Here is a 131,170-nt window from a genome sequence, read left to right as displayed (position 1 = left end):
GAATACAAAACAAAAAAAAGTATTTGAAACAGATGTTGTACTGATGCCATCAAAGAAAATAGGAACTTAAGAAAATCTTGTACTGAAAACAAAAACAAAATTTTATGGCAATGAACTTAATAAAATGATACTCCGAAGCAATCAACTTATACATATGTCTCTAACGGACAACTTTTCTTACAAAAGTGCTGTCAACATTTTGTACTTTTATATTGATTTAAAATTGGGGAAGCATTTTTCATCAGCAAAGGGTTGTTTTATAGATTTAGAAAATGAGTCGGATTACATAACTTTAAAATGTAAGATGAGTTCAAAGAAAATTAAATATTTAATTCGTTTCATATTCACTATTGACTAAATAGACTACTGGAAACATATTCCATCATGGATGTATATAACTAAAGAATAAAAAACATATCTGTTGGAAAGACACAAAATATTATATAACACATGTTTTTGCACAAAATAAAGTATAGTAGTTCAATTAAAATTATTTAATTTTAGCTAAAAAAAAGCACTAAAAAAGATGTTAATTCAAATTAAAATGTTTAATTGTATTTAAATAAAAATTTAGTTGTAATTTAATTTAATTTAAATACAATTATACATTTGAATTTGAATTAACATCTTTTGGGAAATCACTACAGTTTTAAAATTGTTGCTAAGTGGAATTTTACCCAAATATAATAGCAACGTTGATAACGGTAGATTTATGTATATAAATAATGATCTCGACTCTAGTATTGAACACAAAATTAGTGATAACGTTCTATTGGAACCGGATATTAATGATCTTGTAATGAGGGGAGAGATCAGAGATAACAGTTATGGTGAGTTAAATAAATCTTATTCTGAGTGCCATGAGCAGAATTAACTCCTCCTTCCTCCCCCTCCCAAATGAAAGGCCAACGCGTAATAATCGGTTACCGGCGACTTCAAATGATTATATATCCTAAATAGATATTATAAAATGATATATTTGTATAATATAATGCTTAATAATATAAAAAGTTATTACATATAAATTAGTTCTTTATTTACGTAGATGGCCGCCTACCTCTAAATAATTTTCTTCCGCTTTCCACGTGAGAAGTTTATAACGTAAGCAATTAAAATATATACGACAGGATCTCCGAATGTAGTTAAATAATCTTTCTTTTTATACAGATTCTACTGAAAATCTCTGACAGAGAAGCCAGCACTAAATTTTTGCAAATATGAGTTGCATATGAATTAAAGATATTATTACCGAAAGTCTATGTTTATTTGGTTCCTTAATTTTTCAGTTAACGTATTGGCATTTAAAAAAAGAAATAATTACCATTGTTTAAATGTAGATTAAACGTGTAACAAATAAATCTGTAAAATTAGAAAAATATGATTAATAAATATATAATAAACATCGCTCGATATAAATAAATATGAAATAAATAAGTAGTACTTGTAGTACAGCGAATAGGATGCGGCGACCCGACCGCGGTTTCTACTCGGCAAGAAGCTTATCCTCTTCACTCGTACGTTCAAAAGTCTTTTCCTTTAGAACGAAAACTGGAAAAATTATTCACAGTTTTGTTTGAGTATTGTTTAACTGATTTAATCAGACACGAATGTAACTTTTATTTACTACGAGATTAAAAAAAATTAAAAGTAAATTCATTGTCAACTAGCGCAATGAAGAAAACTAAACGAGAATAATGTTAAAAATTAATATTTAAAAAAATAAATAAATAAAACTGTGTTAATATTAAGTAAGAAATAAAAAATACCCTAACTGTATATAATAATAGAAAGTTATCTAAAAACAGTAAAATTAGACCCTCTACTTGAGTACATTAAACATATACGATATTTACTTGGTTGAATGCTAAATACGAGTAAATATATCACGTACTCGATCCCTGTTCACAACTAACGATATTAATTCTAATACATGTAAGAGAGTATTCTTACATGTATTAGAATACATGCACACGAGCATATCGCTGCAAACAATGCACACGTGTATGCATAAAAATACAAATTCTATGCATAAATGTAATTACATCAGTGGTTTCCAAAGTGTGCGCGTCAGCGCCCTGGGAAGCCATGACTTCGTTACAGGGGCGAAGATTGTGTAAAATATTACACAATATTCATAATTTTATTTCTATTTTCAATTTAATTTCATCTAGTGAAGCTGGTGCAAACTACTTAGTTGGAAGCTTCTGTAAATGATTACTAGATAATGAGACACTAATCACTCGATTATTTCAGTAGTTTCTCGAATTTTCTGGAATGTTGTGTTCATACATAAATAGATGTCGGTTTCGCACGGTTTTAATGTTGAATTAGTTTTCGGAGAATCAGTGGCAAGTATGAAGAAGTTTAAAAACAAAAAATATGATGACAGCTATTTGTACTTTGGTTTTACGACGACAGAAAGTAATGGCCAGTAATTCCATAAACGATTCTGTTAAAAAATGGCGTACAACGGCTTGGTTTCAAACGCAAAACGAATTAGTCGATCTATCTATCCGGTAGGACTTCAGAGGCAGTAACCGTTACTCAAAGAAGAATTTCTGCCAATCCAAAAAAAATCTGTTATCACAACAAATATAACACATGTTGTCGTAAGATTCTTAATGATTTAAATTTGAAACCGTACTTCAAGATGAGAAAATCGGTGTGATGTTTCTGGTAACAGTAATATTAGGGCCAGTATTTTTTGACGGACTGTCAACACAGATATGTACCGCACAATTATCGAAGAATTCAGTTAACAGATTGAAAAAAAATGCTGCTTTTATTATTTATTTTTTGTTGAGATGAGAAAGAATGCTGCTTCTTCTAACAAGACCGAGCAACATGTTACACATCAAACGATTCGATAACACGCGTCCATGCGGCTTTTATAAAAGAACGAATTGTCAGCGAAGACCAATGGCCTTCTAATTCCCTAAAATTGTTTAGTTGAAATTTTTTCGTTTGGAACACTCGAAGGATCAAATCCTCTACTACTGATGAAGTGAAAGCGAACGTTCAACAAGAAATCGACGACAAAGTTTTGCGTTAAGCGACTCAAAATTATCAATCGAGCATAAAAGTTCATCGCTGTGCATAGCGCTCACTTCAACATGTTCTGAAAACTGTGGTAAATGTACAGTCTTTTTTTTTTTTATTTAAACACAGAATTTCATTTTATTTACGTTAATTTTTACATGTTATTCAAAATATTTTTTTAATGTGAAGATTACTGATTAAGTGGTAACTTGCAAATTTTGATTTTTTTTCTTAAACCCAATCCGGTGTCAATTATTATAAATAAATATAATTATCAATTTTAGTTTTTTCTTATTTAATTTACAAATAATATACTATTCAATCTAGAGAAGACTTTTTAAGTGCTGTAGCTGTAAAAGGAATATCAAGATTAAAAAACAAATGTTTCCTTATCAGTTTATTAACTTTGATTATTATGAACGCATTAATCAAAAGATTTTAAATATTGTCTTTGATGTTTAAAAAAAACACATAATTATGTAGAAAAATCTCATTTTTGGGACGCGTTATTTTTTTTAATATCTGGTGAATTTGCTAAAATAATAACAAGATAACACTATCTATTGTTCAGGTCAACAACAGATACCTTTGCTCTAGCCACATACCGTAATTTTTAAAAATAAAACATGTTTTGAATAAATTTCTTGTAATCTTTATTTTAAAAAAAACTTCTTGGTTTTCCAGTTGTTTACAATGAATCACCAATAATTAAATAGTACAATAGAGATTTAACTAATTAGTGTATTTATATATTACTATCAATCATGTATCATATTTATTTTTCCCTCTTAATAAAATAAATATTTATTTTTACATTACCAATGAGCTGATGCCCTCTATAGTAATTTTCGATGGATGATGATCAATTTTCTAGCGTATTAAAAAAAATCTGATGTGGACATGACTTCCTTGTACGCTTATTAAATTACATATACACATATTTTTAAAATGAAAAGTACATAAAATTTTATTTCATTAATAACCTCTGATAGTTGTTCATATATTTTTTTTATTGAGTTATTATTTATCGTAATTTTTTTTACAATCACAGGTTAAAAATTATTAACAAATCAATATATTTAAAGTAGGGGGTTAAAAAAAGGAGTAAAATCTGATTCGAACCGATGTGTCTTGTAAGATCGAAATATTTCATTAATTAAACTTTTATTTGGCTATAACTCTGGAACCAATGAAAGTAGTACCTCTTATGATATATCGTTGAAAAGCTCTCAATGAAGACTTATTACTGCAGTTAAAAAAATCCAAAATCCAGTTTTTTTGGACACTTTTGTTTCAATTGGTTGCAATAAAAAGGAAAAGTAGACAATTAGATGTTACAAAAGTCCTTAATCCAAAATGTCAACATCCTACGAGTAATCGTTTTTGAGTTATGCGAATTACATACGCACATACGTACGTACGTACAGACGCACGCCGAATCTAGTCAAAATGGATATTTCCGTTGCAATTTGAAAACCGAAATTTATCGCGATCGCAATACTTCCTTTACTTCGTAAAAGGTGATGCCTGACCCGGTTTCGAACCAGAACCTCCGTGTGAAGGGCAGAGACGCCGCTACCAATCCGTCACAGGAAATCTGAGACGTGAAAAATAATTAAAACCTCTTTTATTGAACAAAGACGATATGACATAAAAACAAAGTATGAAAAAATATTTTACTTAAATACGGAAGATGCACATTCTATATCAAATTATACTGATATAAATTTTTTTTTTTAATGTTTCTCTAAATGCGATACCTTCCTCTGCATTCTATTTATTTATTACTATTTCGCGTAGATTATAGATCTGTAAATAGAATCTTTCTATCATCTTCAGTTTAATATAAAAGGCAAATTAAACATCTACAAACTTAACGTAACTAATGTTATGGATGTCATAAAATTACATTAGAAGTTCATAGCAGATGCTCTCCTTTTATAGGTAGTTTCAAGTACATCTCGAATTAAAGTCCAACAATAATCAACTAGCACATTAAAAATCTATTTGCCTTTGTAACGGCTTTCCAACACTGAAAGATCTTGATAGAAAAGTTCACCGTGTTCATCACTTACTCCCCAGAAGTTTGGCGGGAAGAAGTTCAGATTTGAATGCAGGAAATGGACTTTTACTGACATATTACATCCCATATAACTGTATGAGTTTATCTACAAATCCGTAATTTTGTAAACTATGAACACCCAGAAAGTTTTTGCAAGTGTCTAAACGCTGTTCCGCATCGAGTTCTACATCGGTCACCACAGAGTTAAATGTTTAATCTGTGACCGGTTCCCTTATTTGTGGGCCAACAAAAATCCCTTCTTTAATTTTTGTTTCACTCACTTTTAGAAATGTCTGAAGAATCCTTGAGAGTCCTTCATAGCTTTTTACAGATGTTTTTATTAGTCCCAATTTGATGTGAAGGACCGATAAAAATATTTTTTTTTGGTTCAACTAGAGGCTCACGAATAATCTTTTTCACCAGGATTTAAGTTCTCACGTTTCTTTCACTGTTGTATTATATAATGGTGATCCTTAGCTCAGCTGTTCCATTCACAAATAAAACAATAGTATTTTGTATACCAGGTACATGCTTAACAAAAGAGCTATTACTTTTAAATCTCTGCACACGTTCCGACTATGCTTTCTATAATCTACTTTTTCAATAACATCATACGTTTCTTTCATTTTTTTTCTTGATGATATCGTCATATGAGATGGAGGCTTGTGCGCGGGTTGAGGAAATAAGATTTTTGTAGCGTATGAAAAATACCTTATTCATTCTATAACAGATCGGTACAGAAGGATATTTATTACTGTTGTGACGCAGTAATGCTTTTAAGCTATACTTGAAGGAATCAATGAAAAGACGCCACTCCTCGGATTCATGAACTTGTCCTAATTGTAAATAAGCTCATCAATATTTGTATAGCAAATTAACTAATTTTCTTCAGAAAAATATTAAGAAAAGGTTTTTCTTTATAACTTAGATAGCCTGAGATTATTTTTTATTAAATTCCAAGCTTGCAAATTTAAATTTTAGAGTTTTTCAAAAACGCAAGATGATGAAAAATTTGACTTTAGATTCGTTTTCAGCATTAAAAAGCAGATTGATTTCATGTATATTTCAAGAAGCAAAAACTGTATTTATCAGTATTATTCATTAACACCTTTAGAAGGTAATAATCTAACGATCAGCAGTTTTCAACTGCAGTTTGGTTATAGAGCTAATTATGATTTTATTAATACGAACTTATTTACAAAAGGTCATGAATTCATTTTTCTGTTTTTAATAAATTTTGTAACTCAACAGTACACCTGACAAAATGCTCATTACATTTTGAGAGTATCATGAGAGTTCCCTTACCGACGTCAACCATTATAGCATGTAGAGTTAAAAATAAAAAGTATTACAATAAAAAGTTCTATGCCAGACAAGCTACTACGTAAATAGAAAGAAAATAGTCTTGAAATAGAAACTGAGTAGTCACTCAATAGTAGTCGCTCAATTTCCAGCCATTTATGAGTGAATGCCTAAGAAAATCAGCCGCAACGCTTTATTAATCTTACAATATGACAAGATATTAACTTTTGAAGTAGATTAAAAAAAAATAAATCACGGAAGTTGCGCGCAAGAGTCACCATTATGTACTACGTTTCTGACATGTGAAAATGTGGATCCAATTCCTATACTAATCTTGAATGAAACTTCTTTTTTCTACTTCTTAATCTATGGTTCAATTAAAAAAAAAAAATATGCGGATGGCCTGTCGATCAGTGGATGTAAAAATGTGCAGGTACACTCACTCACATGGTAGACATCGATCTATCATCTGATGGTAACGGCAGATTAATTAATCACATGTTGCAGAGTGAAGATGCCTGGAAGAGGGTTGATTCAGTTATTAAGAAAATATTAACGCAGAAAAATTAGGACGAGAGGAGATTGGGGTTCTGATCTTAGTATAGGGAAGGGCGGATAGCCCCAGTGGTGAGGACTGGCATGCTGAGGTGTGCCAGTTTCGATGAGCCACTGGGGACTCCAAGGGTTTTCTTGATAGGAAAGATCAAAGAAAAGACCCAATCGTCACGTCAAGACGATATATATAGATGGGCATATCAATAGACTCAAAAGAACTGGCCGGTTGGCCGACCTGCCATGCCGGACATACAGCCGGTAGGTGGGAAGGCCCGTTTGAGTACAACAGGCACTCCCTTGGATGGCGCAATACCAACCAGTCGGACCGGCCCAGGGGAGGAGAGTCAAAAAAAAAAGAAGAAAAAAGTACACGAACTCATTGCAGAAATATGGGACGCAGCTGCCTACGGCCCTGAATAGACAAAGCTCTATCAACGAATCAATCGGTAAGATAACTTCAGTTAAAAATGACGAACATAATTTCGCGCGCGTGCACACACACATACCAAGTCTTAACAAATTATAGTTAAACATAGGAAAATGATAATAAAATGAATATATATATATATATATATACGAACCTACTGTTGATCCGATCAACGGATTTGTTTAATCTAAAAATTATTTTTAAAAAAGGCGATAAATAATTTAAATGCATGATCAAAAAATTTAATTAAGTTACTAAATTAATATAATGTTATGAATTGATCGTTAGCATATCTCTGATACACTTTTAAGGGATTTAAAATACTGTACGATTATCCGATTCACTAAAGTAAAAAAGTTATAAAATTTCCTGGAATATTGTAAATTTAAAATCAATAACTTTAAATTACATTATATAAGCAAAGCTTTACTTTAAAATTTTGTTAAAGAATAAATATAGATAATATATATATATATATGTACATGCAATCTAAATAAATTGTTTCTGTTAATATCACTTTTATATTATATATTTACATAACTATATCTTTTTAAGATTAGGCCTTATTCTACGCATTGGAATGTTAGTGTACGTCAAAACTCTTTCGTTAAAATATATATATATTTTTATTATGAAATAGGTCACCCATCCTTCCTTTTCCACGAACTATTATTATTATTATAATAATACAGTATAGTAGTATTAAATGTATATATAATTGACCAATCGTGTTCACTGTGATAATTTTTTTTTATTAAAGAGTAATCGTATAAAAGCAAAACTTCCGAACTGGTTTTTAAAAAGTAAAGCTACATTCATACATCCGTTCAGTATCAGCTGTTTACTCATTTGCATTCTTAACTTGAGACATTGAGTACATCGTAACATAGTCATGGCTTGGCGGTTACCTTTAATTGTAAGTATTTATTATTTTTTTTTTAATTTAAAAAAACACGTCATCTATAGGCATTAATTTTTTTTTACTTAAAAATAACTGAACTCTGAGAATTGACACTGAGGGATCTTAATTGTAAGATTTTAAGTAACAAAAAATAATATCCCTAAACTAAATAGGTAAAAATTTCTAGCGGTCATCGATTAGAATGTTAGTTTCTTAAATTTTTCTTGTGAAAGTGTTTGTAAAATGAATTTTCAGTGAATAAATAATATAAAATATTATCTCTAAAAGTACTGTAAAGCCTGCTAATTAACTGTTAAAATATCTCTAAAAAGCTACTCAACATTTAATTTATATTAATTTTTAATAACTTTTTTGTTCTTTTTTTTGTAAAAAATTCATCTTTATGAATTTTCGGGTTTCATTAAATTCAGTTAGCTAAATATTTCTTAATTATAAATCGAGATACAGATTTTCTTTAATTTTATCGTAAAAAACAAAACAGCTTGTAATCAACATAAAAAAAATCCAAATGCTTTATTTTCATGAATAATTTTTTAAAATTTAAAGTTTTTTCAAATGAAATATTTCATTTCAAAACCGTACTTCGATTTTTGATTAAATTTTATGTTTTCTTACACTTTTTCTCCTACAAAAAAAAACAATTTTCAAGAAAATAAAAATCTTTGAACGGAATAGATCATAAAATATTGTTCGTTCTTTGTGTAATTCAGAATGACTGATGGCCATTGATAAAAGTTATATTATACAAGTTTTTGTTTTAAATTTATTATTTGATAATTAGTTTACCGAAGATGTTTTCTTGTAAGCGAAACGAATTTAAAAGTATATAACTAAAACAGATATCAATTAAAGCTTTTTTTGAATTTTCAATTTTTTTTTTTGTAAATCCAAATTAAATTAATTTGGATTTTTTAATCAAATTTGGCATAAATAAGACAATTTTGCACATTTTTTTTTCATTTTCAATCGCAAGCAATATTCAAAAAATTATTGAAAGGTAATATTTACTACAATAAATTTCAGATTTGAATTTCTCAAAAACGGCTGATAAGATTTTGGTAAAACTTCAGTTATTATGAATTTTATAGTCATCTGTAATTTGAAAATCATCAAATATGTTCAGCGCTTTCGTACAGCCCATATATAAATTAAAAAGAACCGATAAAATAATACATTTAAGTTGAACTCTGTTAAAACCGACTTCAAAAACCAGTATTAAAATTAACGAATTAAAAGTTTTTTAATATTCTTGTTTTAATTTTGACTTTAAAAAATCGCCAAAAAATAAAAAAAAAACTCTAGCTAAAACTTACTAGTCGTTTGTTAGGTGCCGACTACAGATTCGAAATTTAAAGAAGAAATATACGAAAGTTTATTAAATAATTTATTCTGATCGGTTCATAGTAAAATAGAGATTAGGTCAGGATTGGATGGATATGCTATCCACGTGTAAAAAAAGGAACTGCCCAAGCATTTACTAGATGGATGAAAACCGTCCTAAAATCTTGTTCAGAGCAGCTTCACAAAATACACAATTATATTATAAAAACAGATGCAGTTAAAATCCAAATTATTATTTTTTAGTTATAAACACATGAAATAACATTAAGGTAAAACATATGAAGATATTAAATATTTAAAAATGTACAAATAGTACATCATTCAGAAGATTTTAATGAAAATTATTTATCTGAGCGCACATTTACGTACACATTGAACGGCATGCAGAAAGATCAGGAATTTTTTAAATTATATTATTTAAAAGTTCATCTACAAAGTAATACTGTTTCTCTAAAACAAAATTTTTGATTGTACGTATTTTAAATAAATAGGTGGAAAGATCCTGTTTTAAATAGTTCGGTAAATTATTAAAAATTGCAAATTAGAAGAATTGTTTCTCTTAAACCGAAGTACTGTATTGAATTACAAGAAACTTTCTGTTGTCTGTTTTGATAAAGATAGATATTGTTTGTTTTAAAAAATAAGTGACCATTCTTTTTAGCGAAGATTGCACTTTCATAGATAAAATCAAAAGGATAAATTAATATTTTTACATTTTTGTTTTTAATATTTTAGTGTTTATTTTTATAAATAATTTTTAAAACCAATTTTTTTTTGGTTACTTTTTTTAATAAAGGCGTTAGGCATCATTAAAAAAAACAATGGCCGTACGATAAAACCTCTACACATAAAGTACTTTTTGTAATAAAATTACGAAATGGAATGCGCAAGAAACACGTAAAAATAATTGCCAAGAATGTTTAATATATATTAAACAGGAAAGCTGTTTAATATATATATATATATATATAAATTTAATTTAGTCTATTCGTATAAATTAATATAAAATATAAAGTCAAAAGAATTTCTTCAAATCGTTCATATAAATATATATATATTATTGCAAACTTTCCGATAATATTTCATTATTTTTGTTTATCATAAAAATACTTTGAATATCAGAATGACGTCAAACTACTTATCACACTGTACCAATTCCGATACTAAATAATGATGAGACATTGGTAAGTAATAGTACTGTGTGGTTTATCGTCTCTTAAATTTTCCACTCGTTCCATCTTACTGAGGTACTTCTATAGTAACTTCAGTATAAACTTGAGTGAAAACTTCAATACAAACGACGATGTTATTTTTTTTTTTTAGTAAATTTATCGATTAAAACTTTGTAAATCCAGCCTACTCGGAATTTTATTTCTCCGATTATTTTGTGTAATCAGGATTGTGTTGTGATAGCAACCAAATAATTGAAAAAAATATTAATTACACAAATTCTATTTTGAGATAAAAGAGTACAAATAGAAAAACAGTTTTATCAAAAACTGTTAGATAATAAAAATATACACATACAGTTTTTCCTTTTTACAAATATTTAAAAAAAGTACGGGTATGTAAAAATGTTTATTACATTTTAAATTCCAGTAATCATGAATGTTAAAATACGTTAAATTTCTCACATTTAAACATACAAAAATGAAATTTAACATCTTCCTACCTTGAAATTATTTTTTTCCGTATGGCACCACTACATCCCAAGCCCCCGGGAGTTTCCTCATGGAGAGGAAACTCAAAAATTTTAAAGGGAGATGGTCAGATTGTGACTTCATTTTAAAGCACATCAAAAACATTCTCCGACGAAAACTTCAGGCTGACAATCTTACCCAAACGAAGGCCATTTAATTATTTTCATAGTTAATTTTAAAAGTGATCTAAAGTACATCCCAAGTAAATGTCTTATACCGAAAAATAGGCAGTTTTGAAACTTAAGTAAGCTTAACGTAGAGACCTTTGAATTTTATAAATAATTAAAATATGTTTTTAAATAATTGCTAGGTAAGCTTTTCTTTTGCCGGCCTCGGTGGCGCGAGTGGTAGCGTCTCGGCCTTTCCTCTGGAGGTCCCGGGTTCAAATCCCGGTCATGGCATTTTCACACGCTACGAAACTGTCATTTCATCTCATCCTCTGAAACAAAACCTAACGGTAGTCCCGCAGGCTATAAAAAAGGTGTACTTTACTTATTTATTATATTTGAATCCTATTCAAAGGTAAATGAAACAGCTTTTTGGTTCATTGGCTTTGGAGCTTTGATTTTTTAATTTATATTATGACTTTTTTTCATTATTATGACTTGTGTCTGTTCTACAGTTGACATAAATATGCACGAACATAAGTAACCTATTTCAAAGAAACCTGAAAAATTAGCCTTTTTACGAGGTTCATTTGATTGAAATTTTAGCGACATCTTTTATTTCATAATATGAAACATTTGCCAGTGCACTGTTTTTTCTAAACCGTGTTTGCATTTACTCCAACCAGTGCACTTTAAAAAAAAATAATACAAAAAAGTTAAATCCTCCTCTTTTCATAAAATATTTTTTAATGTCATCTTCACGATGCATTTTAGCGAAAAATTTCAGTGTAAGAAAGTTAAAGAACGAGTAAACAGAATTGTATTCAACTTTTGTAGACACGTTTTTTTTAATTTCAAACGCGGATTCTTCCCTGCATCTTCCGGAAACAGTCTTCTTGTGATTTACCAGTTGCGGATGAATTTTAATAATAGATTATAAGGGAAAAAGAATTAAAATCTGAAATAATTTTTATACGAAAAATTGTTGAAACTTGTTGAGACAATAATAAATAAGATTTTGAATCCAGAAGAACATATGGTAGTTCAACATATTATGTATTGTTTCCAACGTATATTAAAAACCATTAAAGACCACTTAGAAGTTATTTGTTTGTGATAATAATTGCATTATTATTACTGGTTAGAAAGTCGTGTACCGTATTAACATTATAATCTATGTAAATTTAAATTTATTTATATTCCGTAATATTTGATATCCACTGCTGAGTTGAAGAATGTATATAACATAATTTTTTCTTGGGTCATTAATTCACAATATACGCTTGGAGCTTGTGAAGGTGATATGAAATGGAAACTTTGTATCACATGAAAAATACTCTACCTGACCTAGGAACGAACCCGAGGCCTCCGGATGAAAGGCATTGCTTCATTATAGAAAGAGATACATTATCGTTCCCGATTGTTGTTATGATTGTGACGCGTATAAAGCACCTTAGGCACAAGACCCACCGATCAGAGTTATTTTCTTTGAAAGTAATGATGTTCACTGTATAACCAGGCCTTGTAATGAAGGTGGTTTCACATTTAGTGCTCAATATCACCTGCAGTTCGGTGGGTTAGGCATACTAATAACGCAGCCGTATATTTGGCTCAGTAAAGAAGGTCAGTAAAGAAACCACTTCACTTCTCACTTTTTCTAATAAGCTTGGAATGAGATTTGTTATTTTTTGGAGATGGCTGTCATTTTTAAGAATGTTGTGATTCACGTTAGATCATACAAACAATCTTCGATATCAATAATTGCATAAGGATTATGCAATTATTATTACTCGGATTTCTGAAATAATCTACTTAAAATTGTCCGTTTTGCTGAGACTGAAAGACAGAAGAACAACCTACTTCCTTTAACGAAAAAGACAAAATTCTCAATTCGAAAAGTTTTGTTGTTTGTTGTAGCCTTACTCACGAGAAAATACACTGATTTTTTTTTTTTTTGAAAGCAATTTCTGTTATAGTCACGTTTTTAGTTACTTCCAGATAATACCAGCGAAAGATAAAAAAGCAGTCACTTAGACAATTGAAGATATTTTTATTTGTTTATCACTCTTACAGCCATTTTTTTGTTCGTCATTTACAGTCGGCGCAGAAATTATATGCACTAGAGATCGAGATCTTATAAAATACAAACTATCGGGGGTGCAAAAGTAGGTATACAGTTGTAGAGTTCTAGAGTTTTGTTTGTCAGTAGTTGTAATGTTTTATACATAATGCGTTATTTATTATGAAATAAAACAGTATCATTAGGAGGACACGATCATAATTACAATAACAATTAAGTACAAACTGTGAGGTGTACAAATTGCCGGCCTTCAGCATTTACACATTCCTGCAGTCTAGTTTCTATACTCAAGCGCACTTTTACACAGAGGTTTTTATCATTATGAATTTCTTGGCACGCATCTTTTATGAAGTTTTCTCTTGCGTAATAAGCGCAGTTATGCTTATTAACAGCGCCTGAAAATGTAAAAATCTCTTCGCCGGATCAAGACGCTTTGCGAGTGATGCCATCCCCTTGTCTTTTTGCATTCAACATTACCTTGCAGAATTGTAATCGTTGATCTGGATCATCTTCTAATAATCCATTAAGTAATCTTGGCCGATACATTTTCAAACCTAAACATTGCATTAGACGCCCCAAAGATCTTCGTGGAATGACTAACTCACGAGAAGCTCTCCTATGATTTTTTTTGGGCTTTGGATAAATGCCTGCGCAACTTACATTTAAACATTATGTCTTGGGTATGTCTTCAAACATAATATGTCTTGAGTAGTAACACTGACTGGTGAACCACTCCTTGGCACATTACAGATGGAGCCAGTTACATAAATTTATTGTGTAATCTGTAAATTGTTAGTCTACTTGGTGGAGATACAACAAATTCTGTAGTCCATTTCGTCGAACCGTTTTAGTATTCTCAGTCTTCCAGTATTGTTTGACTATCCACTTCCGTTGGTCGATGATTAAATTACCAGCCATGATTATTTGAAAAATACTAATTTTAAGTAATTAAGTAAGTAATAATAAAGTAACAAATAATAAATCAAGTGATATCTGTTATAACTGTATACCTACTTTTGGTGCAAAAGTAGTAGATAGAGGGGTGCTCTCTGTATACATTAGATTTCAAAATAAGTCAAATCAAGATTTACATCATTTTAATTGCATTTGAGATGCAGTTTGACAATGAAATTTTTTTTACTATTTTTTTATGTAAAAATTGAAAAAGATAACTTCTGTGGCGTATCTTAATTTTGTTTACTTACCAGTAAATTACTACAGCACGAATCCGTCTCAAATATTTACATAATTCTATTAACTTATCACTCTCTAAAATATCAAAACTGGCCTTTCAACCAATTATGAACTGTTATTCAATTTGTAAAATCATTTTATCTGGGAATTGTATGACATAGTAACACGGTTCAAAGCTTTGCGTCTTGTTATTTTAGTTACTGAAAATCATATTTTATAAAACTTAGCGCTAGCTTAATTTTTTTAAACCTGAATTTCAAGAATAATAAGTAATTTTTTATTTTTAATACTTACAAATTAATTTCCTATTTTTGACTATTTATTCTTAACAGTTTACAATGTTTATTTTTTCTTAAATAGGTTTTGATGGTAGTACTCACAATCTTGCCAATAGTATTGGCGATATCACCATTACCTTTATTACAACATCCACATCATTATGCAAGTGGAGGTGAAAACGTTGCCCACGGAACTGAAAGTGGACACCATACTGGTGGGGCTGGACACGACGGAGGTGGCGGACATCAGCAACATGGAGCCGGACACCCGAACTGATAATCATCAGAATTAATGTGAAATAAGATAATAAAACTATCTTAAACTAACGACCAACCGATAAATTGTTGTAAATTATTGTTAATTTTTTTAAAATCACCTTTAAGTATATCTAAATTTGTTAAATGCCTTTTTTATGTTTATTAAATTTATCTATAAAGTAGAAATTGAAAATATATATTCATATCATCGCATCGATGACTCGGTCAATATTATCACTGATCGCTTAACTGAAGGATCAAGATTCGATATCACTTTCACGACGGGAGAATTACTACAAATTGGAGAATTTCAGTCTATCTACCTACAAAAGCTACACGATAGAAAATTATTCAAAGAAAATATTAATTTGTAAATACTCTACAATTAACCAAATTACAAATTATTTAAAAGTTTTCTTATCATATATAAATTACCTATTATCTAGCAATAAATGAAAGAAAGTAATGGATAAATCAAAAAAGTATTTATTATGTAATTGTTACGCCTATTATGTAATAAATAATAAAACTGAAAACGAATTCATTTTGTTACTATTTATTTCCATATTTAAATTTTGTATTTAAATTCATATTTTTTAAAACGGCAATAATTTTTTTTAATTACTTTTCAATCGATGGTAACTAAAATATTTTATTTATTTAAAATTACTTCAGTTAAAAATAAAAATTTAGTTAAATCAAAGAATTTTAATATTACAAAAGAACTATTTTTTTTTTTTTTTAAGTAATCAACATTTTGTTAATAATTGTTATTCGCCTGTAAAAGATTTTATTTAGCTTTGGGTGTCGTTCGATCGGTTAATAAAGTCAACCCATCACTTGGTATCTATATCAAAAATACTTGTATAATAAATACTTGAATCTAAAATTTTCTTTGTCCATCATTTTTTTTTAAATACAGCTTCTAATCTAGCAAATATAGCTTTTCTTAGAATGTAGCTTCCACAAAAATTTTTCAGCTTATTTACCAGTAAATGTGAAACGAGTGACGACCAATCCTAAATAAACTTAAGAAAAAAGGCAAAATATTAGTTAAAACGATTTAAAATAAAACAATAATTTAAAAAAGTAGAAAAATAAAAAGTAAAAAACATAAAACGTAGAAAAATTTAATTACACCATTAGAATTATCAATTTTTGCGTAAAATATATAAAACACCACTTCAATGGAATTTTCCATTTTTTTTATCAGCGTGAAAACGGAAAAAATCATATTTTCAGAACATTTTCGGGAAATTAAAATGTAGGTAGGTATTAAAAAATAACCGACAACGACAAAAAATTGATTATTATATGTTCATCAAACTGTTACTTAACGCTCTACCAACTACCAGATTTTTAAAACGCAAGTAAGTTTTTTTTTTCAAAAGAAGCACATTTCGGGATATGACGCATTTTGCGATAAAGTTGATCATAAGTGCAATACAAATTCGGCTATAATTATTTTTAGTCGGAATAAAGTGAGGAAGACGCGTGAGAGGAAAGTAACTTTGAAACAACTTTATGAATTAAAAAGGCCCAAATGTAACGGTAATTATTTCAGTTTAATTACATACAGTTTCAACTGAACAATTATGTCGTGAAAAATTTATAAACAATTGAAGAGTAGCAAATAGTTAAATAATGCATTGTAACCAGATTATACTTGAACGAGAGAATTTTCATTCCACGTACCCCTTTTTTAATTCATAAAATAATTTCAAATTTCTGTCCATCAAGCGTCTCCGTCGGTTTATTTAGATTTAAAATTATTTTACTCGAAATCGTGCTTCACCGACGATTCCAACGATGCTAATTTTATCGCAAACTTCCTTCGTTCCCTTCCACTTGTTAAAATGTGTTTATTTGATTGTCAAATGTTTACCCTTTCTGATTATTAGTGAGAACGTAATATATCTGGCATACGATGCTTGTTATTTTTGAGAATAAGTAGCCATTTTCGGTAGTATGTATATTATAATACATTTATACATTTTTCATACATTTTCATACATTATACATATTATAATACATTTTCGGTAGTATAATATTTCATACTACGTTTCAATTTGGCTAAAAAATTTTGATTACGGGCATCTACCATACACATATTTTTTAAATACAGTATCGACTGAAAGACAGCTTTCCCAATTAATATTAACAAAACTGTTAATAAAGATATGTTTTATAAAAAAAGAAAAAAAAGTTTACATTTTATACACATCAGGATGTTTTCAAAATATTGTCTGCTCTTTCGCATTCACGGCAAAGTTTAACCGCAGAACTACACATTTTTCTGTAAAATTTTGTCCCCAGTTATAAAATCCAGCTGAATTCTCAATCGACGGCTTGACTGCGGTTCAAATTATTTGGATTTGATGAAAATACCATGACTACTCCCCAGAACGAAAAATCGCAAGGCGTGAAATCATCAATGTGGAGACCATTCAGCTATTCCTCAGCATCCTATCCGTTCAGGTAAAGTTTGATTTAATAGTCTTCAACTTTAAAAGCACAACGCCATCTTTCTGCCTAAAATAAGAACGGTTGATATCAAATACAAGGCTGTTAGCTCGGGAATAATATATAAGAATATTAATGGCTTTTCCACTTTCTTCGAAGAAATAAAGCAGCAACACTTTTTTTCTGATTCCCCATCAAACATGAACTTAGGTAGATTTCTTCACCACAGCTGCGCAACCGATTTTCATCAGATCAATCAACCTTAAAAAGCATGTTTTATCAAACCACATCACTGATCTGGAGAAGTGAGGATATGCTTCACAACGAGTAATAAATTCCGGACAAAACTCCACCGTTCTATCAAAGCCGCACTTTAATAAAGTGCATGAAAAAATCTTGGTCATAACAATTAAACTTAACTTCCTTCAGAATATTTTCTTAGCTTATTCTCGGGATTTTCAACATTACAGAAACCTTTCTGGTTGATGTTCATAACACTTTATAAACATCTCCGTAGCAAGTTATTTATTTACTAAAGTCTAACTAGTTCCAAGCCTGCTAGAAGTTGGAAAGTTGGAATATCTCAAGCGCCACCAATATTTTCAAATTTTATTAAATTTTAACTTATGAAAATATTAACGGGTTGGTAATGGATAATTAGAAAAAACTCGCGTGGTATTCTTCAATGATAGTAGCAGTACCTAATTTCCAATTCGTATCTCATAACTATGTTGAATTTAAATCTACATACAAGATAAATTGATTTTAACTCACCCGGTGACCCACCGGGTTGGTCTAGTGGTGAACGCGTCTTCCCAAATCAGCTGATTTGGAAGTCGAAAGTTCCAGCGTTCAAGTCCTAGTAAAGCCAGTTATTTTTACACGGATTTGAATACTAGATCGTGGATACCGCCGGTGTTCTTTGGTGGTTGGGTTTCAATTAACCACACATCTCAGGAATGGTCGAACTGAGAATGTACAAGACTACACTTCATTTACACTCATACATATCATCCTCTGAAGAATTATCTAAACGGTAGTTACCAGAGGCTAAACAGTAAAGAAAAAAACTCACCCGGTACACACAAATAGTTACGTGAGCTATTAATAGTTGCCGTGAGATAAATGTACTTCCTTCTACAACTTTCAAATGTGAACTAAAGCCCATACGGTCGGATAGTTGTCTTCTATAGATACTTTTATGAAGTGGAAGCGAAAGGCAGAATCATTAAGCAAACTATCTACCGGTGGTAAATAATTCAAAACGGCCTAACACCCATTCATTAATACAGGGTTAATTTTGGTTTTTAAGGTTGATGACGAATAAAAATAGTTTCACCCGTTCTCAGAATCGTGTGGCTTGTTGAACCGTCTTCTAAGGGTTCCAAAATAAGTCCTAAAGTTTCAGAGGTGATATTGATACTTGTTATCGAATAAAAAAGATTTTTAAATTTCACTTTCTAAAAAGTGCAATAAAATTTAGTAAATAGCTAAACAATATTGGAAACGAAAAAGGAGGAAAGCCCTAATATTTTCCACATGTAAACGTTCGAGTTAGACAGATGAAAAGAAAATCTTAGACATAAACAAAAAATATTTTTTTAATCATCTAATTAGGATAAATTGATTAAAAAAAAATCAAAAATAAAAATTAAATTTTAGAAATAATATTTTGGATTAGTTAAAATCTATTAATTTAAAATTAATTAACATATTATTTATTATAACTAAGTGATAAAATTTATCATAAAAGTTTGCTTTGTAAAAAATGTAATCATTCTATTTACCAGTTGTTTGTTAATTAGTTGTCCTACATGTGCTTTCATTCAAGGTCTTAATGGATCGTTTCTGTTGAATGCAGTAAAATAGTTTATTCGGTCAAATATTATGATTTATTTATTAATGGAAAAATTATTTCATAACAAAGAAACTTGCTTATGTAAATTGTATTCAACTTTTGTCAATAAAATATCCACATGTACTTATACTAACCGCCATATAACTTGGCGAATGTTTTGTTCGTTACTCTGCCATAAAAAAAAAAACGCAGACAAATTTTTATTATACCATGTGAATCACCAATCTTTTTTGCGAAAGATTTATAAAGTAATACTAATATGTAATTTTCCATTTTATTTGAATTGACGTTAAAACAGAAAAAAAGGGTTTTCAGGAGGTTTTAGTAAAAGTAAAATTTAAGCAGCGATAAAAAAATAACCGACAATGATAAAAATTCGACATATAACATGTCGTAACCTTATTTATCATCCTGCTGCCTACCAGTTCGATAAAATGATTTTCAAAATGGTTCACGACTTTTTTTTTGCAAATGAAGTGCTTTAACTCGTTTCAAATTTGGTTTCGTTGGAATCGTCAGTGCAACACGAATTTAACTATAAAAAATAAAATCGAAATAAAATGATGGAGATGCTTGATGGGCATAGATTTTAAACTACTTAATGGATTAAAATGGCGAAACGCGGCGGTTACTAGAGATTTTTAAGTTCACACAGTTTCAACTGGTAGTACAAAAAAATATAAATAATAAAATACCCATCAGAAAACGCTTCTTTGAAATCATAACTGGCGGTTTAAAAATCGCTTATTCGAACTGGTTCTCGGCAGAGTGCCAAATAAGCATTAGATGAACATGTTAGTAGCCTATTTAAAATTGTTATCATTTGTTATTTTTTTATATTAATTTTAAATTTCTGAAAACCTCCTGAAAAAACCCGTATTTTCTATTTTCTCGCCAATAAAACGAGAATAGAAAAAGTACAAGCAAGTGCTGTTTTATACATTTTACGCAGAAAAGAATGATGATTTTAACGGCGTAAATAAACTTTTTCTGCGACCTGTTTTGACGACACAGTAACACAACAATCACCCGCCAAATAAAATAGCACTATCATTTTTATAATTTTTAACTGACAGATGCGACTTTAAGGTCGACAAACCTTTATTAAGGTTTACGAAAAAAGTTCGTAAAAACTTAATTATCAATGAAATCTTTTGCGGCTCGCAAATATTCAGAAGATATTTGAATTTCAGTAACACAAAATTCTTAAATGGACTTCTAACTATATTACTGTTTTTATACATCTTGTTTATTATTACATACTGAACTATAAGACAAGTATTCTTTGATTTTTATCGCTAACATTCATAAATTTTTTGTATTAAATTTTACGAATCTTTACATTACAGCGTGTTATATTCCGTTATTTTAAAAGTCTGACAGTTTTACTTACATTTTCAACAAACGCTCTTCTGCATCGTATGTTATTAACCAGTAGGCTATGCAATAAAAAAAAATGAAAACACATTATATTGTTTACTAACGCATTACATCTGTTTTCTTATTATTTTAGAAACAAAGCCGACATAACTTTTTGACTTGGAATATTATGAAACTGAAATAAAATTGTTCTCAAGAATTATCAATCATTACAATCCAGGCAACTTTTTTTTCTTCTTTTTTTTATCAACCAAACTTTCGTTGTAAATTCATAAAACTTACCACGTTTTTACGACCATCGTATATATTTACCGGATAGTCCACATTCACATTTGAAGAAGATGAGGTTGTTGCCAATTCATTCACAAATGATTGGTCATGGAAGCATAGCACAAAATGAATAGCAATATCCACGATACACTAATAATAATAACACCAACTTGCATACTACTGATTAATATACGTAAATTATCGATGAACGCAGAATTACTAAATAGCCAAAAATATATATTACACAAAATAGCATTTTCGTTTGACTGCAACTCAATAAAGCCTTTAGTAATGTAAAATTTAAAAATAGCTTAATTTTTATTTTGATCTTCCATAAATTACCATAAATACGCATAATCTGTCTACGTAATACTTTCCTGCTATTTGAGATACAGAACCTATGGTGACCATATAACCTATATCTCAAGACCATTTGTAATGAAAATTAAACAGAATCAGTGACCTGTATTCAGAAATCATCATAAAAAATTTCATAAAAATTGGTTAATCCAGTCAAGATATTAAGCTAAACAATAAATAATAAAAGATGGAAAAAAAAATAGATTATTATTAACCCTCCCCCTGAATGAAACTACCCAAACACAAATCAAAATAACAAATTCATATAATGGAATCATCTAATATAAGAATTTGACTTTATTTACAGAAACAACAAAAAAGAAAAAAAGGGGTTTTTGCCCTCAACTTTTTATGGTGATTTGAATAAGACCAAACATCACCACAAAAATATCTTAGCTGCCTAGGGGACAATAAATTATTTGAAAAACTTACCCATCCTTTGAGTATAATTTTTAGATGAGAGACCCATAAGGTCCATATTTCCTTGTACCCTTGACCGATTGTAACCAAAATTAAATAGCACTACACATATAATAATCATTGTGCCCAATTAAATTTAAATTGTTCATCTAGTGTGAAAACATTAAGCCAAAAACAGCCCAATCCCTCCTTCCATTGTTTTTGGATGCTAAAATTGTGATTTTTGGTTAGAGAGGGTGAAAAATTTCAAGGACTGCAAAATCCATGAATTACAAAATTTGACTTGGTTAGCAAAATTTTCTTTATTCAGTATAATTATATAGCCAGGAAAGTAAAAATGTTCATTATTGAATCTACAACTTCCTGTACCATGGTAAAATGGTCAAAATGCATGTGTATAATGCCATAGTAAAACTAGAAATGAATTACTGTTAATGATAAAAATTAATAAAATAATGTATAACAAATGAAATGTGATAATAGTTATTAAAAATATTAAAATAAACTAACACACACCCTGTTGTTTAAAAGAAATCTATTTTTAAATATTTATTTGATTAGTTGACAGTTACGTTAAGATTTAATAACTGAAGCTGGTTATTTAAATTAATTAATTTTTGTTTATAAATATACTTAGTTTTCTGATATTCTGCTAGGGCTAGTTTATTCTATTTCTATAAGACACTAATAATATAATAGCATTAATTTTATATTAAACATTATTTGTATTATTCTTTTGTAAAATTGCACATTGCCTGTCTGATTCCGCACCTTCCGGCAACTCCTTCCTATACAGAAGTCTTCAATCTCACGTAGTTTACTCAACACTTTTTCGGCGTATCCCTTCACCACCTTCCAATCATCCTCTCCTTTCGTCATGATCTGTAGCATCTTCTCAGGCCAGAACGTGTCCTCATGGTCGAGAGTGACCAGCATCTCCCTACATTCATCAGTAAATCATGGACACTCATTTACTATAGATCTCTAAAAACAATTTCTCTTCCATATTTTCTTTAAAATTCCTTTATCACAGTAAACACAGTTTTTTTTTTTTTTTTTATTAAAAATTACTTTAATAGTTTCTCACTTTGCATTCTCTTCAGATGTCTGACCTCTTCAGTTTCTCTTTCCTGATTCTGTCACACATTTTATCCATTCCCATTCATTATTCTACATTTTAACATTTTTCACAAAATACTCTCACTAATTTCATTATGGCCACTTGCAATTTATTTATTTCTTGTCCCTTTTGATATTCCGATAAACACAAGAAGCCAATTGCCTTTTGCATCCAATTCTTTTTTTAATTTGCCATTTTATGCAAATATTCTTCTAATTAACATAATTTCTCTTAAATTTTTGTTTGAACATCATTAATTTCATTATTAACCTTCTTCTCACCTTCATGTGATTTACACTAATACTTTACTTTTTTCACAGTTAATTTCCACTATTACCTTCACAAATTATATATTCTACTCTTCTAAGGTTTTTCTGAACCCCTTCCTACTTTTCCACCATTATAACATGGGATAATTAAATTTATTTAAATCTTTTTCTTTTATTGTTTATTAAAATAATTATATAGGTTTTAGTTTCACTAAGCAATCAAGGCCAATTAATTTCTAATAACATTATCATTAGTAAAATTGAATAAGTAAATAATTCATATAACACCAGAATCAACATATTGTATTTCAATATTATTTTGTAACAAGCAAGTAAATCTATACAAAATATTATTACACTGTTCAAAATTAATTATACAGTGCAATTATTTATAATTTGAAAGAAAATCAAATTTTGCAAAAATTTAAAGTAACAAATTTTAAATTATTACTCTAACGAAAGCTACTGTATTAATAAAATAACTGTAGCATATAATAACATTTTTAGGCACTAATTTAAAATAAATAATTATCCACACAGATAATCAAAACAAATATCAAACAGTTTTTTTCAATTTTATCCAGCTTCCAATAATTTGATTATTATATAAAATTTTAACATAATAATTTATTTTAAGTAGCTGTAGATCTGATTTAAACTTGTATAAAATTATAACATTAAGATCAAAAGAAAATTTCATTATACACAAAATTAGTAAAACTACCAGCTATTTAAATACCAGAAACTATTTAAAAATTGTTTCCGAGAGAAAAATGTGAAAATACCATAATCGATGTTGTAATCAACACAAACAATATAAATCCATCCAAAAAATTAAATAGAAAAAAAATACATATATATTAAAAATTAACTTATTAATTATGTGCAGTACTTTACATTTTGATGGCCGATTACAAAAGCTTTAAAACACAATTTTGTCTAAATATGCCAACTCTGGTTTAGTATAAACAGATATTTCAGAATAAAAAAATAAACCAATGCAGTGACCCTGAACATTGTTTTTAGATATTCTAACATTTTCAGTTAATGCATATTGTACAAAAGGTTTCACACAGAACCAACTTCTAGAAAACATAGCTTAAGTTTTTTGCCAATTTTTTCATAGCTTCACATACAGTATCTCTTGCATCCTAGTTTCAAGCCTAAGGATCATTACAGTATTCACATCTAAACTACAACTACCCAAACCTTCTATCATACACAAGCTGTGAATGGATGACATCTCTCTTCTCCCTCTCTCCCCGATCCAGTCTACTAACAAGGGACAAGCTGAGATTAAAGAATAGGGTTAGAAAATTTTAATTTGCAAAATTTTTTCTTTTTTTTTATCCAGAAAGTAGCTCAGAATTACGAAAATATCAGATAAAATTGAAAGGAATTTTTTTCCAAAATAAAAATATTATATCCCAATTAATGTATTTTTTTATACATAAATGCCATTATTATATATTCTACAAATGAAGAAAAAAATAGTATTTTTGTCTTCATTGAATCTGTAAGGTTGTGTTATTGCGAAGGGAGGGAGATTATAAAATAAAATACCAGAACCTACAAATTCTTAAAAATTCATAATTGGGTTACGTACTTTTTTCCAATTTTTACAACAGAAAAAAAAATTAAGATTTTTTTGAAGTTTCACCTTTTCTTCATAAAACTGCACTTCAACTACTTTTGTAACAGTATGCTAATATATAGTCTCATGCAAATTAAATATGAACAGGAGTATATTTTCAAAAATATTCAAACTTACTACATATAAAGAATGTACAATGTTTATTACAGTATTTTGTAGTATTTAATATGTCCTAGCTCTTTAATAACTATTTCACTTCTTTTAGGCACTGAATTATAAGTTTTTTTACATATTTCTTTAATTTCTTGATTGTGAAACCACACCTTTATCACAGCACAAATCATCTTTTCTTTAGTAGTGCAGTACATCTTTTTCAGTCTTTTCTTCACAATTGCCCACCAATTTTCAATTGGGTTCAGTCTGGTGAATTTTCAGGCCATTTCAAATACTGAATCCCTTTTTCGACATGAAAAGTTTAACTTTCTTTGATGAGTGGCAGGGTGTCAAATCTTGTTGAAAAACAGTGTTTTTGACTCCAAGTAAATCTGCAAGTTTATGAAGTTCTATTTTCCAATAATGGGATGTACTTTTCACTGCTCATCATCTCAGAGAAGGGTACTAAAGTTTTAGGTCCAAAGTAGCTGAAGCATTCCCAAACATCTTCTTTAAAGGATAATTTTCAACTTGTTTGATGTGTTTTGGTGAAACCTGTTCACAATCGCTTCTTCGCACATGTGACATTCTTACACCCTCAACTAGAAAATGACCATCATAGAGAAAAAACTTTTCTCCAAGTCTCAGCACTCCAGTTTTTGTATTTTTTGCCCCAAAGAAGCCTTTTCTTCTTCATGGTGTTTGTAAGAAGTTGTTTTCTTATAGGCCTTCGTGTCTTGCGACCACTTTGCAGAAGTCTTCTGCATACAGTATAATCGTGAATTTTCATACCAGATGATTTAAGTTTTTTTGTAAGAGCATCCTCTTTTAATATGGTTTTACATTTTCCTCCACAGTGACCTTTTTGTTGGGGTGAAATTGTACCCCTCATGATTTTGTCTAATTATCTTATTAACTACACCTATAATAGCCTATAACCTATAACACCTATAACCTTGCATTCTAGTGCTATCTGTCTTTCAGTCATATGAGTATGTTCACTGAGTGTTATTATCTTGCTTCTTTTCTTAGGAATTAAATCCATATTGATTCTTTTCTAAATTTATTAACAAAATCTCAAGATCACTTACACTACTAGAACCCCACCCCAAAAAAAAAAAATATATAGGTAAGCAATACATATAACCTTTAAAACAAACAAGATATTTACAGACAATACTTGAAATGGAGGGAAACAGCTGTACTACATCTGGAATCAGTGATACAACATAACTAAGTAAAAATTACCTCTTGTTCACATTAATTTGCAACAAGACTGTACCTCTTTGTACAAGACTGTACAAAGATGGGAAGTTTATATTTTAGGATAATGTTGAAAAATCTTTTCTGTTTTTGACTGTTTCTGTTGTAGTGTCAACACAAACAGTACATTTAACCCCATACTGCATGTATACTTATATGAAAATTGCATAAATTTTTCACTTTTATTAATATTCCAACAATACAGGATTACACATATAAAGGTATCAAAACTATATATGACTGCAAATGTTGTGTAAATAAAAGCTCTTTATCAATCATATTGTATCAGGTTTTCATTATTATTTAAACAAATATTAAAATGAACATAAGATTATTCCACAAATTTGGTAGCTGGATATTACAAAAATAATGAATATACCAGTAACATAATATACATTATGTAACCACAACCTATATTAATACGAGTATGTCCAGAAAGTAAGATATAGTTTTAGGACAGGGGTCATCAACCTTTCATCACTCTCAGACCAATATTTCTACCTTTACTGGCTGAAGGGCATAATCCAGTACAAACAATATTTTAACTAAATATACAAACATTTATGTTGCTTAAACAGGTCTATACCCTGTTCTAAACCAAAAGGGCATATCTCAATACACACTACTTTTGAGTTACTATTTTATAATTTGTTTGAAATGTTTTTATGTGATTGTATTTCAATCCTTCTTTATTTAATAATTTCATTAACAGTTATACTATTTACTTAAAAAGTTACATAGTTAATTGGTTGAGAAGTAAACTGAGATATGCTCATTGAACATTACGAAGTCTTAAACTTTTATATATTTACTAAATTCAGTTCTGTAGTATTTACTAATACAGTTTTATTTATTCATACTCTATAAATATTGAATGAAATTAAATAAAATTGATATTTAGTGTTTTTTTATTTTAACTCTTTTAAAGTTATTTTGCAAACTCTCAAATATTCATCAAAATAAATAAATTTTTATAACTAATTTTTTTGAATCCATGGACTTCAAAGACCTTTGAGATGGGCTTGAAGACCCATGCTCTATACTGTTAGGAAAAACCTTTTTGATCATAGTGGTGGCTTTCTTACTGCTTATGCTTTCTTTTCTAATAAAATATGACTTTAATCACACTTTTTGTGAACAATACATTTTTCTAATAGATGACTATTCTAAAATCCTACTAAATGCTATACAGGTGAGCTGGTCACCAAATCTCATCTGTTTGCAGTAATTATATGACTTATCAAAAAATTATATCACAAGGTAATGTGCATTTCTTGGAGACCAAATGAGATTCATGATCAATGAATCAAACGCCAAATTTGATCAAAAATGTTTTTCTTCAATAAATTTAAGAAAACAATTTACTCAAATTACCATTTGATGTTAATAAAATTGAATGAATTGGTACTCAAATATCTAAGACAACAATTCATGAAACAATGATTGAAAAATAAATTATAAAATACTGTGAATGTTAGGTGTTCCCAGAATACAAGTCATAGGAGTCAGCTCTTGCATTTCTCACAATTTTACAAAGAAAGGAGATTACTAGTTTCTGGATTATATTTCTGATGAAGACAAAACACAGATGAAAATTATTCATTAAATTTCTGAATTAAATTAGTAAATCAATCAAATTTGAACCAAAAAACACTATACATATTCCCTAAAACAAAACATCTCATCAAAGATTTCAGTTAAAAAAACTTATGACTTATTTTTTGGGATATTCTATTCATTGGTTCACGGTTGAGCTCATACTAAAGGACCTTTAAACTCATTCTACCAAAATTGAAGACAATAAGTGTAATCAACAATTCTTTTTTTCTTTTATTAAATACCAGTTCTAAATTTTTTTTTTTTACCCAATAAAGATTTCCTTTTCCTTACCAATAATTAGGCAGTTGCAACTGTACAAAGAGATTTAAGTAAAAAACTTATAACTTAATCTAAATTCACTTTCAGAACCACCAGAAAATATTATTAAAAAATGAGAACAAACAATGTAAACATTTACTGTGAGTTTAAAATGATCTTGATAAGTTATTCAAAACAAAAATGAGGAAATTGTTGACATTTCAAATCTACCAACTTCATGATAATGTTTGGCTTATACAAAGTAGATCACCAATGCACTGATAACAAAATTTAAATGAGATGTTTTAGACTGATCATTACATAGGTCAGTCTCTGACCTTACACACAATGGTTGAACTTGTTTTTTCACGTTAAAATTGACAAGCTCAAAATACATTCTTTATATATGATAAAGCAAAAATTATATATGTGTACAAAAAAAATAATCAGTGACATGCGGCTAAAATGTATAATTTAAAAAAGAAATAATTGCTAGAAACAAAATAAGTAACAGTGTTCAAATATAACAATGAATCATTTTCAGAAAAAAATTATAGTCATTTACTTGTACTTTCTAGACATAACTAATTTAAAAAAGTAATGAGTCAAAATTCAATAAAAGATTCCTATTAAAGATAACAGAAAACCTTACACTATAACACATTTTAGTAATTACAAAGGCACATGAAATTGTTTCTATAACTCAATCAACCATAATATATTCAATCATAGTAAAATATTTTTATAACTATTCATAGAGTTTGCATGTACAAATGTGAGAAAGTGTGACCCCCTTCCAAATACCATTAGCATACAATTTCAACTGCTTCAAGCATTTTGAAAAAATTTTTTACAGTATAATTAATGAATTTAGTGTTACAATGACAGTTATATTCCGTTAAAAAGATTTAAAAAAAATTAAATATTACTAAATTTAATTAATAATATAATTATTTAACATAATAATTAAATTAATTGTAGTTATTTTGTTTTTAATAATTAATTTTACTTAATTTTTTTTAAAACTATTGTAATAAAATTATTTTTGATAATGAATATAAGTAATTCTATTTACTGTTAAAACAAAGTAATATTCCCATCACATAGATTAAATCACAGTCAATGATAAGTAACAACCTTAACTCTGTACCAGAAGATGATTTCAAGTTTATATTAAAATTTTATATAAAAAAAAATCTTGCATTTAGTTTCATATTATAGTATGCACTAAGAGGTGTGTCTTTACCAAATACTCACTTAAGCAATCGATAGGAAACAAGTGTCCCTGAATTAGTAAACAGACAAATTATGGATTACAAGGATATACTGGTTCTATTACAGATTCACAGGAAGAAACCTACAGCTGAGTCCAAACTTCACCCATGGATAGAAAAAAAATTATTAACAATATGGTAACAGGATGATTATTGAGAAAGAACAATCTAGTCATAAAAGAACCACAGCACAAGTAACTAGCACCCACAGCATGGCAAAAGGACCTCTCCAAGCAACTGAATTGTTGGTGGTTCCTATCCTACCCACAACCCTTAGATAACTGTATACCTTTACCTAGGATGGAAGCAGCATGTCATTTGACAGTGCTTTTACAATGACGGACTTAAAATAAATACAAAAATTAATTTTTCTCCAAAATTACAGTTAGTGAAGTATAAACACAGGGATTCCTAAAGGAAGAAAACTGGCTTATCATCAGAATTATTAGATGATCAGAATTATACAGATGTAGCCAACTAAACTATAAGCCATCCAATCAGTTCCACTGAATTTAAATTGTAATTTAAATGCACTAATTTAATTGCAAATTTTAATAGTAAACTAAGGTGCTCTCAGCAACTCTGATCAGACACAATAACTGAAATCTGGTACTTGAAGGAATTAGCATAGAAACAGCAATATCACTAAGGATGTTTACAAAGATATATCAATAAACTATTGTTTTACATATTAAAAAAAAAGACTAATTAGTAATAAAAATCATATCTTGTGTAATTCCTGAACGATATTATTTCTTAATCTCCACACCATCTTCAGAATATAATAATTAATAATTATAGCTTTAAATTTTTACATATATTAACTAATGCATTCTTTTACTAACATGTAGTTCACCAATACAACCGTTACACAAAATTCATAATGACAAAAAATATACCTAAATTACCTATGTCAAATCTAAACAAATACAATAAACTTTATAAAATAATTATAAATTATATACATGTTATTAATCATAATTCTTATTATGATTTCCGAAATATGATTCTTATTATTTTTGTTTTCCAAAATATTATTTTTTATATAATTAAAAAAATATAATAACATTTTTAACACATTATATTATAAACAGTGAAGCAATTTTTATTTAATAAAAAATAATCTTTATAAGAAAAAATAAACAACTAAACAAAGATTCATGGCTAATACAAATTAATACAGTAAAAACAATCAAATTATCAGGTGACTAGTAAAAAAAATGCTTTTGAAATGCATCTCCAGGGGATAAAGTTGTGAGCACAGTAGTAGAAAGTATGCATTTATTAGGCCAAAGAGTAAATATTTAATAGAGATTGAGCAATAAACTGAGGAGAATCATGCATTCATTATCAAAACCTTCTTCAAAATTATCATTTCATCATCGTAACTTGGTGCACATTTGGAATTCATCTTCATGGATCTATTCATCTTCTACTTTAAAAATAAAACTTCAGAGTCAGAAATGTTCAGCCAGAAGAAAATTATGAAAAAATTAGGGAAGCCATCTTATAGACTCCGCAGAATTTACTAAGATATCAAGCAGCTTCTTCTCTGGTATCTCAAAAATAACTACTCAAAAGTATTGAATCAGGATTTAAAAACATAGAAAAACTGATTACTTTTTTAGAACAGCTTCTTTTAATAATAAACCAAAATTAATAGAGATTATGCTTACAAATGATGCACATCTTGAATCACAAACAAAATTTTGAGTTATCAACAAATAAAACATTCATTACTGAAAGGATAAGAAACTAGAACTGATAAAAATCCTATATTAATTCATAAAAGCTGCTACACAGCCAGCTCACATTTCTTCAAAGAACATGAATGACTCCATTGCAGTTACAATTACACATCAGAGTTGCTGTAGCAAAAGAGTTACAGCAGTCACATACTTAATTATGGCAGTAATGTTAATTTGAACTACACTAATAAAGAAATTTTTTTTAGTTATTAGTAAGTTGATTATTTAATAAGCTATTTATTTATTTATTTCTGTCTGTACTTATCTTTCTTTTATCAACATATTTACTGTATCCTACATTTACAACTATCTGTTTTATAATTTATCTTCATTCCCCTTCTATATTTTTTTACCTTCTATACATCCCTGTATTAACAACTAACTAAACTTCTCAATGTCTATGTGTATGGCTGGCCCATCAAGCCAGTCTCTTTACAAGATTCTGTCAAAAATCTCTCCTCTCCTCCTAAAAATCTTCAAATTTTATTGACCCACAAATTTTCAACATCCTTCTGAAACATTTTATTTCTGAGACATATTTTCTTTTCCTTTCTGTTGGAAAGGAAAATTGTCCCCATTGTCCATGAATCATTATTACAAACAGATACATAATGTACAGTTAATAACATATATATATATATATATATATATATATATATATATATATATATATATATATATATATATACATGCAAATCATTAACAATAATATGTCTTTATTAGCTATCAATAATTTATATCTGCAAATAATTATAAGGCAAAAAATTAATTACTATGTATAGTAACACTGCTTTATATTTTTGATAAAATATTATTTTAAAAATTATTTAACATTAGAAAAAAGTGTTTTTCTTTTGTTTTTTTAAAAAAGTCACAAAACAATACTTTCATGATCAACTCTCGCCTCACATAGTGGATTAAACATTAAGGCATCAAGTAAACCCTAATGCTTATGCTGATTGTTAAGCTATTGGATGCAATAATTAAAAATTACTTTTTTAGGCGACCTGATATAAGATACAAATCACTATTAAAAGCCATTTTTGTGTTACATGATGTAACTATTCCAAAAAAAGCCATTTTCCTAGATTACTTTATATAATTCCTCATACCTGGGTAAACTAGGAAAAATTAATAGTGAAGTCTATTCTTTTCACCTTTTACCTTTTGTGGCTATATAGTAAAACTATAATATTTTTACCTGCAAATGTAACATCAATTATTCCATTATCATAACAAGGGTAATAACTGTTGTAACCAGTTAAAAAAAAAAATTAAATACAATTATAAAGATTCATTGCTTATAAAAGATTTTCTTACAGAGAAAAGGGTATTTATTGCTTTCTACTGTCTGTCAGTCTTCTCTGTCTGAAATATATGTATAAATCACCAGAAGTATTAGTCATGCCAGTCATAATTGCTTTCTTTGAGTAATAATTGTTTTTAAGATGATTAATTTACCACAAAAACTCAAGGCTTATACCTTATGCTTGCAATATTATGATGTGAAATAGTTTTAATATTTGAAAAAATGCCAAGCCTGACTGGGAAGTTATACAATGAAATTTGAGAAAAGATCAAAAGAGTATCAGGATCTCAATTTAAAAAACTTTTTTCTTTTTTTAAATTAAAAAATAGGAAGTTAAATTATTGTTATTCTAAACATAGAAAATAACAACATTTACATAATAAAACTTAAGAATTATAAATAAAGTAAAAAAATGCCATATTCTTATTCAAAAGTATTATCAGTTGTATCATCAAATATAACTATCAGATGATTTCATCTGCCACTGTCCGATGATTGTTCGGTGTAGTAACATGCATAATCAAATTTTTGAGCCATACTTTTTTTTTCTGAACAGACTGTTACAGACATACTGTATACTAAATGTAAGAGAACTTTGTGTTCCCATAGAAGACCAAATTTTCCAACAGGATGGAGCCCTTCCACATCAAAAAAATTGTTCAAACTGTACTCAACAACAGATTCCCAGAAGGCTGGACAGGCAGAGTAGCTCCCATTACTTAGCTATTGTGAAGTCCCAACATGAAGTCAATGGATTTCTTCTTTTGAGGCTACATTAAAGATATCTTACACAAAGAAAAAATCAAGTTCACCTGCATCAAAGAATAACGGCTGTGGTGGAAGCGATTCCTGCAAATGTGCTTTCCAGAGCTGAATGACATTTGCAGGGCTAAAAACGGTTCTTACATCATATTTTAAGAGGTAAAAAAACAATTTAGAGTTTGAATTTTAACTAATAAAGCACACAATTATAATTTTTAATGAAATATAGTAAATTTAATTTAAAACTGTTTAGTTATTTTTCAGACACCTGTTGAAAATATATTTATTAATTTAATAAATGTTAATTAATTAACTGTTAATTAAACGTAAATTAATTTCTGCACACGATTTATAACCTAGTTAAAGGTCTTAATCAATCCTGTACCTAAACCTCTTATACAGAAAAATTGTATTAATGTAATGCAACACAAAATTCCCAGACTTATTTTTATTTTTAAAGAAATATGAAAATGAAAAAGTATAAATTAAGAAAGCTAATAATTCACAAGATTTCATAGAAAAATATTAAGTATTTAAAATTAAACAGTAAAAGGTACTATAAAATAACAACACCTAAAAATATCTAACCAACAATTTTAAAACTACATCAATAATTTTAATTTTTAACATAACTTTAAACATTTTTTCTATATTTTTTACCACTAATTTTTACTTAAATGGCTGATAGAAGAGCTGCTGAGTTGAATTTAATAAAGGAAACAAAATTGGAGACTGAATCAGGACATTATCTCCTTTAAGACAGCAACTGGGAGAAACTCAACATTTTCATGATATAAAGGAGTAAAATTATCAAATATATCTACACAAGATAATGAAAAATTTATTGACCTGTATTATCATATTAAAACTAAAGCAAAAACAACCAAATAGTTATAAAGAATTTGCACAAATTGTAATTTCTCAGACTTAAGTAATGTAGTTATAATACTTAATATATTGCTGTTTAAAAATCTCAACACTACAAGCCCTACATTTGTGCCTGAATTACTATCTCAAAATAATGGTTGGTTTCTTAAATAATTAAAGAGCGCCCAAAATCACAAAAAAATGGAAACATCTTTAGTCAAAAATAATAGACTATAGGTTAAAGAAGACATAATTTACCTGAAGATTATTCGATCAGTGGAAGACATTGAAAAATTGGCAGCAAGATACTGTGAAAGTTTGAATCTGGGGTAGTTTATTCTGGTGAAGACTACAAGGCAAAAACAGATATGTCAGAATCAATACATAGATATAAGACTCTTTCGAAGAAGAGGAAAGTAAAAGGAGGAAGAAAGGTAAAGGTGCTGCTGGTTCCGCACAATAGAAGACTATTGACCTCTTTTTAAGGAAATAGCAGTTATGTAAATTGTTAGTACAAATAGTAGTGGCATGGGTGATGGGAAATGGAAAGGCATTAAATCCAGAGATAGAGTACACTTCTTACCAATGTAATTTGGATAAAAGTTTCAATCACCCTCTCAAACTATCCTGAAAAAGGGCATTTATACTCTATTGAAAGCTCACATCGCCAGCCCTTGTTAGAGGTTTATCTTTTCACTTCAAACTGGGAATAGAAGTTTCACCCTCCCTTGGCTCAGTTGTTTTATGATTAAGTAACTGATTATGGATTTTAGTAAAAGATTTCAAGTGATGAAAATTTCTTGATATGAATTCTAGGATAGATAAGATCTGACAGGAAACTTTGTAATTCTTTTTAATTAGAATTTAATTATGTTTGATTTTAAATGCTGAAAAAAATGATTACGAATTTTAGCCTAAAAAATAAAAATGAAAGGAAAAATTTGTTTCTAGATTATGTCAGATTGCAAAGTTGTCAGTATCACATTTCTTGTCATTATTGGTTCTAACTTGAATAGGTATGATCATACTGATAATTTACCATCAAATTATCTGATAATTAACTTCCAGTCTTTTCATTACTAGGAAATAAACAAACAATAATTTGCTTTTATCCTAAGCGTAAATTACTTTTCAAATTAATTTTTATTTATATGTATATTAAATGTTCGATCTTATTCTGGGGTTCATCTTTTCAACTGAATTTTACTAGTATTCAGAAAGCAAACTCAAGCAGCTATGTCAATAATGAATTTAAATTTTAATGAATCTTGCAAAAAACAATTTATATTAAACAAAATACAGTTCCATATTTATTTCTTGAAGAGACAGTACTCAAAAATAATATGGTTTTAATTCAAGGCAACATAGACAGTACAACAAGCCGGTTTTGCCATACAACATTTTACTGCAATGTATGATAAGAAACCATACTACCAGGTGTACAAAAAAGAATATCAGAATTTTAATTTGTTATAAAATCTTTTGGATTAATGTAGAGTTGAGTTAAGGCTAGAATCAAAGAGCAAAAGAACAGTTTTAATTATGGGGCATAACCATAGATTGATTCCCTATCTTTCTGCTTAACAGTGCTACTAGCACAAATGGTGATTTCTGGGAAAATAAAACCTTTGTTTACCAGTTAATTAATTGTAAACCTATAGTTGTCATTCTACAAATGTCCTGTAGAAAGTTTAATTGTGATTCTCCAAATGACAATAACATCCATCGCTGGCTTTATCAATTCAAAACAATCAGATTTCTGTATACAGTTAAGAATATGAGACAACCAAGAATATCGAAAGAAAATGTAAATGTGTCAGGAAATCTTTCCTGCACAGTTCTAAGAAATTTGTTAAGAAGGCCAGCCGCAAACTAGCAATACCAGTTATGAGAATATGGAATGTTATATGGAAATGCTTACATGTACATCTATATCCCTTACAGCTGTAGGTTTTGAAGCCTACCAACTGTGCTTTACGTGCTGATTTTGCAATAAAAATGTTTTAGCATGAAAACTTTCTTGATCGTATTGTGTTTAGAATGAGTCAACACTTAATCTTAGTAGAAAGGTCAACACACATAATGTACATATTTGGGAGACAGAAAATTTCCATGAACTTACATGCAAAAGTAAATCTCCAAAATGTTCTTCACTATTTTTTTTGGCTGCTTTTTTTGCTTTTTTGCTAAAAATCCAAATAAGCAACAACTTTTTTTGATAAACAGTTTTTGCTCATTTGGATACACTGCACATAAATGGCACTTTACTTGGTGGCAAGATAGACCAGAGAATTTTATTTGGCAAGATGGTGAACCTCCTCACTGGCATATCTCTGTAAGTGATCAGTTGAATGATGTTTTCTCCAACCACTGATCAATTAGCATAGATCTGAGCAGAGCTTGTTTGTGGGGACCCCCAAGGTCACCCAGTCTGACTTCATGTAATTTTTTCCTTTAGGAATTAATTAAGGATCTTGTGATGTACCTCCACTATTTACTGATCTACCTGATTTGAGAGAAAGGATTGAAGCTACAGTTGCTTCCATTACTCTAAATAAGCTGATTAAAATTGCATGAACTCTCTACTATCAGTTAGACATATGCCACATGACAAAAGGTAATCATGTTGAACACTTGTAAAAAATAATTCTAAGATTTTACACTTTCATTTTATTTAAGATTCATTACTTTAAGACACTGTTAAAAGGTATTAAATAGCTTTAAAGCCCCTATACTCTTATTTGTACACCCTGTACAAGGGAAATATTTTTTTTATTATCTTTCCCAATGAAATTAAGCAATATTAATTCCTTTAATTAGGAGGATGGTTGACAGAAAAATGTTTTTTCTTGGCAGAACAATTCTTTGGAGGAATATTTATAGATCCCTTAGAGTTCTGCAACAGGTGGAATACAAACTGACAACTCTGCAAGTTTTCTTTTTGTTTACCAATAAGGCAAATTTCACTGGAGATGGCATCAACAACTTATGCAGTAAGCATACATGGGCAGAAGTAAATCCTCATGAAACTGTGAAAGGCAATTTTTAACACAGACTTAATGTCAAGGCCGTTATGGTGCGGCCTTCTTCACAATCAGCTGTTTGGACTGTTCATATTAAATGGCCGCTTAAATGCTGAGATCTACTTGCATTTTCTTTAAGAACTACTGCACCTGCTTTAAAATGTGCTCTAGCGCTGAGACACAGAGTATACTTCCAGCACGATGGCATGCATCCCTACTTCTCTTGTGTCATTTCTACTCACCTAAATCATCATTCCCCTGAGAAATGGATTGGTAGCGAAGATCCACATTCCTGGCCACCTATATAATTTGATCTAACACCTTTAAATTTTTGTATCTGGGATGGATGAAAAATATTATATATAAAACAAAAATATATTCCTGTGAAGAATTAATTGTGCACATTAGGATGCGGCTGAGCAACTTAAGGATAGCCCTGAAGAACTAAAAAGAGCAAGCAAAACAATACAGAAGCACGCTAAGAAATGTGTTGTAAATGTCAGGCTCATTTTTGAACATTTATTACAAATTGGTATGTGTAATGCATTTTGATCTAGTGTAGTATTTCTAAATAAAATTCAAATTTTTCTAACTTTTCTTTGTTTTATTCAACTTATCCTACATCACTTTGTTCAGAATTAAATTCTCTATAAGTTTTGTCTAACATTTTTAAGCATTTAATATCCACTTAATAAAATTACTGTACGTCAAACATAAAAAAAACAGGGTTTTTACCCCAATTTATTGGTTATCACCCCAGATTTCTCAAAAACTAATCCAGATACAGTTCTGTGATCTATTTTATTTGATTTTTCTAGTCAAGAACCAAAAGAAATCACAATTCTGCCCTTTAATTAACTTCCTTAATATGACCTCATTTCAACAGAGTAGCTGAAATCTGAGCTAAATCTTTCACTTATAACTCGCAAACGAAGCATTTGAGAATAAATGTTTAAATGACCTTTTTTTATTATTTTCACGAGTAGAATAGTTTATGAAAGTCCTGCAGGGAATTTCGTGTTATAGCCTGTATATACAAAAAAAAAAAAAAAAAAGGTTAGTGTTCACGTAACATATGAAGCATGTTCATAACATATGATTAAAAAAATTTATTCCAATGTTTTGGAAAAAACATTGGAAAAACCAATGTTTTTCCAAAATTTAATGAAACATTAATGGTTCACTTCAAATTTTTATAACATACTATTTTATCAGACCTTAATAAACTAACTTAAATTTTTCTAATTTTTTAGATGAAACTGCAAGAGAAGCACATTTAACCAAACTAATACTAATGTATCGAACTGCTTTTGATAACCAGCACTCAGTGAATAGTTTGACATACACATTCTGTCATACAGGATAACTAAAAATGTTAATGTGAATAAACATTTCAGGTCCTACTCTTCTTCAGAGCATATTTTTTTCTTGCACAAACACAATTAAGCCTAGATTACTTCATTCTACTATAATTTTTAATTTACAATTGTTTTGTTAATTTAATATTCTCATACTTTTTTCTATGTATCTACAAACTTATTAATTTTAATTTTTTTATCTAGTAAGTAGTATGTAAAATTAACCATGTCTACTTAAGTATAACTCATAATTTGTAACTAATAAATCAATTTACAAAAAAATTATCTAATTTGTAAAGAATATCTGGAAAACTTGAATTTAAAAAAAGATATTAAAGCAAAATATTTTATTCTATTTTATTTATCATTTTAAATCTAAAATAACAATTTTGATGATTGCAAATTTGAAAGACAATGAATGAAATAAACCGAATTGATATTCTGGAATTACTCCTTAATGGATTAATTTTGCAAGAATAATTAAAATTAATGTAGTCATTAAATTCAAAAAACCCGTATCACTTGTATGTGTTTTCAATTAACTTCAAATTTTATGACAAAATATTATTTCATATATTGTTTTACATCAGTAAACAAATAACATCTTTAAAAGGGAATATAAGAAAAAACACTGAGAATAAAAGATTGTTTGGCTATACAAAACATTTTAAATAAAAGAAATGATTCAAGTAAAACTGGTTTGAGTAATAAACAGTATCCATGTATTAATTCAACACAAAAATTGAAAAAAAATAAATAAATAACTAGATGATACAATAGCGATATGAAGTAAAAACTCACCCATATAAATGAAAAATTAGAAAATTTAGAAAATCTATAATTATCTACAATTTGTTTTTCAAAAATAATCATGTTCAAGCATTCACACATGCACAAAAAATGATAACTAAAAAAATAAAAAGACTGCATCAGATTTTTTTACTCATGTAACAACAATGCTTAGACAGGTTAATATATATACAATAAAAATTTAATAACATGAAATTGATAATTACACAGTAACCTAGGGAAAAATTTTATGTACAGATAAATATCAATATAGTCAAATATTTGTCGATATTGTCAAGTAATTTATTCATTTATGTCATGTTATTTCTAAGCCATCATTAAGATCTCAGTATACTTCATAATTTTTTTTCCATTTTATAATAACGAACATAAATATTCTATACTATATAATATACAAAGTATAAATTCAAATTATAAATCATTTAAATTATAAAAATTAATATAAATTTTAAGCTACTATTTCTAATACACTTAACTGATGCAAGAAAAATGCATTTTTTGCTCATAATGAATACAAGCTCAATGTTTCCTAGCATATTTCAAAATAAAAAGCTGTACATCAATTAAAAAAAGTAAAACTTCATCCAGTGTGTAACTGTTAATCCTCATATTAAAACGATGAGTTTCAAAGCAAACGATTTCATCATTTTTTTTCTAATTAGAATATTAGGCCATGAAATTCATCACCATAATAAAACAACAAAATAAATAAGCCCCTAAAAAGGCATTTTATTATACCATTCTTGGAATTAAAGAGGTGCACTTCTGTAACATCACTTTATTTAATTTATAATCATTATGTTTATTTGTGCACTGAACATTTATTTACTTATTTATGTGAATTGTTTTAATATTGTGATGACCTCCAAATGATAATCTGATAAATTTCATCTTCTAATGGTGCATGTTTATCAAAAAGTGCCACTTTAATAAATACATAATGTTATACAGCAGATATATATACAGCAGGTAATTTTTGTTATTCCTAACATGACTTTGATCCCATAAAAAAAAGTTTTTATTAAATTAAATATACTAGCAATTAAGTATTTTATATCCTACTGCTTAAAAATAAGCAAATATAGTTATCTATAAACTTACCCTTGAATAACTTTCTTTTTTTTATTTTCTGTTTTATAATACATTTTAATTTTGTTCAATTAACATTATTACAATACCTAGTGCAATTTAGTTTCACAATGTATTTTTTTTTTAATATTTATTAAACATCTTCTTTTCCAATTAATTATATATTTTGCAATATTATAAAATTTATGTTTCAGAACTGAAGTTTATAAGTACACATATTCTGTTTGTTTTTTTTTTACAGAAAAAAAACTTGTATTAAACATATTAGGTTTTAATAAAAAATTTTAATGAAAAATAATTAAATGATGCATGTTATTTATTTGTTGTAAATTATAAATAATTTAATAATTTTTAGTAAAGGATTCATTATTGAAATTAATTAATGATCTATAACCTGAATCTTAAATATGATTTTTGAAGTTAGCTAAGGCCAAGTACATATCTGACACAATGTTTCAAAATAAAATTTCCAAACAGTATGTGAACAGTGTGATTGACAAAGTTTGTATACTGTTCAGGTCTATGTATACAGATTGTATGTATACTATTTCAGAACTGTATATCAACAGTATATACAAAGTTGTGCAACAAAAAAGGGTTGTTTCTTGAATGTTTCAGTTTCCTATTGAATTGGAAAACATGAACAATTGTAAACAAATATGGACGTGTGCTGATATAAGTATATATGCATAGATATAGAAGTTTTATTTTTTTTGGCATGCTTCGCTGAAGTTCAATTTAAATCACTTTTAATTTACAGTTTCGTATTTTTTATACAAAACTGAGCATTTGTTAATAGCAACATGTGGTCTCAAGAAAAAATTTTTAATTTAATTGAAGATGTAATTCTACAAAAAATCAAAATAAAAGTCGATGCTGTAGATAATTTATCAAAGTATGACGTCATGCCAGAAGAAATGGAGAAAAATACACAGCTTAAAATCCCATTTAAGTTGTAGGATTCAATAACAACTGGTTGTTATCCAAAGAAATGCCACAGGTTTGGCTACCAGCCACCATCATTTCTATTACAGGGAAATAAATCAAGGGGCAGGAGAAATACTCAAGAAACGCAAGAGATACAGAACAAGAAGCAAGTTTATTTTCATTGAATTTAATTTTCCATAGCCTTTACATACATGTAGTTCACAAAACGTAAATAAATTATGAATAATCATTTTGCCACAAAACTGCACCCACGCTAGGCACAAAATAATCACAAAACTTGTCTAAAATAATCTGCCCCTCAGTTTGAGGTTTTCTTGCCCTACTCTGTAAAGATAGGAGATTAGAATCACCAATTTCTGTTCCTCAGGTTCCATTAAGTTGTTGTCACAATCTTCTGAATCAAAAGTACCAGGAGATAAGTATGTACATCTGGAAGTTGCATTTCTGCATAAAAAATTATGTAGGCATACAAAAGCTAAAGTTATGCTTACAGCCTTTATCAGGATGCAAAAGAATCATATTATGATTAACTCTAAATTTAGAACACATAATGTCAAAAATGTTTACAATTATTCTCTGGCTCTGCTTAGCCGGTACTTTCTGGCAATGAGCTGCCAGGTTTGTGTCCCAGATAAGATTTTATAATGTTAGCTGATAATGCAAAAGCGTCACCGGCTACAAAAATAAATGGCACCTTCTTGATTCTTTACAAGGATGAACTCGAAAGTTCATCCTTTTTCAAAAGATCATATTTTAAATCTATTACTATAAACAGTGTTGTTATTGATATAAATAGTTACAATCGTTTAATAAAATTAAATGACATCCCATTTATTTTAAGAATTGGCTGAGTGACAATACTTTTGATAATCAGGAATTTGCTGTTGCAAAGGAAGCAGGAATAGTACAATCAGTCAATAACTTAAGAGATGAAGATAATGAACTGAATGATGTAAGTGAACAAACCACCAGTTAAGGCAGTCAGTCAACTCATAAGCTACCCTCAAATAAAAAATACAAACTCAGTAGTTGGCGAGGCAGTTTGGTGTATGAAAACACTTGAAAGTGCTTCAAAACGTGACAATTATTCAGTATATGGGCAGCACACAGTTAATAATTACAAAGCTCTGAAGCAGGACTGACATGAAAATTGCCATTGCTCAAAATCACAAAGACAATTTTTGTTTTAACTGTCAATTTCGGTTTATAACAAAGGCCTAGCATCCAAATTACTACACTTCATGGTATGCAAATTTGACACCAGTAGCTTCTTCTATTGCAACGTCTAATTACAGCTATGATACTGTACTGTAAATTACTTCTCAACAATTTACTTCAAATTCTCCACACCTGCAACTGAGACTAACAGTAACAAGGCATTACCACCACAGGATTTCTGCAAATGACAACACTATTCATCAACTTAGATCATTCAAACCATGATTTTTATAAAATACACTATGTTTTCAATTTTCATTTTCATATGTTTTGCTTTCTCTTTGATATTAAATGAAATAAAATGAATAAAAGTACATTAAGTTTGTTTTAATTTTTACTATTCCTTAATAATATTCCTATTCCTTTTAATAAGTTTATAATCACTTTACATACTTCAGGAACAATTTTTGAAACTGACTGCTTGGAAATTGTAAACATGTGCACAAGGCTTGTGTCGGAACTTCCATGGCTAGAAAATATAAACTAACAGCTAACCTATTGATTGCTGAAATTTTGTATTTTTCGGAAATATTTCACCTCCTATTAAACACAGCAGAGTTTCAAAAACATTTGGTGTCATTCTAGTACAATTTCTAAACCCAGCACTGTCCTCCAGGTTTAAATCTGCCATAAGATTGTTGCCATAATTTGTACCTTCAGTTAGTACTTTTCTCATCCACCAGTATTTCCTTTTCCTTTGTCTGCATTTGCTGTGCTTTTTAAGTACAAGATATATACTAGTTGCACCAATTCTAGCTAATAAAACTTCACTAAACATCTTTCCGTGAGGTATATTTATGGTTTTCATCTTTATATTTTTTCAAAACAACACTGAAAACACAAGTTTGAACAACACTGTGCAGTAGTCTGTAAATGTAACTATGTACAAGAAACATTTCTATACAGTATGCATACAGTTCATATAAACTGTGTCGACACAGTATACAAACAGTATCGTAACTTTTTTTAAACTATTCCGAAACTTGTTTTGAAATATTGTATAAGATGTGTACTTGGCCTAATTAAAACTAAATTTTGAATAAGAATTAACGTGTTTTTAGATAATTTATAAGATACAAATACTTAAATTTTTATATGAAAACAGATTTCCAAGTTTCAATGTAAACTGCTTCAGCTATTTTGTAATGATGTAGTTATGATTTTATGCATATTAGTAATAAACTGGTGTTAATAATGTAAAAAGCCATATGTTTCTTCCATTTAAAAATAATTACATATATATTAAAAAAAAAAAATGCTTCATGCTGTTTCTATAACATTTCACAGTTACTCGCAGTTAAGTCTCACGAAGCTGATGAAAAACATTACCTAAACTTACTTACTTACTTTTAAACCACATTTTTGTGGTGTTTAAAAATCAGTACATAGTTTTTGAGGTGTACTTAAAAAAAAAGAAAAAATTATTTTAAAAATAACACCGTCAGCGGGATGAATTATCAATTTTTGACTTAGCAATGAAAGAGTTAAATCCTATAAATTAAAAAAATTCAGTAAATTAACACTAAGTATATTATATAAGTATATATTAACACTAGTATATAAAGGAAAGAATGCTATTCTACTCACACAGACTTTGTGGTTCCTTATCTTCTTACACAGTTACCAGTAATATATATCTTGCCCAAGAAATAGTAGGATAGTAGATTTTTTTATGAATACTAAACACTCTTCAAAAAGACTGTCTCAAAATGGAAAAAATAATATAGCCAGAACTCTTCATAAGGGATAACTGTTGCAACAAACTTAAATTCTTGCAGATAATTTCAAGAAATTAGACATAATGACCAGTATTACTTTATAGAGTAGGAAAGATTAATAGATCTTCTTTTAAAAAATAAATAATTTATTTTAAATTTATACATACAATTCAGACACAGCATTTACTATTATCACTACAAGACTAAAAATCACAACCCACGTTAAGTAATTTTAGTTCAACCATTTTAATATTATTACTATACTATAAGTCAAAATTTTTATGTTCTGTCTCTAGCAAGAAATCACTGCTCACAAATTAACAAAATTGAAACTGCTTCAGTAAAGAAGTCTACAAATGATGTTAAGGTATTACATAATAATAAATAAACAATCCTCAACATTTAACAAAAATAATAAAGATTTTTATCTGTGATGAAAAAATATCAAACACGTTCTACTGGGCCAGGCAGAAAAACAATCTATTTTTAGAATAATATAACCCAGTAATTAAAAAGAGCTTGTTTTTATTCATGTGCTAGACTTAAAGCAAAATGTATTTCATTATTGTTGATAATCTGATAAATTTATTTAAGAAAATATATTAAAATATATATTATTATATTGCTGAAACACCAATTTTTTGATTTACACTAAGAATGGAAAATAACATTTTGTAAATGTTGTACATTTCAGTTCACCCACTGCTGTAATTGGTCGCTGAAATTTCCCACTATATTTTTTAAGCATCCATCCAAGTATGGTGGCCACCTCACACTGAACCACTTTAGTTCAGGTAGTGAATGTGGTTTTCCAGTGTACACTTTGGATTTTAAATTACCCCACAGGAAGAAGTAACACACATAAAGATCAAGTGAATAGGATGACCAGGTAATGTATCTAGGTAGAGATTAAACATTCTGGAAACATTCTCCTTAATATTCCATCAAAATCCTAGCCACACAGACAATTGCCCCTCCTGTTGGAACCACAGTTCAGCTTGGTTAATGAAGTTGTGAAGCAAGGAAGTTCTGCAACATCAGAGAATACCATTCACTGTGACACTCTGACAGTCTTCTTCAAAGAAGTATGGACTAATCAATACAATCTTTGCTATTCCTACACCATATTCTGACCCACTTGAAATTCTATTTAACACTACCCAAAGTTGGGAATAGGGTTCATCATTAATGAGGATTACAGTGTTTTCTGTCATTATTTCCAAATCGTCTTTAAAAAAACTCAGCACTGTTTAGAATCACAAGATGTCAATTCTTAAACAACCATTAGATTGTAGGAATGTAAATTCAATCCAGAGTACAGAATTTTTCTAACAGTTCGGTAGTTCGGTTGGGAATCTCAATGCGCGAAATACTGAGTATTAGCTTCAACTGTCTCCTTATCTGTTCAATGTTCTTCTGTTTTTTGTATACATTTCAGCTTTCCTAATAGTTTTCTTCTTAATGCAGATGCTGTCCTCCTGAATTTTTCATTCACAACATGTTTATATTACAAGACCAAAGCGCCCAAAATTGAAATGTTACGGAATCTTTTCTGTGTGAGCATGATAGAATTATTGTTTTTGTAAAATATTTCCATAGACAAAGCATGGTGCATACCATTCCATGGTTCCATGACTGAAATAGCAACTAGTAAGTAGTCTTTACTACCCTATCCTCACCACACACAATAACCAATAAAAAAAATCAAGTTTTTCTGCCCTATCCTGAAATTATTAATATAAGCAATATTATGAAAGTCTTTTAATCTTTACATAATTAAAGTAAATGAATAAATAAGAAAAAAGTCACATACTTTTATTTTTAAATAGTAGTAATAATATAAATACAATTACAAATATATAAATCTGTAGAAATTATACTACATTATGATACATTTTATAAGTTCAGACTCAAAAAATACATACAATTTTTAAATTATTTTAATAATTAATAACATATAACATATTTTCTATTGTCATTAAAATACTGGTAATTATATATTACAGATTGCATAACAATACATCTCAACATTAAATCAAATAATAAAAAGGTCTTAAATGATATCAAATACATCTACGTCAATAATTACTATATATATATATATATATATATATATATATATATATATATATATATATAATACACATGGTTTTCTTGTTTCAATAATTTGTTTTAAACAAAATTTCTCTCATTCTTAGAATTTCTAAATTCAAATACAGTGGTATTAATAACAGCATTACTATTTAATGAACTATACACTAGTTTAGTCCCAAATTTGTTTATAATAATTATTACAAATAATGTACACATTTATTAAAACATTTTTAAATAAACCATTCTAAAATTATGTAATAAAACTTTAAAAATTAAAAACATATTACACATACACGCATATGTGCACTCACACAGACTACAAAGTAAAAAAATAATTTATGTATTTTATATAAGCTGTACTCTTGATAATGCAGAAAACTTAATTTCAAAAAAAATAAATTAGTCATTAGGATGTAAAGGTATCACAAATTTTGGACCAAATGGCGATCTATAACCAATTCCTAATTCTGTATATACTTTCTGCGGTATAGCTAAATTTACCAAATATATCTGACCGTTTGCTGGACAATGTGCAAGCGGTAAAGTCGGTACTATTGATAACTTAACTGAAATACCAGGCGTACCAGTAGCTGGTGGATCAATAGCTACTATAGGTGCACGACAATCCAGTATCCAAGAGGCAGCTAACCCATTCAATTGATTTGTACGCTCATCAGCCAAAGCCATAACAACCAAATCAACAGCCCCTGTCGGTAATTCTGAAATATACATATATTAAATGTAAACAAAAAAAAAATTTTCATGCTAAGTTTTTACAATCTACATCCCCTACATAACCAAAATTAGTGGTCTAGAGCGTTGATTCCCAAACTTATCTACCTACTGCCAACATTAAGATCAAACATTTTCTAGCGCTCCCAAAATTTTTAAACTTACCATTTGTTAAAAATAATAATTGCAATTGCTGTTTTTAAGATTGCTCTTAAAACCAGCAATGACCATTATTGTTTTTAAATGTGGCATATCATACTTCTGAGTTGAAACCTACATTTTAAATGAGAACAATTAAAACACATATTAATCATATTTGGAAGTATTTTTATTAAAATTGCTTTCAAAAAAATTACAATTGTATCTATATAGTTGTGTAACAATAATAGTGATAGCATATTCAATATCACAGTACAATAATTAAAACAAAGCTTTCAATTGAAAAATTACACTTACATTCATTAATGTGAAGGATGAATCTGATGTGCTTTAACGAATTTACTTAAAAACAGCTGTAAGTCACAGCATTCGGTAACATGCAGCCAATTTCTCTTTTTGGTTAGAAACATAGCTACAGCACTAAATCCATGTTCAGACAAATACAACAATGGGAATGCTATCAGAAATCATTGAACAATTGACCATAATCCAGAATACAGATGTGGGATTGGTTTTTGCAGTCAAAATTCTTGGTAGTTGTTCTTGAATTTTATTCTTATTTCTTCATTTGTTGTCAGTTCTATAAGTTGTTCTTCTAGCTGGGGATGATCCTGCTATGTTGAAATTTGAAAAAGGATCCAACACCCAGTCTGGTATGTCCAAATTTAAAATCGTTTTTTGAAATCACTGTGGAGGTTCTCCAAGTGTTGGTAGTAAACAAGCAATTTGGCGTTGTTGAAGGAAAATGCTGATAAATTAGAAAAGTTATTAAATTCACATCTGCCAATATTTCTCTTGTGTAATAGTAGTTTGGCTACCAAAACAGCAACAACATTTTTAGTTTTAATCAAGTTCAAGTCATCATCGCCTTGAAGCTGGAGATTAACGTCATTAAAAAGTCTGTCAAATACGCAATATCATTCTTTGATGTAATGAGGTTGTTACACAACTCTGTCTTTGTTTTCCAGGAACTTTATCACAGAGTCAAACAGACTGTAAAATCAAGTCAAACAAGTACCTTTTGACAGCCAGTACACTTCTATGTGAAGCAGCAAGTAGTTGAAATCTTACTCAGGTTTCATGCAACAAAATGTTGGCGATGAATCATGCAATGTACAGTAAGCATATCTGGAACTTTATTTTTTAAGTACACTATGAAGCCTTTATGACAACCTGTCATAGCTACAGCGCCATCAGTAGCAACTGACATAATATTCCTCAAAAGAATTTCCTTTGTCACAAAATATTTCCAGTGTACTATATATGGTTTCTCTCTTTGCATCTGTCTCTAAATTTCTAGCACATAATAGTTCTTGATACATTTTCCATCTTTGATAAACCTCACATATGACAACAACAATGCTTCATTAGTTGGTAAAGTGGACTCATCCAAGCGGAACTGAAAACTGGCAAGTCTTCAGATGATTGCATAATGATTCTTCAATATTTTCAGACATCTCATCAATTTATCTTTGCACAGAACTATTGCTCAAAGGAAGTTTTTGGATAATATCTGTCACTATTTTATGGAGCACAGTGGTTATTACTTCTTATACTGCCAGTAAAATTAAATCTTCCCCAATAGTGTGTGGTTTGCCTGCTTTAGCAATTAACAATGAGATATTGTATGAAGCTTGAAGTCCATCATTGTCTTGCTTAAAAGCCCCTGAAAAAAATTTTGATATAGTTGGCTGAGATACATACTTCTTTTCCAGGTCTTGAAAATAGGCCACATCTTTGTCTTTCTTATCTGAGTGCATTTTATTAAAACTATTTCATTTGAAAAAGTTTTTTGACAAATAAGGTACATTGGCAATGATGAATTTGTGGGATTTTCGATAAATCTGTATTTAATATATTCCGCACTGTACTGCCGTTTCTTCTCTTTTGCTTCCGACATGGTCTGACTTCACACATACGTGAGTAACAGAATGACTAAAAAACCTCCTACCAACTGCATGGAAAAATGCTAATAAAAATAAAAGAAACAATTACTGCCTTTATATAGATTTTAAATGCAACACCCACCAACTGTAATAAACATGGAATTAGTTGTTTACTGCATGTGACAGAATTCGTACTGAGCAAATTAGAACAATCACTGATAATCCTGTCAATTTATGCACGATTGGACAAATCGCATTGTTTAACTCATACAGACATAAATGATATACAAATTGACTTAAGCATTGATGAAAATCATTGTAATATATGTTTAAGAAAAGCTACACAATTGATAAACTAAACGGCATTTTAAACAGGATGACATAAGCCGTAATTTGGTATAAAAACATATAATATCTGATAATTGGTTTGTTTATAATTCATGTTCAAAGATTAAAAATATGTTTGTTTATTTTTTCTACTTCAATATTATTTTGTGTTGTATATGTATTTCCTGTCACTTTTTCTTCATTTCTTCATTGATAATTGAATAATAATGCTTTGCATATAAAAAATACTCATTTGTTTTGACATACTTATTATAGGTAGTCATCAAATTGAAACATTTGGTAACTGCTACACAGAATAGGGAAAGGTTCGAACTAGTGTTAGTAAAGTGGCTGTATAAGAAAGAATATAATCGGTTTTATTTTTTTATTTCATACTAATGCTACAAAAAATTAAAGGAACACCTATATATTATGATAAAAAATGATTGTATTCAAACTGTTTTAACTGTGCAACCAAGGAGCTTAAAGGGGCTTTAAGGATTTTTCAGCAGAGAAATAATTGGTTTGCTTGGCATTTCTTACGCCACCATCCCATTTGGTCACCCTGAAGCATACAACCAAATGTCTGTGCCACAAATGGCTACTGAGCTTCGAACAGTTTAGTGACCACTATCCTAAATAGCTCCTAGAGTTTACCTAACAGCGTGAGCGGACTAAGTTCAGTGTCATACACCACCGGCTTACGTGTCCCAACCACTCACTTGTCATATATTTGCTAAAATGGGTAGGCGCACCCCGTCAACTACTAAAAATATATATGACAACCATAAATTAAAATTTATTTCGTCGAGGCAGCAATTCGCTGCCACGCCTAGGTCGCTGAATGCCAGCAAATACCTGTCCACCATATTAAAGCGCTTGGAGCCTTAATTGGCTGGTGATCAGCCACATATACCTCTAGATTAGCTTCCCACAGCAGTGTGATAGAAGTCTTTCCCTTAGGTAAACTGCTGATGTCGATTGAACAAAGCAACTGCATCAAGAAACTCCCACATGGTCCGACAATGCAGCTCTTGCCACATTGACTTGCAGCTTGTGAGCGGCCAATTTTCCCCATGACCTCGAAGTTCCAGGATGGCCCGGTCTCTGGCCCTCCCCAAGAGCAGGGCAATCAAACATCAGGTGTTCATTTGACTGGACCTCCCTGCAGACACACAGCTTATCAGCTGCCAGGCAGAACCGAAAAGATATTGGTTTAAATTAACATGGTTGGTGAGCACCTGGGCACCTGTTCCTGCATAAATTTATACAAGGATCTTCCCTTAGTTGTAATGTGCTATTCCAGCAGCCATGCATCTATCGCGAGGCTCTGCAGCCTCTTCCGCAGGCAGGAGATGGGCAACTGAATGAAATTTAGATCTGGTCCATTGTGATCACCGTTCTGCTCTGGTACTGGTCCGGCTCGAAATCACATCCCAAATACCTCAGCCTCCCGACCTCTTCACAATTTCCACATGGCTGCCTGAACTTTCACCACTAAATCGATTGGGAGAGTCTTTCCCAATACAGTAGTAGCCTTGTAGGAGGTTGTTTTAAAAACACCAGTGCATACAATTAAGGCTTTGTGCTGGCCACGTAAAGGGTCATGCTTTCAAAGACACCTCAGTACACCATGTACATTTGACGGCCCGACAACCCATGGTCTTTCTGAGCAATCTTCCTAAGTTTGTGCATCACCGAGACAGCATCCGCGCCACTACTTGCTTAATGTGGTTGCTAAACAGCAACTTCTCATTAAACAAAACAGCTAGGTATTTATGAACTCTAACTCGGCTGATTACAATGCCTTTACACTTAATGTGGGGTTCCGACTGAACGATAATTTGTCTGCATCCTTGAGAAGCATATACACTTCATCTTGGGCACAGAAATTCTTCAATTTTGCATGTCCATCCAGCCCTCTGCGGTTGACAAAGCCGCCTGCACTCAATCTTTTAGCTGCTGTCGTGAGTTACCATGAGCAAATAGGAGACAATCCGATGATACAAAAGCCTGGGCCATGACCCCTTCTGGGAATATCAATCCCAGAAATCCATCAAAGACCAGGTTCCACTGCAAAGGACCGAGAACAGAACCCCCTGCAGGCTTCCCCTGGTGACGGATTTTTCCACAACTAGGTGCGCATCTTTAAACAGAGTCATGCGGTTAGACAAGTAGTCACATACTACGGCGTGTAGGACTACGGGAACATTGCAGTGTTCCAACTCATAGAAGACAGAACTCCAACACAAGGAAGGAAGTGCTGCCTCTATGTCAATAAAGATTGCTAAAACATATTTACAGTTGGCGCTTTCCACCTTGGCAAGAGCATTTATGACGCAACCCCGCATAGAAATAATGTATATTGTAAGTATAAAAAGGTGAGCCCACAATACTGAATTAAAAGCACATTACAAACCTTGAATGTTGCTAGTGAACTTTTGGCCAGTAAGTTTATATAGAGATAATTCTTGTGATACTTGAGTAGTAAAATGAATAAGATCCATTAGGTAAACAAGAGTGCTGACACCATGAGCAGCAAGTTGTCTAGCTGTACTCAATCCCATTGCTCCTGGACGGTTTGAACCACACATGATTACAACAAGTGGTTTCTGATGCATATTTCGTGGATTCAATCTAAACAAAATACAATATCAAACATTATAATTAAAATCATAAAAATTAAAATAAATCTGAAAATATATTTTATCTACGATCATTAATTTATTATTAAAACATCCTTTTTTTATGTATTTATTTCAGATAACAATAAAATCATATATACTGTTGCCACATTCTGTGCTTACTATTGGTGAGTGCAATAATAGCCGGTAGATGTCAGGGGAACTTGCAGTCCATCTATGCACCTGCACATGTGCTCCTTCCACCAAACCAGTTGTTGATCATACATCGCCACCAGCTTCATTGGAAGCTTTATAAGCAGCAGCATGGCAATTCAAAAGAATTCACTCTTGGACTACCACCATGAGAAGACCAAGAAGAAGAAGGAAAGGAAGTCCTCTGGCTGGACCAATGTGGGATCTGGCAGTGAATGCCAACATTCCCACCGAAGCAGCAGGCCTGCTAGCGCCAGGAGGTATAGCAGTGAAGGCAGAACCAGACAAGTGCCATTTGGCGAGAACTACCTTAGCCATGCCGATGGAAGATGTCTGACACTGCAGGGCTCTCGGGGCCACCACTGCCATGCTGTAGTGGCAGTTGGGCCTAACTGCTGCTAAGGGAAAGCTTGGTCTAATTCCAACGGACGAGCTGTAACTCCTCAACTACAGCCAAGCCGACATCATCGAAGACCAGAGGAGGCAGCCCTTCCTTTTCAGGGCTACCTTATTAAACAACAATTAATCCTTTTCAGGGTCACCACTACAAAAACCCTAAACAGCCCTTTTCTGGGCTACCACAAGGCTCTAAAATGCTACATGCCATTGGAGCAAATTGGTGACAATATATATATATATATATATATATATATATATTGTATGTATACAATAAAGTAATGAGACTGATTTTTCTTTGCAAGATGTGGCAATCCTGCAGCTTGCGTAGGCACACCATCTTTGACCTTGGTCTATAAGCTACTTCTAGTCCAAGCGGCACATTGATGCAACTGCTCAGTCGTAAGTTGTGCTGTAATAAGTGAACACGTGTTTGTGTCTCTCGTCACAGAAATGAAACCGCAAAATATTGTGCAATGGTATGCCATTTCTTTTTGGGTAAAATTGGGTGAAAACACGACGACAACACGACGGTAATCTTCAGAAGGCTTTTGGAGCGGAGGTTATGTCAAGAGCTCAAGTTTTTCGGTGGCATAAAATTTTTAGTGAAGGCAGAACGAATGTTGAAGATGAAGACCGCAGTGGACGACCATCAACCTCACGGACAGATGTTAACTTGACCAGGGTGCGTGAAATCGTACGATCTGATCGAAGATTATCCGTGAAAATGATTGCAGAAGAACTCAATATCAATCGAGAAACGGTTCGTCTAATATTAACTGAAGATCTTGGTATGAGAAAGATTTGTGCAAAAATGGTCCCCAAAAATCTCACAGCGAGAAACACGGAAAAATGTGGCAGCCGATCTGTTAGAGCAAACGGAAATCAATCCAGATTTGTTGAGCCGTGTTATCACTGGTGATGAAGGTTGGGTTTTTCAATAGGATCCAGAAACAAAACGCCAAAGTTCGCAATGGTGCTCAAAGGGATCACCCAGACCAAAAAAAGCTCAAAAGTCAAAAAGTCAAAGTCAAAAGTGAAATGCATGCTTGTGTGCTTCTTCGATTCCAAGGGAATTGTTCATAAAGAGTGGGTGCCTCCTGGACAAACAGTTAATCAATATTTCTACAAAGAAATTTTAGAAAGACTTCGTAAACGAGTTCTTCATGTCCGTGCCAACATTGCTGATAATTGGATTCTGCATCACGATAATGCGCCATCCCATACTGCTCTGTCAGTACAGCAATTTCTAACCTCAAAACAAATTTCAGTACTACCACAACCACCTTATTCACCAGATATCGCTCCATGTGACTTTTTTCTATTTCCAAGAGTCAAAATGGCGGTCAAGGGACACCATTTTCAAACAACACAAGATGTCCAAAAAGCTGTGACGAGGGTCTTGGAGGATATTACAGAAGATGAGTTCTAGAAATGTTACCATCAATGGCAGAAACGCTGGAATAAGTGTGTGCAATCAGAGGGGAACTACTTTGAAGGAGACAACACTAAACATGACTAAAACGGTAAGCAACATTTTTTTTCACATCAGTCTCATTACTTTATTGTCGCACCTCGTATACAGACAAGTCGGTGATCTAGACAGGGAGCTCTGCCCCCTGGATCCAGGTCAGAGCCCAGGCAAACTTCAGAGCCAACCCAGAGGTTCCCAAGGGTCATCATCTCTGGGGACATGGGGCCTACCCAAGGCTGCAGAGCTTGCTTCGCTCACCATTCCTGTTAAGCCAGAGGGCTCCACCCTCTGTAACACCACAGCGTTCATTACCCTCATGGTTGTGAAAATAATATTGATAAATAACAAACAACTCAAGTACTCAGGTTTTATAGAAACTTAAAAAATAAATTAAATTACTAGACAGAATAGTAATAACTTTGGTAATTAAAGTACACACACCTTCAACAACAAAAATTCAAAGCTTATTTCTACTGACAAAAATACAATACAAATAATGAAGAAAAGAATTAATCATGTTTTTTTTTTAATGAATATCTTTAATTCACAACTTCACCCTCAAGGGGGCTGTAGGGTCTGTCTATAGATTAAAACCTTCCCTGGGGAAACACAAATATACCCTGCAAATTTGAAAACAACCAGTCAGTTGGTTCTAACATGCTGTTAGAAAAACAAACCAACTCACAGACAAACTTTCAGCTTTATATAAAAAATATAACTGTTAATGAATATTTTATTGTAAACACCAACAACAAACAGTAGAATAATATTAAAAAAGGCCATTTAACTGTTTTTCAGTTATTTTACAGGTTTACAGGTTTTATTTTTCTGTTATTTTACATGAGCAACATCTTTATGAGGAAATATATTTCTCCTTCAAGTAATTTAATAAAAAATGTTTTATTAAATATAAAATTTTGTTAAATTACATGCACATTTGTACAAGTATTTTTAGATGAAGGTACAAATACTTAAAAAGATATGACCTAAACTTTTATATATACATTTAAACCATTTTTTCACAACATAAGACTAAAGTATTCTGACTGCAATACCTTTAATTGCAATACCCCTGTTGAGATAATATCCGCCTTGGTGTGGTACCTTGGTTAGGATAATTACTCTATGTATTTACCGCTGGTTCAAATAATAAATAAGTATAAACATTTATCACTTCGCAATATGATATGATCCTTTAATATTTGAATGAATAATACAAGATTATGTATAAGTGTATATAAATGCTAATTATTTCATAAATGATACATTGTTAATAATATATATAATATTATATTTTGTAAATTTGAACCGTTGAGTTCATGAAGGCTGATGGAAAAAGGCTTGAAAGAAGACTGTCTGAATGTAGTGTGGAGCTGGTTTATATAGTGTATACAGAGCCGCTGAATTGTTAGGAGTCGAGTGCATCAGAGAGCAGCTGTGTGAACTGTACAGAGCCAAATGTGAACTGATGGAAAGACCTTTAAATGTTAAAGTTCTTCTTAAATAAATTTTTAATAACCATCTGTTTCATGACAATTTCATCCATTTTTCATAATGTTAAAAATCTCATTTTTCCTGCTGCTATTTAGTTTGTCAAGTGAATGACAAATGTTTTGAAAAGATTGTGTTTTTAAATACCCCAAAGAAAAAACCCGATTGCCTAAGATCTGAAGTTCATGATGACGAAAAGAAGTCTTCTGGAATCAAGCAATGACCAAATAATTCTTGCAATATGGCTATCACTTCAATAGCAAGGCTTCAATATAGCAGGTAGTGCTAACTTCTTGTTTGTTTTTCTCTAACAGTACAACATACAACTAGTTGGAGTCATAAAAACTTCACCATCTTTAGTTTTATCAAGAAATAAAGAATGTATAATAGAACAGCAATAGACGCACATCTAACACCAATTTTATGTATGTCTAATAATCATTCATAAAAGTATGAGGATTTTCACAACTTCATATTCAGCTATTTTAACTTCTTACATAGCTTTTGCATGAAACTGAGCCTCATCATTAAAATAAATATGACCAGCACCTCAATCTCATCAACAAATGATGAAAATGACATTTACTGAAGTTGCTGAAAAAAACTTTTCATGATGTGGTTCTTTTAACTTATGAACAATACTGACTGCTGTAAGCATTCAATTACAAATTTCTATGGCTCTGAAAGAAGGAAACTCATTCTTTTAAATGTGAACTTTTAACTCTATGAGTTAAAAGCTCTTTCATTCAATCAAACACTTCTACAGTTAAAAACAGTGGTCAGCCTTGATCCCTTTGATCTTCACACTCCATTTCACAAAAATTTTTTTATCAAAAATGATATTGAAGACTAGGGGCAATATAGAATGGAGAAATTTTCACTAACAATCATCCTTCAAGTGTAGGCGACATCTATGTAATAACTGTAAGCAACGTCTCCATAATAAACAATCCCTCATCTATTGCTCCATGATGGAGAAGCTACCAATCCACCATGGAGATTGACAGGATGGCAAATAATAATATATACGTCAAATATAAAAATTAAAAACTCACAGCAAAAAACTTTTTTCAATACTTTTAAATTAATAAATTACTTTTAGTAATTTAATTACTTTTTTACTTAAGAATGTTGAATAACACTACTTTATTTTTTTTTTAATTTTAAATTACCTGCGGGCTCCACCTAAAAGCTGAATGCCAATTTCAGTAGCAGCTCTCCCAAGCATTTCACTTTGTCGTTCAAATGTAAAACCATAATCTTCGGCAAGATTTAATAATAACCTACGCAACTCACTTGGAATTGTTGGAACAACTTGACCATCATCTATATAACAAAAAATTTCAATCACATTTACCACTGATATAAATTTTACATACAATAACTTACTGCTGACATAAATTTTATATGCAGTAAATATAAGAATTACATGAAGGATTACACACCTCCCACATACCATGAGATTAAAAAAAAAATCTTGAAAAGACATCAAACAGGTGGAAGAAGTAGAGGTGGAAATGGAATGACTGGGATTTAGTTTCAAAAAACCAACAGTGGATGCAATTTTCTCTTTGAGCTAAATACGTAGAAGAAATGGAATTTTAACAAAAAATTAACTAGTAATGATATTTTTTAATAAAGTGAAAGTTTATGATAGAATCAGCAGAAAAATAATATGGACAAATAAGGAAAAGAGAAAAATATAATAAAATTAGTGAAGACCAATGTATGTAGAAAGCTAGAGCAATGTCAAGGCAAGACTGAGGAATTATAATGTCTGATATAAGAATAGAATAAGACAGGAAAGAGTACTTTCATATTTCATCTCCCTCATTAACATGGATGGGATACAGAAAACTGCAAAATAAAAGAAGGAAATATAAGTACCTTGCTTTTTGTAAAAAAAAAATCAGTTCATTTGGGTGACATAAAAGATAAGTGGAACTCTCTTTGAATTAAAAGAATGTTGAAATTAAAAAGCCAGCAAAGAATTTACTATAAAAGATAGCAAGTTAATTCATGCAAAAGCTATGGTGAAATCATGAAGAGGTATAAAATAACATTACGTGAGAAATTCTTAGAAAAATTAAACTTCTATTTTAGAGCAGTCTTTACAAAGACTGCTTCAAAAACAAAGGTAAGTACTATGATGTAGAAGGTAAATAACTTTTTTCGCAATGTAATGAATTTAATGTACGATAAATCTCACAATAGCACAAGAAAGTAATATACACTAGATTATAATCACATATGCAACATAAACATGGACCAGAGAAAGAAAGATTGAAAGGATGCAATGTGATAACTGGAGAGAATTTAATGAAGTAAAGATAATTACAATGATGACAAAGACAACAGATCAATCAATATAGTATCAATTCAAAGTTGTGTTGTCAAAGATGTGACTGTACAGTACATTGTCATGTACTGTCCATATAAGCAGTATAAAATAACTGAAAGATAAACTTTTCTGATTATAATTTTAATGCTGGATTATAATATCTAATCCAACACCAAATATTATGTATGATTATTCATACATTAAAATTATTTTAAAAGTTACCTCCATACATATCTCCATGTACAGAGTGACCACAGTTCCTGACCATATATAAAAATGAATTGCTATGAGAATGAACATGAGAGATTTAAAATTGGATTGCTCTGAGAATGGAATTGTTGAGTAAATTTAATATAAGCATATCTTTCTAAAAACATAAGACTGACAATACCTTATTACAAGCCTCACCTGTTAACAAAATCTAAATTTATGGAGTTCATACTGATAATAATAAATATTATTGTACAAATAAAGATCTGTACAATAACATTTATAATCAGAAATATAAATAAAAATATCATTTACTTTTACAATTTGAATATTTTTTTCTAATAAAAAACCTTATTAACAATCTATTGATAATTAAAAATTTCTTTAGTTGTGCAAAATCAGCCTTAGCTAGGATACTTAAATGTTGCCAATTATAAGGTTTATGCTTGCACCAAATTTTTAACGTATAAAAAAATAAGATTGAAAATACCTTAGGTACAAAATATGAAAATACCTTTTTTCTTACACACAAATAAAACTCTTTTGAGATTTACAACCAAGACAAAATTAATATTATTCAATGTTGATTTAATCATTCTACCTGAAATACTTCATTTTTTTTAAGTTGCACATCTTCAAATTTCTTGGTTGGATATTCAGCAACACAAATTGACATACATTTTCATAGCAGCTATAAACCAAACACATCTGACTTATAGCTAGTCCTTCTTCTCTTTCTGTTTAGCCTCTGGAACCACCGTAAGGTATTACTTCGAAGGATGAATGAGGATGATACGTATAAGGTGTAGTCTTGTATTGCCTCAGGTCGACCATTCCTGAGATGAGTGGTTAATTGAAACCCACCCACCAAAGAACACTGGAATCCACGATCTATCAAATCTGTGTAAAAGTAACTGCCTTTACTAAGATTTGAACCTTAGAACTCTTGACTTCAAAATCAGCTGATTTGTGATAACGAGTTTACCACTAGACCAAAACGGTGGGTAAGCTAGTGGGTAGCTAGTCCTACTTTTTTTTTCTGTTTAGCCTCCGGAACCACTGTAAAGTATTACTTCAGAGGATGATATGTGTGAATGTGAATGAAGTGTAGTCTTATACAATCTCAGGTCAACCACTCCTGAGAAGTGTGGTTAACTGAAACCCAACCACCAAAGAACATTGGTACCCACGATCTAGTATTCAAATCCGTATAAAAGTAACTGCCTTTACTAGGATTTGAACCTTAGAACTCTCAACTTTGAAATCAGATGATTTCCGATGACAAGTTAAACACTAGACCAGCCCGGTGGGCTTAGCTAGTCATACTGCTTCATATTCCTCAATCAACTCGTTCAATTCATCTAACTCTCCAGAAATCAGCATTATGTCATCTGCAAAGTCCATATGATTCAGTCATTGTCCATTAATTTTAATCCCTCTTTCTCCAAGTAATTTAACTGAAAATCTCTTGCAGAATCAAAGTAAATATTTCTAGTGAGCCCACATCTCCTTGAACCATTGCCCAATTAAGCATTCAATAAACACCAATAAAAATACTGCTGCTTTTGAGCCCTTCCTCATTAACCAGTTCCACTGACAACCCATCTATTCCCTTCCTTCACTGACATTGGCTATAATACGTCCTTCACTATTTTCGATTTTTTTTCTACACAACTCTCTCTCTAACCTCCAGGGTTCTGAGAATAGCCTGCACATTCTAGTAAAGTTCTTCAAACAATCCTTACTCTTTCAAAAATTTCCCCTTCTCTCGTATTTCAATACCACTCATTATATAAGGCCACTGCCTGATTCTTAAAGTTACTCTAATGTTTAATTTTACCAGTTCCTGCAACACGTCTATCATATGAGTAACTCTACTGCCAACCAGCCATGCAGACAACTTTCTCTTCAAACATGTACAAAGTTCTCTGTACTCCTACATTTCTTCATCCCCCATCTCTTCGAACAATCTTTTTACTTTCGTGGCATCATAGCTCTATAGTTATGTTGCTAGAAGGAAAGTAAGGTAACAATCAAAAAATGGGGTATGAGTTTTTCTCAATATTTCATGGACCCAAGAAAGCCAAAAACAAAAAAATAATGTGGGGGTAATGTTTATACATACATATGTACTTGCATTGGCATAATAACTTTTGATGGATAACTGTTTTTGATGAAATTTTGAAGACTTGTGTATATATTGGGCAATTTGACACTAAATGTTGTAAGTCGATATCTCCGTAGGGTGGGGAGAGGGGTTTAGGGATTAATTTTCTCATTATTTTTCAAACATATAGTAATAGAGCAAGCAACCAAAAAAAAAAAAAATACTTTGGAGCAACATTAGGGGTGAGGGAGCTGATCAATGTTTAAAAATATTGATTTTTTTTTAATTTTCCCAGAATTTTTTGGGTTTATTTAAATGTTTAATAGTATTAAAAGATTAATAAACTTTTATTAATAATATTACAATAAAATTTCATCATAATTCACTACCCATCACCAAAAAAGACATCTTAGATAACTTTTAATTGGTTGTACACATTTTTTAATGGAAATTGTTTTAATTTATTTCATTTAACAGTAAATACAGAAAAATATAAAAAAAATTATTGGAAGGTGAGTTTGAAGAGCGGGAGCAGAAAAAATACAAAATACAGATTTTTTTGAATTTTTAAAATGTTTTTTGTTTATTTGAACATATAAAGATAATTTTACAATAAAACTTTACATAAATTACCCCCAGACCAAAAAAATAAATCTTAGGTAACTTTTTTCATATATAATTATTTTTTCACGACATAAGAATATACCAGGAAAGTATTACAACTTCATTGTCAAATTTTTTATTTTATTTAGCAATCTTCTACAGCTGTTGACCCAATAGAGCTCTACTTTCTTTGTTACTGACCCCAAGATAATATTATTAAATGTATTTAGCTAACTTTCTAAAGAGTCATCTCCATTCAGGTAACATATATTCAAACAACTCCTTATTAATACTATTGAAATTTTATTTAGAACTTTCTTGACCAATTTCTTCTTTCCTTTAAAACGTAAGCACTGCATCAACAGTTCTATGGATTAATGCCAATATCCATTTTCAAAACAATGTTGATATCTCTTATTGTCTATTCTGTTTGTAATAGTGAAGTCTATTTCATTCCTCACTTCCATATTTGGGCTTCTTCACATCCAGTGCTTCTCAAAATTCTTACAAACTGAATGAAGTTGTTACAAATATCTATTACTTTCTATAATAGGACACTCACTCCTGCCTCTTTGCCTAATTTTTGAGTAGTCTCCTATAATAAATATTTAATTCCTAACACATTCATCAACAGCCTCTTGTAAATTATCATAGAACTCCATCTCTTCATCCCCTACAGTACTGAGAGTATATTGTACTACTTTCCTTTATTCTTACTTTTAATTATTAAACTTTAAATCCTATGAATACAATCTTTCAAACAAATTGTTTGTATGTCTCTTGTGATACACTATAAATCATACACTTCCAATTATCACCACCCTTACAATTAAAGAATATGACCATTCATTAGTCTTAATTCAATTAGCTCTCCCCTAACTTCTGTTAATCCTATTAATGATCAATGAATATTCTTTCATTTCTCTAATTCCTCTGATAACTTATCTAACAAACTCAGTATTTTTCAATTACGTCATTAAATCCTTTACTCTAAAACTCTTTACTCCTCCATCATCCCCCTATTTTAAATTTTCTTCAAGTAACTGAAAACTTACTATTCAGTGAATAAATATTGCCTACATATTCCATTTTTGTTCTCATATTTTGATTTGAATCTATATTTATAGTCTGATCCCTTGACTTATCCTTATTAGTATCTACCCATTCTACAACATTCTACAACATCTATGCAAGATATAACTTCTGCTCCTACTCAGTATGTGTATTACTTTTTTTTGACAATAGGAATACTCTGCTTACTAATCAAAGGTGACTTTTCATAACTTCTATCACTCTTACATGATTTATATGGATTTGAATACTAGACCAGTGTTTTTTGATGGTTGGGTTTCAATTAACCACACATCTCAGGAATGGTCGACCTGAGATGTACAAGATTACACCTCATTTACAGCCATACATATTATCCTCATTCATCGTCTGAAGCAATACCTTACACTGGTTCTGGAAGCTAAACAGAAAAAAAAATTGTTATTGATGAAGGATCAAGATTCTGCCTTCAGATCTCCTACTGTTATACTTGACCAATTAGTTAGTCACATCCCACTACAGCTTTACATGCTTGTTTTTATAACCCATTAAGTGCATAAATAATTTCTTTCTCACTTGCTACACACTTGAAGGATAATCTTTTAGTTCAATCTCTTGACCCATCTCTGAAGGTATAAAAACTTCTTTACTTTTGAAAAAAAAATTGAACATCACCACAGTGGACTATTTTCTTTACTAAAATTAGTTTCCTTGAAACAGTTAATCTCCTATAGAAGGGAGCTCAACAACTCAAGAATCTTTATATCTCCTGAAATAAATTGACTGATAATTTCCCAAATAGGCCATAATAATAAATTATAACTTCGCCATAATTTATCTTCCTTTAAAATTATTTTTTCAATGTCCAGTTTTATTTCTACCATATCTCTTTTAACAATTTTAATTAATACTTGGTTTTATTTTTATCCACTATTATTTTTTAGCAATTTATTTGGTTTAGTTAAAAATGTAATATAATTTATTTTCCATTTTTATACAATTTATTGTATTACTTGTACAAATAAGTTTATTTATCACCAGTGAAACATCTATGTCTGGTGTTGTAAATCTAAATTATATTTCCTAAGATTTAACAATTATTAAAAAATTGAATCCTAATTGCCTGCAGCTCCTTTATAAATTTTGATAAGGCGAACAATATTAATAAAGATAGCATACCTGTGTCACTCACAAGATAGCTCTGAAAATTAACTGCAGTGTGATGTTGAAACAAGACTAATTTGTAAGTTCACATTTACTTTTTTATTTTAATGTTTTAATCACTATGTTGAATTTTAACTGAAAATTACAGTGGACAGCACCATTACAAAAGAGAATTAAATCCGCTAATATTATGCCCTAAAAAAATGACTTACTCTCGTAATAAGAAGACATCTACAACCAAAATATTCACTCTACCAGGCTAAGGTAGCAACTCCACATCAAGATAATTATTCTTAATTACCCTTGGAAAACTAATTTCTTTCAAAATTTTATTTATAAATTTAAAAAATGTATGATTTACCAAAATAATAATTAATTAATAATGATAACAAATTATAACAATAAGAGCACTTTTACATACATAGAATTCATCAATTCTATTAAAAAAATAAATAATTGAATGCCTTCATTTCCTGAGGATACAAACACCATTGTTCAAAAGTTGAAAAGCTTTTTTTTTTAACATATCTACACTAATATTATAAAGAGGAAAGATTTGTTTGTTTGTATTGAATAGGGTCCGAAACTACTGGACCGATTTGAAAAATTCTTTTTCCATTAGAAGCCGACATTATCCCTGATGAACATAGGCTACTTTTTACCGCGTTATTTCAACAACATATTTTAATTTTTCTATCTTTGTAATTCAGTAACTAGCAACTGTCCATCGTCATAGTGTCTCTCTTGACGCTCGCCCCCACCACCGCCTACCTCTGCCCCATCCACCGCCCACACTACGCTCGGCTAGCTAGGCAGCAGCATGTGACCTAAGCGTCACTGCGGTGCGGGAGGGGAGTCAATGTCACAAAATAAAGGCTGATTCGCGCAGTTGGCTTCTTACGCAGTGGTTTTGTGCGATATCGAATATTTTTCCTTGAAAATATTTTGAATTTTTTATTATTTTTTAATCACCACTTCATATACAAGCTAATTCCTGTTCAACATGTAAGCAAATAATTTAGTATTAGTTGATGTAGTATTTAGTTTTTTTATCATTTCAAAATGCCCAAAAGATTAAGATCTCAGCTTTCTAGAAATAGTTTAGAAGCTAGGGCAATAAAAATACGTCGTGATAGAGAATCTCCATCAGAAACTGAAAATTAATGAATTTAATCAATATTAAAAATACCTAATTGAAATAGTAACAAAAAAGATTTTAATATCCTAGCTTTTATTTAGATATCTCTTTTTTAGTAACCTCCTATGCAAAATAAGGGTGTATATATGTAGATGTATCTAAATAAAAAATGTGAAAATAAACATAAATCAACAAAAAAACATAAAAATACGTAAAACAAAAAAAAAATAAACACTTAAAGAATAAAAATAGGTGTATAGAATAGTAGCTGGATACAAATAATAAAATAATCATCAAATTTATTATATCCAAACCTTCTAATATACTCTTTTTTAGTAACCTCCAGTGCAAAAAGAAGGGTATTATGTAAATAATTAAAGAAACGAAATAATACATAAAACAACAAAAAAAAAAATACAAAATATATGAGAGAATGAAAATAGGTGTAAGTATATAATAGTAGCCATAGGAAGCACAAAAAAATTACAAATATAACAAAAATATTTGTACTGTAGATACGCGCATAAGTCTGAACGACTGCAACAAATATCTTATTTTTTTAAATGGGTACACCAACCGTGCGAAGCCGGGCCGGGCAGCTATAATCAATAAATTAAGTGATTCCGACACGGACGAAGTCGCAGTTTTCAGCTATGCATCATATAGTCGTTAATTATTGCGAATCAATTTTCACAATGAAGTACTATTTGTAACGATTGAATAAATCCCACGCGGACGATGTCGCGGGCCACAGCTATTATTTATATTTTTTAATTTCGATTTTTTAAGGGGTGCGACAGTGTACGGCGCGGCGGCTCAACCAACACAACCACTGTTACTGTATGTGCGACGCGACTGGCTACACCCGCCTCCAGTTACTTGATTAAAAACCATAAAAGAAAAGTAATTAAAAACTTTTAAAAAAAATGGAAAACTAAGTATGGTCACCTCTAAGTGGTGTTTGTTGAGTAACGCTAAGGACCGGGAAAAAATATTTTTATCCGTACGAACTACAGGTAAGCAGTTATAACTAATATTTTTAAGATGGAGGCCGACTGTTTTGAAACCAACATTCTAGGATTACTCAAAGTTTCTGGTCCTGTACTGACCGAACTGTTGCTCTAAAGAAATTACAATACAGTGATATATTTTTATAAATCGAACAGACTTCAATTTTTATTTATTATTATGATTCTACAAGCACGAATTTAATGAACACAGCGGAGTCCAAGGGGCAGAGCCCTCTGCCCATAAGGGTAGGGAAGGGAGAGCGAAACGAGCCATGAGCGGCTAAATATCCCCTGACCACGACGGGATACCCAAGTAACCATATAGCGCGGGCGAAGCCGCAACGGGGATGCTAGTTTATTTATAATTTTGTTAATAGTTATTGTAAAGCTGCTAGAGTGTATTGTTTTAATTTTCTTTGTTGGTAATAATTATTTAATTTATCAGAATAATTAACATTTGTTCCAATTTTTTTGCAAGCTCTTCTGCTTTTTGTCTTAGCTAGGACCACTGCCACATATTCCTTGACAAGTAACAGTAGAAAACCATTTATTTAAAGCTTTCTCAACAAGTGGGCCCTTCATGTTTTCTTATTTTGAGAAGTTCCTTCTCCTTCACGGTTGTTAGATCATTCACTGCAAAGAGTTTTTTCTTGCTCTAAAATCCGAGCTATTGTAGTTTTTGATGCTCCCAGTAGTTCTGAAAGTTTATGCTGATGACTTTACGCAGCATGGTGACGAATTGGATAAATTATGAATACCAACTTTTAACTAAACTAACACTTCAAAGTAAAAAGAGAAAAGTGATTAAAGAAATTAAATGATTAACAAAAGTAAAAAGATAAGCAAAAGTGATTAAAAATTATGGAAAAACCATAACAACAGCACCAGACACAATGAACAACGGACTCGCAATGAAGAAAATAAAAACATTTGTTTCATCATAACTGCATGATGTCATCTGTGTCGCCGCCACGCACTATATACCGTGCAGACCAGTGATAGAAAGAAGTTACCTCCCTCAGTATAATATTCAACAACAGTCAAGCAACTTAAATCACTAATAAAATTGTAATATTTTAGAAGTAAAAGAAAGAAACAAATGATGAGCTAGTAGCAGCCTTATAAGAAGCAGTTTGGACCAATAAACCATCGAATTTTACATGAATTATACCGTTGTTTCTGTTTTAACAAAAATGCTCCAATTAAATGCCTGCCTCAAATAATCGGTGGTCCTATTAATCAGAATCCACTGTAGCTATAGTCAAACAAATTCTCTGATTTTTATGAAATTTTATAATAAGATTCCTTGCTATTGGGCAAACTAACATGTATAAACATTTTTATAAGATTTTTCAATTTAAAATAATGGCTTCTTCTTTCTTAAGCAGGAAGGAAGGAAAAATATGGTAACTGGGAATTTTCTGATGACAAGCCACTGCAACTGATAACCTGAATATGCCTAACATGTAACATGTAAGCCTAACATATGTCTCTTGAGACCATTTTTCTACTATCGCATAACATCACTATTTTTTCTGAACACAGTTAAAACTTAATACTACACTGTTTTTTAATAAACTTATTATTTATTGTTTTCCTCTACAACACATTTATAAAAAATTTTAATACAAAAAAACATGAAAATATAAAAGAAAAAAGACTGATGTACCTCTTTGACACTCTTCAGTTAGTAATGTCTTGTGTCCCTACAAATACTGGTTATGCTATTTCTAAGATAGTAAGATTATTTTTGTCATTGCTTGAACCATCCACATCCATAACTATTTAAAAAAATGTAATTATATAAAGTGAGTAAAATGTAAGGAAATCCCTCAACTTTAAAACCATTTATTCCAGAAAGAATACTGTAACTTTCACAATAAGGTATCAGTCAACTATTTTACCTTTTGACTAAAAATAGAATTTCAATCCCTTCTTGGGGGGTGGCCCAAAGATTATAACTCAAACATTTTAAATGGTTAACACTTTTTACGTGCTACATTATTTTAAAGGTCTCTTTAAGACAAGAAAAATGGTATAAATAAAAAGTTGCAGTGGACAAAGTCTGGATTTTGAAAAAAATTATACTGATAATTTAAGAAACTGTTATTGAAAATAAATAAATTTATGAAAATTTTATTAAATGGATATTATCAAATAAATTTATTTAAAAAAAAATTATACGTAACGTTTGCTTATTTACTTAATTTCATTTTAATAAATGTTCAAAATTTACTCCTTCTGTTGTCTGATAATATGCCAGTTGATTGTAAAAGTATGATACTGCATTATTCAATGATCCACTAATGATATTTTGTGCTGATTCTCAAATTATATTTTGTAAATTATCCATGTCTTGGGGCTTATTACAAAGTAATCCAGGAAAAAATGCATTTAAAATTTCACGTACCTAATATAATGAGGCAGGAAATATAAATGTTCTCCGAAACCAGAAAATGAGGCGGGGTGCCGTCTTATTGAAACCAAATGTTTTTGAAGTTGGGGCCAACAATGTTTTGAATGTTTGGAAAGACAATTAGGAATGTTTGCAAAGCCTCATATATCACTGCATTTAAATTTCCAACAATAAACAAAGACCCTATCAAGTGTTCACCAACAATATCTGCCCACACATCTACTTTAACTGGAGACTGTGTATGTATCTCATGATACCAGTGTGGATTAATATCAGTCCAATATTGACAATTACAGCAATTTAAATTTCCATTTAAAAAAAGTGTCCTCATTACTAAAAAATATGTTGTAATAAATTAGGATCTGCACAAATATTGTTCATCATAATTTCACAGAACTCAAGTCTTCGATCGTAGTCATCTTCTTTCAGTTCTTGCACCATACAAATTCTGAAGGGTTTAAAATTTTCACTTTTTAATGTTCAAATTACTGAACTTTAGCTAATGCTCATGCTGCTGTTCTGAGTCAAAGAATTAGGATTCTCAATAAATTCTTGCATAATCTCTAATGATTTGTTATTATTTATTGCAGATTTAGGTCTCCCTGGTTTTACCCTATTATTAATGGTCCCTGTTTCTTCAAACTGTTTGATGGTTTTTGACACTGTACCTTTTAAAATAAGGGTTATGACTATTAAATGTTGCATTGATTAATTCCCAAACTTCATTATTTGAATTAACTTTTATCACTAAAGTCTCTCATCATTAAAAGGTAAAGTAGTTGATCGATACCTTATCCTGAAAGTTACAGTATTTTCTCTGGAAGTTTTAAAGCTGTTGAGGGGTTTCCATACTTTTAACTCGCTCTGTATAAATTTACATATTATAAAATATAAGTTGTGCTGTTACAAATTGAACCAAATTTAAAAATAAAACATTTTTAAAACAACTTCAAAATGTTTTTCAGTAATTTTTATGATCATTCTCAGTGAATGCTGTTCACACTATTCTACAGTTGATGTTGCTTTTATAGAGGTTAAATAATCATTCAAGGAACTGATAAATGCTGGGCTAAGAGACTGTTGCATAAAGAAGCAAGCAATTTTAAACAAACAGCAGAAAATTCTTGGCAAAAAGTATTCATGAAAATAGTTTTCATTGAACTCCAAAGATGCAGTTTAAAAGAGGTTATACTATTTATATATACAATAGATAAACAGTAAAACAGGCACCTGTTACATAGTCTCTCTGACTGTAATGTGGAGGAACAGTAATCTGACGATACTGAGCAGGTGAACTCGCAAGAACACTCTCATCATGTCTATAATTCGCTTGTTTGTCTGTCTGCCGAACCAAATCTGGCCTTTGTGCATTTATTTCATCATAAATAGCCTTAAAAACAAGTAACATAACTATTATTAATGGAGATACAAAAAAAAAATTATAATTCTACAAAATACAAAAAATTCATTATTTCAAACTTCAATTAAAGAGGGAATCCTGGTAACTTAAATCCTAAAAAAGCTAAGTTACATGACCATTGTTATCATGACATCAAATTGTACAACAGGGAATGGTTTGTTTCAGTTAACAGTCAAAAGAATGTGTATAATATATATAATTTATGACAGTTAGTGCTTAGTGTCCAATAAAAAAAAAAAGGTAAATAGTCTCTGAAGCCATTTGGAACTCCTAGGTTCAATTGGTGTCATTGAAATCAGTTAGATTTATTAAATTTCCAATATTTTACTTGAAAATTTTAATAAAAAACAGGATTCTTACATAAATGATGATTATCATATATTTAAATTAATAATCACATGCTCTACAAACAAATAGTATAGTAAAAACAGATAGAAAATGGGATAATAGAATATTAATAGAATAATATGATTATAATAGAAAATACACTCTCTCTCACAAGAAAGAATTATTTTAAGTTTATTTTACATGACTACTAAAAATCTAATAGAAGTTTCAGAGAAATGATTTTTTTTGTAATTACCTTCAAAATTAACCAGTTGACTAAATGCAAGAAATTCGTATTTTTTAAAAATCTTTTTTGGGACTAAGATATAAATAAAAAAAAAAAAATGTTATACTACCATGAATATATATTTAAAAAATAAATATATATTTAAATGAAACATATTGTCTAATAATAATCATTAATAAAAATGACCTGTTAATACACCAAATAGCAGGTTACGAATCTATATAAAATCCTTTTCAAATCCATAAATTCATCAACTATAAAATACTATATCAGGGTAATGCATTACCGTTGGTACATGTAAGTTCTGATATATCAATTCAATATGTATACAACTCTTCAATATAACTCTTCAATATATCAACTCAAGTTGACAAATGTTCTACCAAAAAAATTACAATTTTTATGAAAATAAAAGGTTTTTTATTAGTAAAACAAAAAATCAGAAGAAAATAAAAATCACTGAGCATTAGATCAACATGCTGCTACATGCAAAAAAATGATTCCAAAACATCATGAGATCTACTATAATGAATTAAATTATTAATTGAAATTTCTTTCAACAAGCAAATACTCAATGCATGTTAAAGGGATAATCAATGTATGCTCAACTTGTTTATATTATTTTATCGACTAAGATTGCAGAGCTATGAAGAATAGTAAAAAAAAAATATTAATAATTTGAAATTTTGTTATCCATCCAAGCAGCAGAGTAATAAAACATTAAAAAAAATCAAATGGGGAACAATAACTTAAGGGGTTGCATATAACAAATAAATTAGAGACTTAGGGGATGTCAAGATGTAACACCCATCTTAGCTGATACAGCACCTTCTTTGAAAATTACATATGCACATATATGACTAATTTTTCAACTGTTTACATAATTTTGAAAAAATAAATTCATGATATTTTAATTCATAGAGTAAAAAAACTTATAAAATTATTTATATTAATAAACAGCCATACAAATTTGTTATAATATATTTGTACTTATTAACTTTTATTGCTTTATAAAAAAAACTTTAAACAATTTTTTATTATAAGTTATAACATCAACTACAAAATACTCTTAAAAAATAAGTATAAATATAAAATAAATTACAAGTTACCTAATACAAAGTAATAAGTTATAGTTTTCACAAAATAAAATAATCAGTACAAAATAAACAATTTATAATAGATGTTGAAGTATCATATATATTCCTTCTCTCCTAAATAATGAAATTTTATTATTAATAAACTAATAATAAATTTTATTATTTCATTTATATTTTCATTTAACACATTTGGAATGTCTTGTTCATAATAATGCTTACCTTGTCTTTTGAATACAGCACCCAAATCATTCACTTTTTTAAAATTTATGTTTTACTGTAACATTAATTAACATAAAAATGCAATAAATACATTAACAGCTGTAAATTAGTTACTTTGTTCTCAAGAAAATAATGTATAGATTTATAGATTTAATCAAACAGAATTTTGTTGTTTATTTCACAGAAGCATAGGCTGATTAATATTACTTTTGATAATCAGCATTGTACTGAAAATACAAACAGCTAACTACAGTAAGTCCATTAAATATTTAAATAGTTATACCTAATAACAAAGAATAGTAAAGTAATAAGTTTTAATTAAAAAAGATACTTATCTAACAAAATATATTTTAATCAACAAATGAAAACAAATAATTTTTCTATTCCAATTGGTATACTACATTATAAAAATCAAATCAGGAATCAGTGCTACTCATTCCATTATGCTAATCCATTACATTACAAGAGATACTTTCTCGAGCATTTTGCTTACCTTTTTATTGAACAGAGCTAAGTTTTTCTCAAAATCAAAATCTTTCTTAATTATATCATTGATTGGTTCACCAAAACATGCTTCATCCCTTTCACTCCATCTCTGTTTCATTCTTTCTTTTTTGTTTGGTGTTCGATTTGCTTCATTTGCTTGAAAAGAAAAAATCAATCAATCATTAAATGATAAAATATAAGATTCAGTAATTTTCAACATACAAGGATCAATAAAAAATAAACCACTTTTGTTTTCACAGTTCACATATGAACATGAGTGAGCACAGAGGGGCATTGATGGTGAAAATGTGGACCCCAGGGTTCAACTGCCTTACCAATTGCATCTGTCTGGTCAACAGTGTCATGTCAGAACAGGAGATTTCATTGTCAGTTACACAACATATTACTGGAAGTTTTGACTAGATGTGGGCAAAGTTTGGGGGTATGATGTTGTCACATACCTGAGTCAACTACTGGGTCAGCATATGAAGCTGCAGAAAAGTTTCAAAAGTTTTCAATGCCAAGTGTGATGGATGACAACATTTGATCGATCCAAGACTTTATTAAAGACAATAGACAGATTAGGGTTGATAAAATTGCTTTATAAGTAAAAATTAGTAATGAAAGTGGTATTATTCCATTACCACCTAGCACCTTGGCTTTCCCAAGGTCTGTGTGAGATGGGTTCCAAGACTTTTGATTCAAAATCAGAAACAGGTATGACAGTAGATTACAAAAGGAAAATTGATTTCAACAAGAGGGAAATAGTTTTTTCATTGAATACTCACACGAAATGAAACAAGCATCCATACTATTCTCCCAAGTCAAAATCAGCAAACTCTAAGTGGCTTAGCAGTAGAAAACTTGCCCATAAAGGCTAAACCACATTCATCAGCTGGAAAAGTCCTGAAAACCATTATTTGAGACTGGAAAGCCCTATATTTCATTTATTCTCTGCACAGAATATTTCACAGTGAATGCTCTGTACTATTGCCACTTCTTGGACAAAATGACCTACAGAAAAAAATCACTATCAGCCAATCAGAGATATGATCCTCCTTCATGACAGCACCAGGAATCAGCATTTAGGAAAACTGGACAAAATTTATTAGAAAACCTTAGAACATCCCCCAAAGAGTCCAAATTCATCCCCAGCAATTTCTTTTTGTTTGGGCCACTGAAAGAGGCACTGATTCCAAAGAGGCATTAATTCCAAAGCAACAACAAAGTAGAGGACTTTGTACGCAATTGGCTTGCGACAAGTCTTCAAACTTTTTATGAAGAAGGGATCCACAAGCTCCCCACATATTGGATGAATGTGTGTAAAACTTCAGGAAGACTTCATAGGAAAGTAATATATGTATGTTTTGTACTTTTTTTCTGTAATAATAAATGTTAAAAATAAATGTTTAGTTTATACTGGACTGATCCTTACATACTTAATTTAAATTTCACAATATTCATACACACAAGATGGAGATCAATAACAGCCTTGGCAGCAGAACTTATAAAACAAACAAAAATAAACGAACAGGTTTAACTAAACACTTTCATAAACATTTAATACCAGAAAATAAAAGTTTTTCAGGCTTTCGCAAAAACAGCGTGTAATGCCTTCTTAGCATTCGTAGAGTGGTCTAACCCCACTGGGGTCTGACCTACAAGACCATAAAACTTTACAAAGGCGAATGTGAGATAATTTTGCTACATGCAACACCTGTTTGAGCGAACAGAATGAGGTAGAAGAGTCACCGTGATATTCTGTTGAGGGCTCAGCGCCTCTTGACACTGACGGTGACCAGGAGCTACAAAACATATCGCGTGAAGCAGTTCTGGATATCGCCAATTTGAAACCTACTGACGTCCTCGCATCTAAACGCCTGTTACCCTACGCTTTGAAAAAGTCAGAACAACTGACGTCGGAGCGTATTCATAAGATAGAGGTACAGAGATGATGTATCTGACACGATAGGTAGAATGAGACGGTAGATGAGTGTTATAAGCACGTCTTGAGTCTCTGTCACTGTTTGATCGTGAACGATGTACATCATGTGCTGCACGTCTGCTCAAAGTATGAGTTATGCAGAGGTCATTAGAAACGTACGCCTCTGTATCAACGGAGACGGTGATGGTTGTGGCAGGAATTCCGCCTCTGCAGCAACTAGCCAAACAATGTACTCAAAGATATAACGGCGAATCAAGAGAGGAAGCGCGGGCTGTTTTAATGCGCGATTGGCAACGCAGATGGGATGTGTCCACCAAGGGCAGGTGGACACATCGGCTGATACCCTGGATTTAGATGTGAGTCGGGAGAAGGTTTAGTGAGACCAACTTCTGGCTCACACAGCTCTTGACAGGGCATGTGGTCTTTAGGAGCTCTATCTGTGCGGCCGGAGGTGGGCGGAGGATTCCAACTGCCCTTATTGTGGGGATCCTGACACACCCGAGCACGAGGTATTCCAGTGTCCAAGGTGGGAAGTGCAGCGGCGAGGGTAAGTCACGAACGGACAACAAGGACGATCGACGTAGAGTCCATAGTGAGGCCATGCTGGCAAGTGCGGAGAATTTTTATACGATAGCAACGTTCGTGTCGCGGATACTAAAAAATTAAGGGTAGCGAGGGGGTGAGGAACAGCCTCGGCTGAAGTCGTCGTCTGCCCGTGGGAACGTGTTACACGGATGAGCGGCGGCGATGAAGGTCGGGGATTCTCGAGTCCCTGAGCTATTGGCAACTCTCGGCAGGAGTTCCCTCGGGGTTACCTCTGTTAGATGCAGGCACAAAAGACGAAGACCAGTTTGCGGAGATGGGGTGGCTGGGAACGGCATAGCCGGGCCTGGCTGCTCGGCCTCGTGGTTAGAGGCGAAGGCTCTTCCCGGAGCTGTGCGATGCTTTAATGCGTATCCAGCTCCGGGAAGCAAGGGGAAAAAAGAAAAAAATAAAGAGGTGATTAGTGAACTTGAGGGAGTCGATTCGAGTCTCGATCTGCAGGCTAACTGGAAGATGAGGACTGAATGACGGATTGTTGAGTTTTCTTAGGCTTCTGGCTCTCAAAAAAATAGCCGAGGGTGTTTAAGTTTAAAGTGAGTGAGTATCTTGCCATTCGTACCACGGTTATTTAGCTTTAGTTTTGTTAAAGAGATAGGTCAGTTTGTAAGAGTTTTTTGGCTCTAAGATGTTTGCTGGCAACGCCAGCCAACATTGGTTTGGCTTAGAGCCAAATCGAGCCAAAAAAAATCGATGCGATGTGCTTGCTTGGGGTGGGTCTTAGCGGACTTGATCCCGGGTTGAGCCGAATTTCGAGGATTATTTTATTTTAGGTTTTAATGGATAGTGTCGAAAATTTAAGTATGTAAGTCTAAATTGCGATGTTGTGAAAAACATGATTTTAGGGATAGAAGACTGAAGTTTGGAGATATTTAAGGCTCATATTATAAAATTTGAAATTCCGTCTGGTTTGAGATTAGATGTGGGGTGAATTATTTGGAGTAGTCCCTTCGGTGGTAAACAGGCGCGGGGTTCGTGCTTCTGCGGGAACGGTTAGTGATAGTATGGGTTGATAGTTAAGTGAATTAGATGCAGTAATAGGAAGGTCTGATAAGAAGGCGATGTTTAAGAGATTTCTATTACCCTGATGGAAATGTCTGACGAGGCATTTGCATCGGTGTTATCCTGACAGTCAGGAGTCAGGATGAGCTGAAAGACGCTCGACCGCAGCATTAACAAATACCTCATTCTCCGACTTCTTAAGGACTCTTTTATGGCCTCTAAATACCGTCCACCAGCTCTAGACAAAAAGTGGAAATTAAGAAATTTAACTCCTGTTAATGTTGCTGAAGCTTCCGCCGGCCAACAACATTTCTTCCTGGGTCCACTGCGCCTTAACTTTGGAAACATCAACATCTGCCTATGAGTCCAGATGAGCATGATGATGGTAGACACCAAACCAGGCTTTGTTAAGAAGTCCCGATAGCAATCCACACAAGTGTCACCAACAGGCAGCGGATATCGAGCAGTATTTGGGGGGAACAAAGCTCGAAACGAAAATGGAATGAATCACCGGAAACAGTAGAAGAAGATTTGTCCACCTTGAGGGTCGACAGGACTTTCCTGATAACGTGTTAGGTCGTGGCTCTGGGGCGCACAGCGGCAAGAATTTTAACCTTTTCTGAATTCTTTGGACCACACTAATGAAAGCCGTGTGAGCTGGCAACCTAACCTGCACAGCCACTAAACCTTCTGTTTTGGAACGAAGCACCCGGACGTCCTGTGGACAGGATAGACTGCTAGGCAATTACGATCGGGATATTACTTAGGGTCTCCCCAAAGGCCAACACTCAGCCGACCTGCTGCTGTCCGGACAGTGGACGTAGGTAGAAGGTCGTCCGCAGCGAAGAAGATACGAGGATCACTGCAACTCGGCCTGCAAGATCAACGAGTTATTCGCCGCATGGCCACCAGCCCTCGCTCCACTACAGCACTACACATAAAAGTAAACAATACAGGCACCGGTGCGAGACGCACACCATAGGCGGCCGTACACCCACGAGGTGCTACGTGGCGGCCAACCCGCAGACGAAGCAACCACCAACCATCAGAGGCCGCAGCCTGCCCCCCCCCCACCCACGGTACCTTAGCGGAGGCTGCAAAGCCTCAAAGCCGCCTTAAGAGAGTCATAGTTACTCCTGCCAATTTTAACTCCTGATAGAATAGTTTATTTATTAACTGTTTCCATTAACTAAAGAAATCTAGTGATATTTCTCACAATTCTATGTCAGCAGCATAAATTCACAAACTATCCATCTAGTTTTGTAGCGGAGCCTTCTTTTTAGGTAAAACTAACTCAAGAATTAATTTCTAATAAATAGTTCAGAAGAACAATCACAAGAGATTTCCCAAAATACATTTTAGCCCTTAGATTTCCAAAAATATCCGAGACATTTTCCCTTCATTATTACAGAACAGATCAATGAAACAATTATCACAATTACAATCATTATAGTCTGAGCAAACAAAAATGATATGCATTCTATTTGAATGTTTTTATGAAGGCTGTTTTTAAGAAACAGCCTTGAATATTTTTGTTTTGAGCACTTTATGAAATATTCTATTCCAGTTGCAATAAAAATCACAGCAGAGATTTATATTCAAATAAATACATATATTTGCCTTATTCTCAATTTATTTTTTTAAATTAATGTATGTAGATAAATTTTAGAGAACTGCTGAATTTTCATAATAATATATCTTAATTAGGCACTGTAATCGTGTAAAAATCAGTTTTGTTACTGTCTGTAGTACACAATAACTGAAAAAAGAATTATGTAACTTTACTTAATATGGTAGTTTGTCTACCTTAAGTCTGTAAAAGGTTTGTCTATAAAATAGCCAAACGTTTCAAACTGTACATCAGACATCACTACCTCAAAAATACACAACAGCTGTAACCCAGCAGTAGCATTAGGAGGCAGCCCAGAGAAAAACCCTATGTAATATTTTGTTTAGTCAATGTACAACATCTGTTTGTTTCAAAAAATGTTATATTTGATGTGGAATTTTTATTGCATTAAAATAGTACTTTTTGATGAATAACCAATTAATAAAAATTGTTTATTAGATGGGAAAAATTCTTTACAAAAACATTAAAACGTTATACACAGCCTATGGGGATGAGGCTTATGTAGCAGAGTCAAATGTAGCAGTGACGGAAATGTTTCAGAGACAGCCAAAGTTCAACTGATAATGATCCTCTTTCATGACAAAACTGATGAAATTGTTACAAAAATTAAGGAATTCAAATCGTTCTAGTCATTATTCAATTATTCATGAAATAGTTGAAGAGAAGTAAGCAATTCAAAAACTGCATGTCGTAAATTATTATGCAAAATTCAGTTACAAGTTGTATTTCAGTTAATTTGTTGTGCCTCATCTTTTGACTGATGAACAAAAACAGAATCAAGTCAATGTGAGTACAGAGCTTCTAGAACCAATCTAAGAAGGATGAAAACTTTTAAAAACATATCATTTACTGGAGATGAGACATGGGTGTATGGATGCTACGTTGAAACAAAACTAATCATAACAATAGGTGTCAAAAGGATCCCCATAACTGAAAGAAAGAAAAACAGATGTGGTCGAAGTTAAAGTCATGCTGGCAGTTTTTTCAGTCCATGGGGTTCCATAAATTTCTTCCAGGAGACATGATGGTGAATAAGCACAATTATCTTGAAGTGCCCTATCTTAAATGTCCTCAAGAGGCTATAAAAAAAATTCTAAAGCATGGATGTGAAATTGTTGAAAGCTCTATGCCGACCCATACACAAATTCCCTATTAATCAATCAGTTTGGGCAAAATGAGAAAATACCACACCCTACATCACCTGAACTGCCATACTTTTTTATTTCCCACATTAAAAATTAAGTTGAAAGGTCGATGTTTTCAAATAATTAACTCTATAAAGAAAATCTGCTAGCCAAACTGAACAGTAACTCTAATGAAGAATTCCAAAAATGTTTCAAAGGATAGAAAGAAATTGGGAATAGCACATATGAAATGAAGTAGATTACTCTGAAGGCAACAAGTATCAATAGCTTTTAAGGTAAGCTTAAATATTTTTTTTTTAAAAGTTCAGGAATTTTATGGGCAAACATCATGTATAGTAATCATTTTAAGTATGCTACCATTGTGGTTTCATTGGAAAAGCCATGAAAAACTCAATTGGAGAAATTTGCCTCAATTTTTGAGTTCATTAAAAATAACCTATTAATATGTTTGAAATCTCAGCTAATTTTACACTGGCAGCCAACTTTATTTTTTTAAATAGAAATCCTTATTTTTATAATATTTTCAGATACAACACAATTCTAAGCCATTTTTACTGTTATTTATTTACCCCTACATACAACCATTCAGAAGCTTCATCTCCTCTCATTTGTACGTATTCTAAATATATACTGCATAAAATGTACCTAAGTGTTGCAATTTTACTATTTCATTATTGGTTCAATAGAGTTGTATGTTTGTAATAGTTCATTATTTTGGTTAACTTTTACAAACTATTTTAAACTGACTTTAAAGTATTTTAAATGTGTTAAACTTTTTTTCTTTTAGCAGTTTTATAACACTTTAAATTGGTGGCCCAAATTTCACACTAATCCTTTACCAGTTATTCTAGTAAATATATGTAAAAAAAAAAGGGAAGTGTGAACAGAAACAGTGTAAAAAACATATAACAATGCAGATGTAAACAAAAACAATAACAGAGTTAATAAAAATTTTACTTAAAACGCATTGTGCCTAGTGGTATCATGACTAGTGTTGAGGTCAGTAGGATAAATGTTTACCAAGAAATAACAGCAGTACCCCAAGGTTAGGTTTTACTTTTGTTTCACTAAGTGTATTACAAAAAATATATATTACATAAGAATATTTATATAAAAAATACTTACTTGATTGATTTAAATTTGAAAGTCGATTACTATCATTAGTATACATTTTCCATGGAGATTCACCAAAACAATGTGCAGATGAAGAATGCGACAAGGATGAAGGATGATTGCTGTTAAAATGACTGTTATTAGCATTATTACTGATACCAGAATTAGCATTATTGTGCAACAATTTGTTTCCAACTATATTTTCACTAACAGTCTTGTTAATTCTTTTTGCTACTGGTTTTCTTACTGTAACAGTACTTGCTGCAATTTTAACAGGTTCTGATGTTTCTTCAGCCGTTTTCAAAATTTTCAAATCTTCTATTATACTGCACCTTAAGGAAAAGATACAACCCATTCAACTCTCATCCCTCAACACACGATGTAAAAGACAGCACATTAAATCATAAAAATGGAATAATCGATGAAAACTGTAGCATATCTCATTCAAAGCATCACAGAATAAAAAGATTAATAAATAAAAAATTGTTAACTACAAAGACTGAACTATGCTAAATGGTCATTTAAATAAAGGTTCAAAAAGAATTTATATAGAATAATAGGCATATTCTCTCATTAAAGTAATGAAAAAAGTTCATATAAACATGGGTCTGAAAATGCTTTTATAGCGAGTTACAGCTAGTGAAAGATTTCATCCTGATTTCTGCTCATCCGCTGAAATAAGGCTCCACTGAAATTCTGGGAAGGAGTGAATTTCTTAAGGTTTGACCTGAAATTTTTTTTTAAATTGGGGCCCATAACTGTACAATTATAATTTATGGAAATAATTATTTTAATATGAAATAATTATTTTCTAAGAAATAGGATGTAATAAACAAAACACAGTTTTTACCTTTGATGTATAACTTTGTTAAATTGTCAATAAATAAATACAACTTATTGTTTAAATTGATAAAGAATTTAATTCTGAGAAAACTAATGTAAATTGTCTACCAACATCCTACAACAGCAATTTAGTTGTACTTTCAGGTGAAACAATAACAGAGAAATTACACTAATACATATTTGTCTGCCTGCAGTATCATGAAGTTATTTCTTAATTATTAGTGAATTAATTCCCCAATAGGAGTGCTGCAATGCTGTACTATATTAGTAGTCTGTGTTTAATCTCCCAGAGAGCAAAGATCTACAAACAAAATTTTCAAACACTGTTATGATTCAGAATCTTGCTTCAGTGTGCTGTATTTGTTACTGAAAATATAATTTTCAATATAAAATTTTATTTGAAGTGCACATTTGTGATTTAAGTATAATTAAGTAATTCATTTGAACCGATTTTAAAAAATTAATACTGATTTTTAATAATTAATAAGTGATTTGTTCTATAGTATAAGAGAAATGCCATATAAGTTTACAAATCAGATATATGCTGACATTCATTTCATCTATGGTTTTTGTAACAGCAATGCTACACAAACCACAGAAGAATATCGTCCGAGATTTTCCAATTGAAACATTCCTAACCGGCAAGTATTTGCAAATACTCACCGGCACCTAAGAAAAAGTAGAACATTTAATGTAACATCTGAACAGGAAACAAATGTGAATGGGTAGATTTTACATATGATAGAGCGAAGTCCAACTACTAGTACTCGTAGATTATCTGCATGTTTGGGGATTCCACACAACAGTATATGGCAGACATTACACAATGAAGGTTTCCTTCCATATCATTCTCATGCAGTTCAATATCTTGAATTAGGTAATTACAATCTGCAGTTGAATTATTGTCAATGGTTATTACAAAATAATGTGCTTCCATCACTTATATTATTTATAAATGAAGCAACATTTATGCGAGATGAGATAAACAATACACAAAACAAACATTATTTGTAAACATAACAATCCTCATGAAACAATTGAAACTAATTTCCAGCACAGTTTTTCATTAAATATCTGGTGTGAGATAATAGGTAATGACCCTCAACAAACCTCACATTTTCAACGGTAGACAAACAATAAACAGTTGCCTGAACTTTCTTCAAAATGAGCTGTCAATACTTTTAGAGGATTTTCCACTTAGTATATGAACTGATATGTACTTCCAACACGATGGCACACCAGCCCAATTTGTATGGCCCTGTTATTATCTGAATGAAATATTTCCTAACCACTGGAATGAAATAGGAATGTCATAGTGTACCTCAACTATGACCAGCTAGATTTTCTGACATGAATTCCTTGTATTTCTTTTTGGGAGGATATATAAAAGCGTTTGTGTATGAATAGTAATCAGAAAATGCAAATGAACTTTTACAACAAATCACGTGGACCATTGTAGAAATCAATAAAAGCCCAGGAATGCTAGATAATGCTATCTCATCTATAACTCGCTGTGCTGAAATGTGTTTTCAAGTTCATGGCGGACATTTTGAACAGTTGCAATGTAAGAATAACTTATGCTACTTTATTTGTTTTTAGCAATTTTATCTAATAATAGAAGGCTGTTTCTTTTAGTCTAAAATTGTAATTCAGTATTGTCTTTATTGGTACGTACAGTTCTGCATTAAAAATTATGTTTTTTATTTGCTATTATTTTTTACTGTTTTTACTTACATCAATTTTCTAAGAATTAAATTTTCTATCAATTTAATCAATAAGTTTTATTTATTTTTGACAATAATGGGTATACAGTTCTGGGACCCATTTTTAAAAACCTTTAGGTCAAAACCAGAAGAAACCACTATTAAATTAATGGGCAAATTTAGATTCACCCCTTAATTCATCTTCCCAGAATTTCAGTAGGGCTTCATTTAGAGGAGCAGAAATCAGGGTGAAATTTTTCACTAGCTGTAACTCACAAACAAAGCATTTTTTGACCATGTTTATATGAACTTTTTCATTATTTTAATGAGAGAAATACACCTATGAAGTTTAGCAGAACCCTTCCAACACAACCTGTATATTTTTAATTTAGCTAATTCTCCTGTATCTACTGATAATGAAGATTTAACAATTTAAATTCATTTTTATAAAATATTTCTGAAAATCTTTCTTTAAAAAAAATGTAAAATAACACATATAATTCATAATTCATAATTATGAATATAAATAAATGATGAAAATATGTGTTGCTAATAAATAAAAAAATTTAAACAGAATAAAGTAACAGTTCAGAAGGTATTAAAAAAAATTACTTGATTACATAATAAGTATGCATTAATCAAAGAAAAAAAAATTAGATTTATTTAAAAACTCATTAACAATGTAACATTTTTTCTTTACAAAACATCTTTTAATTTAAATCTGAATATATGGTTTGAACTATAATTTAGAAGAATAGGTAATTGAGACAAATAAATGATGAATAAAAATATGGCAACAAAAGAATAATATGATCCTTTCTTATCAGTAACAGAATAATGTGTAAAATAAAAAAATACTTCTAATATCTGGTTTGATATATGTAGATATTGTAATCTTTTTTATTTTTTTTATTGTTTATCTATAATCTTTTTTATTGTTTATCTTTTTTAGTCAATGATGACTAATTTTCTTAGTAAAGGTAGCATATATAAAAATATAAATACTACAAGTGGAAATGATAGAATTAATTATTAAGATATAATTAATTTAGTAAATTCTGATCAATATTTACTAGTGCCAAACAATTTTTAAATCCTGAAAACTTGTTTGACTTTCTGAAGTATTCCCAAGATTTAATATTAAATTTTATTTGCAAAGGTTTATGCACAATTATAAAGCTAAACACAGGTTCAAATTTTTAATACAACATTCAAAAGCAAAAATAAAATATGGTTTGATTGTATCACAAACAAAAACATCACAGTCTCAGAAGAATTTACAGGATCTCAAAATCTCAATCTGATCTCTTACAAGATATTCAAAAATTTCAGTCTATGGACAACAAAAATAGTATATTAATACAAATGGGAATACAGTGATGAATAATGTGAATACAGTGATTCTTTGTTTTGGGAATACAGTTCCCTTGAACTGTATTCAACCCAACAAAGAAGTACACGTTTAATTTTACTTCTCAATGACATTTTCCTCAAGTCAAGTCAACCGTTGACTTGACCCACCAGGTTGCCCTAGTGGTGGTGGGCTACTAGCCACCACCACATAGTGGCTAGTAGAGCAATACATTAGTATTGGGGATCACATAGTACACCTCTTTATTCGCTCCTTAAAAACCTTACTTACAATATACACAGAACTGATAAGGCTGACTTAAATATTTATTTTTCTTTAATGATGGTAAAACTACACATTTTCATGAATTAAATTAAACAAGAAAACTGTATAAATATGATAAAATTTTAGAAATAAAAGGGCACTGGCAATAGTTCTCAGACTTCCAGCATATCCTTATTTAAGGCCAATCACAATGGTTATGTTTACCTTTGAATAATAAAATGAGTTAAAATTGTTAAAATGAGCCAATTGTTAAAATTTACAATGGCAACTTACAACTGACTCCCAAAATTACAATTTTTCTTCAGAATAACAGATAAATTTTGTAGTATGTGAGGAAAACGCCCAGCCTGATTGGGATTTGAACTAAGATTTCTAAATCAAAAGAAGCACACTGCCATCTTCATCAATATAGAATAAAATACTCACTTTATAATAAACAAAATTTTACAAAAAACAATTTTTTTTTAATGACTTCCAACCTTTTTATTTTGCCATTACTTTATAATTCTTAATTTTGTTTAGTCTAAAAGATTTCTTTAAAAAAACAAGTGCTGCTATTATATATTCGTTGTGTCTGCATTACATTGAGGTAAACAAATCAACACAGAATAAAAAGATATGCAGAAATTCAACAATCCAGTCAAAATGACTGATGACAGAAGGATATAAAATGAATGATGACACTGAAAAACAAGTGAACATTTTCAAAATGCTAAAAATCAGTGCACAGCATATAACCTTATAAAAGATTAAATATACCACCTACTGTTAAATCTGTATTGGAAAACAAATAAACTATGAAACCAAAACCTCTTTAAGAAAATAAGTACAATAGAACTTTTAACTCGGAAAAATGCAAAAGCAATGAACATAAAACTATTTTATAACTTTATTTCTAGTCGCTAAAAAAGTACACTACTCCCAATTTAACCAACCTAACATTTAACAGAAAGCTTTATTAAAACAAAACAATAGACATTCATCTTACCTAATGGTAGCAAAGTTATCAGGATGTGGAACACCATTTCTGAATGCTTTTTTTAGAACAAGAGTTTCACTATTGATACAATTCACTTCCCCTTGATAAGTACCACGTTCTCCACAATCCACAGAAACAGTACATCCAATAAATTGTTTTTCCATTTTGTAAACTTTCAGTAGGTATTATGATCACCAGAAAATAACCTTTATAAATAATTACAAACCACACAATATATCCTACATCGCCCTCATATTCCACATAGAAGACATTTGCATTGTTTATGAAGGCTGGTAAAATAAAATATTAAAATTAGTTATTGTTGCACGTCAATTTTAAATAAAAAAATCTTAACCATTATAATTAAAATTCAACGATCCACCTTAAACATAACACAGCTGACCTAATAAAGAACAACTGACAGCAGAACAGTCGAATACATATATTTCTAAGTGAAAAATAACTCGATCTACAAAAACCTATCATCTATAGGTAGCGTGCTTAATGTGACAATGAAGCAACTGCGTACTTCAACAGCAGTCCACGAGAGAGCGCTAAAGATACTTAATATTTCTACTGAACTACAAATTTACAGTTCATTTATTTTTATAAAATTCTATTTCCTACGTAAGAAAAATTACCACTATATTGCATGTGCAGTTTTCAAGTACAACCTGATTAACAACCAAACAAAAAAACCCGTAAGAAACTGCTGTAATTGTTTAAGAAGAAAACTACAAATGAAACAAGAACAAATAATTTATCACGAGAAGAAAAACTAATCGGAGGAAGTAGCGAAACTTTCGAAATTAGGGAGTCAGGACTGAAAAGATTTCTTATAAATTTAAATAAAAACTGGCTAACAATCTATGAGAAATAATTTTTCCTCTTTTTATTTTACAGAAAATGTAATATTTTAAGAAGAGCAGTATTAATGTATAAATTATTTAAATATACATTAAACTAATTTCCAGTAAACGTTAATTTTATATGAATATTGGTTGAGTATGTTTTTCTGTCACCAAAGATATACTTATGATTTTGTTCTGCATTATATGTAGCAGCATGTGTTCCTCATAATATGTGTATACTTTTTTTTTGTTTCCTGTTTAGCCTCCGGGAATCACAGTTAGGTATTACTTCTGAGGATGATATGTACGAGTGTAAGTTAACTGTAGTCTTGTACAGTCTCAGGCCGACCATTTCTGAGATGTGTGGATAATTGAATCCCAACCACCAAAGAATACCGGTATCCACGATATAGTATTCAAATTCGTATAAAAGTAATTGCCTTTACTAGAATTTGAACGTTGGAACTCTCGACTTCGAAAACAGCTGATTTCGGAAGACCCTTTCACCACTAAACCAACCTGGTGAGTTAAGAAATGTAATACCTAGGCCAATTGTTCTCAAACCTTTTCGATTCTCGGTGTACTTTGTACACAAACAAATACCAATAGTACACTTTGCAAAATAGCCAATAATTTTTGTAAGTGTTGAAAAAAATAGATAAAATAGTTTTTAGATCACAAAATGTGTAGTGTAATTGAACAAATTCCATGACATTGAATTGAAAATGGAAATAAAATTATGAAAAGTGTGTACATTATTTCGTGGCACCTTTGTGAAGAAGTTACGGCTCCGTCAGGGCGTCGAGAGGCCTACTTTAGAAACCATTCAGCTAGGCAACAAAATTCGAAGACTTCCGACCAAATTGTGTTCTCCTGCCTTAATACTTAACTGATTATTTTCCTTTCTTCTGTATTTCATTACTTTTATTTTATTCTAGTTTACTTTTAAATTGAATCCACCTTGGATTCAATAAAAAAATCCACCTTGTTGTTTTTTCTTTCAGCTTTTTCAGAATTCAAGTACGCTTATATTACATTCGGAATATTTTGGTAGAAGATGTAAACAACTTTGCACGTGGACATCCTGTCGCCAGCAATCCTATTGACCATTAGATACGCGATTGTAATACAAAGAACAGTTTACAATCACTCAGCTGCAGTCATATAATCTAATACGTCAAATTATTTATTTTTATTTTATTTTTAGTCATTCATTTTTATTTTAAGTGCTTGTGTGACTGTGTACCTACCTACTTCTTTATTTTTCGCATAGTTTGTGAAATAGAAATCGTAATTATTTTTTGCTTATGTTATATCTTTATAATCGTTTTACGCATTATAAATTACAAACAGAATTAAAATATGCAGTTCCCTTAAAAAAAGTAATAAAATAGAAAAGGACATATGATATACATCAGCCAGCGAAATTCGGTCTTACTTGTTTAAAAAACTAAAAAATTTTCTTTTAAAGTGAAGAAAATAAAGAATCCTGTCAAGGTGATACTGATAATAGAGTGATAACTTCAATAGGCGTTTCAATTCAAAGTGTGTACTCCATTATTAAGCAAAAGAAAGAAGCGACCTTGTGTTCAGTCTCAGACAAAAAATAAACCAAAAAAGAAAATTATACTTAATATCAAGGATGAATTTGTAAAGACAATAAGTAATAAGAAGAAAAATTCACGATTTTACTTTTTTAAAACGAAATTACCTGACCGCTTGGTTTAAAATCGTTCTTTTGCAAAGAAGCTTAATCTCAACAAAGGCTGTAAAGGTTTGATACTAGATAGAGGAGATACTATTATCTGGAAAAAACGTATTTAACACAAATTAAACAGTTTCACGAAGGACGAAGAGTTTATTATTTAGACAAAATGTAAGTTGATGCTGATCATACAATATCCACCGGTAGGTAAATCCTTTACTTTTCCATTTTAAAAACCTTAATCCGTTTTCAAAAATTCTTTCTGCAGTACTGAAAAGTCCATCTGTGAAAGGAACGAGGTTCATTATAGCTCACACCGGAAACGAAAATGTTTTGTAAGGGATTCTTTGTGGGAGTTTGAATCCAATTCGAGAGATGTTTACCTCACAGAAATGAAAAGCGAAAATTTTAAAGCATGGTTTACTTCAATTCTAGAAAAAATAATAATAACAGTGCCCCGAATAAATTCTATCCCCACGTCCATGTTATACCTTCACTTATGTCAGCCAGCACGGCAATGCTTATGGAGCTCCTCTGTGGAGTACAAGATTGGTGGTCTAAAGCTGGCTGAGCTGGTTGCGGTTGTGCATCTCGGTTTCACTGTTTGCAGCGAGGGGGGGTCATGACCGTGATCTGGTTTTTTCGACGCTGTGTGGAGTGTCATCGGGGAGTGTTTATCCCTCTTCTCGGTTGTGGAGCCAGGTTGAGGGTGGGCTGCTGTAAGCTTAGCTCTGCCGAAGTCATGCGCCAGTCCGCGTAAGTCAAAATTCGGCCCTTGGCAGGAATTGTCCTATGGATAAAGGGTATTGGAGCCCTTACTGCTACGTACGAGCCCTGGGATGTCGGTATCGTGGGTCAGGCACTACTTGACTCCCCGGCCCGGGTTAATCTGTGGGAAACGCCTGACTGGGGGAACCCAAGGAGGATCAATGATCCGGAGCACGCCCAACCATCTTTCCACCCGTACCTTATGACATATTGACTAGCGAGATTGTAGGCTACGGAAACTACAAATTCCACAACTTCCGTAGCAGAAAGGTCCACGTAAAAACCCTCATCTTGGAGGGCCTCTATCTCCCAAGAGAAGAGGAGGAAGAATGTTGAGTTCAGCGATAAGGAAGAGTGCAGAGTTCAGGAAAAGAAGGATCGAACCAAGCTTCGATCGAAAAGAGAAGACCGAAAAAGAAAAGAAGAAGATTTCTCAAAGATTATCCTTTCGTGATAGCGCGAGGCATCAAAGAAGTTGCTGGAGCGCCTGTAAAGGAGACAAGGAAAACTAGTGTTGGATTACTTGTTGAAACAGTCAAAGATTCGCAATCGTTACGACTTTAGAAAACGAAGATGTGAATCAAGGACATCGAGTTCTCGCCTCATGGAACTTTAAATACCTCAAAAGAAGTGGTTGTGTGCAGGGATTTACTAAACTGCACGGAGGAGAAAATCGTCGAGGAACATCATAATCAGTGAGTAGTTTCATGTCGGCGACTAAACACAGGTCCCAACGAAGAAATTACATTCTCCTTATCCCATGTGTTAACTTTATACAGACCGAAGTATCCAGAGAAAATAAAGGCTGGATTCCATAGATGAGTTCGTCCGTAGACAGAACTGGTTCCACAGATGTAGGTGTTCGTCCGTTTATCCTGACTTCATTTCGGTGCTTTGGATGCCAAAGATTCGGATACGCAGTAGCAATATGTACGAAGAAGTACACCTGGGTGTGTGTGTGTGTGTTTTCACTCTGATTTCTCAGAGTGGCTAACCGTTACACCCTAATGACCCAATCTAATTCGCCCAATCTATAAGTCAAAAGTAGTGGTTCAGAAAGTCAAGACAGTACAAAAGGTCAGCTACTATGAAGCCAGGAAAACTGTACTTGGCAGAACATCTAGGACTGCTTCTATGCACAGGTTTTAAACCAGAAAATAAGTTTGCAACTGGCAGGCACCAGCTCTGGCTAGTATGGTAAAAAGTATCATTAATGAAAAATTTACGAGTCATCCGGAGGTCCGGGTTCGAATCCCGGTCAGGCATGGCATTTTCACACAGCATGGTAAAAATCATTTATCTCATCCTCTGAAGCAATAACTAATGGTGGACCCGGAGGTTAAACAAAAAAAAAAAAACCACCAAAGAAATCGAAACAAAATGTACCGACGATAAAAGTTGAAATACAGAAAATCCCCACCAAGAGAATTGAATAGCCCGAAGTAAAGTCACTAGAGAAAGAAGACTTTGAAAGACCGATAATGAAACTTTCGAAAGCTCGGAAGCCTTGAGAAGGCGAGCAATTGAGCCTCCCTACAAGCTTTATCGGGGAGTGCAAAGTTTCGACTCTGAAGTACGCTGATCGTTCTAATAGAGGCGGTATCATCTGACGCCGACAGCAGGAGATCCTCCATGATTTACTGTGTTGGATCAAAAGAATCCATCTCCGAGGCACTCTTGACACCCAGAAGTTCGACATCGAAGCCTTTCGGAAGATGGAAAAAAGAAGAAAGAAAGGATGGGGGCCTTTTGTTCTGAGTGTTTTTAAATGGCAAGGGCCTTTTACACCCTTGTCATCTTGTGTTTATTTAGGGTTTTTATATTCTTTGACAAGTCTTTTTTAGATGATTTGTTTTGAAATGACTAGGGTTCTGACTGTGTCACTATTGCTTTTATCCGGTTGTGAAAGAAATATTTTCTTTTTTTGTTTGATTGAAAAGGGACTAATGACCACAACAGTCGGTGCTCCTAAAACCCCAATAATAATAATTAAAATTTTTTTTTTGGTGGGAGGGAGGTGGAAATGCATTTATGCACGGATTGTCGAGCTTCCAATGGTGGTCTTACCTAACCGCCATCAGCAGACTACCGACTAAAACCATCTCCCTTTCTACCAGGACTCGACCCGGAACCATTTTATACATTACTTCAAGCTGAGTCCTCCTGTCCTAGCCTGAGAAGGGGGCTACCTAACTTTCACCTGGCTCAGAACTATCCATGTTGCCTTTCTTGGTCCTGAGAATGTTCCCGACGAATCGAGCCACACTCTTCCAGCTGCTCAGGTCATGGAGCATCATCTCAACTACATTGTGGGAACTCAGTGCTCAGAGATCCGCCTCTAGCGTCTCTCGATCTGCCGCCCACCGAACACATTTGAAAATGGTGTGTTCGGCGTCGTCCCGTATTCCGGGTCAATAGAGGCAGTCGGGGAAAGGCGTTTTCCCTGTGTAATGGAGATAAGTGCAGAGGTTTTCAGGACCTGTTTAAAAGTGGGTTACATAGTACTCCATCTCTCCGTACTGCCGTTCTGTCCACGGTCTCTGTGGATGCTGCCTCTGAGAGATTTTTGTTGTTCCTTTGCAACCTCTTTATCTTCAGAGTTCTGCCCCTTTATTTTCAATCAAAAAGAACAAAAATAATAATGTAATAGTTATGGACATTCTGTAAATGCAAAGGCTTTAACTACTAGTAATTAGACAAACCCAAAAATTATTAAATGGTTAACGGATAAGGAAATTTTTACTGATGAGACTGTATTGAAAATGGAATTGCTGAAGTCCGTTTCCTTGCTCAAGAGAAACTACAACGAATAAACTTATTGATGAAATCGCAAAAAGCAAACGTTTTTATTTTAAAACCCTCTTAAAATAAAACTCCCCTTATTCTGAGTTAAATCTGATTTAAATGGTTTGGCAATCCTTAAGGATTTCATTGCACAAAATAATAGGACTCTTAAATAAGGACGTAAAAAAATTATTAATCTGAGATTTACGGGTAATTCTAAACAAAATAGAAGATTATGTAAAGCATGGCAACGATGTAGAAAAAACGAATTTGTGGAAACTGGATCATATAATAGAAAACATTTAGTCAGTGGTTATAAATTTAAACGAAGATTTTGTATATAGAAATTATTCTTAATCTTTGTTAAAATACTATTCATTTCAGGAGAGACATTTTAAATTAAAAATTATTTTATATAATAGAGCATAAAACATATGCATATACAAAATGAACACAATTCATTATTATTATTATATCACAGATAACATGGTTTTGTTGACATAAAACGTATAACGCAAACGGTGTCTGTATTATTATATTGTGTCGGTATTGAATTATTCGAGCTCGACTCAGCACTGTGAACTGATTTCCATGTTATGCGTACTGCCCACGTGATTGTGTGTGGATCTTCTGCAAAAATAAATTGAATTAAATGTCATTGTAGAATTAATTGTCATTGAATATCTAACTTTTTGTTAAAAATCACTTGAAATTTTAAATGATCTTCTGTAATGCCAAAATGTAAAGAAATATTTACAATTTCCCCATCTCTAACCTTCAAAAATAAACCACTTCAACCGATGATCACGTTTATCAAATTAAACCGAAAAGCCCATTAATGAGTCAGTAGTAGAGTGGAGAGTTGCTAGTCGTATTACAGTGTTAGCATCAATTTTTAGTAAGTTTTTCGTTAAATGAAATTATGTATTATCTATTAGACGAAGTTCTAGTAGTGTATTAGGATTTGGTTGTACATTACATCCTAATGCATTACCTGCACATTTTATTATCATTACACATCCTAATACAAACATTTTAGCTTATGAAATAACCTAATGATACATTTTTCTTTAAAACTATCTTCGGCTTGTAATTTTTTGCAGAAAGTTTTGAGCGGCGATTTTTATTTAAGTATTTTAATATTCTTAATTCTGTTTTCTTTTTATAAACTTTTAAATTAATCAGGATACGAAAGTAAATTTCTTTTCAAAACTGAATTTATTGTTTGTGTATAAGTCTTACCACTTGTACTCAAATATTGAAGATGAATTTAAATGATTAACCAGTAAAATATACACATTTTTTTTTAGGAAACTAGTATTGTCTCATATGTAAACATTCTGGTTTCATTTTAGTCCCAAATATTAACTTTTCCATTTATGACCTTAGAACCAAAGTTTTCTGATAGCGCCACACAAACAAAATTTTATCCCTTGTAAAATTTCTGAATGAAAATTTTTTCTCCATAATATGTTAATTTTTAGCTTACTTTTATACCTTACATAATTGTTTTCATAACTTTCATTTTATTATATTTGGTGTGATCCTTCAGACTCAAGTCTGAAATAAAAGTTTTTTATTGTCTGATTTTTAAACAATCTAGGTCTCTATTACACTAGATGCAAATTCATAAAAAATTCTGAAAATGAAATGGTAAATTCAGCAGACTGTTTAAAATCACAGGTTTTACAGTTTGATGTATTTTTTCCTATTTATAAAATTTTATATGGAGATAATTTTCTTTAATAAAAACTAAGTTGTAGGTAATTCTGAGGAATTACTTGATCAACACCAGTGACCCATGCAAGATCTGCGCCACTTTATCTGCTTAAAAGTATATAAACCGAGTCAAATAGCAATCAGTTTTGTGAAGACCGTTCAGATTCTAATTCATTTTTTGGAGAGAGGTTAGGGTTAAGGTTAGAATTTTATGGAGAGAGGTAAGGGATTAAGTACCGAGGTATTACAATATTAAACACCATCTTACTTGGCTGAATTTATATTTAAATAGAAATACAGTCACTTCAGAGAGACTGCATCAAATATTCTGCACTATTTATGTCATGTTTATGATGGAGATCACTTTGCAAAGCGCACCATCAGTCATCTTCAACAGCTGACTCAGAGTTTGAGTTAAAGTTTAATTTTTGATTTATTTTAGATATGCAACACTTGATTTATGTTGATCTTCACTTTTTCTATTGTTAACGTAATGATATGTCGGTATGAAAATATTTGATATTGATCAAGCAATTACTTGGTATTACTGCGTTAGTTTTTTAAAATAATTTTCATACAAGAAATTTTTTTTAAATTACTGTTAAGGATTTTTATCAATTTAAATGTGGATGAGGTCCATCAGTAAATGTAGAATATAGAGATTACTTCCCTAAATGGACATAATCTATGTTTAGAAAAGTGTTCAAATGATATATATTTAACAATAATATTAGACTTGTAGAGTATTAAATAGTGAGGAGATGAAACTCTGTAGTCAAAGGATAAAACTAAATACAAACAATAGAATAATAAAATTACATAAATATGTACATGAGATACAGTAAGACAATTGCAATTAAACCTTTGGATTCAAAAATTAAATAAATGTAATGTAATATGAATTCCTCTTAAACATAAATTACATATTCTCTTTAATTTTATTTATAAAAATAAAATTTCTTAAGGTCAACAGTTGTAAATGCAGAGACTAAATACTCAAATATTCAACAGAGAGTATGCAGATACCATTCAGTATCTGATTAAATGCATTATCTGAAGCTCAGTATGAATAATGAAAGCTCAGTCTAATAATGAAATGCATTATCTGATTTAATGCTCAGTATCTGATTGAAGGAATTTAGTGATTGCTGACTGACTAATGTCTTCTTAGGCCTACGATTTTCTAATTATTGGTCATTTTTAAAGCTGAATAAACTAGAACGTTTGTTTTAGAAAGGTGAATACAAAATATGCATAATAATTAAAAGAGAAATTTTAGCATGTCGGGCATGAAGTGAATATTTTTGGGAAAAAATCCTTTAAGATAACTGCTATTTTAATCGTGGTGGAGAGAAAAAAGTACTGTAAAGATCATTAAATAACACAGACTGCATTGTGGACTACCACTCATAAGATAATGGGACTCTGCTGATCATTTTCTTCAATAGATATTATATATTCACTACACTAGCACAGATTGTTTAATTAGATCTATTTTTATTTATATCACTTCCTTCATGACATTATTGTGTGTTTTTTTCATTGTTATTTTTATTTTCTTATTGTGTCAAAGTAAACTTAGGTTTTAATGTTAACAATTAACTGCACTTAGTGTAAGCTACATTAAAACACAATACACTGATTTGATTGATCTTGATGTTGTTATTTTGTAAGAATAAGTTTTTAGGTAAGATTGCACATACATAAATATAAAATACGGATAAGTTAACATTTCTAATTTTCTAAATATTAGTCTCAGATTCATTCTTATGGATTCCAGACAGCAATCTGACAGTCCATTTTTGTTTCTTGAAGACATTCTAATTTTTTTAGGGAGCCCCAAAAAATGATGTTTCAGATGGAATATACTTAAGGTTATTTAATATTTAATATTAATGGCAAACTTAGTTTTTTATTAAGGTGCTTCAAAGTAAGAAAATGTGGTTTGATTTGATTAAACCAAAAAAATGTTGTAATCAAACCTTCCCAAGAGAATTTGTTATCTAATAAAAACACAGATAAATTTCACTTTATGGGGAAAAAAAATACTATTATTATTAATGGGACTTCTGTCCACATGATAAGCAGTGTTATATCCACCTGAGTACCACAATGCATCAATTTTATCCATATTTAAAGCTAAATGATTACAATCCCATTTAGTTAATAATTATTTTGAACTATTATAGTATTTTCAAATTCTTTTAAATAATTATCTTCAGATATACATATAGTTGTGTCATCTGCAAAGAGGGAAGCCATGATTGGTTCAGATTTTAAGGCAGATACTTAATCAACAATAGAAAAGTAAAAGACAGGTTATTTTACTATAGCACTTCATGTTGCATATCTTGAAGTTAGGATGTGCATTTTACAGGTATATTCTTAAAAAAAAAAATTAAATTTCACTTACTTGTTTACAGTTGGTAAAGTATGACTTAACCAATTGTAAGCATTTTTGCTAACATTGTGGTTTTCATTAATAAAAAATGTGGAACTAAATGTAAAGCTGTAATGAGATTGCAAAAAATAGAAAATAGAATTTCTTCTATCTACACAATTTTAAGTATTCTCCAAAACCTAGGAAATTGTTGTCAATGATAACACAAGCCAGTAATGGTTGTGTTTTTAGTTTTTTTCTGAAAATAACCCTCATTTTTTCCATCATGTCAGGATTTTTTGCAAATCGCTAATTTCAAAATTTGTAAAAAGTTGGAAAATTGCAAAAATGTGTTACAATAAAATAGATATAAAACGTTTTTTTTTAATAATAAATTAATGTACTATATTCACTATTTTGGCTTATACTTTGCATTCTTGCAGCTAAACATTTGAATGGTCTGAAGAGGAGGGTAAGGGATCATTGACCCATTAATTTCTAATGAAAATTGCCACAAAATAAGCCTAATTTCTATTATAGTGCATTTCTAAATAAGGTACATCATGCCTTTGGAAACCACTTCCCCTCTTCACCCACCCTTAATGATGAAGTATGTAAAATATTTACAATTTTATTCCATGTGTCGGAAGTTTCTTTGGACGTCTTACACTCTGCTTTGCGCTTTTCCTTCTATGCTTCTCTATAGCGTTCATTTTGGTGTAACATCCAGTAATTGTCTGCCATCATCTTAGTAGTCCATTTTCCTTGATACCTCCTTTCCATTTCTTTTATGTCCTAATGAAAACTCTCCCCATCTCTTCGCTAATGGCACCCAGATTTTCAGGAAAATAGGCAACATGTGAATTTAGGAAGTGAACCTTCAAGATCATGGAACAGCCTAAATTTTTTTACATCTGTAGCATGTTCTCAACGATTGATTTGAAAGTTCAGATCCTTCTTATTGCCCAGAAACTTGGTTACTACGTCTTTATTTTCTTTATTTTCCCCAGGGTTTTTTTTCTACAACTTTCATTTGTTTTTCAAAATTACCATCTTTGAGAAGTTTTCTAATGTCAGGACTAGTAAAGACACCCTATTTTAGTTTAGCAGTGTAGCAGTTGTTAAGACTGGAAATTTGTCATAGATGTATTTAAAACAAATTACCTTCTTTTGGTAAGACTTTGACAAAGTACGTCATCAAGCCTAACTTGATATATAGAGGTGGAAGGAGAACTTTATTCAGATCTATGAGAGCTTTTCAGAGCACATTTTTGTACCAAGAAAATATTTGAACCAAGAAAATGAGGTGCCAGCTGTTAGCTGGTTCTTTTCTTTAAACCTCAAACCAAGCAATTCAAAAATTTCTTTCGTCAGATGTAAGTCTCAAACCAAATCGTTTCGTTTATAAAGCTCTGGTGCACAGCTATCTCCAGGTTCGTACTCCTTGATATTATCTGCATTTGAATCACTTGCAAAACCTTCTATTTCAGGTAAATTTTGGATAGACGATTCCATTTTTTGTTCTTCAAATTGAAACTGTGAGCACCAGTCGAACAAAAGTAACAATCATCGGTGTGATTTCATGGCTCTAGCCATACCATTGGAACTCCAAATCTGAACCGCTTCTTGTTCACCATTTGACCACTGTCTAAGTCTTTCAACACATGTGTAGCAAATGTAGTGGAGTGCCCAAGTTTTGTCTTGATCCTATTTTCACTCTGAAATAGGTGAGGTACACTTGTAGAACAAAACTTATATTTATTTTTTGCCTATCCACCATTAACTCACTACAAATGTAACAAAAAGAATCTGCAGAATTTTTCCAGACTCTTGAATTGAAAACAGAAAGTTTTCTTTATGGCCTAGAGATATATTTTCTATCGACACAAACGCATTTGTTCACGGAGGAGGGAAAAAATTTGATTTACGCGTGCTGATGGTTGAAACAGCTCTGATAATAATAACATGCTGCATGAGTACTGCAGATAGCTGTCAATAAATATGTTACAACTAGTTAAGTCTTATATAACCTGTTGGCCAAGCTCTCCCATCGTCTATCATCTTCAACCCCCCCCCCCCACCAACCTCTTCAGACCAGTCAACTGTCTAGCTATAAAAATTCATAGTATAATCAAAAAAGTGAATGTATTTTATTAATTTACTATAAAAAAAAAAGTTTTACATTTATTTTACAGTATCACATATTCACAATTTTTCAACTTTTTACCAATTTTGAAATTTATTTAAAATCCTGACATGATGAAAAAAATCTAGGTTATGTTCAGATTAAGTGCAAAAAAATACATAGAAATCAATTACCAAAAGTTAAAAAACATTTCACAACCCAAATTTTGCAGGCTTGTGTAATTAATTGAAACTGTGCTAATTATTGGTATTATTTATCAGTATGCTTTTTCAGTTACTATTAAAAGTTTATTTTTCTTAATTTTTTTAAATACTAAGAGAATATATACAAAAATGAAATTGACCTGTAATTTTGTAAAGTTAGTAACAATTTATGTGTATTTATTTATTTTTTTTTTTTTGCAAATTAAGACAATTTTTATCCATTAAAACAAGTTTATTTCTTTTCTTACTATTTATTAAGAATGCTTTTGAAAATGTTAAGATCATTATCATAAAAATGAAATAACAAATAAGTACAGTATTTGCATGTTGATAAGAGTTATCAGGCAGATGAAGATCATAAAAAAATGTTTTAGATTCATATTGTAACTATTTGCATAGTATTTTATTAATCTCATTGTTTGTATATTGTCAATGTATCATCTTTTTATTAAAATAAAAATAATTAAGGTAACTTCAAATTGTTAACATATTTGATACGTTTAGTTTTTAACATAATATTATCTATTATAAAAATTAAAATATAAGCTTCTGTTAGTATAACATTTCATTGTATAGTGATAGATAGCGTAATTATTCAAAGGTTGTTGGTAGTATTCTATTTACATAAATAGTATTGCAGGGAAATCTCTTGTACAGGATGTGCTATGGAAGACATTTTAACTGAATATGGTAGTAGTCAGTATATGAAAGATATCTGATCAGCTATATTTTGATGATTTTAATTAAAATATCTCTTATGCAGTAAGTTACTATTATTAATACTTTTTAACTTCTAGCTCCAAAAAAAGTATGTAGAATTGAACTCTGCAACAGTTTATTTCAACAAAATAAAAGGAAGGAAAGATATAAAAATCCAAGAACTTTTTCTAATCCTCAGTAGTTTAACATTGATTGCTCAAAATATACTGTATTTATTGCAAAGTATTACAATGTTATGTTCAGTTAATTCTAATTAACTGGGATTTACCAGTACTTAGAGTATTTTATGATGTATTTTTAAAATGCATTCAGACCTTCAACCTCCCTTAACCTTTTAACAGTTGAAGATAAATAGTTGGGTCTTATCCGATATCCCTCCTCCCATTTTTAGGAGGCTGTAGGATGTCTAAAAAATGTTTACTATAAATTTTTTTTTAAAGTCTGTTAAAAAAATATATGTGCCTAGAATTCCCAACTTTTTCAACAGTGTTGTTAACTTGATTCAACTAGAGCCAAGCACAGGCCACTGAGTGAGTCTGAGTAGTTTGGTCGACAAATTAATTTGTGTGTTTTAGTGATTTTACTGTGTTATTATTAATACATTCTAAACCACATTTATTGGTTGTCTCCAGAATAGATATTTTTTAGTGTAAAGTTATATTTAATTTTATGTAAAGACTAGTAGTACAGCTTGATTAAATAATTTCAATTTGAATGCAAGTAGTCATTTTACATACAAAATTTTTCCCGCATAGCAACAGATCAGGCAGTCTGAACTATGAAGAATTGATAACAGCCTGCAGTTCCGATGCTAACACCAATAAGGAATTTAAAGCTCTTGTTTAATTTTTATTCCTATCATTTGTTTAGTCTTTCCAATAGTTATCCTTTCACATTTCTAACCATGTCAACTTAATTAGCATGTACAATGTTCTTATGTTCCTATGTGTTCATTATGTTCTTATTTTATTCATTAACCTTTAATGTTACTTTTGTTTAAATTACTCTGTATTTTTTATTTTTACAATAATAAATCCTAAGACAGAGTTGCAATTTCTAATTAAACAGTGAGATGTTTGTAAAGCACAACTAACATGTGCTTAGACTTTTATTGATAGATGCAGTGAAAATACTTCGTTAAGTACAATTAGGATTATATAGGAAACATTATCTGACATTTTTAGGAAATACAACAAGTACACAAGACAAAATTGAAATAGAAAATGAAATTAGAGATAGACTTGAATTTAAAAATAATATTATATGATATTACAGAAAAAATGGCAAAACGGTAGTAACAAAATTCAAATGATAATGAATTGAAGAATCTGTAGTGTTGAATAATTTTGGTAACTTACCAGTTTCTAGTAGTACTAAATCTCTTTTGAAATTTCTTGCAATCAATTTGCCTATGTTTTGATGGAAAGTATGAAAACTGTTTATTTTAATTTCTATGCTTTCAAGGTTGATTAAAAGTTTAGTTAGCTATTACTGAAGCTAATTATCTGATCTTTGGAAGTTTTAGTCGATAGATGAAATTAAAAAAACTTATTGCTTCAGCTTAATTTTGTATACAAAAAACGCAGATGAATTGCATCAGTTCATTAATACAATTACAACTAACATAAATGCCCTAAGACTTTAAAGTGAGAGAGATCTTTTGATGATATAGTTTTATTAAAATTATATATAAATTGGTTAGATTCAAAAACCAAGTGTGAATGGGAAATGAAAAACAAATTAAACTTTTCCATCACTTGAAGTTTTTTGAGTTTTTAGAGCCAAAGTGTCAAACTTTAGAATCATTCTTGTGTAACACTAGTTACACGATGATAATCAAACTAAGCCAAGGTCATCTTGTCATTCCAGCATGTATGTTGTTACGGGTTTTTGAGTGTGATGATTGCGGTGAAGCAAAAATTACTTCAGGTACTAAATGATACTTTAATAGTTGTTGCTGCAGTTAAGCAGAACCTTTACTCTAAAATAGTTAGATTCAGGACACACCTAAGAGTTTTTAAACAGATATAGCAAAGTTATGTCTTCAGATAAAGGTTTATCTAGAATTGGTCTTCTACCAACAAATTTTATGGAGAGAAAAACTTACAGATCAGTACAATATTATGAACTTGGCATCATAACATATGGAACTGCACGGGTTCCTTTTATAGCAACTGTCTACAAAAATAAGCTGAAGATGAGTATGGACGTTTTCCACTTGCAACTGAAAAATTGAAGCAAGATTTTTATATTCGACGATTTAGTATCAATTGCCAGTGACATGGATACAGCACTCAAGATCCAAGCTAATTTTATATCATTATTGAAATTTGCTGGATTTGAAATGAAGAAGTGGTTATTAAACTGCTCAGATCTTCTTCAATCTCTTAAAACTTCTTAAAAGTTTTATTAAAAACTGATTACCTCTACAGATATATTTTGTTATCTACTTTTTTTTATTTTTCTTATCTACAAATAGATGAAAAATAGAAAGACATTAAGTTTTGTGTGGTCACCTTCATCTGACCACACATTATTGCACAATTATTGCTGGGTGGAATGAAATGAGATTATACTCTACATACATCACTGTAAACAATATGGGATAATTTGGTACAACTTTCTTTTCTGAAGGAAACTCCAATACAAAGACAGGTACTTATTAAAAAGCCCATTATTATTCAAATGCATAGGTTTTGTGATACCTTGGAGAAGGCCTATTATGCATATTTATGTCTACATTTATTTGATAAATCAGTACAAGTCTTAGCTCAATTACTTTGTTCAAAATCCAGAGTTGTACCAATCAAAATTGTTGGTTTACAAAGATTTTGCTGTGTGGAATGGTGTTATTCGCTAAATTTGTATGGAAGACACTTCCAATCCTTAATATAAAGGTTGACTTTTCATTCATGGATAAATTCTATCTGTCTTGCATGGATATCATAGTCACCAATCAAATGGAAGGTTTTTGTTGAAACTTGAGAATCACAGAATCAAGAAATGAGAATCCACTGATGTCAAAATTCAGAGTTTTGAAATCCAAAATGTTTCAGAAGAATCTTCTTCAGTAATTAGTTTAATTAATCTACTGGATGAAGTTTTTATAAAATTCTCCACTTTGACAAAATTAATAAGCTTATTGTCTTAAATTTAATTAGTTATTAACATATTGAGAAAAGGTTTGTAGTATTAACTGTAACAGAGGTTAATGAAGCATTTAATATGTAAATAAATGTAGTTTCCTCTCATCCTTCAGTCTGGAAACTAAAGCACTTCAAGAAAACTTATCTGTTTTAAAGAAAAGTTCCATTTTTAATCTAAATCCATTTATTGATATTCCTTAAATGCTATGATTTGAAGGAAGGCATCAAAATGCCAACATATCAGATATGACCAGAAACACCAACTGAATTTGCTAGTGAACTATCACTTTACCAAAATGCTGGTACGACCTGAACATTTAAGATTATTGCAAATTGGCCACAACTAGTTTTAGGCTCACTTTGACAAAGGTTTTGGATTCCAAAAGCCAACCAGTTAATAAAGAAACCAGTTAAGAAAGTTCATCAGTGCACTGCTTGTTTTTGATTAGAGGTTCATTGACTCTGTAACTTGGGGGAAAACTTCCTAAATATTGCATACAAATCAATTGCCCATTTCTTAATCTGGTGTTGACTGTGTGGGTCATTTTACATCAAAAATGGCTCCATTACATAGAAGAAATGGAAGATACAGCAACCCAATCTTCAACTAGGCATATTAATGCTAGTGAAGGAAGACAATTTACCTCCACTAAAGTTGTAATTAGGAATAATTGTGATACTTTTTATAATAATGATGGACATCAGGATAGTTTCAGTTAAGCTAGGACATAGTGTAATAAAAAGAGCAATATCAAAGATAGTTCAGTTATCTTCAGAAACCTAATTTTATTGATGTCAGATCAACATCAAGGGAGAATGTTTTGAGAATTCCCCACTCTTTTGGTAGTATAGTAACACATGCTCAGCTAGAGCTGAGCAAAGTCCACTGAGTGAATGTAAGCAGTTTGGTTAACACACTTCTGTTATCACCACATAGACTTTATAATAACTAAAATTTTTTTGTATAATATTCATGGGTTGAAGAGTTCAGTATCTTCCTTTCACCGCTAGATGAATTGCCAGATGTTTAACTGCACACTGGGCCAGAGAAGGTAGTCTTAATAAATTGTACAAAGTAAGGAATTTTAGATCATTTGCTAACTGTGCACACACTATTAAAAAAAAATTGATGTGAACAACATATGACTTCCTTGTACGCCTATTAAATTACATATATACATTTTTTTTAAATGAAAAGTAGTACATAAAATTTTATTTCATTAATAACTTCTGATATTTTTTCATATATATATATATACATTTTTTTTTTATTGTTAGTATTGGATTATTTATTGTAAAATTTTATTTTACAATCTGAGATTAATAATTATTAATAAATCAATATATTTAAATTAAAAATAAAGGAAATTAAGTCTGATTCGAACTGATGTGCCTTCCCTTACAAAACCCAAATATTTCATTAATTAAACTTTTATTTGGCTTTAATTCTGGAACAACAAAAATAAGTACCACTTATGTTATATCGTTGAAAAGCTTTCAATGAGGCCTTAGTACTGCAATTAACAAAAAGTGCAAAATCTAATTTTTTTTGGATTTTGGGCGTTTTGGATCAGTTTATTGCAATCAAAAGGAGAGGTTTTTCTACACTATATGTTACAACAGTCCTAAATCCAAAATTTCAACATTTTACGGCTAATTGTTTTTGAGTTATGCAAGATACGTATCCATGTACAGACATCACACCGAAACTTGTCAAAATGCATTCAGAGATGGTCAAAATGGATATTTCCACTGAAATCTGAAAACCAACATTTTTTGTGATCACAATAATTTCTTTACTTCGTACAAGGAAGTAAAAAGGGTAGAACTTGATTTTTGTTAAGCAATATGTCACAAGCAATTTAAAGTATTCTATCTGGAGTCTTTCTTTGAATATTGTAAAAACACATAAACTTATTGTATTATTTATGTATGGGTCTCCTCCAACCAGATATATTTTTTGAAAAGTTCATTTTCTTTTAAATGCTGAAAAACAAAATATTCTTCAAATATGTTATTTTGGGTGGAAATTATAATTTTGATATTTTAAAATGTAATCCAGCTCTTGCTGAGTTATTAAAATTAAACTTGATATCAGTTCAAATCTTCAAGATAAAAATTCTAATGAGAAAGGTGGATTTTTAAAACAAAAAGTTTTTTTCAGAATTCAATATTAAGTGTTTTAATTCATATTTACTAATTAAATTAGATTATTTGAAGTATAATAAAATTAGTCCCAATTTTTTTTTTAAATAGTGTTCTTTGAAATTTAACATTTGTTGCCCCCATATTAATGCTGCATTTTCTAAAATGTTTGAAAGAATAGCATTAGGAAAAATGAGTCAATCTGAGGGTAAAAAACAATTTTCTGATAGCTAGTTTCATCAAAATAAAAATAGCACTAGAACAATTAATTATGAATTAATAGTAGGCACCAATACTTCTTGTATTGGTGCCTTAGGCAGGTCTTGAAGGGCTGCAAGTGTGTTCTGTGATTTCACCAAAGCTATTCTCTCCTTACTCAGAAACTTAAGCGTAGTGTAGTGACTTGTTAGGGATAGGGTAGTTGAAGTTACATCTGGAAGGTAGAATGCAATGGTGGTTGTTGGTTCAATGAATTTCTCAAGCAAATTTGGTAAGGGGTCTATTTTAGGACCTTTTCTCTTCCTTACTTATATTCATGATCTGCTTTACTCAATTCTAGAAGTCCCAGGTTTGAATCCCGGCCAGGCATTACACTTTTCATACAATACAAAAATTCCATTTCCACATCCCACAGACAAGCTTCAAGCTTATGTGGCAAAATCATGAAGAAAAAAAATCTGAAGACAGGCGATTAATTTTACTGAGGATACTGTGGTTTGTATAAGTGGGCCAACAAATTGAGTTATGGCTGAATATTTAAATATAAATTTATAATATAATTTTTTTTTTCCAATCCATCTAAATGTATTACTTACCCCATTACCCCAATCACAAATTCCATTACTTCCATAAAGATGAATTTCTATTTTTACAGTAAAGAACTGCTCCTTTTGAAAAAGTACTTTTTTTGTAAGTGTAAAATATCTGGTATACAAAAAAGAATATTGGGGTTTTAATTTATTATAATAAACTATCCCTCTTTTGAATGAGGTGTGTAGTCTTGATTTAAGAGTAGAATCAATTTGGCAACAAGATGGTGCACCTCCTCCCTGGCATAAATGTATGAGATTGGTTGAATGATGTTTTTACAAACTGTCGCATCAGTTGCCATGACCCAATGAAAGAGCTTGTTTGCTGAACTCCAGAGTCGCCGAATATGACCATGTGATTTTTTTCCTTTGGGGATTTATAAAGAATCTTGTGTATATGCCTCTGCTACGTATTTATCTACCTGACTGAAGCATAGGATTAAAACAACTGTCACTTCCATTCCTCATGCTGTTTAAAGTTTGGGATAAACACTTCTCTCTGTGTAATGTGTGCTGTATGGTGAAAGGTGCTCTCATTGAACAAGCGTATGGAAAAACTGTGATAGTTCTGTTTCATTTTATTTGTGATTCATATATTACAACAAAGTTAAAGAGATATTAAATAGCTTTTAAACCCTGATTTCACCATGTAAGAAAACTTACTCCGTCAACAATTTCAAAAAGCACCCGCTGAAAGTTTTCAAGAGAAAAACTATTATAAATGAATTTTTAACTGACAACAATAAATATGGTTGTCGATCTTAATATTAAGATATACCTATTTATATTTTTAAGTTAATTACCAGTAAACGTTTTATTGTGTTCTCTGTTCTGTCCTGTGACGTGATCTTGTGATCTATTGCATTTTAGTATATTTATGACTTGTGTGTGATTTGTTGCCTACCATCCTTTGGGACCTAATATGTTTTTTATGACAACAGAAATCAAAATTGAAAAATTTGTGTGAACCAATAAAAATTTTTTTATTAGTTTACCTGTTATTTTTAATAACATTTTAAATAACTATAAAAAATCAATTAAATAGAAAATTGCAAGGTTAACATACATGATATTATCTCTGTTAGAGATATGTTTAACAAACTACGAGCCCATATTTTCCTGACAGTTGTATACTTATTGAAAAGTTCTTCCAACTTCCACAGCGTATTATGGTGGAGTGCCATATGTCATTCCACGGCATGCAGTTACATAATGCTATGTCTTAGTTCTTAAAGTTGTGCAGGCTTAAATTTTTAGATTTTATACTTTATATACATGCCTTAAAAAAAAAAGTCTAAAGAACCCTTTGGCAAAAAATGGTCAAGTGATATGTTCATCATAAAATCCCAATAAAGTCAGTCGATGCTGATTGTGACCTTCACAAAACCAACGAGGGTTTGTACTTAACTGGTACCAGCTGTTATAATGATTAACTTAATCGTGCATAGAAATAACAAATTCAATACTAAAATAAACACACCCAAGATAATCTACATATCTATTTTCAAACCATCATTTTGCATAGTTTGGCAAACTTTAGTATTCTGTCTGGATCATCTTTTAGCTGATGGAAGTAAATTGTCTATTATATAGCTGAAACTTATTTGTTTTGTGGTTCTGTCACTTAAAGGAGCAACTTTAATGCTTAAACTGTTGTAAATTTCTTGACTAAGTAAGCAGCTGATGTTAGTCCATCTTCATGGTTTCATTGAAGAAATGGATTGGGTAAAATTAATCTCTAAGAGCTTGACTAAACTGGGAAATCATTTCTACCTTGTCTTCAGAAGGAAAGATTTTTTTCTGCTAAGAAAATATATTATTCCACTCTACTGTTAGAGAGACCATGTTAAAGTGAAGGTAGTCAAGACCATCAGTGAGGCAATTGATAACAGTTTATTAGCGATTATTTTATTATAAAAATTGGTAATCAAATGCAAAGTGCACATAACAATTGTAACAACTTTATTTGAGGAGGGTAACAAAAATATTTCAAATTCTTACTCAATCTCCAAGTTAATACACCATTTTGAGATTTTTTGTTTGTTTTATAAGCCTTCCTTTTAATCTGCTAAAAAAACCACAAAGAACTAAGGAAAAATGACAGTGTTGGAGATTCTTGTGGACGAGTGGAGGGGAGTGCAGCAATTTAGAGAAACAGCAGTCACTTCCCAGCAGTGCAAGCATGTAGTTGTTCTCCATAGCTTAAACGTTATGAACACAGACTTTATACACTAAACTTGTATGCAATGATTTTAATAAGTCTTTTTGTGTTATTTAAATCTTTATTAAACTTACTCGCTTAATTATTTGCTTAAACTAAACTTTTCACATGAGTTTTATCTCGCTTTGCAATATCTACAACAGTCAGTAATAATCATCGGTAATAGAGTATCATCAGAATCATTAGCAAGTATGTATTAATTACATTCTAACTAAAGTTATAATAAATACTGTAATTTAATTTTAGCTTTGATTTCAAAATTACCCATAAAAAAATTAGTTTAAAATTCAGAGAGAGAGGGAGAGAGAGAGAGAGAGAGTTACCCATCAATTTTTTTTTTTTTTTCATTATGTTTGACAGTGAAAATTAATAAGAAAAAACTATTCTTAATTGCAAATTGAATCAAATTTATCTTTATATATATAAATGCAAAACCCATGCACAAAACAATGATAAATCAAGTGTGTAACACAATCAAATAAGATTCTTCTTCACATTCAAAATTATATCTTATAAATTAAAAAAAAAAAAATAAAAAAAACTTGCAACAATAAAATATCATTGACACTGGGAAAGAGCATCACCAATCATGAACTTAATGAATGAAAATGTTAGTCTACTCTAACTAAATGTTGAAGTTAGTTTAAAAATCATATTAACTCTTGTATGGCAGAAGCTCAAATGATGACATGAAGCCCTACACACAGCTTAAATGTTGCAATCCTTTAATTCATATTGATTTCTATATGGTTGTTCCTCCTGTAATCTTTTTCATCAAAAAACTTTTCTTTACATGCAATATACGAATAAGAGAGTAATGATAATGTATGAAAAAAATGAACAAGTGGCAATTTTCTTTTGCCGAAAAAATTTATACATGTTAATTCTTTTTAGCAAGAAACTTCTCTTATATCAGAGAATTTTTTTAATATATAAATAATTGTTGAACTATTTAAATGAATTTAGTGGCCTATTTCATGTAATTTAATAAATTACTTAATGAGAAAGAATTACTTACATAAAACAAAAATTATTTTAAAAAACAGTTGTACTAACTGCAAATATTTCATACATTTCAAAATCATTCAATAGAAAAAAAATGCTGTGTATGTATGAGCATGCACACACGTGCTTATGTGTATTAATTCATCATAAATAATTTTTTATTTTATATTATAGTTTCAGTTTTGTTATGTCGTAACTGCCCTTGTCAGTATTCACTTCTATAAAAAATGACCACAGTGATTGCATTTTAGCTGATCTGAATTTAGACTATAATATTATTAGAAAGTATGATCACGTTTGTTGCTTATACAACAAATAAAACACTTAATGATGTTATACATATATATATATATATATACATATATATATATACATATAATAATATGTATATGAATATCTTTTTAATCTGTAAATAACTGATAATAAGTTCGTAAATAATCTTTTTTTTTTAGGTAATAAATTCACTCATTTAAGTTCACAAGGTTTGCAGATGAAGATGCCATATGTAATGTTTGGAGCTCATGAAAAATATCAAGTCTTTCTCTGATCAAATCCAAAACATTGCAAATGATAAATGAAGGTGTGACCAGTCTGCCATTGAGGTTGGCAGAATGTACTTTAAGTACATGTCTCTGTTCATAAGATTGTTCATGCGCTTTAAAAAATGTTTACCTGAAGAGGATCAATTTTAAAACTAATGTTATGAATAGTATAGTTATTTTTTCTCGCATTCTATGTTGGCAGTAAGAGCATGGACAATAGTATTACTGTTCCAAGAAGGTTAAAATAAACTCTGTTAAGGATCATTTATTTTTTCAAATATTCTATTTGTGCATCCAGTCATTAGATATAAATCAAACTGCTTCTTATAAAAAGTAAAAAATGTGTTAACAGTTCAAAGAAGGCTCAAAAAACTGATAAAACTTAGATATTTAAACAATTGTAGCTATTCATATTCTACATATTCTTTTAATACTGTTAAAATCTTAAAACTTTTAGAAGGAGTATTAACAAATTTGATTACAGGGAATAAAATATTTTTTAATTTGATGAATTTATATATGATTTTAAAAATTAAAGTATGATTTTTTTTAAAAGGGTAAACCAAGATATTTTTATAGGGAAATACTTTGTTTTTCCATTTTACAGATTGAATAAATAAAAACAGGCATGGCTGTTGTAAAAGCTGGTGGATTTCTTTTATATCAGTTACAACCTGTTGTGGAATTCTTACTATTACAAGCATCATATGGGGAAAGACATTGGTCTCCTCCAAAAGGTACGTTAGAATATTGTAAGGTTACTTTTACTTATAAAAAAACCTGTTTTTACTCCAAATTTTTGACAAGTTTATAAGAAATTTTTTATTTCAATAGCAGTCTTTTTGTATGGTATCAACTGCATTGAAGATCATTAGCCATTAAAAATATGAACAGCAAGCAGTGAATTACATCCAGCAGACTCTTAACTTCGGTGATATTTGGGAATATGGCTTTGATTATTGGCATTTTACCCTAATTCCCATGTTTTGTTTTTTTTTTAATCCCTAAGGGATTAAAATTGTATAGATCATACTAGGTGTACTATTCAATGGATTAAAAAGTAAACTGCTCTCTCATTTGCCTGGAAATATATGGGGAAATAGTAGAATAACCTTGATTCAAGTAACATGTTCATATTATTAAAAATAATAATTATAAAAAATATTTTTAACAATTATGTGAAGGTAATTAATACATTTAAAAAAAATGCTAAATGCACTAATCATTTTGAAGATGTCAATTAAAAATGTCTAAACACACATTAAAAAGGTAGACATTATTCAGGTTTATTTAATTAATAAAACTATTGAATTTTTAAACGAGCCTTCAGTAAGAAATATAATTTGTTTACATCAAAAATTAATTTAAATGTCAGGAAAAGATTTTTTAAAGTGTATGTTTGGAGTGTCGCTTTATGTGGAAGTGAAACTTGGACAATCGGAGTATCTGAGAAGAAAAGATTAGAAGCTTTTGAAATGTGGTGCTATAGGAGAATGTTAAAAATCAGATGGGTGGATAAAGTGACAAATGAAGAGGTATTGCGGCAAATAGATGAAGAAAGAAGCATTTGGAAAAATATAGTTAAAAGAAGAGACAGACTTATAGGCCACATACTAAGGCATCCTGGAATAGTCGCTTTAATATTGGAAGGACAGGTAGAAGGGAAAAATTGTGTAGGCAGGCCACGTTTGGAGTATGTAAAACAAATTGTTGGGGATGTAGGATGTAGAGGGTATACTGAAATGAAACGACTAGCACTAGATAGGGAAACTTGGAGAGCTGCATCAAACCAGTCAAATGACTGAAGACAAAAAAAAAAAAAAAATTGAATTTTTATTGATAACTGAACTGAATTGAATTTGTTTAACAGGTGCATTATCTTCATGTTGCATTGTCTTCACTATTGACATTTCACTGACTAGAATATTTCTCATAATTAATATTATTTAAAAAGCGATTGAAAAATAAATTTTTGTAAAAGGAAATATTAAATTTTAAATAAGTTGGTTACACGGTTTGTGGATGGTTTAATAATTTATCATAAATTGCAATGGAAGCATAAAAAGGCCCTTCTTAGTTGGCTGAAATATATCTTTTAGCAATGGTAGCACACTAAATGTAATTAGTAAATGAAATGCTACAATTTTTAATTCCAACATTTCCTTTAATGTATCTTTAGGATGAAATATTTAATTTATTTTTACCCTGTTAAACCCCAAATATATCCAATGATGTTACTGTGATCTGTGATGTGGCAAGTAAGTGCCGCCATAAGATAAGCACTGCCGAGGATACAAGGTCAAGGTGGATGACCTAGCCTACAAGAGGGTTTCGAAGGCAGATGAGAAAGTTTTCCCAATGATGGAGAGAGTGGAAGAGTGTAGGGGAGAAAACCCCAAAGGCAGTAAGGTGGCAGCTCCACCAAACTTACTGTATACAGCACCTGTTAATGTGGCCAGGGGAATCTGGAATAGTGGCAACACCAAAGGGAGATAGGGAGCATTCTGCTCACATGATTGTTTCAGGCTCAGTCATAACATACATTTTCAAATTATTCTTAATTGAAATAAAAGAGCGAAACCACAGTGCCACACTGTGATCACTTTTGATACTGTCAATGAATTAACTAAATTTTATTTGAGGATTAAAATATTTTTTAAGAATTAATCTTGTTTACTAAACATTTTCACTAGTCTACTCCCAAGTCATTAATGTGTTGTATCACAAGGAGCTTTGATCATTGATCATTTGCGTTTTTCCTGTTAAACTAAATCACTGTCATTGATATATATTAAAAGCCTTTTCTGACGTTTTGTGAAATTGTATATTTCATAAATAAATATACTTACATATACATTCATATAAAATTTAGATCAGAATTGGTATACGTTATTCCAAGGATAAAATATAAGAACTGTCTCGCCATTTACTGGCAGAATCAGGGGAAACCACGATTTAACCTTGATCAGAGCAGTGTTAGAAGATGTAAAATAAATATAATCTGTTTAAAAAGTATCAGAATAGTTTAATTGGAAGTTTTATAAATTAATAGTACTTTTTATAAATATTAAACAAAGATGCAAAAAACTCAGGAATTTTTATTTGATTATTCAAAAACTAAACTACAAAGTAACATAAGTTCACTGCTTACCAAAATGTGAAAGGGTGGTCTGTGACAGTATATACTAAACTAACCATGTTAATGGTTGTACGCTATCTATTTCACCATTATTGTTCAGGATTAGCACATTGCTAATAACTTTTCAGTTAACGGAAAATGTTTACAGAATTTTCAACCCATGATAATGTTTCCTGTTTTTTTTTTTTTTGAAGAGATAGGAATTTTTATTATACTTTTTCTGTTTATTAGTTTGTCTCTTTTAGCTTTGAAAAAAAGCTAAAAAAAAAAATTTACATATGAATGTAAATTTTAAATTACATTCATATGTAAAACAAGAAACATCAAAGTGACTAATTTAATATTTTTGTTTTGCTGTATATTTATTTGTTTGCTTATTTTTTCTTTTAAATATTTATTCTTGTCTATTCCTTGTTACAGTATAAGTTTTTACTTAAAACTTTCTAATTAAAATCTTTTTTTAATTACTGAATTATTCATAATAAACTTTTAATTCTATTCATAATAATTGAATTATTTTTAACAGTTGCAATAAAACATTCATCAATACATTATTTAATAAAAATGTGGAAATGACTTTACATTAATTAAAAATAACAATAATTACTGACAAAAAAGGAATTTCAAATTAGTGAAATGAATAAAGCATGACAAACTGGTAACTGCATGTTCAGGGTGGTAACTAAGAAGTATGACAAGAAATTTCACTCGAGAATCATGTAGGCAGCTACATTTTACAGAACACATAATTCAGATTATTGCTACACAAATTAAGATATTTTAAAGTATAATGTAAATTCAGCAAGTATGGTTATTTTTTAATTTTTAATTGTAAGAAGAAAATCTAATTCTATCTTCCAGTATTTCTATTTTGTGAAGTATAATACTCCACAAAAAAATAATGATCTAATATATAATAATTCTTATTATAAGCAATCTTAATACTCACTTGATAATTGAATTATCTGGACAGATCTACATCTACAACCATCCTTAATAAAAAACAACCGTAAAAGAATCATTCAGAACGGTTCAAGGAATTATAATTCTGATTTATATGTAAATACTGCTGTATTACTTACAAGTGCCCTACCCCATTTTTTATTATTTTCATTTTATCCCTATATATATAATTTTAAAAACATAAATTATTTGTGAATATTTCATACATGATATTGAATTTTACTAATTTAGGTCATGTAGATAAAGGAGAAGATGAAATGGCTGCTGCAGTACGGGAAACAGAAGAAGAGACTGGTTTAGTAGAATCACAGTTTAAAATTGACCATAATTTTAAAAGAGTTTTAGAGGTGAGTTATAAGTATTTAACCATATACATGTAAGTATTTATTCATCGTAAGTTAATATTACTTTACTCATTAACGTAAAAAAGGAAGAATAAAATTTTCCAAAGAATAATAGTACTTCTTTTACCTTCTACACATCTTAAGACCTCAATTGACTCAAATCTATAAGAAAAGTAGTAGGTTAAATGTAAGGTATTACCTTTCTCAGAGTACATGTTACAGAAAACATTTGCTATTATGACCAGTCACATTTAGCATAATTTGACAAAATCTATTGCAACTTTTCATAGTACATAAGACAAAGCTGAACAAGTAAACTGATGTCTGTCTAGATGTGTTTCTTCAAACAAATGGATTGTGTAGAGTAATTTCAAAAGAGCTTGACCATACAGGAAGTTCATTAATATCTTGTCTATCAGAGGAAACATTTTTATTTCCTTATATGAAGTAAAAGAAATATTGTAAAGGAAATATCCATTTTGACCATCCATGAATCTATTTTGACTAGTTTCGGCATGACATCTGTACATATGTATCCCACATAACTCAAAAACTATTAGCTGCAGGATGTTGAAATTTTGGATCTAGAACTGTTGTTACATTTAGTTGTGCACCTTTCCTTTTGATTGCAATCAATTGAACCAAAAGTTTCCAAAAAAAGCCCAAAATCCAAAAATTGTGGATTTTGGACTTTTTCTGCAGTAACAAGCCCTCATTTAGAGCTTTTCAATGATATATCATAAGTGGTACTTACTTTTGTTTGTTCCAGAGTTATAGCCAAATAAAATTTTAATTAATGGAATATTTGGATGTTACAAGGTGAAGGCACATCAATTTGAAAGACTTCATCTCCTTTTCTTTTCTTTTTTTAATTTAAATATATTGATTTATTAATAATTTATAACCTCTCTCATTGTAAAAAAGTTTTACAATGAATAATAATTCAATAACAAAAAAAAAGAAAACATATCAAAATTATTAATGAAGTAAAATTTTTTATGTACTTTTCATTAAAAAAAAAAAAGAGAATATGTAATTTAATAGACCATACAAGGAAGTCATGTGTTGTCCATATCAGATTTTTTTGTGCTAAGAAACTATTATACATTATAGTATAGTATACATGTATAATGTATACTGTAGTATTCATTAATAAATTATTATTATTATACAGTTTTATCAGTATTTATTGGCTGATCTTAGGTTATGTTAATTTTTTCTTGTTAATCAAAACATTCTGGAACCTAAGTATTTTACCAATAACTAAACATTTTTCATTTGAAAAAGTAAGGATATTTAATAACTTTATTGAAAATGTTTTGTGTATAATTTACTTTTTATTAAAATAAAATTTTGTTTATATAATGGTATTATCTTTTTTCAGTATGTCGTAAATGGAAGACCAAAACGTGTTGTATACTGGCTAGCTGAATTAGTGGATAAAAATGCTGTAGATGATATTAAATTGTCTAAAGAACATAATGCTTATGTTTGGTGTGATTTAGAGCGTGGTAAAAATTATGTAAAGTATGAAAAGTTGCAAGAATTACTGACAGAAGCCCATTGTTATATTTTAAATAAAACTCAGACAGAGAGTTCACATTAAATAAACATTCTCATTTTACATGTGTGTATATTTTTATATTGATGAAAACCAATATGGTTATCATGCAAATAACAGTCAACTTTTTAAATTTAAAAAAAATTTTATTGTATGAATTAAGCAAATGTGTATTATAAATTGCTTAAAGAGAATACAAACATGATATATTTGCTTCTTAGAAAGATGAACAGTCTCATTCATTAATTTCAAATATATTACTTTCTGTATAAAAGTACTAGGTTATATTAAGATGAGTTATGCAGAGAGTTGGATAACATTCCAACATTATTGCATTTTGCACACCTTATAGAACCTGATGTTAATTAAAGTGGTTTGTAGGTGTGCAGAATTACATTAAAAATCTGATTCAGAATTTTAATCTATTAGAGAGGTAAGATGTGTTGTAGTATGTATATGTTTGATATATGTGCATATTTATAGAAATTCTATAAGTTTATTTATAGTGAAAGCTCTACAAAACAAACCTGCAAAAAACAGAAATTTCCTCAAAATGTACAGTTTCCCAAGTCCTGATATATTTTTATAGTAGAAATTAGTCTTTTCAAGATGGAAAATTCCGCAATACGGAAATGGAAAGGAAACATAGATTTTACTTTTAATTTTTATGTATTAATCTTGTCCCATAAGATGGAAACAAAATTTTAAAAAATAAAGATTGTTCATTCCCATGATTATAAATCCAGTAGATGATTATTATTATTATACAGTAACGGAACTGTTGTTTATCTAATTATTTACATTCTTGGCACCAAACTTCTGGCATATAAGCCGACAGTCATTAATAAAATTTGATAGCGGACGGCAGCATGTAAACAATCCATGTACAGTTCTGAGAATAATTCTATTCAGTGCCTTGAACACCATGGTAAGCAGCAGTATAGTTTTCATTTTGTCGTAGAAGTAAATTGTTTTATGTTCTATTTGTTACCTGTTGAGAGTTTAAATACAGTATGTATTTAGTTTAACACTTTAAAAACTGTAACTTATTTTAGTTTTAGTTGCATGCATTTTTCTTCTTTTAAAATGTTCATAATTATACAGAGAAAAAATACTTTACAATTAAAGGACAAAGTAGTAGTTATTGATTTAATTTCTAAAATGAATGTTAAAGAACTTAGTGAAAAGTTTAATTGTGGAAAAACACAAATTAACAACATTTAAAAAAATAAAAATAAAATCAAGGAAGAATGGTTGAAGAGTGAAAAGAATGGTAATTGTAGACGGCAGACTAAAAGCAAAAATGAAGAAATAAATTCACGGTTCACACTTACAAGATCAAAAATTTTCCTATTTTGGGACCTATCCTGCTACAGCAGGAGAAAGAAATTGCAGGTAAGTTAGGAGTTACTAAATTTAGCGCTTCTAATGCATGACTAGAAAAATTTTGGGTGAGGCACATTCAATTTCTTAAAATAAAATTTAAGGTGAGGCTAAAGATGTAGACACAAGAAATAGTTATCGACTGGAAAATTAAAATTAAAGAAATAACTCCACGTTACGAACCAAAAAATATCAGTAATTGCAATGAAACCAGTTTATTTTCTCAAGCTTTACTAAATAAAACACTGTGTTTCAAAAATGAAGAATGTATTGGAGCAAATAATCCAAAGAAAGACTGACTATTCTGGTGTGCGGTTTTGTGGATGGCATGTTACTTAAACCATTGTTGATAGGTAAATATTGGTAACCTCACTGTTTCAAAAATGACATCAGTTACCACTGGAGTGGTACACAAATAAAAAGTCTTGGATGAATTATAACATAATGGAAGAATGGCTTTATAATTTAAATGAAAAAATGGTTAATGCAAATAGAAATATTCTACTGTTTTTAGACAATGTGTCAGCCTATGTTGATTATTCTAACATAAAACTTTTGTTTTTTTCCTTCAAACACAACTAGTGTAACTCAACCAATGAATCAGGGGGTTATTAAAAACATAAAAATTCATTATTGGAAACACATTCTGCAGTTGCTAGTTGCTAATATGGAGTCATGTTCATCTGTTTGAACTGACACATAAAATTACAGTTCTGCTAAGGTGGCTCATCATACAAACAAATTGCAAATAACTGTGTTAAAATTTCATTTAAAGAAGCTGGTTTCTGCACGTTAACAGATAATGATTATGTTCCTAATACATGTACTTTGCGTAATGCAAAAATATTGTGTGAACTTGAATTTTTGTTGCAAGAAAGTGGTAAAATATCGGTCAATGCTGAAGACTATGTGGGTATTGATAGCGATTTGGTAATCGAAGAAGGATTTCAGACTGTAGATGAAATTATTTTGTCCGAAATTAGCAAGATTAACAAAAGTTCAGAAGAAAAAGAAGAAGAAGAATGACAATGAGAGGACACAGAAAACAAAATTAACAGTTTCAGAGAAACATTGGGAATGGTTGCATGCTGGAAGTATTCGCAATTCGTATAAACAGCAATGATTTGTGACAGAATATGTTAACCGCTAGAAATATTATTGAAAACAAAAGTTGGAACTTTCGTTCCAGTAAATTATTAAAACAGAAAACTGTACTTAACTATTTTAACATTAGTGTTAAATCATGTTGTGTTTTAGGCTAAGTAAATTTCTTCTAATTAAACATAACTTTTAAATGAAAAATTACTAACCTGTAAAAATGAAAAACACTCTTTTAGTGTAACTGAACAATTTTTGAAAATTAGTGGTTAATCTTCTCTATATGCATTATAACTTCCAGATTATTCCAAATATTTATCCTTGTTTAACTTCTTTTGCATTTATATAATTCATAGCACAGAACTTCATGATAAATTAACTCAATTTTTAAAAGTTTTGCAAGATGGAAACCTCTTCAAAATGGAATTCTTGCTCTGTCTTGTCAGATTCTGTTTTGGTGAGGTTTTACAATATATATTTTTTGAATATCTTTTTAAAAATTTTTTTTCTGTATGTGTTACTTGGTGGGAAAGTTTTCAACTGCTAACAAAGTGGAAAGGCAAAATAGAAGGTAATTTTTTATTCATATTAGCCAAAATATTATTTGAAGTATTTTCAACTACATTTTTTATGTTTAGGATTGAGCTCCTTTATTGCATAGGGTTTAGTTTTTGCTTATTAAAATAATTTTTTACTATCTTGGTTAATATTTTTTCATTAGATAAGGAAATAGGTTGATTAACTGCAGTAGGGATTAGATTGTAAGTTCTGTGCTAGTACCAAGAAAGTAATCTTTACAATGTTGCTGATTACATCTTAAGGATTAATTCAAATAGAAAAAATTTATATAAAAAAAAAACTGTTAACTATCTCTTTTAAACTTTTACAGTTAATAATCTTTTTGATAGCCAGCAAAATCTGAGCTCCTCAGGAGAAACTTCTTCATGTTTAAATTCTAAGTAATTGAACATAACCATAATAAGAACTTTTCTATTTCTTCATAGAGTACTTACAAAAAAAATAAATAAATTTGCTTTGTTAAATACTCAATATAGATGACTTAATTCAGTTTTTTTTTCAATCCTTAGACCAAGAAGATTATGTATAGTTAAGATCAGTAACATTCATTAACATTTAACAATGACTCTGCAACTTGAAATGAATTATTGTAGTTTATGAACCATTTATCACATCATTAATGTTGACAAGCTACAATGTTATACATGACAACACTGCCACTAGTCTTATTCAGTTCAGCAATCATCTTTTCTTTTTTTTTAAGGCAAACAATCAAATACATTCTTTTTTTACGGCAAACAATCAGGTACGTTCTTTTTTCTTTAAGGCAAACAATCACATATGTTGTAACTGCCTGATTAAAACAGGCAACAAACTGTCATATTATTTGCAGTTATTAAAATATTTTTTGAAGTTTTGAAGAGAAGCTGCAGGAAGGCATACAATTTTTTTTTGCGTTGTGTAGAAAAATTAGAAACATTGGCAGAGTTATAATAAAAATTATGTAAGAATTAAAAGAAATATGCAAATAGATATATATGTAGTGCTTGCATCAAAAATAATAATAAAATTAAAGCAAAATCTAAAGTCCCAAAAATAAAAACTAAACAGAATAATAAACTAAAATGCTAGGCAAATCCCATGCAAATTTCATAAATTTAAATACGAAGGCTATTTTTCATTTTTTTAATACAAACAAAACTAGTAAAGGAATTGTCAAAAACTTTATTTTATTTCACTCTTTACACTTAATGATACTTTTCTACATAGTTTCCTGTGCTTAAACATTTATCATAGCATTTTACTAAATTCTTTATGCCCATGTCATATTAATCAGCTGCCTGCGAAGACAACCAGTCTTCAACTGTTGTTTTCACTTCTTCATCGTGTCAAACTGCTGACTGCAGAGAAACTACTTCAGGTAGTGGAGCAGGTGGTAATCGTTCAGCACACAAGGTCTAGGCTCTACGGTGAGTGGTCCATTTGCTCCCATCCAAAAGATCTGATTAACTCTAGAGTTTGAGCAGCAGAATGAGGTCATACAGCAATAAAACTCCAGATGACAGTAGGCCACATCACTTATTTTGTATGGCACACTGAAGCACAAAGTGGAAATCATGAATCGCTGGTTTTCACAAATTTTTATGTCAACATCGCGCACCAAATTGTTTGTGATTACAGCCCCAATCACGGTTCATCATGGATATTGTCCTGCTCGTCCTTGAACATTCTTGCCCATTTATGCTCTTTGATGTCACACATTGAATTAGGTCCGTAAACCTTACATATGTGGTGATGAATGTTTGCTGCTGACACGTTCCTTGCAGTCAAATATCAAATCACAGATCATATTTCACAATCAGCAGGCTGCTCAATTATTTAAAACATTTCAACTTCACGATATAAACCGTACACAGTGACACTAAGACTGCAAATGGTGTCTGCATTTGTGTAAGGCATGCTGGGAGCCAGGATGCATGCACATTTTGACAAAATTTATATACCTACAGCCAATTGGACCTTATTCAAAAAATAGCCCTTGTAGTTTTTATAGATTTCAGCCCAATTATCACCCAAGATATTGCCAGTAGAGCATGTAACCTTAAATCACTGATGCAGTGCTACATCATGTAATGAACGGGTACCTAAAGCACATGCTTAAGAATCACAGGAGAATATAAGAAACGAATCAACGTGGTACCCCTAAACATAGATGGCAAAGGACAAATATCTTGCAGGCAATTTCCACATCTCTGATGTGGTGAAACTTATTATAGTGAAACCATCTGCTGCTCACTCTACCACACTGCAATCAACTGACATTTCATAAAACATCCATAAACAGAATGGATTACTTGCTCCATGAAGGCTGTCAGAGAGCAAGCTTTCTTGGTGGTTGCATCACCTCAGATTCCTACTTAATTAGGAGTCCAATAGAAACTGCAGGATGTGTAGAATAGAAGTCCACAGATCACAGCACACAAGAATGTGATACCAGCTGCTGAAATAATTCAATATATGTATTCATTTTTTAATGTAGAACATATATTCTTCATGATCTTATTTAAATTTACCTGTATAAAAAAATTCAGGTTCACCTGACAAGGTCAAAAATTTCTAAAACGGGTAATTGGTGTTGTCATAAAAAAAAATTGATTGTCTGTGAAACTGCAGGGACAGAATTCTCATGGGAAAAGGAAAAACTTATAAACAGGATACAGATCCCAAGAAAAGAAGATGCATAAGGAGCTGTACTGACCCACCATGTGACAGTTGTGGTCACCATGCCACCCCCTCTGTACCTAGCCCTTATGGGCTTTACTGATAGGGTGATGCTTAATAAAATGCCATCAAAGTCATATCCATACAGATGTTGAAGTTGTTACTATTTCACCATATGAGTTGGTTCACCACTCTGGTAAAATTCTGTAGAGCTAGAATAAAATTTTAACTAAATGGCTATATCTCCTATAAGGTATGAATGATCCAATAATCTTTAGATCCGACAATCTAGCACAGGAGTACATAACTAAACCATTACTTAACCAAGGCTCACTGAAGTTTTAGCATATATATTCAATTTGCAACCCCAATTTGTGTTTCGAATCTGCTAATACTTAACATAGCATAACACATAATTTGCATAAAATATTTTAAACAAATGATAGATTGAGAAATACTTAAAGAGTTTAATGGATTATAATATCATATCCTGTATATATTAGTGTATAATAAAGTTTTATTATAAGTAAATTGTCAGCTTAAATATCACCTCCAATATTCCAATTTAACACATACAGAAGTTCATTTTAAGAGTGGCACCACTGGGATCTTGTACTCTAAATAAAAAGCTATGAAAAACTTTTCCTTGATTTTTGAGTGCATTAAAAATACCCTATTTGCATGTTAGAAATCTTTGCCATTTGTCCAGTATGACAGTAAACACTTTTTTTTTTAACAAAAATATCTAATTTTCATATATAAATTTTATTTTCATATATAATTCATAATTCTATTACATTTTTATTCTTGGATATGTACCCCTAAATGTAACCATTCAGAAGTTACACCTAATCTCCAGTTGTATGTATCGACAATGTATAAGATAGAACAATACATTTTGTGAAAAGTAGCTGTTTAATAATTACAACTATTAATAATAATAATTTAATAGATACAACTCTTAACAATAAACTGAACTTAAGTCTTCAGTGTTGTAATTTTACTCTGTTGTTATTGTTTCAATGTAGTTGTATTTTCATAATATTTTGTTAATTTTTAAAACTATCGTTTTATTTCATTTAGCTCCTGAACAGTTGTGTTTCAGGGAAAATGTCTTAGAATTATATGTTGTATCCAAAAATTGGGAGGTATCAATTTCAAAACTGAGATTGGCCACACAGTGTTAGAAAAATGGTGGAGATTTCAAAATTGGCAATAAGGAACTTTTAATGATTTCAGTAATCAAGGAAAAATTGCCCATTTAAAGTTATTTGTAGCTTACATTGTTTATGAGAGATCGCAATAGCAGCACAGTTAAAATGATATAAATTAAATTCATATAATGATGTAAATTTGTAATTTATACAAAACAAACTTTTACAATTTATATATAAATTAAATCTTATAAATGAAAACATACAAGACTTTTATTCTTTTTAAACCCAGTAAGATAAAACTTATATTTTAAATTAATCAGCAAGCATTCAGTTTATAGTGATGAAATACCTGCCAATATTTTAAAAAGAAGTCATAGATATTATTATTATTATACCTCTTACAAATCGAATTAATTTATCTTTAACAACAGAGTATCTTTTAACTGCCCTAAGACGTCCTATGTTATTGTCCTCCTTAAGCAAGATTGAGTAAATTTACAGGATTAAATTCAGTCTCTTTACTGTCTGCATTTTTTTAAGGTATTAAAATAGTGTGTAAATAAATTTAATATTTTTTGAAAAGCAAAATTAACTCGCTGACAAACTGCCATCAAGGTTTTAAGGAAAATTTTCTATTGATATTGCTATTTTGCAATTTTTAGAAAATGTTTTAAATTGCATAGATCAATAGATTCCCTTTTCACTTTTAATCAATGAAAACCTTAGTAGTATGGTAAGAAATCTGCTTACAACTGAATAGTTATACCTTACCTTACCAACTGTAAAAGGTAGATGAAATTTAATTTTTTTATAAAATTACAAATATAAAATTTATATCTTCACTTCAAGATGTAGAACTGAATATCACATAGAAGTGACTTCAGGCTCTTGCTTTTCTTATTGTTTATTAATTATCAGCCTCAAAATCTTGAACCATTCATAATTGCATTGTTCACAGATGATTCAACTTTATCTATATATGAATATAATTATTTAGAAAGAATTGAAAATTCTATGATAGCAATTCAAAAGATTATTCACTAGATGAATTGTAACGATCCAACTTTAATATCAATCTTGGCTTTGCCTTTTTCATGTCAGATGGACATAATATAGCTGATAATATGGACAGAATGTCCATAAATGATGAAGATTGCATATCTGTTCCCCAGAAAACAATTTTTAGGTGTTTTAAAGATAGCAAATAATGTTACTTATCGACTGGCACTAGTCCATGGAGGTCCTGGCCTCTTGCAGTACATTGCTCTAAATGTGGCAATCTTGGCAACCCTCCTCAAATCAACCTCCACATCATCTAACCATCTTCCTCTCCTTCTTTCATCTGGTTTTCCAGCAAATACTTTTCTAGCTGCTCTATCATCTGGTATTATTTGGACTTATCCAACCCATCTAATTCTCCCTTCTTCACTCATATGTTAATATTAAATTCTCTAAACAGCTGTTACAATTCAAATTAGTTTCAACCTCCACTCATTTCTCTCTTTCACTGCAAAGTATATTTTCCTTACAGTTCTTCTCTCATTTCTGCAAGTAATACTCAGCCATTGTATGTAACTGTTTCATGTTTCTGATCCATACATGACAATGAGTTTCATGACAGTTTTATATATTTTAATTTACGTTTTTGCCAATGTCTTCAACTTTCAAAAGATTTTAGAGGGCATAATACCATCTATTTCCACTTTCAATCTTATTCTCCCCAGACAAAATTGCCGTGACGTATTTAAATATATTCTTCATCTTTTCAACACTTTCTCACTTGCAGTTAAATCTTGATCTCTTGTTACTAGTCCTCTTTTCTGCAATATCATGCACTTTGCCTTCTCTACATTGGCTAGGGGTCCCATTTCATTTTGCTACCATTTCCGTAGCACTAAATCTTCAGTTATTAAGTTTCTTTGATTTCTAGATAACAAAGCTACCATTTGCATAAGCTAAATGGATGCTTATATTAAAAACTCTCCCTACTGGGTTTATATCCTGTTGTCTAACCACCTTCTCAAACACTAAATTAAATAATTGTGTCGAAACTACATTTCCCTGCCTTAAAATTTTTTGATATGAAAACTCCTTTGATATTTCTCCCTTCACTATAATTCTGCATGTAGTTTTAATGAGATTTATAAGCTTTATGGGTATCCAAATTTCTCCATAACCTTCAACAACTTCCCTCCATTAATGCCATCATATGCCTGTAAAAGTTGTGTAGAGTTGGTGCAGCTCGAGATTATATCAATAAAACTGCTTCAGAAACTGCCTGATACAAAAGACTCTAAGACTATTCTACACCAATGGATCCAGTCAGTCTTCTTTGTCAATGTTTGACAAATTCTCTTGGGATGATCAAATAAACTTCATTTGCTACAAAATCAAACTGTACTGTTCTGCTTTTAAGTACCTTGATAAAACATTAAGCTTTATGTCTTTATTAAATGTTAATTATGTTTACATATATTCCTAACTGAATTATAATTATCATCTGTTGGAGCTCCCTCATAGCCGGAATAAGTTTTCAAAAAATGGGCTTTTAGATCATCGTTTGATGTCTGTAAATGAATCGTGTAGTCTGATATTATAAAATTATCTTATCCTTGTGTTTGATTTCCTTGTTTTATTTCTCCTTATATTTATAAATGAGCAGTCTTTGCTAAAAAGAATAGTCCACTTCTGTCAAACTGGAGAACAGAATTATTTTTGTACCTCACCAAAATATAAAATTCACCTCACTAAAAAATATAAAATTTACCTCACTAAAATTCAGCTCATAAAAAAAAATACAGTATTTGTTGCCATTTCTAATAAGTTACTAAAAAATTTAACTATTCTGAGTAGTTTTTGGCATATTCCATCAAAATTTAATCTATATTTAAAACTGAAGTAAAATTTTTCCAAGGTTATAGCTACTCCATTTTGTTTATTTGAATTTTGCAACAAATGATCAATTCAGTACATTAGTTAGTATACTTGATACAATATAATTTGAAATGAATGACAGGAATGAGATCATACATGTTATATCAGATGTTGGATATAAACTTCCTCCAATAGATACCTAACAAGGGTTTTAAGAGAATATATAATGAAAGTTGGTGTATCAAAAAAAAGGTTAAAAACTAAATTCCTATAAAACTTTTAAAAAAGAAACAATTGAAAAAAAAAACATTCATAGAGTTGCACAAAAAAAATATTTTTTGAACAACCAAAACGATTGTCTAAAAACTTTAATGCACAAGAAAAATAGTCTAATCAAGAACTATATTTTCAGGTTGTATGCTTATTAGTTTAACCCTACTGAAACTGAGAGGATATGTTTCAGTAAGTGGGACCAGATTCTGTTACTGTTACTGCCAGATGAATTCGCACTCAAATCAGAAAGGACTTGGACTTAAATAATCATGGAATATATGATATTCCATGGCTCTTTAAATCTGAGTTATTTTTTAAATATAACTTAAAAAAAGTAAATAAAATTTTAAAAGTTGTTTATGTGAAAGACATAAAATATTGCAGTTAGTTTGCAGGCTGCATTTCATAAGAAAAACTTATCTCTAAGGAAGCAATCTATACTCTTCAGAAATACTGCATATTACAAAACAAAGTAAACACAAATGTAGTTACATCATTTAATAATGGACTCTTTAATTCTTATCATTCATAATTAAGCCAATTCATTTTCCAAAAAAAATTGAATAGTACTCGTGTTATGCCACAAAAACATTGAGTAAACTTAAAAGATATCAGAAGTTTATACATTTACATCAAAGAAGGAAATATAGTTAGTTATGTGAGTAATTACCAATCAACCATGAATAATTTTAAACTGCAGAAGCAGAAACACTGTTTTACTTACTACTCTTCACTGATTATTTCAAGAATGTTATCAATATAAGACAATTTTTAGATTGAAAATGAGTATATAACCTACTTAAGTATCTTTATGTGAACATTTTTACTTATAAAAAAATTTGTATTGCCTTTCAAATGAAAAGAGGTATGTATGTATGTAAGGTTGAAATTTGATACCACGAACATAAATTTCTTATACTGCTGCAAGGTTAGTTAAATACTGAGGCAGAAACAGAAGATGGAATTCTATTTTTAGTATAAAACAGTGAACAGTATTTTATCACATGTAGAAATGCCATATAAACTATTATTTTTTTAAATAATGGAATTCAGTTTGATACTATTATCAGAGAAAAATAATTCTATTATTGTAATTCTTGATAGTAAAATACTATAATTATTTATATAATTCTATATTTATATAAATAATATAAAATTATTATATAATTCTAAATATAAAATACAATGCAGAAATCCTAGCTAATCCTATTTCAACAAACTCCTAAATTCTGAAGAATCGACAACACGAACACCCCAATAACATCACCACCAGAAAACATCCCACCCACAATAAAAGAAGCCTACCAAGCACTGGATGAGATGAAGAATTACAAAGCAGCAGAGAAGGTCAAACTTTTATAGGATCTGGAAACAAGCAAGCAAGATCAGCAAAAATGCCCTTCACCAACAGCTTGTCAACATTTGGATCAAAGAAAAACTACCAGAACATTGGACAACAGCCCTCATCCATACATTGCACAAAAAAGGGGACAAAACAGACCCTAACAATAACAGGTGAATCTCACTCCTAGATACAGCACACAAAATATTTTCAAGAATCATCCTCAAGAGTATCGATTCACAATTTGAGAAAGAACTACGAGAATAACAGGCTGGTTTCAGACCCTGGAGAAGCTCTCCAGACCAGATCATGAGTCTCAAGCTAATAATGGATTACAACAAGAAAAGAAACAGAGACAATAACATTTGTAGATTTCACAAAAGCTTATGACTGCATCCACAAAGAATCCTTACTAAAAATTCTATTACACCTTGAACTTCATACCAAATTAATAAACATGATAAAACTGGCCCTCACAGACACTAAATCGAAGGTAAAATTCAGAGGTGAGCTCTTGGAACCATTTTAGATCAAAACAGGACTGCACCAAGGTGATGGCCTCTCAATGCTATTATTCAACTGCGCTCTAGAAATGGTATTGAGGGAATGGCTCAAAAAATCCCCCAACAGTAAAATAAGCCGAAAAATCAAAACAAATTGTCTTGTTTTGTTGTCAAAAGTACCAGAAAGACAGGCAGTGATGGATGATTGTTCCCAACAAAGTCATTTATAGAGATTTAGAACCAATCACTGATACCATGTGTAAGAGGAGACTAGGATTCTTTGGACATATGAGGATGCAAGACTTCTGAAACAGTACAATCTGAACTTGAAAAATACCAAGAAAGGATGCAGATGGATCAAAAGTGGAGAGGATCTGAAGGAAATTGGCCTTCAGAAGACATCACAGATAAGATAAAATTAAAAACAAAAACACTCACTAGAAAAAACTGAGAACACGAACATTTTCACTAGAAAGGACACAAAGATCAGAACATATGAAAAAGTACAAGGAGGACTGCAAGGCCCAAACAGTCCCACTGAAGAGACTGGATAATGGACTGACTAAAGTGATCCAATGCGATCATAAAAAAAAAATAATAGCAATAAAATACTATAGGAGAATTAAAAAAATGTTTATACTTATAATAATAATAATAAAAAATTTAATAAGGAAAATTTATAAGGATTAATAAATTTGTTTATTTCTATAAAAATATATTTCTATTTAGTGAGGAAAATTATTCTAAATTCTTTTTAAATACTGTTTTATGATAAAAGAGAGAGAGAGACACACACAAATACATTTGTTGATGTTTTATATTCCTTGTACATATCTCATATTAAAAAAAAAAACCTTTGGAGGAAGGAGGGTGGGTGGTATATAGATTATGCCAAATTATTATACTAATATAAACAGTTCTTTTTAGACTAGATGTCAAAAGAAATAAAAATTAATTGCTTATGATATTGGAAATATATTTTGTTTCTATGTATTTCATTGCTATGTACAAAATTGCTATTTATACTATAATTATAATATGTAAGTAGAAAATCTTGCACTGTATTACTTATTAGATAAAATAATTAAAAAACTATTCATTTATAAGGCTTACAACAAGGGCATCCCTTATACTCACAATCATTTCTATTTAAAGGTCAGTTGATAGTTATGTGCAAAAATTGTTATTACATCACACTATTTGTCAGTTTGTGACGATATTGATAGAATCTATAATACTTGAATAAACTGATGATTTTCATATTTCATTACATTCTGAGGGGGAAGTAGAAGAAGGATTTATTTTCAATAATGTCAAACAGCAACAGACAGTCAATAGTAATAGAATCACCCACAAAATAACATACCTTTTTCAGTTTAATGCTAAATGTTAAATGATGTTAAAAAAACAAATATATATATTAATTTATTTAGATTAAAATTTGTATTGTCCATTATTTTCCTCTGTATGTTAAATAACTATATATAATATAATAATATTTTTTCAGCCTCTGCAAAGTACAGAATTAGAAAAACACTTACTACCTTCCCATGCTCATCAAAATGTTTTCAAGCCCAAGCCCATCTTCAGTAATATTTCTTTTTATTTTAATAAATTCTTCTTTGTTTACATTTAAACATAAAACATTTTACATTTTATTTTGTAAAAATTGTTTGTTTTGAAAAAATATTATTATATTATGTATATATATAATATATGATAAATATATTATCAAAACCACCAAATAAAGTCAGACAGTTATAAATTGGGATTGTTCTACATGAAAAATTGAATTTCTGAATATTAAATGGTAATTGATTGGACAAAACCTCTTCAGTTTAGGGCCAAGATCTTGTTGAAGGGAAAAAGGCTTCCACTTCTTTGTTCCATTTTCATTAAATTCATAACATATTTATCGTGGTCAGACTGTAAACAGCTTCATGTTTGTTTAATTTCAGTTTTGCTTGTCAAAGTAAAATAAGCATGTTACGCTGATATTTTATGTGTAATTTTAACTGCTCTAGATGAAATAATTTAACTTCAAAAGAGCTCCAATTAGATAAGTGTTCTTACAATGTTTTGACTATACTTGGTCGTTTTGATAATATATCTACTAGTGTTCAGATTGCAAAGCAACACTCGTTTCAAGACGCATCACTCTGTCCATTGAATCATTTTATAAGCTATATTTTAAATAAAGATTAACAATTTTTGTAAAATTTTACTATTTTTTAAACCTTCTTTTTACATAACTTTTTTAGTATTGTTTACTATAGAAGTTTGGTAAGTAATTGCTTGTATACATAGTTACTCTTGTAATCTTATTGACAGTACTGTTTTGTATTTTTTGCATGATATTAACAAAAAAAAAAATTCTAATATAAAATTTAAAAAATATATTATACCCTTTGCATTATTGTTATCTAATTTATTATTATTTCGTATCCAATAGAAGATAAATTTGATATCTTATCTATAAGTGCAAAAGTTACATAGTTTGCAACAGCATTACACAAGAACCAACCAACAGCTAGCTTTCAAATTTTCAGGATACATTCGTATTATCCCAGGAAAAGTTTTAAGCTATAGACCGAGGCTCCTGCCCCCTCAGGAGCGAAGTTGTGAATTAAAGATACACAGTATGTTTGAAAAGTTCCCAAACTAAATTAAATAAAAATATAGATTTAAAGTTAAAACGAATTTACTCACATCAGTCCTCTACATAGAACCCTTCTCTAGTTATACACTTGTTGTAGCACCAGCAGAGCCTGTCAAACGCTCTGGAGAATCACTTTGTGGGGTCCCCTTCAACTTCTTGGTGCCAAGTCCTTTGGATGGCCAGAATGTTATCGAAAAAGCAGCCTTTCATATTCAACTTGAGTTTCAGAAACAAAAAACTGTCTGCTGGAGTCAAGTCAGGTGAACAGGGTGGGTGAGATAACACAGAGATTTGATTTGCAGCGTAATAAGTGTTAAAACTGTTGCCATGTGTGCTAAGGCATTGTCATGCAAGAGAGTCCAACTGCCTGGATCCCGATACTCAGACCGGATTTGATGAATATGACGCATCACGCACTTCATTACTTCCAAATAGAATTTAGAAATCATAGTTTCACCAGTTGTGCGTACACTTTCGCAACATTTTCGTTGTGAACAGCTGTTAATGGCCTCCTGCTTCATTTGTCATCATCCAACGACTCTCAACTGACTTTAAACTGCTTCCACCACGTGTATGTTGTAGTACGAGATGCAGTTTCATCACCAAATGCTTACTGTATCATAGAATAAGTTTCAATGAAAGATTTTCGAATTCACAAAATTTTATTGCACTTCTCTGTTCCATGTTGCAAGCTCACACAAGGTCACGTGAACACAACATACATGGCCAAATATAACTCAAGACTGCAGTAACAAAACTGATGAAATTTTGTACACACTTGTCAGACATCATACTACATAGTTCCTTGGTTGTCTGACAGATGGCACTTCTTGTATCGACTACAGAAATTTAGTTTGGGAACTTTTCAGGCATACTATGTAATTATTAAAGAAACAAGAATTAATATTCACACTACTATAGTTACTACTCTAAAGTCTTTTTATATTTTTATTTTTCCCAAGTATATATTAAGTCTGTATACTTCCTCTTCTCTGTTCTTTTTTTGTACATAATGTCCCCTTTTATTAATTCATTTTTCTTCTTCCTTCTACATAGTTTTTTCAATCTATTTCATTATGCACTCTAAGAGATCAAATCTAGGACAATCAAGTACTACTAAGCTTAGCCAGGTTTCATGATAACAAAAAACCAAAGAGAAACGAGATCAGCACCTGGAGGTTAAATGAGCATATAATACTAAAGTTTCTCACAACCATGAAGATAACCAACCCAACAGGGATCCAGGGGGCAGAGTCCCTGGCTAGATGGTCAAGAAAGCCCTGAAAAGCTATTTTTCTATATTTTAACAAAGAAAATTAATGTGAAACTTTATAAAAAGTAAATAAATTATAAGGAACAAAAAAAATGAATGCAATTATAATTTTAAAAATCCCTTTGGCACAATGAATTTCACCAGTGCTAAGCAGGGGATAAAAAAAATTTCCACCTTCAAGTTAAGAAAAACTTTAAATTTACTCAATACGACAATGGTTGCATGTGAAAAAAAGTTTCACATGTTTAGCATCTTACAATTCAAGCAACATTTTGGTCATATCTTGCCGTAAGGGATGCTCATATCAAAAACTGTTACAGACAAAAGTTTTAGGTAATGTTTAGAGGACTAATGACCACTTTAAACCGATTCGATACTGTGCCTATTAAGGGAGGTATGATTTTTTTTGTCTTCGAAACCCCATTTTTTCCACCCCCTGGGCCAATGGTTGATGATATCAAAAACCTTTACTTAGATAAGATTTAGGCCCTTATCCAAAGAATAATAGAAACTTTAAACAAATTCAATATTTTACTTAATAAGAAAGTTATAGCGATATTTTGTTTTTTTTAAAAAGCCCTGCCATTTCCACCCCCATGGTTCAATTTTGGCCGTTAACGAACTTGAGATTTTGGGTCAAGTTATTTTTAGGGAACAATTTGAAAATAATTGGCACATAATTACAGCAGTTATCGTGTCCACAAGAAAGTGAAATATATATAGATATTATTTTTCTAAAATCGATCCTTTCGGGAATCATATTCCTCTGCACTATACAAATTATATTAATCCAATCTCAACCCAAGTACAGAATTAATAAAATAGGATGACACCTACCTAACCTTATTCCATAATCCAAGCAAGATTGCTTTCGCGAGTACCTCACATCATCAGCTGCTCTATAATTTTTCAAATCTTTCATTGCAAATTACACATTAAAATTAAAATTGCAATTTACAATTGTTAAAAGATCCTTTTTCAATTAAATCAAAACAGAAATAAAACTAAATTTTTTTTTATATTCAAAATTTTAAATTGTAAATTAAAATTTACAATTTAAAATTTTATAAAATATTATATAATATGCACATCGTGCATATTATATTTAGTAGTATAACGATGGTGTGAACAGGTGGGCATGCTACCCATCAGCCTCATCACAATGTTAGGTAAATTTCAAAAGAAAGCTATTTATTGTGATGGGTACCATGATTCGACTTCTGGAAAATTTTGACACATCTTTCTTTCAAATTTTTCTAAAATATCAAAAACCCTACTATTTGTATTAATATTAATATTGTATTTCTTAATTTCCAGCACTTCTAAATTTGCATGATATCGAATTCTGATCATCTTAATAATACACATACAATATCTGATATTCATACAAATTTAGAAGTACTGGAAATTAAGAAATACAATATTAATACAAATAATTGGGTTTTTGATATTTTAGAAAAATTTGAAAGAAAGATGTGTCAAAATTTTCCAGAAGTCGAATCATGGTACCCATCACAATAAATAGCTTTCTTTTGAAATTTACCTAACATTGTGATGAGGCTGATGGGTAGCATGCCCACCTGTTCACACCATCGTTATACTACTAAATATAATATGCACGATGTGAATAACTGGTATTACATTTTTATTAGATAAGACACATATAACAATTGTCATCAAATATTAGATGCTTAAATACCAATGCAATACATTACACACATTGTAAAACATGCTAGCTGTTGGATTACATGTGTACAACATCTTCAATATTATCTTATAAATAATACAATGTGATTTTTCAGTTATGAAAGTTTACCATGTCATTTTAATCAACAAACTGAACACATTCATTGGTATCATTAATGCATGAAAGCAAGCTATTCACATTAATATATTTGCTGTTTATTATTTTAAGGTGTTACAAGAATATTTATCAAATAAATATGCGTTTTGATTATATTATAATTTTATTTTTCACTTTTCTTTGACTAGCT

General features: G+C 30.6%; 2 protein-coding genes across 5 annotated transcripts; one reads left to right on the top strand and one right to left on the bottom strand.

The window, feature by feature from the left end:
• Positions 1 to 46,555: 46,555 nt before the first annotated feature.
• Positions 46,556 to 84,660, bottom strand: Edc3 (Enhancer of mRNA-decapping protein 3). The gene is made up of 7 exons (XM_075359782.1): positions 84,233 to 84,660; positions 79,075 to 79,394; positions 71,635 to 71,783; positions 69,062 to 69,221; positions 56,965 to 57,118; positions 52,014 to 52,231; positions 46,556 to 47,209 (listed from the first exon to the last, which is right to left on the bottom strand). The coding sequence occupies exons 1-7, from the start codon at positions 84,385 to 84,387 to the stop codon at positions 46,890 to 46,892; spliced, it is 1,476 nt and encodes a 491-aa protein (XP_075215897.1). The 5' UTR covers positions 84,388 to 84,660; the 3' UTR covers positions 46,556 to 46,889.
• A 6,416-nt stretch (positions 84,661 to 91,076) lies between these two features.
• Positions 91,077 to 116,905, top strand: Datp (purine phosphoribosyltransferase family protein Apf). Of its 4 annotated transcripts, none has more exons than XR_012755667.1 (5): positions 91,077 to 91,229; positions 107,975 to 108,104; positions 111,701 to 111,816; positions 113,198 to 113,807; positions 116,745 to 116,905. XR_012755667.1 is itself a non-coding variant. In XM_075359780.1 (4 exons), exons 2-4 carry the CDS (start codon positions 107,996 to 107,998, stop codon positions 113,417 to 113,419), a joined length of 447 nt encoding a protein of 148 aa, XP_075215895.1. In that variant the 5' UTR covers positions 91,077 to 91,229; positions 107,975 to 107,995; the 3' UTR covers positions 113,420 to 116,905. The 4 variants fall into 4 exon arrangements, 2 of the variants coding, with proteins under 2 accessions (XP_075215895.1, XP_075215896.1); XR_012755666.1 differs by having other exon boundaries at positions 113,198 to 116,248; positions 116,318 to 116,905; XM_075359780.1 differs by having other exon boundaries at positions 113,198 to 116,905.
• The last annotated feature ends 14,265 nt before the right edge of the window (positions 116,906 to 131,170 follow it).

Source organism: Lycorma delicatula, chromosome 3 (assembly GCF_047948215.1).
Source record: "Lycorma delicatula isolate Av1 chromosome 3, ASM4794821v1, whole genome shotgun sequence".
Lineage (NCBI taxonomy): Eukaryota > Metazoa > Arthropoda > Insecta > Hemiptera > Fulgoridae > Lycorma > Lycorma delicatula.
Note: the sequence above shows the minus strand (reverse complement) of the source record. Positions and strands in the feature narration are given on the sequence as shown.

Excerpts from the sequence above, each read along its gene's own strand:
- Edc3 (XM_075359782.1), bottom strand. The coding sequence starts at position 84,387 with ATGGAAAAACAATTTATTGGATGTACTGTTTCTGTGGATTGTGGAGAA. Across the intron at positions 71,784-79,074 it reads TTCAAATTTAAATCAATCAA|CAAATGAAGCAAATCGAACA; the intron begins GTAAGTATTTTT and ends TTTCTTTTCAAG. Across the intron at positions 69,222-71,634 it reads TAGCTCTGTTCAATAAAAAG|GCTATTTATGATGAAATAAA; the intron begins GTAAGCAAAATG and ends CTTGTTTTTAAG.
- Datp (XM_075359780.1), top strand. The coding sequence starts at position 107,996 with ATGGCTGTTGTAAAAGCTGGTGGATTTCTTTTATATCAGTTACAACCT. Across the intron at positions 108,105-111,700 it reads ACATTGGTCTCCTCCAAAAG|GTCATGTAGATAAAGGAGAA; the intron begins GTACGTTAGAAT and ends TTACTAATTTAG. Across the intron at positions 111,817-113,197 it reads ATTTTAAAAGAGTTTTAGAG|TATGTCGTAAATGGAAGACC; the intron begins GTGAGTTATAAG and ends ATCTTTTTTCAG.